Consider the following 131,885-nt stretch of genomic DNA (forward strand, 5'->3'; position numbering starts at 1 on the left):
CTTGGTTGCCATTTTAAAAATATAACACAAAAAAAAAACTAAAAATGGCTTGCTCGCCATTTGAAAAGAAGAACAGGAAAAAAATAAATAAAAATCCTTGCTCTCCATTTGAAATGGAGAACATACAGTTTGTTCAGAAAAAAACCTGAAAACTTGCAGGGATTGTTGAAAATTGGTTATGCTCGCCATCCAAAATGAAGAATAGGGGTATTTTGATCAATTGTTTTTAAGTAGGGGCAGACATATCATTTTTTTTGGTGATAGGGGTAGAAGAAAAAAAAATTCATCCATGTCATGTTCAGACAAAAAAGATTAATACTTATAAATATATGTAGCCTTCGCGACTATTTTTTTTGAAGGAATGTAGCCTTCGCGACTATTTTTTGTCGACATTGCAAATGTCCTAAATGCTAAAACTTTATTATATTCTCAAGTAATTTCAAAAAATTTGTCAAAAAAAAAGTAATTTCAAAATTATAATTTTTCTCTAATAAACAACAAACCAAAGCATATAACGTGCATCAGTACATTATCGATAGCATAGTTTTACTTTTATTAGAAAAATAACATCAACATGGCATTTTTATCTAATAATGTTTTTTTTTATATAATTTTATCTAATAATGTTAAGTGTATACACAATACAACATAACACGTTGAACTATAACATCTAACAACCTGATATGCAATAGAGATGTGGACAAAATAACAAAGGAAACTAAATATACATTAACAACATGTACACACAATTTTAATGAATGCATGTGTTAGAGAAACAACATTAATGAAAAAAGATCACAATGCTACACATGAAGGAAAAAAAAAGATGAATGGTGGTGATAGTGTCTCAATAATGGTTTCATGGTCGAAGGAAGATGATGTATGACGTCGATTACGATGAGGATTTATGAAAAAGGGAAATGAAGGAGTTTATAGGAGGAAAGATACGGGGGATAAGTTTTATTTCTTTAATTCATATATATGTTTTAGGTCGAGTTTAATAAAGCTTGATCACAACGTAATTGTATAAAGAAAGTTAAATATATTCAAAAGCATCTTAAATGTCACTGTGTTAATGATCCTGTAATCTGATTATTATTGTATCTAGACTAAAATAGGTATCTCAAATCTGAGCTTAGCTCAATTGGTAGAGATATTGCATATTATATGCAGGGATCGAGGTTCGAACTCCGGATACCCCATTTCTCCATATTTAAAATGTGTGAGCTCTAGCCGACTACTTGACGGAAAAAAAAAAGATAGGTATCTCAAAATTTTTGTTTTCATCTTTGTTGAAAATATCACACTGTATTTAGTTTTAAATCAAGTTTCACTATGATGGGTTTAAAAGAGACGTCTTGTAATCCATGTTTTTCACTAGTGTAATATATACATCCAAAATCGTACGACATTAGATATACATGAATAATATCTTTTATATATTTTCTACCAGACATTTTACTTAATAGCATAAAAACAATTTCATTCAATAAGGAGTGATATAAGTACAACTGGTACTAAAACACACCGAGACTCATTGTTATCGTGGGGCTAACCACTCACAATTTAATTGTTGAACCTAACAAGTATTTGGCTCAATGTTTTGGACATTACCAAGTAAAATACAGTGCACATTGGTTCAATATCCACTCATGTATTGTCGAAAGAAATGTTATGGTTTCAAACATTCACTTATAAATTAGTTTTTGTATGTAAAATTAAGCCAAAGAAAATTATGGATAAACATGTACCCATACACTTATTCACACCTTGTAAGATATAGAAATAGAGAGTAGTGTGACATATGTGATATATAGATATGATGTGATAGAAAGAGAGATAGAGACATATAACAAAGGTGTTAAATAACATAGGAAAAACAATAGTGTCCAAATATAAGTGCCCTTAAGCCAAATAGATTAATATTTTTTTTCACCCTTTTAAAAAAATATTTTTTCACAAATTTAATTTATATTTATATTGTGACCGGACAAAAATTTCCACTGCTACCACTGCAAATTTATATATTATATTTATTTATAGTGAAGTATTATTTATATATTAAAATTATTTAATATATATTTAAAAATATTTATTTAATATATATGTTATATATTAAAATTCTTGCATATATTTATATATAATTATTTTACTACTATACATATATATTATTGTTGAATGTAAAATATGGTAGAATGTGTGCAAAGAAATAGGATTGTTGGAGAGGGGTAGAGTGTGTATGCTAAGTAATTGAGAAAATAAAGTAAACGGTGGAATAAAATGAGGGTATATCATAGAAGAAAATACTACCTTGGTTGAAGAGTTTTGCCCTAAAATGACACTTAAAAAGAAACTAATGAGGTAATATTCTTTTCACCCTTTTAAAAAAATATCACAAATTTTTATTTTTATTTTTTTGAAGGAGTCAAAAATTTCATTTATATATTTTCTTTTGACCGGACAAAATTTTCCACCATACGTCACTGCAAATTATATATTATACTTTTTTATAGCAAAGTATCAATTATATATTAAAAGTCTTGCATATATTTATTTTTTTGATAGGAAATTCTTTCATAATTCTTGAGTATATTTATATATAACTATTTTTTTCAAAACAAATTTATATATAATTATTATTTTACTAAATATAGATGATTTTTTAATAAATATGGTACACGGCCAAATGTGAATAAATATATATTAAGCAAAAAAAAAAAACCAATTTTTATTAGGACGATTCGACTTAAGGTATTGATTGATTAATTTCTTTATATGTCAGAAAAATATCTTGACAAGAAAAAAAACATGAGATTTCCGACCAAATTAATCTTTTCAAAGATATTTATTTAAAAAATATTAATGATTTTTTTTAGGGTTAAATATGTTTTTGGTCCCTATAAAATTGCGACCTTCTAAGTTTAGTCCTTACTTAATTTTAATAGCTTTTTTAATCCCTACAAAAAAAAAATTACTTATAATTTTAGTCCCTGCTAAAATAAATTTTGTTTAATTATCCTTAAACTCTTAAATTTTTTAACGATTCTTTTTATACAAGTTTAGAACACTATGAAAGGTTCATTTACTAAAATCTATAATTTTTTAACATGAAATAAATTAAATATGAATTTTTTAAAACGACAAAAGTTTAAGATATAAGTAACAAAAATATGGACGTAGAAATCAAATTTTTGCGATATTTTTTTTGGAGGACCTTTTAATAACGTTCTTAACACGCTTGTAAAAAATTGTTGAAAAACTTAAGAGTTTAAGCATAAATTAAACAAATTTGGATTGAGTAAGAACTAATATTGAGTGCAGAAATTTTTTGTAGGGATTAAAAATGCTATTAAACTTAAGTAAGGACTAAACTTACAAGGTCGCAATTTTTTAGGGACCAAAAACATAATTAACCCTTTTTTTATAAGGGAAAAAAATATTAATGATTGGCAAGTGAAATAAATTCACGGCTCTTCGCATATACGTTGCAAACCTTTGTACCAAAAAAATACCTTGCAAACCCTAAAAGTTGAAAAAAAATATTAAAATATTTATGAGTGAGATTTATGTGAGTGAGTGTGTGTATATATAAATAAATGTGAGGATAGAAAAGCTACAGATAGGGTATTGTTGTCTCTATTAGAGTATAGTGTTTGGAGTAGTAACATACCACTACTCCTTTTATCTTGTCTTTGTCTCTTGTATATTTGTTTTTATTTGTGTCTAGGAAATGAAAATGGCATCACGTGAATCTCTTCAAGACAACCCTTCTCTTTTTAGCCTCTCAATTCTTTTATATAAGAACCCTACCACCCTCTGATTAGCCTCTTTCACTCTTTCTCTCTCTTTGATTTGCTTGTTATTATTCTTTCTATTACCCTATCCCTTTGTACTGTCCACTGTTCTTTCTCTGTGTGTTATTATAAACTCATCGATCCATCCATCCATGACTCCTGTTTCTCTGAATCCACCAGGTCCTAATTCTTTACTACAAGGTCAAAACCAATTCTTCAATATTTCTCCTGTTAATCAGGACACTCCTACCTTCTTTAACTTACTTGGAGACTTTGGAGAAAATCATGATCATCATCAGGCAAGATCATATATGATCCCTTTGTTTTTTACTTCTCTTTTTTTTTTTTTTTTTTGATAAATTAATGAACTCTTTTCTTTTCTCAATATATTATTATTTTTATCAAAACTTATCACTAATATATTCTCTATACTTTGCTTCTTTTTTTTTTATCATGAAACTTATACTAAATTGTTTGTTTGAATGAAAGAAGAAAAATAAAATCCCCTTTTGTTTTTTTTAAAATGTTCTACTAATATATATGATCTATATATCCACCATAGTAATTGTGTTGTTTTGAAACAAGAGAACGTTTGGTGGTGATGATCATGATAATTGAACATCCGATCCATGTTTTAATAATATATAGATTTGATGAATTAATATGAAATTAATTTGATCTTTATATAATGATATAATTTGGCCTATGATCTGATTATTAATCTAATTTTTAAGATATACAAGTATGCCTTTTCTCTTCTATAATTTTTTTTTAAAATCATATAATGTAACTGCTTTGATTTATTTATTTATTTTGACTAAAATATAATTGCTTTGATGTGTATTTTTTTTTAACAACCTTTGATGTATATGTTATTATTTGATCTTTTTTTTGTTGAAAAAAAACAAATAAATGAAAATTCTTAATTAAAATCTAATGTGTATAGTTTTGATCTCTTTGATTTGATTACTTTAGGATCATAAGCTGGCATTTCATCATGATGGATCATCATCAAGCAATCACCAACAACTCTATAATTCATCAAGTGAGTCAGTTATGGTTGATTCAAGCAGTGCACGTGACACAAATTTATCATCATCCTTGGAGCCAGTGGCGGAGCCAGACAAAAATGTTTGGGGTGGCCGTCATCCGGCCATCAAAATAAACTAAAATATAATATATAAATCATTCAAAATAAACCAAAAACCGATCATTCAAAATTTAAACTACATACCTAAAGACGCCCTTTACGCTTTCACGCCCTTTACGCTTTCTGAGTGACATGAAATCATCAATAATCAAATAGCATGCCCACCTGTTAACAGCAAGAATCAAACCAACAATAAGATTACAATCAACATTCCTTGAATTATAACAAAATAGGAACAGAACATCGTTGGTCAACTTCAACAATAATTTATCTTGGCTAATCTATGACCTATTATTAACTACACTCTTTAGAGAACATCAACCAAGAGTGGCGCTAGAATTTCACGTTAAGAAAATTGGTGCATCACTTATGAATCAAACCATAAGTATAGTATGAATCAAACCATAAGTCATAGTAAATTATATTAGAAGGACATACATGGCCAAACATGAAGCACACAGCCTTTACATACAATAAGGCAAAATCAGATTCTAACAGACATTATACAAACCTTCAACAAAAGCATTGTAAAGCCTGCCTTTCTCCTCCAGCATCCTACTTATGGACATGATCTTCTCATTATACTTATACTGCATTTTGTTGAGGTTTTCATTTGTAATGTCAACCAGTTATTAAACCAAAAATATGTAAAGTTATGACTTACAACCAGTTATTAAACCAAAAAACACCAAATACAAATAAATATATGAATAATAACAAGTATGATGTGACCATGAGATTTGAACCAGAAAAGGAATTAAACATGTTTTAGATTCATACCCACAATTCCAAAATCTATTTTAACAGAATCTGGAAGGAAAAAATTAACAATTCTTCACAAATTTGAACAAATTAAACCCTTTTCTAGAAGAAAAAAAATGAATTCAAAATTAGAGACAAATTAAGATTTGAGACACTCAGCAAAAGAAATACAATACAGGGAATTGAAAAAGGAGGAAGAATACACACCAATTACACAAACAGGTGGGGATTAGAAGACAAAGATTGATGTGATTGTGAACCAATAAAGCAATAAAGATTAAGAACAATAAAGCAATTATAATTATCATATTTTATCATGAGATTAAGAACCAATTATAACCAATTATAATTTTCCCAATAAAACCCATTTCAGTACACAATCCGAACAGTACACACAACACAACAGATTTGTAATCATACATACTAGATGAAAGAGAAGAGAAGAGAAAGCATACAGATTTGGTGTGGACGCTGTGGTGGTTGCCTGGTGGTGGTGGATCAGATTTGTAAGCTTGGTTGGGAGAGAAGAGAAAGCGCGTTCTCTTTCCACTTCTGATGAAAGAGGAAATTGATGCCTAAGTGTGAAATTGTGCAGGAAAATAATAATTATACTGAAGGGTAAAATCGTAATTTCATAGAAACAATGGGGTGGCGGTGGCAACCCCTTGCCCCCCCCCAGTTCCGCCACTGCTTGGAGCTGGAAGATAGCAGCAAAAAGATGAGTCACGGGTCTGAGAAATGGATGTCTTCAAAGATGAGGTTGATGAATAAAATGATCAACACAACTGCTACTGTTGCCACAACTCCAATAATGAGACCAAACAACAATATTGCAGCCACTACTGACAAAGCTATCAAGACAACAACTCCAATGATGAAACCTAGTAATTATGGTACTAGTCCAAGAAATCAAAATATAAGGTACAACCAAACAAGCCCTAGTAGTAACAGCGGTAACAACACCGTTAGGGTTTGTTCTGATTGTAGTACATCCCATACCCCACTATGGAGGAGTGGCCCTATGGGTCCAAAGGTAATTCGTTAATCCCAGCCTTATTCACTATTCTTTCGTATTAAAGTGGGAGAGTGACCTTGTTGTTATGATCCACTAAAATTTATCATTTATCGCTTCAATTCGTTCATCTCAAAAATTATTAATATCATCCTCACAAAAAAAATATATTAATATTTATTGTTCATAAGGGATCTCAAATATGGATTTTTATCAAGACCATAAAAATTCTTACAAAAACAATCCTTTACTTCCTTTAATACAAATATTTTATCAAAAAAATGTAGTATTCGTAGTAAAAGTTGAATTCATAGAAACGTCAAAATTAGAGATCAATTTAATTTTTCCTGCCTCTATTTTATCTTTTTAATTACAATATTTATAGTTTTGATATTCAAACATAAATAAGATATCAAGCTATATACAAGATCAATTAAAATAATTTTTATTATTATATCATGGTTTTAATTAGTCGAATATTTCAATAGATGATAGATCACACTAGAGTCATGCAAGTATTATTCCATAATTAAACTTAATTTGATTGATACTTGAATCATATCTAGTTATATATAGTTAACATGAAAACATGTTGGTGCAGTCACTTTGCAATGCTTGTGGAATCAGGCAGAGAAAGGCAAGAAGGGCCATGGCTGAAGCTGCCCATGGTTTGGCTACATCCCCTAAAACTAAAGTGCTTAAGATAAAGAAGCCTACACAATTCAGGACTAAGAACAAGGCTTCTACTAGTACCTCTACAACTTCAACTACTTCTGCTGGCTCATCATCTCAAGATGTGAAGAAACTTGAATCTTTTCCATTAGATTATGATTATGATGAAGCAGCAACGGCGGCACGACTTCTGGTGGATATATCTTCTGGTGTTACTTATTGATCTTAAATATAAGACGGTGGATTTGGATTTTCTCATGTGGGAATTTCATAGTGAGAGGTTCATACTTTTTGACATTTTTGGTTTTGTTTTTTACTTTTATATTAAAAATAATTGGTGACTATTTTGTTTGGTATTGTTAGTTGTGAAATCAAGCCGATGTACATGCAGCACAACCAAAAATAAGGTTTGTGTTGCATTACACCTGCATTTATTATGGTGAATTAAAGAAAAGTTTTGTGTGAGCTTTCATTTATTTTCGGTTTCATATTTTACGTTGTAGTAATATTTTTGGTTACGGGGTAAATTGGATGGAATCTAGCAGAAAACTTTACCGAAATTAAATGTCATAGTAGTATAATAATTTAAATGATGGAATTGAATTTAAGGTAGTATCGGTTACTATAATGCACTGTTTTGAAAATAGAATTACAGTTCAATCGGTTAACGAGACCCGGATCCTTACATTAACCTCCCTAGACCATCCTCTACTTTTAGGCTTACAATCATCCAATCACCTGATATGGGAGATTTTGCTAACCACCTTATAGGAAATGCCTCTGTAGCAGTAGTGGCAGAGCTAGAAAATATTTTGGGGGTGGGCCAAATTATTTTTTATTCATTCAAGTGACCAATTATTTCATGTGCAAATTTACCGCGTAAAGGAGTTTTAGTATTGGATCAACCGAAACCAAAAACCGACATAAAATTGTATAAAATCTTGCAAAATAGACCTATAATTGAATTATTTAAATTTTTTCGGTGAACCACCACCACTTTACGGGAATTTGGATCAACCAAAACCTAAAACCGACATAAAATTGTATAAAATCTCGCAAAATAGACCTATAATTGAATTATTTAAATTTTTTGGGTGAGCCACTACACCACTTTACGGGAATTTGGATCAACCGAAACTTAAAACCGACACAAAATTGTATAAAATCTCGCAAAATAGACCTATAATCGTTGATTTTTTAATTTTTGGGGGTGGACCGTGGCCCACCTCAGCCCATGAAGGGCTCCGCCACTGCTCTGTAGTAGGCCAATCTTTGGCGGGACATACTGCTATGTATGGATCCCATATGGCTGTCTCATTTGGGCGATCATCGACCTAGGGGGGTTTGATCTATCTCATCTTGGTCAAAAGGTATATCATTTCTTGGATCTAGTCTTGATTCTACCTCAAATTGGTTCTCGGAGGGAAAGGTGCTATGTAATGAGCTAACAACTTCATTTTGGAACGACCCTTTTGAGATAGGACGGTTTCGCTGAGGATCTAATTCTAAAGGCTTTTTTAGGTTTAGGATCATTGTGGATTGATTGTTGGTAACATAGGCCTTTGGGGTGGGGATATGTGGGTTTGGGACCTTAGGTGGATGAGAGTAGGACATGGTCACAATTTTGAATGGGACCATTTTCTCCCTTAAGGTGGATGAGAGTAGGAGCGAATCACTTTTTAAATTGGCCACCTATAAGTCAGATCAGAACCGACTTAAAAAGTCATTTTAATCCGATTTAAAAAGTGTCTTTTGTATTAGTACTTGCAAAGGATTTCTCGTTGTAGAAGATTGACACCTATGGATTTTACTCTATTAGTTCGGCATACTCGATGCTCTAGGAAGCCGCTCAAGTTAAGGGAGATGAGACAAATGAGGATGTACAATTTTTGGCTAAGGTTTGGAAGAGTTGAGCCCTTTAATAGGTTATTGTATTCTCATGGCAGTTACTCAAGGATAAGGATCATATTTTCCAAAGTCATTTACGAAGGAGGGTTGTTGTTGATTCTAGTGGTACCTCATGTGTGTATTGTTGCTTTTTGGTGGAATCAGATCATCATTTGTTTGTCACCTGTGAGTTCGCCCTTAAAGCGTGGTATAATATTTTATGGGTAGTTATGGCAGGAGGTATAGTGATGCCTCTAAATATTTTATGTTTCTTTTTTAGTTTTTGAGGCTATTGGGGATGGAGGGATTCAGTTAGGCTAGTATTACATTTGGTTTGGCAATTAGTTATGTATTATATTGAAGTCTTGTAAGGAATCTATTTTCTTTGAAAAGACAGTGATTGTCGAGCAACTAATAGACATGATGAAATTCTCCTCATAGAAGTGGTTTCTTGGTAAGACCTATAATTATTCATGTACTTACTATGAGTGGGTGGTGGAACCTATATTTTGTTTGGGTCAATAGTAGTTTATGACGTTAACTATGATGAATCAGTTCGTTTTTGGCAAATTTATTGCTTGTCCGGTTTTGTTTCTCTCCACGAAAGATCCTGCGATCTTTTTTCTATTGCTCGGGTTGGTCTGGGGCTTTCTCATAGGCGGGTGCCCTGTTCGTGTTTACTTTTCCCGTTTTTTCTCATTGATGTATTTTGCTAGTTATCTTCCTCTTTCTCTTTTTCCCTCCAATGTTTGGTCATCAGTACTCCTTGTACACTTCGTAGTTTCACCCCGCTTGAAAGCAGTTAAATCATGACTACCTTTCGATTCGATATTTGGGTCAGTATTAAAACATCGCTATCATGTGTAGATTGTAGTAGTAGTAGCAGTAGTAGTAGTAGTAGTAGTTGTTATTATTATTTATTTTTTTCGACAGAATGTTATTATTATTATTAATAATAATGTACTCCCTTTACCTTTTTTTAATAAACAAATATATTGAAAGAGTACAAGGGATACTACAATTTGTTACAAACAAAATATATAGGCTACACGGCTTTATAATTTAACTAGTTTAGAGACCCGGCGTTGCTCGGGTTAGATATTAAATAAGTTTGTATGAACGAATACACATGTAAGTATATTAATTGAATTTATTTATATAATATCTTAAAAGTAATATCTTAAAAATAAATATATATATATATATATATATATATATATATATATATATATGGTGAGATGAATAACTGAGTAATATACAACGGTTTAGTTTTTTTTTTTAGAGAAACATGTAGCCGAGTTTGCATGGAAATTAGGGTAGCCGAGTTTGCATGGAAATTAAGGTATTCTGTTTGAGAATGACCATTATTTTGAAACAATTTTATTTTTAAAATGACAATTATTTTGAAACGGAGGGAGTAATGATTTCAGCTGCTGTGTTGGTTAAAAAAAAAGTGCCTAATTTATCAATGAAACTAATCAAATAGCTAGTATTGAATTTAGATCATAATTTGGGTTAACCTTTTTACCAAATAGCTAGTGTAATGTGTGATCTACACTAGAGGTGTAACGGTTCGGTTTGGATTGGTTTTCACTCAAAAAAATGATCGAACCGATGAAACCTTCATCGGTTTGGATTGGTTCGGTTTTCACTGTTTTTCAAAAAAGAAACCAAACCAAACTAATCGGTTTGGTTTGGTTTGGATTGGTTTGGTTGATTGGTATATTTAAAAATACAATTAAAAAAATCCATATTCTCACAAAATATTTCATAGAACTTTGTATAATTGTATTTCGTATTTTGTTTTTTCATGTTCTCTATTTTTCAAACAACTTTTTATAACTAACCTTACTCAATATTTCATACATATGATCCAAGATTTATTCATCCATCATTCTTCAAAAACAACTTCATCAAACTCAAATATTTCAATCATTCATGATCCATACATGCATCATTCATCAACAAACACAAAAATTCCAAAAAGAACATCCTAAAATTAAAACATAGTCAAAATAACAAATCCATGCAAACGGAAATTAAAACATCCTGAAATTTAAGCATCATGAAATTATGGTCGCCAAGAGTATAAATCAATGGCATGAACATGATAAAATTAACCGAGAGATGAATCTCAGCGGTGACCGATGGCGATGAACAATGAATTTGGTGTGGTTGACGACTAGGGTTTCTTTTTTAGTAGAAATGAAAGAGTCTGACTAATGAGATGAGAGAAAGTGAATGGATTAAAAAATATTTTATGTTTAATTTTGGGTCTAACCATAAGTTTGCATGAGGTAGGATAATATTAGTGAAATAAAGAGTGTGGTTATCATCGGATTGGTTCATCGGTTTCACGGATCTCGAAATAAAAAACCATGAACTAAACCAAACTAGATCGGTTTTGATTGGTTCAGATTGGTTTCAAACCGTACCAAACAAGGTCGGATATTTTTCCGATTTGGTTCGGTTTGGACTTTCCGTTTCGTTGGTTTTGTCCGAACCACTTACACCCCTAACTACACCATTGATTCTATTGTAAATGAGCTATCATTTTAATTAATATAATTTCCTATCATTATCATATAAGAAAAGCTTGTATATTGTTATAAATTTCTTATAATGAAATCATCATAAGCAAAACAAATAGCATTATCTCTCAAATTATATATATTGACTTAAAAGTAAAAAGAAAATAAAAAATCAATTTTATTTATGCAACAAATGATATTTATATATGTTTTGGGAAATTGTGAAGTGTCGGTGAAACCGGGTTCTGTAATTAAAGATTCAACCAAATCAATAATAATCGCGTGTACAAAAATTATAGAAAGCTATATTGGAATATGCTTGTTGGATAATCAAAATAAGTGCAAATTCAACATTCCAATTCGATTGCATGAAAGGAAATAAAAAAAGTTATGAGATTAATTAGAATAGACTGACAGTTTAAAATAAGTTTACACTGTCAACCAATTAAAATCATCCAATTAAACAACTCATCTTAAGTGTTAAAAAAAAGAAAAGATCAAATAAAATCTTTATAATAAATGCATTCTACCCACATTTCTTATTTTGAATTTGATTTCCTGGTTTTCAATCTGCATTACAAATACTGCATCTTGTCTCACCAGACCTAACCTTCTCCTACCTTAGGTGCATTTTTTTAATGTTCATGTTGTAATAGAGTCTTTGTTCAATGCTCAATGCCAGAATCATTTTGATTTTTTAGCCTCTTTTATCCTGCAACAGTTTCTCTTGGTTCATTTTAGAGGCATTTGCAGGATTTGAAGTGATGAGGAAAAGTACAACACGTTTTCTATTAATAATCATTTTAAAACTCAGGGTAAATAGCACATCAATCAATAGCCACGGTGGGCATTTTGCAATTATCTCAAACATAGTGAGGGAAATTACATACTAACTTAAAATTTTAGCTTCCTCTGTGTATGTCATGTGTTTAGGCAGCATGTTTTCTCATCCGTCTGCCAAGCTTTTAAGTTGTTTTTTTCTCTCAAAAATTTCTTCCTGTTTGATTGGGTTTCTCTATGGAGTGATCTAAAGTTTTGTTCCTGGAAACGAAGGGAATCACACACAGAGGACACCGTATTTTCATTAATGGCAATTATTATGTGTTATATTAGCTAAAACTCTTTCAATTTCTGATGTGAGAATGAATATGAGATATGACATTGATTGTAAATATTTTATTTTCTTTTTTCTTTTTTTAACACTTAAATGAGCTGTTTAATTGGATGATTGTAATTGGTTGACAGTGTAAAGTTACTTTACACTGTCAGTCTATTCTAATTAATCTCAAAAATTATATTGTGATTAAATTTATTTATCTTTTAATTATGTTCAATTGTATGTGCGTTCAAATTTTCCTTATTTTATTTGGGGTTGTGCTTAAGTATGATTTTCTCGACATGAATAATAAATGACTCTATACAAAGTAACATAAGGGATATTAAAAAAGTAGATACTCCCTTTAATTTTGAATATAAAAAAGAATTTTTTAGATTTATTGAATAAAATATATATCTACAAAAGTTAATTGCCAAGATGCGCGGGTAAATAAATTTTCTTACATCTCATGAATGTTACTTTTTTACACTTACAAAGTTAGTATGCATCCAAATTCAAATGTTTCTAAAAAATGATGATTTATTTATAAAAAAATAAAGATAAGTGTTTCTAACAAACAAATTGATCTCATGTTTGAGGTAATCAAATATGCCAGACTCTTTCATGATAATAAAATTTTCATTAAGCATTAATTAGTATTAGTACATGGTTCTTAAATTCTTGTTTTTGTCTACTACGGTAGTTGTCCGCGCTGCAATGACGAACTCCGTGTTAGAGCTGAAGAGCTACATAGATCCTCAAAGAAAGATGCAAAACATTATATTGCTATGTATTATTATTGTGTTCTAAGTAACACTTTTTGGACATTATTATTGGAATTTACAATACAGAACAAAATTTTGGAACAGCACTGCTGTAATATTTGTATAACACATCTTAAAATGTTGCAGAGTTTTGGAAACAGATTCCTCCGAATGAGCCATATCCATGTCATTCTTGGAGGTGTGAGGGACAAACTGTATAATACACGTGAACTTGCTCGACAGTTATTAGCAAATGGAACCTCTGTCATCGTTGAAGAGACAACCTTCACAAATGTTGAGCAGGTATTATCCTCACAACAACTCAACACACCATTAAGACATAACGGGAATGGAATCGTTACGCCTGAATGGAAGTTTCCATGCAGCAACATGTTGCGTTGCTTTCTTGTTTATAGTATGTTCTAATTTTTCAGATATATATTTTGAAACCCTCAACTTCTATTTTTTCTTTTTTGTGTAGTTTCTCGAGCCTCTTGAACGGTGTTATAGGTCACTCTGCGCATGTGGTGACCGATCGATAGCAGACAGAAGCCTTCTTGATTTCTTGCGACAAGTATCCACATTTGGACTTTCACTCGTAAGACTTGACATCCGCCAAGAGTCAGACAGGCACACAGATGTTATGGATGCAATTACAAAACACTTGGAGATTGGATCATACCGAGAATGGTCAGAGGAATGCAGGCAAGAATGGCTCTTGTCCGAGCTTAGTGGAAAGCGCCCTCTCTTCGGCCATGATCTTCCTAAGACAGAAGAAATTGCCGATGTTTTAGATACCTTCCATGTCATTTCAGAACTCCCCTCTGATAGCTTCGGGGCCTGTATCATCTCGATGGCAACCTCCCCATCTGATGTGCTAGCTGTCGAGCTTTTACAACGTGAATGTCATGTAAAGCAGCCTCTAAGAGTTGTTCCACGGTTTGAAAAGCTCGCTAATCTTGAGTCTGCTCCTGCTGCGGTAGCGCGTCTTTTCTCTATAGATTGGTACAGAAACCGCATCAATGGAAAGCAAGAAATTATGATTAGCATAGTCAGACTCAGGAAAAGATGCTGGCCATCTTTCTGCAGCTTGGGCGTTATACAAGGCTCAAGAGGAACTCGTAAACGTAGCAAAGGAGTTCGGTGTTAAGCTAACAATGTTCCACGGCCGAGGTGGGACAGTTGGAAGAGGAGGAGGTCCTACTCATCTTGCTATATTATCTCAGCCACCAGATACTATTCACGGCTCATTTCGGGTAATAGTTCAAGGTGAAGTTATTGAACAATCGTTCGGAGAGGAGCACTTTGTGCTTTAGAACACTTCAGCGTTTCACTGCTGCGACACTTGAGCACGGAATGCATCCTCCTGTTTCGCCAAAACCAGAATGGCGTGCCCTTTTGGATGAGATGGCTGTCATTGCAACAAAGGAGTATCGCTCAATTGTTTTCAGGATCCTCGTTTTGTTGAATACTTCCTATGTGTAAGGATCATTTTACTCAATATTTGTGACATTGCAGTTTATTTGTCTTCTGTTTTCTCTGTTGTTTATGAATATTATTAATTGCAGGCAACTCCTGAGTTGGACGAATGAACATGGGCAGTCGTCCGTCAAAACGAAAGCCGAGTGGAGGAATTGAATCACTCCGTGCTATTCCTTGGATCTTTGCTTGGACGCAAACAAGGTTTCATTTACCAGTATGGCTTGGCTTTGGAGAAGCATTCAAGCATGCGATTGAGAAAGATCCGAAGAATCTCCAAATGCTTCAGGATATGTACAATCAATGGCCTTTCTTCAGAGTTACCATTGACTTGGTTGAGATGGTTTTTGCCAAAGGAGACCCCAGGATTGCTTCCTTATAATGACAAACTCTTAGTTTCAAAAGAGTTGTGTCCGTTTGGTGAACGTTTAAGATCTAAATATGAAGAAACCAAGGGCTTTCTCCTCAAGGAAATTTCTAATTGCGTTGAAACTTGCCGTTTTGGGATGTTTGTACATTTCTTTGTTGCCGTTTCTATATTTTGAGAATTTCTGAAATAGAAAATGAAGTTAGTTCTAATGAACTCTACTTATTCTCAAGTTGCTGGGCACAAGGATATACTTGAAAAGGAGACCCTTACTTAAAGCAAAGACTACGCCTTAGAGACTCATATATCACAACCCTTAATGTCTTACAAGCATACACATTGAATCAAATTCCCGATCCAGATTACCATGTGAAGATGAGGCCACATTTGTCAAAGGAATACATGGAATCAAGCAAACCAGCTGCAGAACTTGTTAAGCTTAACCCAAAAAGTGAGTATGCTCCTGGTCTTGAGGATACCCTTATTTTGACAATGAAGGGTATAGCTGCTGGTATGCAAAACACTGGTTAATTAAGCTCCATACTCTATGTATTGTATAATCTGTATAATTGGATACATAGACAATGTAACCTATTGTGCTTTCTAGAGATTTGTACTGGCATCAAATAAACTACATTACTCTATAATATAAGTAACAAGTGTTTATCCTATAAATGTTTGAATGTTTGGTATCATGATGGCTCTCCAAGTTGCCATGATTTCGATAAATCCTGTTTATCACATGTATTTATTAAACTGTTTAGTTGAAGGCATTCTTGATTCTTTTGATTTTTTTACTGTTATTTAAAAGTCATAACTCTATGTTAACTAAAGTGTCTGCACAAGAGTTTGCTTCACAATATGAGTAACAAATCTTGACCTCTTAATCCAACTCAAATAAGCTCCTGATTCGCTGAAGCAACATATTCTGAGCAACAGTAATGTCACTTCCAGTCTTCATATTATGAAGCACTACCTGTGAGTCAATATGCAGATTCACTGCCTCGAATCCTCAGGGCGCATGAGGTCGAACAAAACCTTTGACGTGAAATTCCTTGTTCCTCCATTGCCACAAAGAGTGACTAACTATAGCCCATACAGAAAATCACGAAATTCCCATGTTGATCGCATTTTTTTTACTCAAATTTAGCTCTATCCAATTCTTAACATTAACCCAAAAGAAAACTTCTCGCTCCTTCCACCATCCCTATCGTCTAAAGTTAGAGAACAATCGCAATCTGCAATACAACTTATGAAAATACATCCGAGATTTCTTCAAGTTAGTAAGTAATCTCTTATAACATACCAACTCGATGAAACATCTGACACGTTCCGGTACACCAATTTTTCAAATCAACGACCAAACTTTATCAGCTTATAATTAAACCTACAGAGACTTCTGTAAGTAACAGCAACAATATATTCAGTTATTCACCATTCTCTTTCTCATCACTCAAATTAATTGGAACATAGCTGGTGCTGTTCATTAATCTCAGACCTGGTGCCACCCAACATTGTGACCATACATCAATTTTTGGAACCATTTCATATAACCAAAACTCCATCTCATCGAAATTAGGCCACACTTTCTCATACTTGCCTCTCAAGTTAGGCCACACTTAATATTGTTGGTTTTGCACTTATCACACACATAAGTTCAAAGTCACTGCGCTTCTCTACCGCAGAAATCAATGTTTTTTTAGACAAATACTTAGACGGTTCAACTTGGCCAAATTTTGCAAGAGACTAAAATGGAGTCTAATTAGTAATAATAAAAAAAACTGGATAATGTAAAACTTGTTGTAACTCAACACTACAACCATTGTGATTGATAACTAAGAAATCATTTAAAATGAAGATAAAAAAGAAATACAGAATTGACAAGTTAACTTATGATATGATGATAAGGCTGCTATCAACTATCGATTGATAAGCTTATAAAAGAAAACTATCAGTTGATGAATGAGAGCAAAATAGCAGTTCAAAATAGTACTATTCTAAATGAATCACCACTCTCCATGCATATTTATGCAAGGTTTCGCCTATAAATACGAGATAGTAGGCAAGGAATCACTACTATTGCTATTAAACATTTTGGTTCAGGTTTAATTTTAATCTAATTAGTCCATTTTCATCCGAGTACTAAACAGAAGGTTCAGGTTTAATTTTAAGACATAGTCGTTTGGAAGTGAATATATATAGTGTAAACTAATTAGTAAATAAATAATATGTGATAGTTAGAAGTTCTGCAATCTTCTATATATCACCTTTCGATACATAAATTAGTTTCCATTTAGCAGCTAAAAAAATCTGAAACATCAAGTGTTATAGAATTAGTAAAGATCATAATATATTGGGAGGGAATTGAATCCTTTCTTTGAACCAGGGTTGGCAGAATTAACTCAAGCTCAAAAACAAAATGGGAGAAATGAGTAGTCAAAAAAAAATTAATGCCTATTAATAAATCAGTTTCTCTTTTTTTAATGTTAAATTGTGTTAGACTAGTACTGTAGTAGTTAGTACTACCATTTACTAATATTGGGTGCCAAAAAAATACTGTAGCCTTTACTCTTTAGAGTTTGTTCCCGCGGCAACTTCTCATGAATTCTGCTCTTTACCCAAATGGTTTTGCTCATTCCTAAAGTAAATGTCCAAAATACCCCTACGCATGTTAACTCATGTTAGTGTAAAAGGAAACGTGAGTTAACTCATGCTACATGACTTAAGTCACGCAAAAAAAAAAAATAAACACTAAAACTCAGCGTGAGTTAATTCAGGCTGGTTTTGTTTCATCCATATTCCAATTAAAACAAGATTTGTGCACATGCATTCATTTGTGATAAGGGCTAACTCTAACCCCACTCATTCACTATCTTTCTCTCATCAACAACCAAATAAAAAATTAAAATAATATGTGTGCACATTCATTCATTTGTGATAAGGGCTGATTCTAAATTTGACTGACTTTATTTTGTTTGCCACTTGCCAACATACTGGAATGTTGTTGTGTTGTGTTGTGTTGGTGACTTGGTAGTAGTTGGAATATCAAATTCCAAAGACTTGGTAGTAGTTTGCCACGATCCCATGCCATGCAATCATGCACTGCTATATTAAATAAAAATCAAGAGCAGAAGCATATCAATTGAGAATCACTTAGGCTTGTTTGCGAGTTTGGAGGGGAATGGAGGGGAAGGTTTGGGAAAAAATGAATGAGCAAGTGGAAGAAATAAAGGAAAATGGGAGAGGAGGGCTTTGGGGGGTTAACTTTTCTTCATTATACAAAACCCTCCTCATTTGGAGGAACTAAAAAATTGTATTGGAGGAGGGTTTTGGGGGGTTTTGGAGGGTTAATAAGAATTCTTTAAATTTAATTTATGTTGTTATAATATTTTTAAAATTAAAAATAAAGTAATCATATGCATTAATTTATCATTCTCTAAAAAAACTACTCTTTTATAAAATTTGTAAGATTTCTCTATTTTTCTTCATATTTTGCACCCCTCAAAGTCTTTCCTTTCCTTCCCCTCCAAACTCGCAAACAAAGCCTTAGTATATTAAATGGTGGATTTGTTTCTGTAAAGGCATGATACTTATCTACCCTCCTCCTCTCTTCTCTTTTTGTTTATTTGTTTATTGATGAAACAAAACCAGCGTGAGTTAACTCACGCTGGGTTTTCAGTGTGTTTTTTTTTTTTTTGCGTGACTTAAGTCATGCAGTGTGAGTTAACTTACGCAAATTTAACACTAGCGTGAGTTAACTCATGCTGCGTAAGTTAACATGTGTAGGGGTATTTTGGACATTTACTTTGGGAATGAGCAAAACCGTTTGGGTAAAGAGCAGACTTCACTTCTCATCATACCTTATTCACTTTTGTCTTTAGTGGATTGAAAGAGCTTGTGTGGAGACAATTGTTATTTTAAAGAGGGGTCAACATGTAATTTTTATGGGTTATTGGTTTAAAATTTATTGATGGAGTGGGGTCAGCATCCCCCAATTACTTCACTGTAGATCCGTCCCTGATGAAGACCTAGCAAAACCTGCGCGCATGTATTTGCTGGATTGACATTCGGGTGATATAAGATGCAAATATACAATGTTTCTAAGGTTGATTGTTTCAGAAACTCAGTATTCAATTTAGGAGCGTGTAAACAGCATCAAGAGCCAGCTCCCATGCTCTCAAGGCACATGATAGAATAATTTCAAGTATATAATTTACTAGCGAAGTAGTACAAAAGATATCGTGTCCACAAGGATTATCGCATTCAACATAAAACAATAAAATCTATACTTAGTGTTACTAATAAAGCCATAATTGGGGGGAAAATTTGATTTCAAAAGTATTTGAATTAAAACTAAAATTGGTAATAAAAGTTTGTTTAATACGAGAAACAAGCGATTAGGTACTTTTTTGAGTCATTTAATTCAATGTAATCAGTAAATGAGTGAATTCTACTTATTGTATGTCAATTACATCAAGAAGAACCAACCAAAAATGGTTAAGTCCAATCTCTTGGCACTTCCCTCTCAATTAATCTCAATTCCCTAATCTCTTGGGAGAATTTGAGATTATTTGAGGTTTTCCACAATGATTCAAGTATCACAAAGATCAATCCCTTATCTCTAAGAAAATTGCATCCAAGAACAATCAATCTAGATCTTACTTCAATTTACATTCTCATACAAATCAAAGTAAATAAAATCAACTCATAAGTGACCAATTTATCAAAAGCATTAAACTCAAGATTGATTGAATGATCATAATATCCATACAATTCATAAGATTCTAAACACAATTACATTGATTAATAAAATCATTTTGCTGCTAAAAATAATAATAAAAATAGCAAGTTCTAGTGATATGGCTAAGTGCGGAACTCGCATAATCAAGGAAGTATAAGTGTATAGGCTCAAAAACTCACGGCTAGACCGGATTAATGATGATTGGTCAAGATTTGAAAGAGTCCCTAAACTTACTTAACAAGTCATCATATGACACAAAAACCATTTAAGAATATTGCACATCCACATCATGCAAATAATCAACAAAATTGAAACCTAAGGATAAAAAAACCAAATCAATTAATCATAGTGCAAAGTTTGCATAAAGACTAAAGCATTCAAGGAAAACAAAACGAATAGCACAAGTAATGGATCAAACTTATTACAGACCAAATAATCAAGTTGCAACTTCAAAAGCAACAAAACATCATAATCAAAATATCCATACAATTCATAAGATTCTAAACTCAATTACATTGATCAATTACATCATAATCAAAATCATCTAAAGTACCAGTCTTCATCATGAATCTTCAAGGAAATGAGAGTAATCTTCAATGGAGATGGAAGAAATGAGCTTCAACGGTGGAATTTCATATCCAACTTTTTCTAACCCCTTTTCAACAAATCAGCTCTCCTTTCTATTCTGCTTATATTATCCAATCTTTTTGTTTCAATTTAGCTGGTAAATATGTCTCAGCCAACCATTTCATATCAACTTTATTTGCAGCCTTTATGTCAATTTTTGTTTTTGTTTCCCACATTTTTTCTAACTCTCCATGCCAATCAGGGTGATTCTTCATAAAAGATTTTGCCATCAAGCTTTTCACCAATTTCAACTCCGTTTGGCTCAATTGTTTTATACAACCTGAAGGTATATCGTAGTGGTCTGCATCACTTGGCCTAACTCCCAACCAATAAATGTTGGGAGTTGTTAAGTTTTCATTGCCGTACGCCATTTTTCGGGACCCCTTGTTATAGATTGTTAATATGCGGAATTGTGTTGGGGGTCTGCTGCAATAATTTGATCACAAAGATGATGAAGAGGAACATGATGAAGTGTGCACATAAATTCCAAAGATTGTTGTATCTTTTGGTTGTTGGGAAGATGTTGCTGCATTTGAAACCTGAAAAGTTTAATGGTTATGCATGTAAACTCAAAGCGCATGGGGTTGCCATACTAACCTTTAGGTTCGATTCGCCCCCACCAATAACTGTATATTGGATGCAATAAGGAATGACCGGCGAATCCCCTTCAGGATACTATGAGTTCATTGACGTGTATTGCACAACCACACCAAGCGTATCACCTAACAGTATTTTACAGATTTATGGTTCCAGTAATTCACTCATGCATTAGAGAAGTGATGGATGATTTAGAGTGAGAGAATGAGGGCGAATTATGTTGTTAATGCAACAAAATTCATGTTTTGTCTTCTGTTAAACTAATGCTCAAATGCCAAACATTTATAGTGCATTATATTACCCTTCACATGAGAGAAAACAACCCTTTGAGTTGAATCAATGTTATGGTTCATTAAGCACCCCTTTGCCAAAGATTATGATCATATACACTTGAATCAATGATATGGTTCATTAAGCACCTTTTTGCCAAAAGTTATAACCATATACACTTGAATCAATGTCATGGTTCATTATCTATAATAAATAATAATGTTCCAATGTATATGAATGGTTCCCATGAAGAGTTACAACTGTTGGTTCTAAAGTGATTCCATTATTTTGGAAATCACCAACAATCCCCCACCATTTTCAAAATACTAAATCTCATAAATCTGGAAATTCCATGCCTTCAGATAATGGTATCTCGCGATTTGAACCATTACTTAGTAAGTTAAGTTTTCGCTCATTCCCAAATAGTATAGTAGGCAAGCTTTGAACCAACTATCCATTAGAACAAGTGTGCATAACTTACACATAGAATCTCGGTACCATTGACAAAGAGACTTGTAAAATGACACATTAAGAAGGCCTTGTGTCATATATCCCTTTTCATGAGAGTTTAAGAGTCAAACCCTTGAATTCCGTGAAGCAGCCAAACTTCATTCTCACATAGGTAGACTATATCGGAAATACCTCATAAGTATGCATTTCAGCAAATATATGATATATGTTCATTAAGAGGAAAACTTCATCCTACCCTTTTTCTTCTTATGATCCAAGTACTTTTACCCCTTGGGATGTATCTATTGTCAAGTACTTTAATCACTCTAATAGTGTAATTTCACCATTGAACCCAAGACTTGATGCTACTCAATTGTGGGTTGAGTTTCCACCATTGGTGATCAATTAGATTTGGGTTTGTACCACATCCCTAATAATGTCTTCAATGTATTCAACATCATTTTCAAAGACATCATTCCTTGTCAATCATTTCGTCAAATAATTGCACGATTTTCTTTTAACTTTTATAAACTTTGAATATTCAATTCTTCACATAGATTTTGTATTCTCAAAGTTATGTCTATGGAACAACTTATATAATCTTCACAGTATTCACCAACTATCATCAAACCATGACACTTTTGTCAATCGAGTATATTGTAACAATACAAAAACTTTTATGTCATTACACCTTTGCTATAACAATATTTAACATACATTTCAATTTGAACTTCAACTTTTCTTTTATATCTAGCCAAGATATATCATACATTGAATGCATTAAACATACATAGCAAAATAAAACTTGATCATAAAAGAATGTCATAACCAAACTTCATAAGATGGGATTAAACATGCAAGTCATATACTCCACATAAAATTAAATATAACACAAACATTTTGATTTTAGTTATCATATAACTAATACATATATCATAAATTCATTGTGTTAAATTCAAGCTTATTGTTTAAATATGTTCAATGCTAAATTTCAATAAACAATCACATAGAAAATTAAACAATGAACTAAAACCATTAATATTCTCTATGACTTTCTTCCATGAACATATATCAACTTACAATAATTCAAAACATACCCAAATTATTTTAATGTCATGATAAACAAGAAATTAACAATTACTTTTCATACTATCATGTACATTCTGTCAAAAAAAATACTATCATGTGCATACAATATCAACACAATGTTAATGATAATAATTTCTTACACAAAGTAAATAATATCATTAAAGCAATCATTTGATATTTTGACAATTTATCTACACTACTTTCATAAATAAAATAGTGTTTAAACATTCTTAACATATTACTATACTCATCAAAATTCATATACTTGAACAATTTCTAAATCATGTAAATATGTCACCACATGTTAAATCAAACATATTCATATTTACTTAGAAACCATACACATGTATTTAGAACACCAAATATTTCACAATAGGTAATCACTTATATGCACATTATCTCATGTTCAAATTAACATCAAACAGATTTCAAACGATAAATTTCATACATAACAAAATTTATCATGCATATATTATTTACAACCACTTCAATCTCTTTTTTTTTTTTAAGTAGCAAAAGCAATTTATTAGATATATCAACACAATAATCTCTTTTTTTTTAGGAGTAGGAATTGTTTTTCAACAAATCTATTATCAAGGTAAGATGATTTAGGATACTCGAATATTTTTTCATCATCTAGCTTGAATGTTTTTGCCTTAAGCATGTAACGGTCAAATTCATCCACATAAACTTGCAAGGAAGTGGTGTTTGACATTGTCTGAAAAATATTAAACTTCTTTGCCTCAGCTAAAATTTCTCCGCCTTGTCTAACAATGTTTTCTACTTGTGTAAAGTTGCGACCGGACATAAATTGCGGTACTGGTTTTGGGAGGAAGAATAGAAGATTTTCCTTCACTGGGTCTAAAATGATTTTTGTTTCCTGATTAAAAATTTTGAGGTTTTCACGTTGTGGAAGACGTGAAGGAGTGGAATGACGAAGCATAACGCCGCTTGCAGAGAGGTAACAGTGAGAGTCTGCAAAGTGATCAAAACAGTATTGGGATTTATTCTCAAACACCACATTATTTGAAATAAAAAAAAGTATACAGTAGTTGCAAATCACAGATAAATCCATTAAAAATCATACAATAGTTAGATTAATGTAACAAGATTCATCAAAAATATTGATGAGAAAAAAGTATCACGTCATCAGTATCACAAAATTTCAGCTTATCAAAAGCCTTAACATCCATTATTCAACTTTAGGAATAGGAAATCATCAGAAATTAAAAACACATTATAAAATCATGTGAAATAAATAACAAGATTCCTTTGAAAAATTCTAGGTCAAATTCATTCATCAAATAATTACAAAACAATGCCAATGTAAACAAATGCAAACGTTTCTAAATTGAACATATAAATACACATTTAGCCTGACCAAAAAAAAAAAGTATACATTTAGCTGCTCAAATGAAAAATTTGTAGGTCAAACACAATACATTGCAGTTTCAATAAACAATCACATAGAAAATTAAACAATGAACTAAAATCATTAATATTCTCTATGACTTTCTTCCATGAACATATATCAACTTACAATAATTCAAAACATACCCAAAGTATTTTAATGTCATGATAAACAAGAAATTAACAATTACTTTTCATACTATCATGTACATATAATATCAACACAATATTGATGATAATAATTTCTTACGCAAAGTAAATAATAATATCATTAAAGCAACCACTTGATATTTTGACAATTTATCTACACTATTTTCATAAATAAAATAGTGTTTAAACATTCTTAACACATTACTATACTCATCAAAATTCCTATACTTGAACAATTTCTAAATCATGTATATATATGTCACCACATGTTAAATCTAACATATTCATATTTACTTAGATACTATACACATGTATTTAGAACACCAAATATTTCATAATAGGTAATCACTTATATGCACATTATCTCATGTTCAAATTAACATCAAACAGATTTCAAACGATAAATTGCATACATAACAAAATTTATCATGCATATATTATCTACAACCACATGTAAATTTAACACAAACACATTTGATAATCACAGGGTGTGTGATTGAGTGGAAGTGAGATGAGATCTCAGGTCTAGGAGTTCTTAGGCTGAAGTTGCACGGGTAGTTGCTAGGTTGTAAGTTGTAAACGGAGTGTTTGCTGAGAACTTAGAACTATGACTATTATAGTGGATTTCCTTCCTGGATTGATATCCCCCAGAGTAGGTTGCGTTGTGCACCGAACTGGGTTAACAAATCGCTCGTGTTCGTTATTGTTTTTCTGTCCTTTAATTACTACATCAAATATGGTCATCGTTAGTGTAATGTTTCAACATTAATCTCAACATCCTTATTCAAGTGTTGAAACATCGCATAAAACATTCGTTAGCTGACGCGCCAGGAATTTCAGTTTTCGTTCTCACAATTCAAACAAAAACAATAGGAAACAAATATGAATTAAGTTTTGATGGAGACATATTAGTTTTCTCTTGTTTTTTACAAACCGATCGATATTGATAAAGTCTTTGTCTCAGATGTTACAATAACGAAGATTGTGAACTTCTACTTTAAAAGACTAAGATTAGTAATCATTTGTTTCATAAGATTTTTAAGTACTAGTACATAGCAGACCACCAAATATGTAGAAATTGCCATATGCTATATATATATGTTACTTTTTCGAATACAGATTCTCGACTACTACCAGTATTGTTCGCTTACAAATAAAGTTCATCAGTTGGCTGAAGAAAAAGATGTCAAGTTCTGAGGTTTGTAGTTGGTTTCATTCCCTATAAGTTATTTATTTCACTTAAGAAAAATTATGTTCATTGGAATAAGATTTTGTTTTATAGTAAGGGATTTATTTTTGTTGGTTTCCTTGATGTGTTAGGTTGGGAAGTTTATGTTAGAATGGAACAATAATAAAGCTTTTCAAGAAGATTATGAGACGAAGGTTCTGCGAATGCGATCATTAGAGGAACGACAACTAAGTAGAGATGGGAGAAGACGACCTGATAAATCATGTTGTTCATTTTAAAAGAATATAATCTCTCCGTTTCAAAATATAAGTCGTTTTGAAGAGAAAAAAAATTGTACCAAATTATAAGTCGTTTTACATTACCAATGAAACACTTATTTGCTCTTTTTCTATTATAATCTTAACTATTTAATTCTCTTTTTTCTTTTAATTCTTCAATTTATCTTTCTCGTACAGTTAATGAAGGAAAATTTTGTAAACTAACTCATAATTTCTCTTTTCCATACAACATTAATTACATTTCTTAATTTGTGCAATATGGTCAAAACGACTTATATTTTGAAACGGATGGAATATGTCACTATCACACGAATCCATCAATTGCTTCCTAGTTCCACATTTGATCACGTCCTTAATATTGTTAAAAATTGTTTGGTCGATACAACTGCAATTACAATTGCGAATGTCTCAAAACCAAAAATTTAATTAAAGTTGCATACGGCTGCAATTTAAAACTATATTCTAAGATGAGGATAAATTGAACGGTATATTAATTTGATGGTTTTTATGATATATTTTTTTTGAAGGTTTTAGCATTTTCCTTTAGTTAATAATAGTATGATATCTTTGTAGGCTAGCTAGAGTTTGAACTATAGACCTCTTTCTCAAACTCTTTCGAATGTCTTAGCTCAACCAATTGAGTTATACCTTGTGCACGATATGATTTTCACCGATGAACCCAGATTATTTATTTTTAACATATTGACATAAAAATCCTGCTAGCTACATTATAAATAAGGAAGAGATAAAATATTCCGACAAAGTTACATCAGAGGTCTTTATCTTATTTATAACACTTTAATATTTGATCTTTTCTTTTTCCTATATAGGTCATTTATCTAATTTATTTGCAATACTTTGGTCCTTAATTTTTGTATTACTTATATAAAGTAAAGTACTTGTCTAGTTCCGAAGTTTTAATTTCAACATAAGTGAAACATGATTATGTAAATAAAAAAAGACTCATGAAGTTATATATAAAATTAAAAGCACCATTGTAATATGTGGTATGCATTTTGGTTGAATCATAGAGAGAAGTTTTTTGCTGTCAAGAATGAATCAAATGTTGACATTATTTCGGAACTTACGATCCGAAGATAAGTGTTTTCATAATTTAGGATCTGAAGCTGTGTTTATTTCGGTATTTACAATCCAAAGCTAACTAAGGCCAAAATCAGAGATATTTTCACGTTTTAGGGGGGCCTGGGGATATATAGGGGAGCCTAAAGAGCAAGTTTCAAAACTAAAAACACTACGGCCCACAAAAATTAGCCAAAGTAAAACTCCACATCACTCCAAGGCCCAAACTCGAAAAAACACCCTGGAACACCCCTCAGCCACACAAGAAACCCCTCTCAGCAGCAATAGAGGCTAAAATCGCAACGCAGCGGAAATTAACGACATCACCTTTGCATACACACCACTGAACATACAGTAAAACTTAAAAAGATTAGACTGCTCTTAACTTAATTATTATAAAAAAATTCAATAATATATATTATCTAATACTATCTCTCATGATGTATTAACGGCACAACTTATTGTCCGTCTAACTCAATAATATATACTATCTAATACTCCTCAATTTCTTTCGTCTACCATTTTCCATTGTTGACTCAAACATAAAAAATTTACTTTCCAAAAACGTGCAACAAAAATATATCTGAAAAATGAATCCACAACTAGATCTGAAAATTCTTGCAACAAAAATAGAACCCATCTCATCAACGACCACAGGAACTCTCGACCAAGACATTGATGGTCACCGGAGCTTACAACAAAGACAATATGGTGGTGGCTAACATAAACGAGATGAGTCAAGTTGTACCTTGCGAGAAAGATGTCAGCTTGCACAATACAAATCAGAAAGAGTCAAAGAGCCATGGACAGATCGAATGGGAAGGAGCCATGGACAAATTAGAAGGAAGAAGCCCTGGAACAATGGGGAGAAAGCGAACCGACGATTTACAGTGTATTTTATTTTTAAAAAATAAAAAATTAAATAAATTGTTGTTTAGCAACTTGTACTTTCGATTAACAGGTAAAGAAAAATTCAAATTGAATGACATGGCTAATTATATGATTGGTGGGTGTTAAAAGAGTGTTAGAAGGTGTGTCCCTAATCCTACTCTATTGAGATTTATGGTGGACCATATGCAATTTTGATTCAAACCAACGGAGAAGACTATATTGTGACTAACGATCATATAGTTAAAGGACCAAAACATAACTTTTTTTCTTTAACGGTCATATATTAGAAAGCATACAAACATTAGATGTATTAATGTTAAGAAGAGTAGAGACAATGTATTTCGAATGGCTGGAAACTTTTGTTTTTCTTAAGAATCATGTTATCCATTACATTGATATGCTTGATTGAAAAATGAAAATACTGAAGATAAAAAAAATACATATGATAAGGTTCCAAACTCAGAAAGGTAAATTAATTCAGATCAAAAGAAAATGGACAAGCATAAACACATTAATCCAATTTTTCCATACGGGCAAGCTTCTGAATTTTATTTGTTGCAGACAAAGCACCCCCATCAGCATTGTCACCACTCTCATTAGGCCTTTTTCCCAAAGTCTTGCTTGTGGGAGCATCCACCAAGTCATTAGCATTGATGTCATCTTTCGTCGAACCAACTCCTTCAACAATATCCTATAAATACAATAAAATATCAAATGATTAATATAGTGAAAAAAGCATTTAACAAAGTATATGAGAAATCAAGAATGATTACCATGATTACACCTCCAGCTTCAGCTTGGCTACCTAGATCAACACCTCCAGCATCAACATGTTTACCAACCTCTCCCTATATATGTATGAGAAATCAAGAAAATAACCTCTCCCTATATATTATTTCTATATATATATATATATTGGGGGCCATTGGTTGATATGTTAACATGACAAACAAGTTGAACTTTTTCTCTCACTGCAGTTTGATTGAGTTACCCGAGGTTGAACATTAAAGAACCATAAGAACTGATTTTGATCACCATATGGATAATAAAAATACAAGAGCATACCTGCTCAGAAACGTTCTGCAAGTTAATAGAAGTTTCTTGAGTAATCAAATTCTTCAGAGACTTTTCATCATCATTGTGCGCAGATAACTGAGTCATTTCTTTGTTTGCTGTAGTAGTAGCAGCAGCAACAGAGTCAGGGGCCTGCTGCACCTTGAATTTAAAATGGATGCAACACAATCATCGATAAAATTAGTGAGAAAAATGTGATGCAAAATCAAACACATTACAGAAGATGAATTATGCTTTACTTTATCATGTGGTGGAGCTTGCAAGGGAACTGGTGAAGCCGTTTCATTGTCCTCCGCCAACTGCATGCATATACAGATTAGAAAATAAATATTATCAACAAGTTGCTTACAACACAATCCTAAAGTAAGAGCTATCCTAATTTCAAACAATTGGTATCCTAATTTGAAACAAAACATAAGTCAAAAATCACTTGGATGGATTGACGGTTTGTTAGTTGATTCAAGGTTTCTTGAGCAATGGAATCCTTCAAATTCCCCAACACTTTTGCTAGAATTTGTCGATCAAGATGATGAACGTCACAAATCTTCTTTGATGCAGGTGACTGAATAAATTCTTCCAAAACCTTGTTTACTGCATCAGTAGCAGCAGCAGCGTCCTGCGCCTGCATTATCGATTTTAAACAGATTATTAGAAAAGCAAAAAAAAAACAAATTGAAATATGCATATATACCTACCTGTCGAGGATCTTTTATTTCTTCGAAATCTTGTTCATCATCATCGGTATCGGGTATACTTTCATCGGACCTGATATCCTCCTCGTGCATTACCTTAGCGTAAAATTCTCTGTTTTTCTTTTGCTCTTCACGATCCTCCTCCGTAACCACCCCGTTGCCATATCTTTCAAACAGCATATCGAAAGTGAAGAAGTGTGCCATCGTCTCAATTTCAATTCTACTAGGGTTTTCTTTCACTTTAATTCAATTGAATAAATAAATAACCCAAAAAGGCATCCGCTCGTGTCCAACGGTTGCATAAGAACCTGTATCCAAAGCCCAAAGGGCCAAAAATATGGAGAGAGAGAGAGAGAGAGAGAGAGAGAGAGAGAGAGAGAGAGAGAGAGAGAGAGAGAGAGAGAGAGAAAGAGAGGGAGAGAGAGAGAGAGAGAGAGAGAGAGAGAAATCTCTCAGTGTTGAGAATGAGAAACGGTGAGTACTTTCCACCCCACTATTAAAAATAGGCATTGACGAATTAAAATTTGAATTACAACTGCGGGAGTTATCCTTATTTTCATATTTCATATTTTATCATGGGGAAAACTTATTCAAAATTTTATCTAGCACGAAGAAATATGATCCCTATGATGAAAAGTGTATGTAGATCATAGTGAGAACTAAACACGAAAATTTAATTGATATTCATTAAAAAAAAATATAGAATTAACAACTACTTTTTGTTGATATTCATTAAAAAAAATATAGAGTTATGTAACAGAGACGGGAGAGAGATAGAAATAGAGAGAGAGAGAGAGAGCGGGGGGGAAAAATATTTCGAGGGTGTAGAATGCAAAGCGGTGAGCACTTCCCATCCGACTATTAAAAATACACATTGACTAATTAAAATTTGAATTCCGACTGCGGGGGTTATCCATATTTTCATATTTCATATATTATCACGGGGATAACTTATTCGAAACTTTATTTAGCACGATCATGAAAAGTGACCCCCCATGATGAAAAGTGTACGTAGAAGATGGTAATAACTTAGCATGAGAATTTTATTGATATTCATTAAAAAAAATATAGAATTTAAAACTATTTTATTGTTGATGGAGCCCCTATAGAGTCCTGTGACTGATGTAGAATTTCTACATGTCATATAACTATGTACACGTGAGTATATATAGGATCGTTTTCTACAGGGAGTTGCGTTAAATCATAAGTGTTTTCACAATCTTTCACATTAAGGTATCCTTTATAAAATGTTTGTTTGTAACATTATATCCACAGATGACATAAAAGTAAAAACGAGAGGAGATCGAACTATTTCGCTTGCGGTATAAGATAACGAGCAAGCATAACAGCAGCAATCTCTCGATCGATTAATAGACTCTAGCTTTATAATCAATATTATTACAATCATTTCTACAACATCCTTCGTGTCCAAAGCGACATCGTTATTTCTAAGTTAGCGTTTAAACATTCGTGTCCAAATCCCTTAAACGATAACAAAGTCGATCGGATAACTTAATCGACCGTGTCCAGCCTGATTAAGTATCCGAAAGCATTAAATTCTTGATTAAAAGTAATTATCAAAGGTTTACAAACTTGTCAAGAGTGATATAACATAAGATAGATTGTTATTCTAGTTCTAGATTCAAGAGTTTGTGTCCAAATCATCTTGAATCTCTTTGAAAGCATTAAAAACAAGAATAACAACAATATTGAATCATTAAGCTAGAACCTTATATATTAAAAGATCAAAAGATTACATAATAGCTTGTTTGTTACCTCAATACTACAAAGAAGATGATAGCTACACATAGACATGTATACTAAGCAAAGGATGAAGGAAAGATGAAGATTCTATGTCAAGATCCTTCGTGTCCAAAGTGATCTTGAGTTGAATCTACTCCTAAACACCTTGCTTTGTGTTTCTCTCTTGGAAATAGCTCTGACCTCTCTCTTAGAATGTATGAAAATATCAATGGAATAGTGAATGACCTAAAAGAGAGGTAAAAATGCTATTTAAAGGGCCTGTGTTTTTGTACCTACGCCAATAGCGCAAATTACGCTAATAGCGTGGTATGTCGGCCTATAATCTGACCAATGGGCTTGTGCCACGTTGGCCTTGCCCTGCTTCTACGCTCCAGCTACGCTAATGGCGTATCCTTCTGGAGCTTTTACGCTAATAGCGTAACCCACGCTAATAGCGTGTTTCTTCATGACCAGCTTCGCTCCAGGTGCGCTAATGGCGTAGCTCCCTGGAGCCTGTACGCTAATAGCTCAGTATACGCTAATAGCGTACTCTTCAAGAGTGCTCCAGATCCACGCCCCAGGTGCGCCATTGGCGTATCTCTCTGACCTTGGGCATTTCTTCATCACGCTATTAGCGTAGGATACGCTAATGGCGTAGGACTTTGAACTTTGACGTTTCTTGCTCCTTGCTTGTATTTTCCTGCACAAAAAGGGTAGAATAAGGCACAAAAGCATAAATGACATATTTGCATAATATTTGGAGTTTTCCATGGAGAATCTTGCAAAACAAGTCACTAAAATGCCTAAACTCCTATATGAAATATATCACTTTTAAACACTTATCAGTGACAGAGACGAGAGAGAGAGAGAGAGAGAGAGAGAGAGAGAGAGAGAGACGAAAGAGACTCTCTCGGTGGCATATAATGAAAAACGGGTACCACTTCCCAACCCACTATTAAAACGGAAATGATAAACGAACACAAACTTTTAAACACAATTTCGACACTACCGTATACTTATACGGTATTTTTCATTTTCCATTTTTTTAATTTATTTTATTTTTCTTTCCCTCTTCTCCTCTACTGCAACCCTCACTCTCTCTCCTCTTCAACCTCCTTCGATCTCTCTCTCTCTCTCCACACAACCATACTCAGCCTCCGCTCCCTCTCCGATGATTCCGACCGCTGCAACACATCCACTATTTCTCTTCAGCAGCGTGTGACAATCGGCGCAACATCCAGATCTAGACATCATGTGAAGGTCGACGGCGATGGTGGTGACGACGACTGGAGGTGATGATAGATGATGGTGGTTGTGAGGAAGAGGTGTGGTGCTGACAGTGGGAGGATGGTGGTGGTGGGGAGGACGACGGTGGGAGATCTGGAGGAGAAAAAGAGAAATGGAGAGAAAAAGATGGAGAGAAAAAGAGAAATGGACGTGGGTCACCGCGACGGAGGATGGTGACGGTGGTGGTGGGAGGACGGTGGTTGTGGACTTGTGGTTCAGTTCTGAGAGAAACTAAACAAAGGAGAGAGTGGGGCACGAGGTAGAGAAATAGAAGAGGGTGTGTAGTGGTTTTACAAAGCTGCCCTTAACTTAAGGTTGAAATGACAAAAAAGCCCATGGTATTGGTATTGTGTCTAAAATTTTGTGTCTAGTTATCATTCCTCCTATTAAAAATAGACATTGACTATTAAAATTTGAATTTCGATTACGGGAGTTTTTCCATATTTTTTGTTCATCACACTTTCATTAAATTACATATGGTTGATGATGAAATCTATGGGAAATCTAAAATAAATTAATATAATTTTATTTTTTTATATTTTATGCTATTTTTTTATAATTCAAATTTTAAATTTTCCATAAACCTTCGTTCGAATTTTTTTAGGAATATTAATTTATCAATGTGAGTGGAGATTCACACATAGGTTTTCCCATTTGACGCTCACACGTAACGATTGCTTCTTTGTGGTATAGTGACAAGAAAAAATTTGAGAATATGAACAGAGTCAAAGTATGTTAATATTCATTTAAAAAAATAGTATAGAATTTGTAATTATTTTTTGTTAATGAAGTCCCTACAGAGTCCTGAGCTTAATTTTATGGGTACGCTCCCAAAAAATCTTAAAGCCATGAAAACTTAGAGATGTTAGTATTGGTGAAAAAAATTACTTTTCCAACGTTAATTTTAGCTATGTATAATGTATTTATTTATTGCTCATGGTGTTGTTTTGTTGTGTTGCTTCTCTTCATTCCTATCTTGTCAAGTTAACCGTGATTCTATAGATGTATAAGTCAAGAGCAAGTCTGGTGCTTTAGAGTTGTATCTGTTTCATTATGCATAAATTCTGCACTTTACCCCAATAGCGGGTAGTGATCTACGCATTGTGTAATTTGTGGCTGTTATAACTTCGACCAAAAAAATATATATGTATAGAAATGAGGACCCCCCGCCAATGAAGCTATTAATATTGAAAAATAAATTACAATTATAATATAATACTACAACAAAATTAAAATAAATTATTTAAGCCCAAAGGGCAAGAGAGGACATAGATCCAGCCCCAAGGAAAAGCAAACAAAAGGACACAATCTGAAGCCTTAAGCTACAACGCATTTTCTTACTAAGAAAATCAGCAGCTATTAAATCCACCAAAGCCATGTACACTAAAATTCCAGCTGACAAAGAGTCCAAGATACCTTCTGTGATAAGAGCCCCTGGACTATAAGGGTTGAAATTTGAGGCAACTAATGTCCCAATTGCAACACCAAGTGGTGTTGTAAGTGCAAAAAAACATGCCATTATTGTTGCTGATGATGTCTTGAATCTGGCTTCGGATATGCAACCACCAAGTGCAAATCCTTCAAAGAACTGGTGGAAGGATAATGCTGCAATTAAGGGTCTCATTGTACATGGACTTTGTGAGACTCCTAGTGATAACCCAATTATCAAGGAATGTGAAACTATTCCAAGTTCCAATACCTACATGAGTTGGATAATTACAGAAAATTGTTATTAGTCTGTTCTTCATAATCTATACATAACTTCAAGTTCAAGCAAGTCTTTCGATTGCATCTGCTATAGCAAAATATACGCAAAAAAATATTCAAAAGGTAAAAAAAAAAAAAAAAAATAAAGGGAAAAGGTCAAATGTAATAATCTAAATTTTGGACCAAAATACATTTGAAGTTTTGAATCTTTTTGTTTATATTTTATTACAACAAAGAAAATACATTTTATTGGGTCTTTAATTTTGAATGAAATATGCATTTATTTTCTTCTTTTGAGTAAAAAAATGCACAAAGATATTAATGGAGATAGCAAGAGTGTTCGTGCATGCATATTAAAAACATCAACCCTGTGCACACATTTTTGCCATATACACAATGATAGTAGTACTTTCAAACACTTCAATTGAGTTAGCTCAGCTCAACTAATATTGATTCTGTTTGACAAAATGAGAGGCCCACGTAAATAATGGCTAGTCTAGTCCATTAAAAGCTTCAAAAAGTAAACAAAAAATGGATGGTTGCTATAGACCACGCAACTGCTTAGAGAGACAGAGACCAAGGAACCGAATATAATCCATGCACGCAATATGGACGGTGGAATATGTTCAATGGTCAAATAGGAAAACAAAACACACAGAAGAATAAAACATTAGGGTAGCACTTTATCTACAGAAGAAGCAAAGATTACTCTCTCAATTCCTTCCTAATTCTCAGAGTTCTTTACACATACAAGAAACTGATAAATTTCCCTTAAAAAAAGTAATAAATTTGGTTATTTTTGATAAATTTTTTGTATTTTTTTCTATAATATCTTCTAACTATTTATTATTACATTTCTTTCGTTTCTCTTAGTAATATTATTGACAAAACAATAAATTGAAATTGAAAAGTAAAAGTAAATAGGAAGAAAAAAAACTGCAAATATGACAAGTAAAATGGAATAGATCTAGATAGTGGTTATTTGAGTACTAACCAAGTGCAATGAACTTATCTCCAACTAACTAAGAAAATTTCTTTTTGAGAGGTATCAAGATAGTTGCGTTAGTACTAACCAAGATAGTTCTAAAAAATTAACCTTCCTTCTTTAAAAAGAAAAAATTAACTTGCCTCTAAAAAAATTAACCTCAAAAAAAAAAAATTAACCTAGCTTGTGAAGTTTCGGAATATTCACCATCATAACAATACAATGAAAATATCAAATTTATAAAGAGTTATCTTCATTATTTTCTAAAGTGTTAGTTTTAAAATTGTTAGTTTTTGTATTTATCAATGAGAAGAAGAAAAAAAAAACTCCTTAAGAGAACAGTTTTTTTTACCGGATTTCACTTTTAGTTTCCATAATAAAAAGTGTCACGGGTTCGTTCTTACAAAAAATTCTACCTCAATTTAGTCCTTGATGTTAAGTCAGTATGTTTAAAACATTACAAAAAATTCCTTCAAAAAAGAGTTCAACATTGGATTTTAGGTAGAAATTTTCGTTGCTTTATCTTGAGCTTTCAAAATTGACATTTAATATCACATTTTAAAAAAATCTAAGTTTATGTAAAGAAATTTTTTATGATGTTCTAAACATGTCTGAAAAACATTATTCAAAAATTTTGTAGTTTAACGATAATCAAACAATTTTGAAAATTTTGATGGGGACAAAAAAACTTTTGTAAGGATGGAAATATGCCACTTTTCATGGGGATGAAAAACAAAATTTGTTAATTTTTCAGGAAAGAAAAAACTTATTTAATCCTTTTTAAAAATGCATCATTATTTGCTACCATTTTATCTTTTATCCATCATAGCGACTCACTTTTAAAGTCTATTTTCTCATTGTTAATACCAACAAAAAATTTCAAAAGAAAAACATTTTCAAAAAGTTGACCAACCCTAAATTTTCGTCTTTATTTCAACTTTTGTGCGAATTAAATGTGTTCATATAGATTGACCGGAATTTTGTAAAAGATTAACCTTTTCACTAAATAGATCAAATTCCCCAATTATGTAAAAGATTAACCTTTTATCTTAGAAGTGATGCATTCAAGACCTTAGAACTTCAGAAAATGTTTTTTCTATCTAAAACCTATCATTAGTTTTCTTTTTAACTTTTTTACAAATCATCGTCAAACATTGATTTGTTACATGATCTTATTTTTTAAGGTGAGACATAAACTACCTTTAAAGAATTAAGAATAATTTGTTCATAGATTAATCAAAGTTAGTCAAATGAGCAAATACATACAAGTGGTAACCACAAACTAACTTCCACTTTATTTGCAAATTGATTCATATGACTAATTTTGATTGTTTGATGGATAAATCCCTCACAATTCTTCAAAGCTAACCTAAAACAAACCCATTGTTAATAACAAAACTTACCATTATTTTTTCGAAAGGAAGAAACTTAACATTATTAAACGTACACAGTTTTATATTATTTTCTTTGTGGCAAAACGTATAAACATTAAAAAAAAAGGTATCAAAAGTCAAGATTATAATAAATGAGATACGTGACGTGACGTGAGCTAGCAACCAAAGGAAGAAAATGAAGAATGTTTATTATTGGTTACCTGAGAAACAACGACATGGCGGACGCTACTATCCACACCATCATGCACTCCAAATGAATGAGAATGACCATGTCCATGTCCATCACCATGGTTTTGATGTGAATGTCCATGTTGCGACGCATGAGCATGCATCCCCACAATATGCATCCCACCACCATACTCTTCCCTAACTTCCACAATCCCTGATCCCAACAACTCCTCTTCCAACCCCTCACCATTACCAACAACTCGTCCGTGCTCAGGGCCACCACTGTCATGTGTTCTCTTGTGTTGCGTCTCATAATACTGCGTCGCAACAAAGTCAACCAAGAGAGTAAACAAGGCAGCCATCATCGCAAAAAACCCGGTAAATGGAAACTCCGACCACACGTGAGAGTATGATTTCAAACAACTATGATTCAACGCTTTCCAAGCGTCTTGAAGCATATGAACAAAACCCGTCGCTAGTATCACTCCTGCAGCAAACGCTTTAGCTGCCGGTAAAATCTCCCCGTCGGATCGTAATAATCCCTGTCGGTTTCCCAACAACGGTATAGCAATTCCAGAAAATCCTGCAACAAGAATTGACCCCATCGCGACGAATTTTAAGATCAAAGCTGCTGACTCGTCGCGACATAGGTCTGACTCACTGCTTTCGCAGCTCGAATTCATCATGAATTCATGAAAGAGGGTAGACATTTTTTTGAAGAGAAGAAGAGGGTTTTAGAAAAGTTTAAAGGTGGAAGTGGTGATGGCGTGAAGTGTAGGCTTGGAAGAGAAGAAAGAAATATAAAGAAAAAGCGTTTGTGAATTGAAAAATATTTTAATTTTATTATAATAATGTTATAAAGTAAGTGAAGCATATAATAAAAATGAATATTGGAGAACAAATGATGTCATAGACCATGTTTGTATATTTGGATTGAGGGGTTATGGAAGCGGAGAAAGGACATAGCAGGAATGGAGTAATGGTTTTGTCAACAGAAAAAAGAGTGGAGTCATGGTTATGACATAGTTTTCATTTTTTTGGGAGAATATGGTTATGACAATTTAGTTGCAATAGGACAGCAGCTTGAATGTCGACATTATTTCGACATTATATGTACCATTTATTTACTTATTAAAAAAAATGTAGTACCATTTATTTACTTATCCAACCCTGTATTTTTATATTCTCTTAGATTTCAATTAATTTTTTAAAAGAAAAAAATTCATTCTGAGCAAAGCTCCACCAATAGGGACATTGTTATATACAAGTGTTATTGGCATCCCACAAGTTTTATTTGATGTAAAGTAAAAAAATTGGTCTTATATATATAAAAAAAAAAAAAAAAATTAAGTCAACAAAAGTAGATTTATTTGATGTAACGCCCGTTATGGCGAAGTAGGTGGGAGGTTGAAGGTGGGGGGCCAGAGTGGTTCTTCTTGGTGGCGGGAGGTAGGTAGGATTCGTGATGGAGATGGTGATCATGGCGGTGGGTGGTTTGGTAACAGTGTTATGTGGAGGGTGGGTGATGGGGTTGAAACTTTGTTTTGGTCACACAGGTGGATTGGTGGTATCCCGCTTAGTGTGTGGTTTCGTCGCTTGTTTGACTTGACTGAGAATAAAACCATTACGGTGGCTAATTTGTTCTCTCTGGGTCTGGGGCGGGATGGGGAGGGGTGGAGTTGGCTGCGCATATTGTGGGCGTGGGAGGAGGATTTGTTAGAGGAGTGTAAAGCTTTACTATTTGATGTCTCGTTGGTTCCAAATGTTTCAGATAAATGGGTGTGGCTTCCAGACATTGCTGATGGGTATTTTGTGCGAGGTGCCTAGGACTTGTTACTTAACTGTGATACTTCTCAGATGGATACATCTATGGAGTTAGTGTGGCATAAACAGGTTCCATTGAAGGTCTCGGTCTTCGCTTGGCGGCTCATTCGGAATCGGTTACCTACGAAAGCTAATCTGGCTATTCGTGGTGTTATTTTTGCGGAAGACATTTTGTGTGTTTCAGGGTGCGGTCACATGGAGACAGCCGAGCATCTTTTTCTATCGTGCTCCGTGTTTGCATTGCTATGGCAGCAGGTGCGCGATTGGATTGGATTCGTTGCGGTGGATTGTAATAATATTTCCGATCATTTGGTGCAGTTTACTTATATGACAGGTGTTAGTAAAGCTAAATGTTCGTTCCTGCAGCTTATTTGGCTATTGTGTACTTGGGTTGTGTGGAATGAACGTAACAAACGTCTGTTCAATAATATTGTAACTATTGTTCCCCGTCTGTTAGATAAGGTTAAAATGTTATCTCTAAGGTGGCTAAAAGCTAAAAATGCATGTTTGTTTATGGCACTCAGAGGTGGTGGTCAAGCCCTTTAGCTTGTCTGGGCATTGGCTAACTTTGTTTTCTCTATATTTGTGCTACTGACTGTCTGTAACTTTGTAGTGGTATCCTAGGCACACCTTGTGCTTGGGAACCGCTCTTTGGTTATATAATTCATTTTGGTTTCTTCAAAAAAAAAAATTGATGTAAAATTTAACGCAATTACATTAACTTTTGTTGATCTAATTTTTTCTTATATATAAAACCGAATGGAGGGTTTGTTAAACTGTAAAATGAACTAACTTAGACCCCCGATGAATGTTTAATTAGTGTGACTCTAAAGTTCGAACAAATTAACCGGCAATTTTACGTGTGGGGGAATGAAAGTTAAGAAAATGTGGTTTTGAACCCTTAAGATTATGGTTGTGTATAAGTAATGCCTAGAATGTGTATGAACTTGGGCTTTGGCCCTCTTTTGTACCAAAAAAAAAAAAAGAATGTGTATGAACGTGCCAACGTAAGTTGATGCAATCGGTAAGATTCAAGTCAAGTCTCGTAAAGAGCGGAATTTGAACATTTTAAATTATGAATTTTTTTTTTAAAAAAGTCTAATATTTCAATTTACCATTGATTACACAAAATTTCATAGAAACCTATCTCTCTCATATATTCTACTCCAAATTTTTCCCTGCTTAGGCTCATTTTAAAAATAAATATATCCCTAAATATAAGTCATTTTACAAAGTATCAGGTACATTTATTACTCATTTGCCAAGCACTTCTCTTTTACTACTATCAATTTATCATAGAAAATTAAAGGTCAATATTAGGAAGGAAAAAAAACTATACACAACTAATATTTATTTATATACGAAATATACACATTAGTTACATTATCACCTTTTCAATATATTTAAAAAGTGGTATGAATGTTTATAATTAGTAGTGGAGGAGTATCTCCTTTTTTCTCACTTTTCTCTTTTATAAAATATACTAAATCCAGGACGACTTTGATCCTATACTATAAATCTATATTGAGTGAATCATCAACTTCATCCCTAAATTTTCACGGGTCGGTCAAATTAGTCCCTCAATTATGCGAAATATCAATTTAATCCCTGAATTTGTTAAATGTCAATCAAGTTAGTCCTTCTGTTCAAACAGAGTGTTAACGGGGCTGGCGTGGCCGTTAACCACTCACATGTCAGACGCCACGTAAGCAGAGACTAATTTGGCCGATAATAACAAACATTTTGAAGGACTAAATTGATTGATTTGCAGAAAATGATTTGGCTTTCTTCCCAAACGGCTCTTTTCTTCCCCAACGGCTCTTTCTTCCCCAATTGTATAAAATTGGAACCCTAATTACAAAATATGCAATCTACACTCAAATCACCAAAATTTCCTCCAATAATAAGTGGTCCAGTTCCTCCCCTATTCAAAAAATTTCAAACCCTAATTTTTTCGTATTGAATCTGAAAGCCAAAATCCTCAAAATTTCTTGAAGCAAAACTATTGAAATTGAATCTGAAATGATGGGGGTGGGAATATGGAAAAACAGTTATGAAAGTAGAGCTTCATCTTCAAGCTCCAAGTTTAATGGTGTTGTGAGAGTTTGTGTTGTTAGATCCAATACTTCAAGTTGGTGTCCTAGAATTTGTGTTGTTAGAAAATCCAAGACTTCAAAAAACCCAGGAAGGTCATTCTATGCTCGCCCTCTGGTAAACTTTTAATGAAAAGAGGTTGAAGATGATTGAGGAAAGTAACATTTTTGTAATAATATTACCATTAAATTAGTCCCTAAATTATTTCTCTATCTAGCAAATAGATCCTTACGTTATATTAAAAAAAACCATCAAATAAGTCCCTGAATTGTTTAATCAGATATCAAATTGATCCTTGAAACATATGTGTACAAAATAAACTAAAAAAACCAGAACACACAAATTGAAACTGAAATATTACATAGGCAAAAGTCATAGGTCATAAGTCAGAGAAATTGCATAGGCAAAAGCAACCCAACTACGGGACATTAACAAGTCATAAGTCTTAAATAAAGATAAGCAAAAAGAAACCCAACTATGGGACACCAACTTTGACTTAAATAAAGATAAGTCTTAAATAAAGATAATTCAAATAAGCCTAAATATTACAAGCATTCAAAATATCTTTTAAACTCCACGAAGCATCACTTCTTTGGAAATCCAGGAGTTGGTATAAACTCCATGAATTGAGTAGGTTGAGTCGAACCGGGTGGACCATAGGTTGGATATGGAACCCTAATTATTCCAGCAGGAGTTGGATGAGCTGGTGCAGGACCCCTCATTGGTGTTTGCTTAGGCCTGTCAGCTGAAAGAACCGGTCCTCTAAGGCCATACCTCCTTGGTGCAACACCCTGAAATTGAAAATGCAATCAAATTAGTCCCTAAAATCATAAAATAATCAATCATATCAGTCCTTCAATTAATATATTAATTGTCAAATTGATCCTTAAAATTTAAGAGTCATACCTGTCCAACATTTGCAACAACATTTCTTGCAGTTTCTGCATTTCTAGGCACAACATTTTCTGGCACAAAGTTAGGAGCATTTCCAGGCACAACATTTTCTGGCACAGAGTTAGGAGCATTTTCTGCTACAGAAACAAAATAAACAAAATGATAAAAACTTAAAACGAAAAAACAAAAAAAAGGACAAAAAAATGGTGAATACGAACACAGAAACTTGATAAACTAGAGGAAAGATGTTACCTTTAACCACAGCCGAACACAGAAACTTCAAAGACGTGAGAATCGCCGGAGATGATGATGATGATTTTGGATAGGTGAGAATGGAGAAAGTTTTAGCGGGAAGGAGAAGAGTCAAGGACGTTTTTGATGTTTCTGAGAGAAATGTGAGGGAGGTATGAGTAATACAGGGGCAAAATTGGAATAACATAAAAAATAAAACTGAAAAGTGAAAACTGGAATTTTTCCACTATCCATCAAATTAGTCCTTGAACACGTGGCTTCCTTTTTGCCACGTGTACAAGACAACACAGCATGCAGGGCGACAGATCAGCATAGCTAACGGAGCACTTGGACGGAGGGACTTTTTGATGAACGTCTGACAAATTCAGGGACTAAGTAAATATTTCGCATAATTGAGGGACGAATTTGACCGACCCGTGAAAATTCAGGGACGAATTTGATGGTACACTCATCTATATTTTAAACACACTCCCCTTCTCATTTCCGTCTTTCAATAATTCCCTAATAGAATATAATTTTGTAATTGTATATTCTTTTCACACTTATGTTTTCTCAAAAAACAAAACACCCCTTTTATGAAAAAGAAAATGACAAACATCCCACTATAATCTGAATGTTTCATTTGGCTAGAAGATATGCTAGAAAATTTCCTTGGATACTCAATTTGATTATTTTAGATAACTCCAACTACTAACTAAATCTCTGATTTAGAATCTGCATACAATTTTGTAGCTTTCGACTGTCGTACTAGAGAACGTGTATAATCTGCCGCAAACAAGACAAGTGTGGCAAAAGATGTTCAAAATGCATAGATACACCTAATAAGATGTTCATAATTTGCATTCTTAATGGTTTCTGTCACGCAAATGTTCTATAGAAGGAAGTAAAGACAAAGCAGCTTAGTGACAAAAACTCAGAAGTTCTTTATCTCGTTGGGCAAATACAAACTACAAAGTCACTAGTTAATAGAAACACGCGATTAAATATATCCAATAATTGACGTGAAAAAATGGAAAGATTGTTTTACACGCAAATGTGGATGCTCATTGTTATCCTTATAATAATAACCTTATGTATAAATAGCTTTCAATACACATGATAATTCTTTCAAACACTTATGGCATAAAAGTAGAATAGCAGAAATCTAAAGTCGAAATAAACATTTCAGATATAATAGAACCTACAATGTCACAAACAAACTGGATAACTTTATTTTACTGTGAATATGAATGTAAACTACACTGTCAAATAGCTGTCTAGAAAACAATACTTCTGCTCTCAAATTGCCTCAACCCCATAAAACTTAATTTTACATGGCTTTAGACAGAAAAACGAATTTTCTGTCAATTAGGTTTCAATTTACAAGACGAACAAAAGTAGATCTGCTACACTCCATTGCTTTCCGTCATTGACAGCCCACTAGTTTCCATCAGCTTATCTATTATCTTTTGTAATGCTGGAGCGCTCACGACACAATCCTTACCTGCAAAACACGATCTACCTTCTTCAGCTGCCTTGCAAAGCTGTGGATCTAAAGGAACCTTACCAAGAAAGGGTACCGCCATCTCGTTACACATCTTCAACGCTCCACCACCGCTACTATCAAATACTTCACTGCAGGCGATTAAATTCAGCATTTCAGGCGCTTTTTCTTTCATGTACTCCGATATCCACTCCGTAACATCTTTCATCTCACCATTATCGGTAATCTTCATAAACTTGAGATTTGAGATGGGCTGGGACAGGCCACTCATATTCTCCACAACCCCAAGAACTTTCACTCCAACTTTCTTGCAAAAATTCACTTCTTTTTTCACATCAATAAGAGAGACTTGTTGAGGAGTGGTAACTATGATTGCACCGTCTACATTAGCAGCATCTAGGCATTGAACAATTGAAATGTGTTCATCTGAGGTTCCAGGCGGAGCATCGACAATTAGAAAATCAAGTTCACCCCAATAAACGTCTTTTAAAAACTGCTTGATAAGACCATTTTTGCGTGGACCTCTCCATATAACAGCTTCGTCTGGATGAGGAAGCATGAACCCAATTGACATGACCCCAAGATTAGACTCAACATAGACAGGAGACCAACCAAGGTTGCTCTGGTGTATCTCTTGACCTTCTAGGCCAAGCATCTTTGGGATGCTTGGACCGCAAATATCAATGTCCAGAAGACCAACTTGAAAATCCCTTGCAGCTAACGCAAATGCCAGCTGGGCAGAAAATGTGCTCTTGCCAACACCTCCTTTTCCTGACAAGACCAGTATCTTATGTTTCACAGTGGCCATTCTTTCGGCAATGGCAACCATATCTGCAAAAACCAATGCAAAAAAACAATGAAAATGTGACCAAAATGCTTAAACATGAAGGCAATTTGATTGCTCAACATTCTCAATTCCATAAAATTAAGAAATGCCCTATCCGAAAACAGCCCAAGTGTCGTACAGAAAAAATATGACATCAAGAAAGTAGGTATTTCTACCAATTTCCGTTAAGAAAAAATATTATGTTATCACCATTAACTTTGAAACAATGGCAAAATAAAAGGATCCAGAGAATATTTATAATCGGTTTCACAGGAAAAACATGCTGATTAAATATCTTAATCATTCTTCAAACTATTATTGGAGAGAATGCATTATATAAATCAAGTCTATAGCTAATCCTACAAGACATGTCGAGTGAAAGCATGATAGAAGACCACCAAACAGTGAAATGTTTTTTTAGAAGGCAAAAAGAGCTAGTATTATAAATGATCAAGCACAAGAGCTGCAAGAGTACAAAAATACAAACAATGCTTCTAAACAAGGCTTAACTAACTACCAGGAAGCAATAAAAACCAAAATTGACTAAAATCTCCCAAACCAAAATAAGACAAGAAAAACTGATACAATTCAACACCAACACAAAACTTCCTAGCAAACCCACAGATCTAATCAAATAACCCCAATGCAACATACCATATAACGCAGGTAAACAGAAAAAAAGGATTCCAAACCTCTTTATCCCACTCCACTTCAAAAAGTCTTAATTTTTGTCTAATGGCATTTCAAAAAGTCTACTGAAATTTAATTTAGTTCATGGTTGTTACTCGTTGATTTCATAGCATATATCAAAAACTGATGTGTACCTCCCAATTCCCTGGATTGTGCAATGAATAATTTTAAATGATGTAAGATGCTGAATCACACCTAGGTTCATTAGAGCCAAAATAGAATATTTAAAGAGCAAAGGTGGAAAGGTATTAGATGCAGAGCTGTGGCATAATGCTATTTGATGGAGAGTTTTGCACACATCTTGTCACTGTCACAAATCATAGATGCAATATGATGGGAAGCCAAAATTTAGAAGCAGAAATCGAGTATAGAAATAGATCAAACAAAGGGAAATAGAGTGTATTTATTTGATGAAGGAAAACTGTAGAAGGTAAAGAATCCCAATCTACACCAGAGCCAAGCTCCTCAGAGAAGGAGAAAATTCTCTCTCGGCCTAACCGTAATGGTTCGCTCCAATATTCCTCAGTCCCCATCAATCTTCACTAGCCTCACTCACCATTTATACAACTGAGGCCATAACAAACCTGCCAACTAAGCAGCCTACCACACTCTCTATTTAATATCCTAACCACACTCTTTATTATGTGTGTCTATAATGAGATCGCACCCCTTGTATTTATAATGGCTTTACAATAAATATACATTGAATGCTTATTTAGTAAGCACTAGCCTAGGAAGTTGAACACTCTAAGAGTAATGACAATCAATCTAGGAAGTTGTACAATTAAAGAAATATCTAAAGATTCTTACTTTTAACACCCCTACTCAAGCTGGAGCATGCATGACAGATGCACCAAGCTTGTTACAACAAATCAAAAGTCACCATCAAGTGATCATCAACGGAAAGAGAACGTTGATAATCATTTGTGTGAATATAGTAACCGACTCACCAAATGATGAAAAACACCTCTGAAAGTGGCAGAGGGGGACCTGCGATGGCTGGATTTGGAAACAATTAACCGGATAGTTCGGCACACACTCTTACATGCTGATTTGGCACCAGGGCTCACGTGCAGGGGTAAAAGCGGCGCGTGGAGGTGCATTCATCAGAAGATGGCAGCGGAGAAATAGTCATTGTGCATGCCAGAGGATTACGCGGCGGTATGGTGGTGGCGCTCGGTGTTGAGTCGCACCAGAAAAGTGGCAGCTGGTATTTGCACAGTGGGAATGGGCGTGAAGGTCACTGAAAGGGATGAACACAGTGATAAACACCTCTGGCAGCTGGTATTTGCACAGCGGAAAGGGTGTGAAAGTCACCGGAAGCGATGAGCACAGTAATAAACACATTCCTAGGAACAGAACACTACTAATATGTGGTTCTGACGGAAGCAGTAGTGAAGCACAGTGTCACAGAATCAGAACCAGCTCTGATACCATGTAAAATATGTGAAGTCTGTGTAAAATATGTCACAGCTCTAATATGTGTGTCTATAATGAGATCACACACCTTGTATTTATAATGGCTTTACAATAAATACATTGAAAGCTTATTTAGTAAGCACTAGCCTAGCAAGTTGAATACTCTAGGAGTAATGACAATCAATCTAGGAAGCTGTACAATTAAAGGAATATCTAAAGATTCTTACTTTTAACAATTACAATACACCCCTTTTTACTTATCAGCCCTCACTCGGGTCTCCATCAAACTCTGCTTTGAGAGCCTGTAGCAGATGCTCAAGGTCAACATCCCTTCTCAATGAGGAACACAGTGAAGTGAACAAACAAACTATGGTTTGAGTATTTTATTATAGCCAGATGGCTCAAGTCTATATCAATGAAGCTTTTGGATACAGAGGTGCAACAAATGCAACCATCTTTTTCCTGATCATGGAAGCATTCTATTCTGGGAGCCTCTAGTAGGTGTTAAAAAGTCCATCACCCTCCCACATGATCAACACTAGCTATGGTTTAGGACTTTGAGAGTTTTACTATGACACGTTTGCTAAATTTTGTATCTTCTAAAAACACAAGAATGTCTACCACCTAACGAGGAATTCTATTTCCTATCTTTTTGTGTGTTGTCTCTTATTCTTTAACTTTCTGTGAGCAAATGCCTATATAATGTCACTTTGTTTCCCTTTTGTGTATTAGGCCGCTAACTTCACCATTAGGCAAGTGTGGAAATCAATCTGAAGCTATTATCATATCAATTAGCATCTCTAGTCATGAATTATTAAGTTGGATTGAATGATTTCCAACACATGGTTCATTTCATAGTTGTCAAAGGATCTCCAACGTCACAAATTGAACAAATCCTCTACACAAAACTATAGCCACTATCAAACGCCCAAGGAATTAACAACCCTATAACAAGACCAAACAATAAACAAACTAAGCAAAACAGTATCACATAAAATGTTTCACTAGTCTTGGCTTTAAAAATCTTCTTACGACAACGCCATAACTATGAAAGAGCTGATTTTATTCCATTTCTTTGCTAATCAACCCAAATAAGCAATGATAATGATGAGCCCGGAAAGAAATCACACTACAATATCTAGTACATGAGCACCAAGGTTAAATAATACTCAAAAACAGTCCCAAATCCTAGAACTTAAAAGAATGGTGTTTGAACAAGCTTATATAAATAAGGGTTTGTTTTGATTGGTTTATTTGAGCTTATCTACTAACATAAGCATGTGTGACTTGTGAGACTGATTATGGACACAACTTACGACATATCCAATTATCCATACACTGTTTCACCTTGTTTTCATAAACTCTACGGGATAACTTGCGAAAACGGCTCATAGTTTATATGAAAACAGTTTGACTTTATTTTATCTTTTTGTTATCAAAATAGCTTATATATAAGCACCTACATGATAAATGATTAAGTGCGTTTAATCAAACAGGGCCTAATGGTCATTGGAAATAAACATAAAAGCATAAGAGAAAGGTGAAGAGTACCAACCAGGGTCAGGTCCTTTAGGGGCAGTGGCACAAATTTGCTGATTTGGGCAACCTTCACATGCATCAGATTTTCCAGCAGAATCAGACTGAGGACCTGGGCAATCTGTAAATGCCAGCAACAATACAAAATACACAAGAATCAAAGTCAATGGAATATATAGAAAAATAGCAAAATTCAAACACATAATAAATAATAAATATATTCATACGTTCGTTGGCATCCTCGGGTATATCTCCGTTGTTCTCCATGGAAGCTCTTCTCTTCTCTTGTGTACTATGAAAAGAAAAAAATAATAAAAAAGGAAAAAATCAATTATTTTAACAAACGGTTCAGTATCAATCATCAAACTTGCTATGATAAAACCAAAGAGTATGATTTTAGAATCAATTTTAGATGATCAATCCATTCAAAATTAGAAACCACATAATCAAACACACCAATTGAAAGTAAGAAATATAGAAGAGGGCCGCCACCGCAAATCGCGGCCGCCGTAACAAGGGAGGGGAAGGGAAAAGGGGAAAACCTGGCGGGTGACGACGATGACTCCGGCAGGTGTTTGTTTCTGATACGTAAAATGAGAACTTTTGATGGAGCAATTGAGCTTCGTTGAGTAGGGTTTTAACTTTTAAATTAATTTTTTTTTAAATATAAAATATTTGTGAATTATATAATTTGGGCTTTTTAAAAGGAATTTGATTGGGCTTTCAATTAGAACTTGTTTTGCTAGTTACAATACAATTTTCATGGTTGCACCCTCTGTTAGTTTGATATGCTCATAAAAATTGGATGACATATTTTCTTTTATTATATATATTAGATTAGATTAGATTAGATTAGATAGATAAAGTAATGAGGAAAATAGTCATTTTTCATTCCTAAAAGTATAACAAATAGCCACAATAGTCTCTCAAAGGATCAAAATTTCAAAATAGTCCACGATTTTGCATTACGTTAGTCAAAATAGTCTTTGATGTTCAAATGTTGTGTTAATAGTGTCATATCAATCCTTCAATGTATTTACTTAGTGTTATATCATTTTCTATATGTACTTACTTATTGTCATATAAACTTATTGTCATATCAGTCCATCAATGTATTTACTTACGGTCATATCAAGTTCTTCAATCAACATAAGAAGAACAAGTCACGTTATAAACTTTCCACCCTTCAGCAATTCCATGAAGTAAACACTAAATAATGTGAGAAATGGTCAAGAGAATAGGAAGGGGATGATGTACATGAGATGATTCAGTGTGTCTATGATAGATAAATAGTGATGGATTGCATAAAAAAAAGCTGAATTTTTTTTTGTGTGTGATAGATGAGTGTGGTCATAGGCATCTTTGAGATTTTGAGTATTCCATGTCAAGTATGAATTTGATACCCGGTTTTTTTCCAAATCACATGCACATACACATATATGATGAAATAACAGGATAATTTGAACTCGAAATTGATTAGATAGTCTTTAAAGATAAGATTAATTTTCTTTCTCTAAAATGATTAGGGTCGACTATGTTGGGGTAACACTTCGGTGATTTTGAGTTCAGTGACTTTGATGATTTTGTCTCTATCTCTCTCAAAATCAATAATTATCTCTCATCAAAATAATTTATTTTAATCACTCATATATTGTTCTCTCTCATTTAAAATACACTAAAATCACCAAAGTCACTAAAATGCAAAGTCATTCAAGTATTTCCCGACTATGTTAGTAGGTTCATTCATTTTAGGACAATAATTTTTCGTGAATTAGACATTTATCGTGAGTTTGAGGGGGTAAAAGATAACAGAAATGATATCTGAACACACAATTTTGGACAAATACCAGACACCATGGACAAACAAGTAATTTCGCTTTTAAAGAGATGGACAATTTTGTAATTTCATCCTCCTTTTCCCAATGTTCAGGCACACCTTCCTTCCTTCTTCTTCTTCTTCCCGATCCCTTCTTCTTCTCCCATGTCTTCGTCGCCACCACACCCTCCGTCGTCACCATCATTGTCTTTACCACCACGCCATCACGTCGTCCTCACCGCCATCGTATTAGACCTTCAACTTCTTCAGATCTGAGCACACTGTCGTCAGAGACGACGCCGGTGACCGGCGTAAGAACGTGGGTGGTCGCTGGTGAGAAGTCAGTTGTCCGTAAGAGATTGAAAGTGACGTCGGGAACTGAGAAGCAGGTGAAGGGGTGAAATGATGGTGGCTGACGGCTGAGAGGGAGGAAAGATTAGAGAGAAAGGAAGCAATGGGGGAGAGAAGAGAGAGAAAGAGGAAAAAATAAAAGAAAAATAAAACAGTATAAAAATACTGTATTTTATACAGTGGTGTCTGTATTGTGTTTAACATTTTGTGTTCACTTATCATAGCTCAAAAGATAAGAGTAATGATATTTTGACATCCATTTGATGACAACTTTGTTGACAACCTTGTTTTTCTCACTTCTTATTGGTCAAAAACAATAGAGAGAGAAAAAGGAAGAGAGAGGATAACAACATCATGTGAGTAAGAGAGAAAGTTGTCCAAAAGTTGTCAAAAAGTGTTTGTCAAAATATTATTTCTCAAAGATAAACATGAGAGGAAGAATCTATTCCACTCCACAATGGACACTTGACCCATTTTTTAAAACTCAAAAAAGGCATTTACTTGGCCATAATTAAAATCTTGCCTGCTAAGCTTTGCTGTCCAAACCAGAAGGGTAAAAACTAACAACCATTAACCAACCGTCCAATGGTACATACCAACGCCCATTCCATCGAACTTCAAATTTAAGTCATTCCCATTCACACAAGGCTCTACTAAAGTCAAGCCTCATATTATATACCCCCAATAATCCAACAAATTTCTCACGTTACACAAATAAATCCACACCCATATTTTGTCCCTTTGCAGCAGACCCATCATATGACACCACGTGTTCCTCGATACTCTCACTTTCCCCCCAAAAAATAAAATTTCCAAAATCAACCATACCAAACATTAATCATAATAATCTCATCTCATCACTCAATAAATAAAAATAATTGTCCACAAATGTCGATTGAATTGATAAAAAATTGACTCATACTTCAAAAAAAAAATCTTTTAATAGTATATGATTGAGTTACATTTGACTCGAGTTTTAGGATATGCTCTAACCGTAAAAAGACTCTTGGATTCAACTCATCTAAATTTTATATCATTATATTAAAGAAATGATATTATTTTCAGGCTGTGACCTCTCCATCATAACCAAAGCCAAATAATATCAAAGCCTTTCACACAATACAAGCCACAAACCACAAAACAAACAAGTACACAACATTACATAAGTCATCAACAAAACCAAAACCCTCTCTTCATCTCTCCAATCTCCTCCACCCTACACACAACTTCCAAATCTCACACAAAACCTAAAACATGTTGGAACAATCATTAACATCATCCTCACCAACATTCTGGGCTGGTCTCTACAGCTGGTTCACTCCCACCATCTTCTTCCTCCTTCTCCAACTTGTCATAGCTACCATTTACATCACTTCCACCTTAGCCAATGCCACCCAAAAACATCACCAACAACAAGATCCTAACTTTCCACAACCCCATCACCAACAACTCTTTAGATCTCCTTCTGTTTTACAAAGACTCAAATCCATCAACTTTTACTCTTACCAACCTTATAGATCCCAACAAGAACAACCTCAACAATATCAACAACTTCAAACGTACGAAAATGAAATCCATGTTCCTCAACTTGCTAGATCTCCTTCTGTCTTGCAAAGACTCAAATCCATTAACCTTTATAGTTACTTACCTACTCAACCCTTCACTACAAAACTCTCACCCGACAACAGTAACAACGTTTTCACTCATGAAACTCATAAACAACACGTGGAAGTTAAGGAAACAGAAGAAGAACATGAAGAAGATGATGTTTTGGGACATATAAGAGACAACCTCGGAGGAAACTATGAAGAAGAGGGTCATGTTTCTATAGAAGAGGTTTTCATGAAGTTGCAGGGCCAAGGAGGTAATTTCACAAGGACACATTCAGACACTATGCCGGACTCCGGGGAGGTTCCGGTGAAGCTGTCGAGGAAGATGAAGAAATCTGCTAGCAGTAAATCTGCTTTTTCACATTTTAAGGAAGATGACATTGTGGAGAAACGCCGGCCAGCCACCGTGAAAGAGGCGAAGGTTGTCCCGGCCGCCGTGGATGAGGACGAGTTGGTGGATTCTAAGGCTGATGATTTCATCAACAAGTTTAAGCAGCAGTTGAAGTTGCAGAGGATTGATTCTATAATGAGGTATAAGGATATGATTAACAAAGGAAGTAGCAAGTAAATTAAGATTAATTAATAATCATGATTATGATAATGATAATATAGTTTCATTGCTACATTTTGTGGTTCTATGGCTAGTATAATATAATTATTATTGTCTGTTAATTTAGCTAATTTTAGGGGTTTCATTGTTCTTGTGATGTAAAATTAGTGACTTTTTGTCGGTAACTACAATTCAGATGGTAAAAGACTCTAGAAACATTTGATATGTTGAGAAGCGAATTTGAAGTCACAATTATCCATTTATATGTATTTAGTGTGTGTGAAACAAATTAGTGATTTTTAAAAAATCTATTTTTTATAATGATTTTGTGAAGTGGAATGGTGAGTGTTCTTGGTTCATTTCAGCCTCTGATTGTGGATGTTGGAAGAAGTTACTTTATGGTAATGACCACTTATTGTTTCAATTTCTATATATAGCAGAATATATTATTGTCTTGCTTTTTTGTTTGCATTTGATAAGGAGAGTTAGAGGGATAGTATGTGATAATCTGATATATGAGTTATATGTCAAGCTATATTCAGGAAAGTTTAGAAATTTGACATCTTTGAAAATTATGGCATGCCAACTTACGAGCTAGTTGTTTCGTCAAAAAAAAAAAAACTAACGAGCTAGTTGTGAATGTGAAGTGTGAACATAGTACATGTGTGTCTGGATGAGCTAGATTTTTGTTGAATTTTGAATTGAATTGATTTAGAAACATTTACTACTATTTAGTTATAGTTGACTTTTGATGCAAGTGAGTGAGATGTTTAATGTTAGGAAGTTTTATGTAAAAAAATTCAAATATTGGTGTGACTTTGAAGTAGTAGTAGTGATTTTGATCACTTTTTATAGACAAAACTAAGCACCTTTGTTAACAGAGTAAACCACATACTTTGTATGTCACTCTCAATTTTATCTCCTATATGGATATTTTTTTTCAATTTGGTAATCAACTATGTGTATGTTTTTCAAATTAGTCCTTGTGAATGACCGTTAAATGTAATATTGGAAGCTAAAATTGTCACTTTTGTAAGACACTAAATTTGACCATTGAAAATAGGGTTAAATGTGTTTTTGGTCCCTATAAGCATACCAACTTTTCGTTTTAGTCCCTCTAAAATTTTCCTTCGACTTTTTTAGTCCCTATAAAATTTTCAATCGCTACTTTTGGTCCCTATTTTTAAGTTAACTTTAGTATTTTTTTTAATAAAATTATGCAGAAATGTGTAGAATATTATAAAAATATTTCATAAAAAAATTAGAATATTTTAACAAAACCTAAATTTAATATAAATTTTTAACGGTAAAAATTATAAAAATTCATATTAAATTCATGTTTTGTTAAAAAATTCTAATTTTTTTTGGGAGAGATTCTTATAATATTGTGAATTTTTCTGCAAAATTTTATTCAAAAATATGAATTTTACATATGAGTTTACTTTAAAATAGGGATCAAAAGTGAAAATGGAAAATTTTTGGGGGACTAAAAGTCGAAGGAAAATTTTAGAGGGACTAAAACGAAAAGTTGATATATTTATAGGGACCAAAAACATATTTAACCCTTGAAAATATGAATATGGAGAATGCTTGATGATTTTTTTGGTAAACAAAGGTATGTCAGCGCGCAATTGTTAGAGACTAATCTCTTGAGGTAATTGAGATTCATTTAGAATACCGGTTAACAAAACCTTATGAATATTCCTAATATTTTTGATAAACAAAGGTATTCCAACACACAATTGTTGAGACTAATCTCTTGAGATAATTGAGATTTATTTAAGAGGTTGACCTCTCATATCATAGGTTTTCCCTATGCATTGACCAACAATCAAATCTATGACCAAACAGCTAAAGGACCCAAATATTTACCATTTATGATATATGTTCGAAAAAAATAGTAAATATTTAATCACAGCATTTTTTTTAAAGTCATCCTTCTATGAGGGATTGTTACTTTTTTTGGTCGAATGAGGTATTAAGTGTAATGTTGCCAATCAAAAAGGTCCTTATCTTTTCAGGACACTCTAAATTTGGATCATTAGAAGATGAATAATATTCTAATTTAGTCCTTATCAAACATATATAGATTTCATGAATATCTTCTTGTTGTGAAATTTCTGTTTTGGTACTTAGTGCCGTGTTAAGATATCCTATCGTAATAATTAGGATAGCGAAAGTGGAAGAAAATTGGTGATTACGCAAATGACTTTGCTTCCTAAGTGCTTCGTGTTAATATAAAATTGAGATTATAACTAGTTGGTGTCTATGTAGTTTCAGGTTTGCTTTCTACGAAATACAGTACTACTACATAGTTAGATTTTATTAATGGATTTTGTATACAAAAATGGTCATTGCGTTACATATACACATAGTGAGATTTTAACTCTGCATAAGAAGATAAAAGCAAAAAGTTGGAGTTTTATGTAAGCAGATAAACTAGAAAAGGAAAGTAGTCGTAAAAAGTGGAGGCAGCACAAGCTGGCAAAGTGGGAAGCCAGTTGGATTGCAGAGTGAAATCAAACAAAGCAAAGCAACTAGTATTAAAAATTTCACTTCATTAATGTAAGGGTTTGTTTGGTTGAGTTCATGAGTTGTTCTGTGGACGGTGAAAACGTGGTTATCCCTATAATTAAGGGTAATTTTTATTGTTTTCCACATGCCATAATGCTCATAATACGTACCTTTGTCATCTTGTTGTTATAAGGTCCTTTTTCAGAGATACTTTTCTCACGAAGCATGTTATATTTGCGCAATTTCTCCGCGTATAAATTGGATTGTCAGGAATCTTGTATATTTTTCCTATAAAATAAAAAGGAATCTTGTATATTTTTTTCATATTAAATGAAATGAATACTACCAAAGAAAAATATATAGAATGAAATGAATCGTGTATATTCTGTGAATTTGAATGAATATTTCTTTATATTTAGCATTTTTTTCCTCAACCTTCCGATTCTTAATGGAGATATGATAATTCAAAGTTAGGAGAGGTGTTAAGTCTAACCAATGATACCATAATTCATTTATCATAATTGAAGAACATTCTTCTTCAAAAAAAAAAAAATAATTGAAGAAATGTTTGGTAACAACACTAATGATTTTGAATGATGTATTTTGTTAAGTAGTTTAGTGCTAGAGCTCACACAATTTAATTTTTAATTGTGGAGAAGTGGAGTGTTCGGGGTTCGAACCCCAGCTCATGCATATAATATGCAATATCCCTACCAACTCAGTTAAGCTCACGGAAATATTTTGAATGATGTACTCTATCAATTTAAATGAATGAATATTGTTTTGGCTTTGTCAAAAAAATATTAGATAAACAAAGCAAAGACAAAATTGCGCTGACCTATCTTTAAGTCTCCTTAAATGCAGGGCCGTCTTAACAATTTTGAAGGCCCCGTTTTAATTTTAGAAGTTGGCCCACTGATAAAAGCCGCAACAAAAAAAAACAATTTTTTTTATGTAAATTAAAAATAACATCCAAATTTTACTGATACTTAAAGATGCAAGGCTTGGTAACAAAAAAAAAAAAAAAAAAGATGAAAGGCTTTTTTTTAAATAAAAGCATGGCCCCAAAAAAAAGTAAGGAATAGTATAAAAAGAAATAAGCCTTTTGCAGGCGTTGAACCGCAGACATTGAAGCAAAATGCATAAGGCTTTACCACCAAACCACTGCAGCGTGACTGATCTTTATTAACTTTATTAATATATAATGGATTTTGTTTTGGTCTTATGTATAAAAAAAATATTATAGGCCCCAAAAATTGGGAGGCCCAGTGGCGTAGCCCAGCCTCGACGGGCTGTGGGCCGGCCCTGCTTAAATGACACATATATCTCATTTCGTCTTAAAATAATCATTAACTTACATGTTAGGCCGTTACTACTTACCACACTAAGTCACACAAAAGAGCAAAATTTTGAGTTTGGCCGAGAAATTTCAAGTCCCACCGGGTTGGCCCTCATAGGTTAACATATCCTTAAAAAGCCTCCTAGCACAAAAATAAACTTTCAACAAAGCCAATTTATTTCACACGAGATAGGTAAGAGGACGCCTTATAATTGATCATCTGATGTCTTAACTTAATTTTTTGTTTCACAATAGTCTCATAGCTAAAAACGTCTTAAATTAATCCATTATGTATTCTGTCGTTTCATGTTTTGGTCATTTACATTAGTTTTTAACCCTATGTATTCTGCCGTGTCAAAATTCACCAACAAAATGTCACTCAATACAGTTTGAGCTCTAAAATTTGACACTGTAAACATGATAGCAGCCTGTGTGTAAATATGGCACAAAAAGATGGTTTAAACTTTAACATGGTTCTTGATATAAGACAACAACCATAATAACATGGCAACAAGAAAATGAGCACCTACATAAGCAGTGTGGGACCGGTTGGGGTTGGTATTTATCTTCTAATAAACCTTTGGGGGAGGTTGATGCAACTTTCCCTAAAATTAATGGTGCACTATTACACACCGTCCTTTTGTTATGATTCATATCTCATTCGTTAAATATATGAAGGCCATCCGAATAATGTCTCAAATTTGGGTTCCACTTGGATAATTTTAAAGTTGAGTGACTTTGATGACTTTGTCTCTATTTTTCCTTTAATCAATAATTTTCTCTCATCAAAATAAATTATTTTAATCATTCATCTATCACTCTTTTTCTTCTAAAATTTGCTATCAAGCACTATTAAGTAATGTTCTTTCTATTAAAAAAAAAACCATAATTTCGAATTCAGTCTTGGTATGCACCAGTATTAAAACTCTTGAGGAAGAGTGTTACTATCCATTGCGGTCTTATGTGACTTGAATAATTAATCTTTGCAAATGCACGTAGATGATATCCGGTTAAAAAAAACATAATAATAAAACATACAACTCAAAGCTCTTTTTCTTAGTCAATGTTTGGATTTACTTAATTATGAGTAATTTTTTTAGACTTATCTACTGGCATAAACATTTGTAGGGTGTTTGAGATGAGTTTATGAGTTTATGACTTGTTGCTGAGCTATTTTAAACTAATTTTGACAGGCTCTCAATGATATAAAAATAGTTTATAGTTTATTTGGATGACTATACTCTCTCATTAATTATAGACATATATTTAGTATATAAATCCTTAGAAGTGTTTTTCTTATAAATACTTAATTAAGTTTTATTTTTGAATGACAAAAATACTTAATTAAGTAGTTTACTAAAACGTTCTCGTTAGCTTAACTCAGTTGGCATGGACAATGCATAAAATATGCAAAGGCCCGGAGTTCGAACCCTGACCACCACAAAAAAAAATTAGTTTACTAAAACAAACCTTTAAAAAAAAAAAAAAGAATTCTCTCAAACTTTGTTTTTGGCCTTATCCTCAATTTGGGTTAGTTCTAAATACGTGAAGTTGTCATCCGATCATCAACATTATTAGAGATGAGGAACCTATTTGATATGATGTGTGGTCAACTAGTGAACTTATCGTTAGAGTCTACCCGAGCATATTATTAGATGTAATAGTTAGTTATAATAATTGATTACACTAGTTAGTTAAGTTCTTGTAACTAATTATTGCATCTAATACATATAAGGATCAACGAATTGAAGACACGTAAATAGGAAAATTCTTGAAAATAAGTAATAGTAAAGTGGAGTATATGTAACAATTTTACGTAACACTTGTGTCATTTGAATATTAAAATACATGCATCTTATGTGACATTTTATATGTTTGTCTCTATTAATTTCTCCATTACTTTTATCTTCTATAACTTACACATTTCAAAAATATACGTAAAAATAAAAACACACCATATTTGACATCAATGTTTTGATATCAAAATATCGTTTTTCTTTATGTAATAGGCTGATATATGTCTTGTTTCTAGTTAACGTGTGTATATGTCAATTGTAATATCACAAAAAAGTGGATGTAATAGAGCAAGTATTTAAAGCTTGAAGTTTTTTTTTTTCTTCCCTAAAATCATCACATTTGAAACTTTATCAAACACTAAAGAGAAGGTTAGGTCTCATTCCCTCTACATGCAAGTGTTGGAGTTCGATTTTTTTCTTATTCTGAAACTGAATATTTTCATATTATAAAATCCGAACTGTATTGTTGGATTTCGGATTTTATAATTCGAAATGTACCAGTAGCCGTACTTTTTTAAACAGTTTCCTGGGTTTATGTTGATTGTGTGTTACCTGATTATGCATGTTACATGTATGGATCATGTTGAGCGCACCAGTGGTGAAAGAACACCAATGTTGTTGGGGGGGGGGGGGGGGGGGGTAGCAGGGGTTAGGTTTAGTTTTATGTTGTTGTAACCTTTGGATAATCATTAATTTTGCGTTTTATGTTTGAACATTTGGTTTGTTTTTTAACACAGTTTTAAATTTAATGTTTGAAAATTGTGTTGTTTCTTATCATTTTTATTTAAGTATTTATTTTATATGATAACGAATTCATGTTTATATCATTTGAAAGCAATTTTTTAACATATACTTGTCTCAGTCAAAAAACAAGGTTTTGTCTCTGTACTGATACATTTCAGATTATATAATTCAAAATGTTTTTATGACATTCCAGACTATATAATCCAAAATGTATATTTTTTTTACTTCAAAGTTAGACTTTTATAGGGTGTTCGACACTTTTTGGATTCTATAATCCGAAATGACTAAAAGGGTTTCAAATTATACAGTCCGAAATTTAGTTTTACAAAGATTATACAAACATCTCCAAGATGCTCTAGGTTCCAACAATAAAAGAACTTTTCAGATTTTATAAACCAAACCGGATTTAGATTTGAATCCTGCTCTTTACCCAAACAGTAATGCTCATTCCCAAAGTAAATTACATTAATGCCCTTACGCATGTTAAGTCACGCTACGCAAGTTAACATGCGTTAGTTATAACGGTAACGCAACTTAAGTTGCGCAGCGTTACTTAAGTTGGTTATCAGCAACACAGAACCTCCATTCCTCCATTTCTCAACTTTTGAAAAACGAAATTTTCACCCCCAACTCCAAATTTCACCATTCTTGCGCCATTCAAACCAAATTTCGTCCACATTATCAAGTAAGTGATTATTATACTACTTCTTTGCATTATTTTGGTTGAAATTTTAGAATTTGTGTAGAAAATTAACATTTTTAGGGTTTTAAAATGCATGTTAAAGATTATGGTTGTTAGTGATGATTGAACTTAGGAATTGTTGTTTAGATGTTGTTTAGGGTACAATGTGGTAGTTTAGGGTTTTGAAAATGCTAGATTACATAGTTGTTTGAAAAATGCACACTACGTGTTCGGTGAAATGTCTCAATGATAATTTTTTGGTTTTATTGGATTGTTAATGATGTAATTATTTAGAGTTATGTTTGTTAATGTTGAGTATAGTTAATTTGACTGCAATGTGGTAGTTTATGGATTCAAATGACACCGTCGACATTATAGTGTTGTTGTTGTATTGTTAAAGATTACATGTGAAAATGTGTTAAATTTTATTTGATATTTGTGCAGATATGTCTGAGCAGGAGAGGCCTGATAGGCTTAGGTTAGGGAGGATGGCCCCTACTAGTAGTGCACGTAGGGAGAAGCAAGCATTACATCCTCCGGAGGGTCGAGGGAGAGGGAGAGGTCGAGGGAGAGTGGGGGCCACGAGTCTTGCTACTAGCAGTGCTACTGTTGATGCTGCGGGGGGATCGACGTCACAGACGGGTGCATCCCAGATTATGGACCCCCCACAGTATCAGCATCAGTTTGAGGAGCTGGCTTATCAGGATCAGCACTATCAGGAGCAGGCTGGATTTCAGCCGGGTTATCACTATCAGGAGGGGTATCAGCCCGAGCATCAGTTTGTCGACCCTCCTCAACAGCAGCATCCTGAGCAGCCTCCCCAGCAGCATCATCCTGAGCAGGATCCTGAGCGGCAGCATGCAGAGCCAGTTATGGAGGACGAGGATGGGGGCTTTTCAGGGGGGCCTTACGAGTTGTCACTTTTACCGGACTTCGGTAGATATGTGGTATGCAAGCTTTGGAACGATAAAAGAGTAAGTATAATTTGTTTTATTTAATTTAATGATATTTTACTATTATGTGAAGTTTATTTTACTATTATGTGAAGTTTATTTTACGTATAATATATATAATTTATTCTACGTATAATATTTTACCTATAATATATATAGTTTATTCTACGTATAATATTCTACGTATAATATATTCTACGTATAATATTTTACGTATAATATATATAGTTTATTATTTCATGTTTATTTTACGTAGAATATTTATAGTTTATTATTTCATGTTTATTTAACATATTTAATTATATTTTTGTTGTATTTCAGTTGCAAGCGGATCGTAAGATGAAAGACATCTCTCATGGGAGGAAACTGAAGCTTTCTTCCCTGTCCCTTCCAATGCCGGCAGATGCTAACCCTTGGTTCTGGGAACCGGTTGATAGATCGGGTCTAAGGCCCCTCCTTCTAACTGGGTACGACAACATCTCCCACGGTTTAGTGTGTGCCATGGCTGAGAGATGGCATCAGGAGACCAGCAGCTTCCATCTGCCTGTTGGGGAGATGACCATCACACTGGATGATGTCGCTTGTTTCCTAGGCATCCCCGTTGCTAGACGGCTCATTCATGAGGAGGATTTAGATCATGACATATGGATATGCTGGTGACCCACATACTGTTTCCGGTGGAGGCTGCGGTTGGGTATGTGACTGATTTTGGTGCATCTGTCTCATACACGGCTCTGAAAGACCAGTATGACTACCTGTTGAATAGGTGCAACCATTTGCTGGGGCAGGATTTATCAGAGGAGGAGGAGCAGGAGCTGAGTCGTATTAGGCTCGCCTGTGTGAAGGCGTTTTTGTTGCTCTTGCTTGGCTACACCCTTTTTGCCGCCAAGAATAGCAAAATCATTAGTCTGCTGTGGATGCTTGCCATTCGGGATTTGGCTAACATAGGCGCGTGGTCATGGGGCGCGATGGGACTTGCTTTCTTGTATGAGCAGCTGAATCTTACCTCAGACGCAAATGTTGGCTCAGTTGGTGGTTACATGAGCTTGCTTGTGGTAATATATTTTTTCCTCTTTTTTTAAGTTAAACATAAATGTATACGTGCTTGTTATGACATGTATATATTTTGTCTCTTTGTGTTTGCAAGGATGGGTTATAGCTCACTTCAGACATGTGGTTCCGAGGTCCAAATATTTAGATTACGACCGGGAAACCTCAAAGGGGGTTTGCTCATACTGACCACTTCAGAGGCTTGTTGGACTCGATGGAGCATTGTCATGTCACCTGGAGGCCGTACGAGCACCGACGAGACGTGACGCCTTTTCATGACGTGTGCTGGTACTCCGGATGGATCATGGCAGGCAGTAGGGGTGGGAATAGGCCAGGCCGTCCGACAGGGGCCTACGGCCTAGCCTATTTAAAGTCTAGCTCGGCCCAGCTCGTTTATTAACAAGGTCAGGCTCAAGCTTTTTATAAGGCCTATTTAATTAAACGGGCCAGGCTAAGGCTTGCAAAAAAGCCTATTAAGCCCATCAGGCCGGCCTATTAAGCTTTTCATATATAACATATCTTCCATTATTGATATTTTTAAAGTTTTTTTTTCCATAAACACAAGCCTTCATATGATTGGTTATTTAGTAGCTGATATATTGGTGTGATTAGACCTTCGTAAGAATTCATTATTTAGTAGCAAACATATTTGTGGGCTTTAGGCCTAAATAAGTTTTGGCCTATTTAGGAGTAGGCTTACACGTGTTGCTAGGCCTTAGGATAAAATAGGCTTTCAGGCTTCATCAGGCCTTTAAAAAGGCCAGGCTCAGGCCTCGAAAATGAGCCTATGACGGGTAATAGGCCAGGCTCAGGCCTATAATTTTTGAAGTAGGCCAGGCTTAGGCCTTACAAAGCCCGGCCCGGCCTAGCCCATTTCCACCCCTAGCAGGCAGTTAGAGGATGGTGCGTCACTTGCCGGAGCGGGTGCTGAGGCAGTACGGACATGTTCAGAGGGTTCCCCGACCTCCTACTGATGTTATGCCTCTTGCCGCAGCAGATGTGGTTGCTGCCTTCTTGGAGTTTGCTCTTCATGTCGTTCCCCACCAGCGGAGGGGTCGCCAGGTCCCAGACGACGAGCCTTGGAAGCATACAGAGAGGTACGTGAGGTGGTTCTACCGTGTGTCCCATCCTCTCATCGTCAACCCTGCTCCAGAGCCTGATATTGTCATGCCGAGACCTGTCTACCAGGATATTCTTGTTGACCAGGAGTGGGCCAGACATCCTCCTGATCCATTGTAGGTCATCGGCAGCATGAGAGAGAGAGAGAGAGAGAGAGAGAGAGAGAGAGTTGAGCATGCGATGGGGATTCCAGAGGTGGTTTCTAATCCACTCTTCTTTGGCATTTTGGAGGGCCTCCGTACCGACTATAGTGTGTTTGAGCAGCATCCGGTTCCGAGGAGGAGGTCTAGGAGTCCACAGGAGGACCAGTAATGTTAGGACTACATTTTAGGACCAGTAGTGTTAGGACTACATTTTATGACTTTTTTTGGATATATTTGTAGTATTTTCTCGACTTTTTGGTTGTATGATATATACATTTGCGCGGTTGCGCCTCTTTATGACATTTGCGTTTTATCGTTAAAATTGCATTTCTAAATTATTGTTGAATGAATGCATGTTCTCTAAATTAAGAGTTTTGGTTGAATCAATGAATACATGTACTGTAAACAGGGAATGAAGGAACAAAACAGTAGCTAGTGCCACTGCCATTGCTGTTTTGGTGCCACTGCCAGCCTGTTCTGTTGCGAGCAGTGCACCAGCAGCAGCGCAAGTTAAGTCACGCTAGTTTTAGTACTATCGTGAGTTAAGTTGCGTGTGTTGAGTTACGTGTTTTGAAGTACACAAGCAGCCGCGTGGCTTAAGTCACGTAGTGTAGCTTAACTCACGTGAAACTTTGTACTAGCGTAAGTTAAGTCACGCTACGTGACTTAAGTTACGTTAGGTTTGTACTTGCGCATGTTAACATGCGTAGGGGTAAATAGGTAATTTACTTTGGGAATGAGCATTACTGTTTGGGTAAAGAGCAGGTTTCTTTAGATTATAAAATCCAAACAAGGAGTATTTTTGGAAGATAAAAAAAATAGGGTGTGTGAGAATGCAATAGGGAAGTTATACCCCACACCCCTACATTTATACCTTCACCCCAACATTTAACACAAACTACCAAATTGACCCTTTATATAAAACAAAACACAATACCCTTTCACTTTTCACCCCACACTTTTCTGGAAAAAACACTTCGCGTGTTCACCCTTTTTCTGAAAAAGAAAAAAACCATTGTTCTGTGTCTACTTTCAACAAAGAGTAAGCCTTCTTTCCTTGTTCTCTTAATCGTTTCCGTGTTCGTTCTTACTATATGAGCCTTCTTTCCTTGTTACCGGAATCCTTGATTAAGGTTTGCTAGGTTTTTTGGGTTAGTGGTTACCGGAATTGTCAATTGACAACGACGATGTGAGGACGATTCTGGAAATGACGATGTATGAAATGGCGTCGTGAATCGTTAACCGGAATCATGTTCACCAAAGCTTTCCGATTGTTTTCCAGAAAAAGCGTCAGAAGCCTTCCGATAAATGCTTCCCGGAATAGTTTGGGGAAGTATTCCGGTTCATGCATCCTTATGTCTGCAGCTTTCATTTATCTGTTTATATATATTCATTATAATTCCTGAACTCGTATGCATCTTTTATGTCAGCAGCATTCACTTATCTGTTTTTATACCACTAATATACTTGTTTTAGAATTCAATTATATTATGCTAATGTCTTGGATACAAAATGCTGATTTTTCTTCTTTTAGAAATCAACATATTTTTCGCAGCACATGAACAATTATATTATGCTAGTTTTGACCAAGTGATATAATCGTAATTTGTGACCATAATTAGGAAATTATAACAAGGAAGTAGCCAAGTGATGGAATTATATGCTAATTTGTGACCAACTGATGGAATTGTATAACTAGCATGAATCGGAAAGGTATTTCTGTGTTCTCCGGTATATATATTCGGAACGCCAAGCATTCTAGTATTCCGAATTATTTTCGGAAATGTTTATATGAGTGTTCTGAATTTTTTTCGGAAACGTTTCAGGGAAGAACGAAAAACGGAAATACGTACTTAGAAGTGGGGTGAACTCACACTGAATTAGGAGATGTTGAAAATGAGGGTGAAAAATTTATGTTTAAAAGGTTAAATAATAAAAGGGTTAAAATTGGAATTTTCAAAAATTTGTCGGGGTGAAATTACATGTGTTGGGGTATAGGGTAAAATTTCCATGCAATAGATGGAACAGTAAAAGCCTAAATTTGTTGTCTTCAAACTTTAGTTTATGGACTCAACGTGTGTGAGGCCCATTTACTTTCTTATTTCTCCTCATCGAAAGTTCAAGGGATATCAAAGTGTTTCAAGAACTTCTTTTTCCACCCCATTCCTCTTTCTCGCTCCTAGAAAATCTGAAAATGCCTCATGACTTTCGGATTCCTGAATGCAAAACGTGTTTTCATGTCATTTAAAATGGGGGAAACTAGCTATGATTTTTACATGCTTGGATTTTAGAATTTAAACTAAATAAAAACCTTTTAAACATGTTTCAGAATTTAGAACCGAAACATCCTTTTTACATGCTTAAAACCTCTCCTGTGTCAAACAATTATGAATTCTGCTCTTTACCCAAACAGTATTGTTCAGTCCCAAAGTAAATTACATATATACCCTTACGCATGTTAACTCACGCCACGCAAGTTAACATGCGTTAGTTATAACGGTAACGCAACTTAAGTTGCGCATCGTGACTTAAGTTGCGCAGCGTTACTTAAGTTGGTTATCAGCAACACAGAACCCTCATTTCCCAACATTTCCAAAGACGAAAATTGCACCCCAAAATTCGAATTTCATCAATCTTGCGCCATTCAAAGCAAATTTCGTCCAAAACATCAAGTAAGTGATGATTATCCTAATTCTTTGCATTATTTTGGTTGAAATTTTCGAATTTGTGTAGAAATTGGACATTTTTATGTTTTTTTAAATTTTGCTTGCATGTTAGTTTTGATGATTGTTAGTGACGAATTAACTTAGGAACTGTTGTTTAGATGATGTTTAGGGTACAATGTGGTAGTTTAGGGTTTTGAAAATGCTAGATTAAATAGTTGTTTGAAAAATGCACACTACGTGTTCGGTGAAATGTCTCAATGATAATTTTTTTGTTTTATTAGATTGTTAATGATGTAATTAGTTAGAGTTATGTTTGTTAATGTTGATTATAGTTAATTTGAATGCAATGTGGTAGTTTATGGATTCAAATGACACTGTCGACATTATAGTGTTGTTGTTGTATTGTTAAAGATTACACGTGTGTTGCTGTCGAAATTATGTGAAAATGTGTTAAATATTTTTTTATTTTTGTGCAGATATGTCTGAGCAGGAGAGGCCTGATAGGCTTAGGTTAGGGAGGATGGCCCCTACTAGTAGTGCACGTAGGGAGAAGCAAGCACTACAGCCCCCGGAGGGTCGAGGTAGAGGTCGAGGACGAGGGAGAGTGGGGGCCACGAGTCTTGCTACTGTTGATGCTGCGGGGGGATCGACGTCACAGACCTCCTACTGCGGTTATGCCTCTTGCCCCAGCAGATGTGGCTACTGCCTTCTTGGAGTTTGCTCTGCATGTCGTTCCCCACCAGCAGAGGGGTGCCCAGGTCCCAGTCGACGAGCCCTGGAAGCATTCAGATAAGTACGTCAGGTGGTTCTACCGTGTGTCTCATCCTCTCATCGCCAACCCTGCTCCAGAGCCTGATATTGTCATGTCGAGACCTGTCTACCAGGATATTCTTGTTGACCAGGAGTGGGCCAGACATCCTCCCGATCCATTGCAGGTCATTGACAGCATGAGAGAGAGAGAGAGAGTGGAGCATGCGATGGGGATTCCAGAGGTGGTTTCTAATCCACTATTCTTTGGCATTTTGGAGGGCCTCCGTACCGACTATAGCTTTGTTATACCCTAATTTTGGACCTAAAAATACTAACTCAATTCTTCTTTTCTTGCATTTCAAGTCATTTGAACTGTCTCTGATCAATTGCATCTTTCTCTGTTTCCTATTTCAATATTACTTGCAAAATTTACATGGAAGGGTATTTTAGTCATTTCCTATGTCAAAATTTCTTTCAGTCTTTTAAAAATTTGTTTGAGTCTTTTCATTTGGTTTGAATAGGTCTCTGTTTCATTCTATGTCAAAACCCATTTCAAAAAATTGCATTTGGAGTCATTTTGAGTCAGTTTTGCCCCTAAGGGCATTTTAGTCTTTTCATGTGTCAAAACTCTGTTTAAACTCTTAAAATTGCCTCTGAGTCTTTTAGTTTTGTTCGTATAAGTTCTTGCTTTAATTTCCTGTTAAAAATCCATTTTAAAATTGCATCTGAGTCATTTTTAGTCGTTTTAGTCCCTAGGGGCATTTTGGTCATTTCACACGAAATTTCGGCAGAGAGAGGTTACTTTAAAGTACCTCATTTAAGCCATTGGTTCGTTTTAGTCCGTTTTGTCAATTTTAATCGTTTCACTTTACGTTATTTTCCGTTTACCAATTTTAATTCATTTTATTTTAATTTTCATTTTAAGTCCTAAATTTTCTAAAATTGTGTATTAGTCCAGTATTGTTAATTGCAGTCCAGTCCTTGTATTTTGTCCTCTTTGCAGAAAGGGCCCACAGGTCAAAGCAGTTAGAGCTGGTCAAAGTTTGTTACATTCACAGTCCACGTGGCAGCTTATCATTGGTCCAATTATCACATGTGTCAGCCTATAAATAGGCCCAGTCATCACATACACTATTCAGATCCATTCATCACATTACAACTCATCAAAAACACCTTTACTTTTTCTCTCTCCACCCAAAACGAATTAAAACTGCAAGAACCAATAACAAATTCTGGAAAAATCGAAGAACATTGAAGGATGAAGATGAATCTTCATCTTCAAGCTCAATCAAAAGTTCCAGAATTCTAGTTTCAGATTCACGTCACCTGCACAAAATCACAAGCAGTAACAAATTCAAGAACACAAATCATCATCACCGAATTCACAGAAGTCACATCAACACCAAAACAATTCGTGAATCGTCCATACACAACAACAATTCACGAATTCCAATCTCAGTTTCTGCGGCCACAAAATCAAGCACCAGAACTCCAACAAATCGAAGCAAAAACAACAGAACAACTTCGAATCGAAGGAATAGGGGAAAGAAAGAATCAGAACCAAGTCAAAACGGTAATTCGTGAATCATACAAAAGCTAGAAGCACGAAGAAGAAAGAGATCGGTCTACACTTCGCAAGATCCAAAGGATCCTTGACGTTTTCTTCTCGTTTCATCTCCAGTCTCCAAATCAAATTTGAGGTAAGTCCTTTCCTATTCTCTCTTTGTTTACTGGAAATTTTTGTTCGGTTGGATTCTTGTAGATCTAGGGCGTTGCTTCGTTTATTTCGAAAAACTAGCTTCAGAAATGGATAGAGGAGAACACGAGGAGCAGTTTGATGTAGAAAAGTTATAAGAAAACGCTCCGGTACGGTGGCGCCACCGGCGAACCACCGCACCAGAGCTCGCTCCGATCGTCTTCTCCGATCCTTCTCTGATCGGTCTGCAACTAGAGAGAAGAGAGAGCCTTGGGTGTAGAGAGAGAAAGAGAGGTGGATTGTGATGAATAAACCGGCTTCTAGTATATATATAAGAGGTGAAGCGGACCGGTTCACATAAACCAGTCTGGTTCACCCTTGGTTCAACCTTTTCCTTGATCTTGACCATTTGATTCACTTGATGATGACGTGTACGGCGCAGATTTGCCTGTTCAGTGTGCCTGCTTTCCCTTACCATGATCTGCGTGTTTTTAGCCCTTAGATCTAGGGTTTTGGTGGTGTTGGATCAATCCAACGCCTCTGAGGCACTTGGATGATCCAAACCCAGCATTAACCTTGGGCTTGGGCCTTTATTTCGTTACAGCTTCATTGTTTCTTGTTTTTTACTATTCTAACACTGTGTTTTGCTTTTTGCACCACTGCCTTGCCTAAAAATTCTAGCAAAAATTCCTAAAAAATTTCCTATGTGTTCTTGATCATTTTCTTGATATTTCTTGTGATATTGTCATATGTTAAATTTTGATTAAAAAGTGTGTGGTATTTTCTTGTTAATTGTTTACTATTTTTGCTAAAAAAATTGTGAAGTTTCATATGTTTTTGTGTCTAAAAATTCTTTAAAAATTCCAAAAAAATTCATGAGTGTTTCTTGATAATTTTGTGGCCTTGTAGTGTTAATTTTACATAATAAAAATTGGTAAAAGATAATGTGGTGGTTCTCTTACTATTTTTGTGATATTTTGTGCTAAAAATGAATGAAAATTTGCTTGATTTTAATCCCAATTGCTTGATGAATATTTGTGACCTATACCACTTGATTTCATAGAGTTTTAGCCACTGTTTGTGTTTGATATTAATGCATGAGTGGGAATCTTGATTAGTTACTTAGCTTACAAGTTAGTTGTGTAGTTAAATAATGCAAATATGCTTAAGTTTGCTTCCAAAATGTCAAGTTAACCATGTTGCCTTAATTCCTATTCCAAAATTTGATTCTAAACCTTTAAAAATGTATTGGAGTGTGAGAATTATAGGTCATATGACTCTTACATTCTATGAGCAATTTTTAGTCATGTTTGCACTCATTTTGCCTTTATTTTGGGTTATTTTCTATACTTTGTGCTATAGTGTCTTTCTTGCTTTATTTCTTTTGATATTATCATGTGTTACTAACCATTTCATTTCATGTCCCATATTCTCCATAAGCATTCCCATTTCATTCCATATCTCATCTCTTTCTCCACTTTAATTTCTTGCACTTTAAGTTTCACCAAAGATTAGAATGTAATAATTAGGACTTTTTGTACTTTTCCTTTATGCAATTTTAATTTCTTGCAAGACTATAGAATGTATCCAGGCCAATGATGTAAAGGACAATGGACTCTAATAATGTACACCGACACAAGCACCGACACATGCACACACTTCACTTTAGGTATATAGTTAGAATATGCATGTTTAGATGTATGTTTAGGATTGTATGTTTAGATGAATGCCTAGGATTTATACTTAGAAAAATCAATTTTCCCAAAAAATATGAACAACATCACTCAAACCATTTTCTTAATAAACCTTGGGATCAAAATCCCATTGAATTTTTCTTTTCATTTTCTTAATCAAATTCTAATGAATCTTAATCATACTTAGACCATATTTTGCAAATAACTAATTCCACCTCACTTTTTCTTAATTCTCATGCTCTTGAGGCCTCTCAATCTCTATTCTTCAAAATCCATTTTCAAACTTAAAATCAACCAACAAAAACAAAAACATTTTTGGAAGAGAACTACGGTGGATTTGATCCCTTAAACGGGTACGTAGGCAAGGAACAAAATTCCTTCAATTCAACTAAAATAAAAATTCAAACACATTCTTCTCCCTCCAATTCTTCACTTAGAAATTCTTAGGTGTGAATAACATTTCAAAATAGCATTTAAAAATAAAGCGCGCGCGTAGAAATTAAAGACGGTTCCTATAGGATACTATAGTCGTTATGGGTGCCTAACACCTTCCCGTAGCGAAAACAACTCCCGGACCTCGATTCTCAAGGGTTTTGCTTACTTTTTCCCTTCCCAAGAAAAAATAAGATATCACCGGTTTAAAAGGCTCAAACGTAATCAATGTTTGACACCCGAAAACCAAGATAAAACAAGCGTGTTTAAGCAGCAGCCAGTTCCGAGGAGGAGGTCTAGGAGTCCACAGGAGGACCAGTAGTGTCTTATTTTAGGATTACATTTTATGACTTTTTGGATATATTTGTAGTATTTTATCGACTTTTTGGTTGTTACATTTAGGTCTGCATTTTGTATGATATTTACATTTGCGCGGTTGCGCCTCTTTATGACATTTGCGTTAATTTTCGTTAAAATTGCATTTCTAAATTATTATTGAATGAATGCATGTTCTCTAAATTAAGAGTTTTGGTTGAATCAATGAATGCATGTACTGTAAACAGAGAATGAAGGAACAAGACAGTAGCTAGTGCCACTGCCATTCTTTTCTGGTGCCACTGCAGTCTGTTCTGCTGCAAGCTGTGCACCAGCAGCAGCGTGAGTTAAGTCACGCTAATTTTAGTACTAGCGTGAGTTAAGTTGCGCTAGTGTTAAAACTAGCGTGAGTTAAGTCACGCAAAAGATACTAGGCATGGGCTTGCTCTGAACCATGGTTTACACTAGCGTGACTAAAGACACGCTACGTGACTTAAGTCACGTGATATTTTGTACTAGCGTGAGTTAAGTTGTGCTACGTAACTTAAGTTACGTACGTTTTGTACTTGCGCAAGTTAAGTTGCGTAAGGTCATATGTGTAATTTACTTTGGGAGTGAGCAAAACTGTTTGGGTAAAGAGCAGAATTCAACAATTATGGACTCCGAAAAGAAGTCATGCCATATAGTCCGTTAACCTGCACTGAGGGTTATTGTTATTTTAAAGGACAAAATCGTAATGGTCCACACAATGTCTAAAACTAACTCGTTGATGAGTCAAATGTCATAGTTATAATAAATAAATAAAGGAAAATGTTAACAAGTGCCATAAGGGCATTGTTTAAGCATATAAAAGTAGCAACTTTTGCATTGAAAATTGTACGGTTATGACTTTAACAAGTGTTTGACTTGTATTTTCGAGACATACTTTCTTTTTGTGGGTACCTTAAACAATGCCTTTAGGACACTTGTTAACAATACCCATAAAAAAATGGTTATGCTAACAAGTGATCTTCGAACACTTGTTAAGGAAATCTAAAGTAGTAAGTTTGCATTAGATTCAACCATAATTTAACATTTAAAAGGTTAAATTCATCATTTTCATCATTTCTCAATAAAATATTTCTATTTTTACCCTCTTAACCGACGAAATATTCATCACTTTTTATCCTTTAGCATTTCCCATAAAAAAAAATCCTCTTATACATAGACACCCTAACTATTTTTCTGATATAGTATTTTTTTTATATATAAAAAGTATTTCTAATTTTGATTAAACGTAGGAGGTTGTCATTTTCTGGATGTACAATTATTTGTTGTGTTCCCGCGAGTTTAGTTCAATCGATAAAAACATTGTATAATATATGAAGAAACTGTGATTCAAACTCAAAGACTCTTTTTCGTATTTAAAATGTGTGAGCTGACCACCGTATTATTTAAAAAAATAAAATAAAATAAAAAATAATATCTTGTGTGCTACCAACCAAACCGTTACCAACAAACAGAAACGGATACAATACACAGAGTGTTCTTTTGTTTAAGGTAGCACAAACACACTGAAACAAAAACACAGAAAAAAGAAAGAGAAAGTGACGATGATGATTCAGAATTGGAGTTTGAATTGGATGGTAGCACATGCAAACAAACAACAACAACAATTGAGAAGATTGAAGTTAACAACTCATCGTGTTATTGTAGCTACATTTCTCTTCTCTATCTCCTTCTTTCTCTTCTCTCCCAAAATTCCACGCTCTCCTACTCACCACCAATTCGCTGACTTGCGCAATCTTCTTGGTAAAAAATTTCACTTTCTATTTAATTTGATGAAAAAGATTTCATTTTTCTTAATTTGGATGGTTTTGGTTTCTGGGTTTTTCACAGGTGTCCCCAACACGGTGAATGTGATCACAAATTTCCCATTTTTAGTTGTGGGTGTTCTTGGTTTAGTTCTTACTCTTGAAGGAGGATTTTTTACCGTAAGGTTAGTTACTTTTATCATCACTGTAATAGAATTTACTGTGATTAGATTCTAATATGAGGTGTGTTTTTGATTTGGTTAGTTCTCAAGCAGAGATATGGTCTTGGATACTATTCTATGCTGGAATTATAGGGGTAGCTTTTGGCTCTGTTTATTACCATTTGAAGCCTGATAACGATAGAGTCTTGTGGGACACTTTGCCGGTTGGTTAGCATTCCCATTACCTACCTCTCTATATGAATATATTTATATATGTTATTACTATTTGTATGATTCTTGAGTTGTTTTCCTTTTCCATGATTGTTTTGGCTAAAGAACTTAATTAAGCACTTACTCGATACACACTTGTCAAGTTATCATATAAGAGTTTATGTGTAAGCTATTTCAATAATGTAAGGCCTAGTTTGGATAAACAACTTAATTAAGCGCTTATCATATAAGTGCTTATGTATAAGTTATTTCTGTAACAAAAGATAAACCAAAGTCAAGCTGTTTTGAAAAGTTGTCTGGCAGAGCTTACGAAAATAAGCTAAAAATAGCTTATGGACATGTCATAAGCTGTTTTATAAGCTCTCTCAAAACTCTCACAAATACGTAGATAAGCTCAAATAAGTCAATCCGAGAAGACACTACGCATGTATAAACTATTTCTATATTTGAATAGGGGATGTGGTAAAACTCCACATAAGCTCTCTTCTATAATTCTATTAAGTTATGATGCGAGCAGTGAGTTTATGGAAATAAGCTCAACACAACTTATAAACTTGTCATAAGCTCTTTTTAAAATTAATCTCTTCAAAAATTATTCCAAACTCACAAGTGTTATTGATGTCATTAGATAAAGCCAAATAAGCCCTTTAAAACACTCCCTAGTTGCTCCATTTGTTTAAATTATGACAGAAGTGAGCACTTATAAAGAGAAAATGTTAAGGTGGAATGCATTTTATCTGTTAAAAACACTTCTTTTGCTAGCTGAAAATCTAGACTTACCTCTTAGTACTTAGTTCGTTTTTTCCCCTTTATTAAGAAGCTCATTGGTTGCACTAATGGCAGATGATGGTGGCATATTCCTCACTTTTCTCTAGTTTGGTTATTGAGAGAATTGGCCAGCGGATTGGGATGTGTTGTATGTGTGCCCTCCTTTTCGCAGCCTTTACTTGTGTTGTTTATGAACGGTTAGTTCTTATCTTCCTCTAATAATAGTCTCAAGCTTATTCTCTCTTTTAAATGTTTTATACTTTGAGGTGCTGAACTTGCCACTAAGTTTATGCTAAAATTATGATCTGCTAGTTGGTTGCAGATCTTATGATGATATTCGGCTCTGCTTGATGTTCCAGTTCATTCTTCCTTTAGCTATTGCAGCAGCTGCATTTGTATATCCCTCTGACTATACTCACTCAAGATATTGGTTTTCATCAATAGGTATTATGCCTCAGACTTTTGCAACATTTATTCATAAATTTCAAATATTTGAAGCCTGACCTTTTTGGCACAGGGGTTTATCTGCTAGCAAAATTTGAAGCTGTTTCTGACAAGAAACTCTACCGTGCAAATAACTACGTTATCAGCGGGCACTCTTTGGAACACTTGTGCTTAGCGGTTATCCCGTTTTTACTTAGTGTGATGCTCATCTACAGGGAGCGTAAGTTTAAAAGGTATTTGATGATGAACCTATTCGATGGAATTTTTGGTTCCTTGTGAAATTTGGTTTCACAAATTGTTCTGGTTATTCTGTTTCTACAAATTTTTGAGTGAATCCTCAAGTCAGTTTTCCAAATTCAAACATCCACAAGACCACAACATCTGTCCTTCAAAAATTTGAAATGTCATCCCACTAGTTTTTTTCTTCAGAAGTAGTCGCCAAATTCTAGTTTGTCTAGGCTTTCGAGACCATCAGGAATCGGTTTTGATCAAAGCTCCATCTCACATGCTGCGGTCAAAATCGATTTTTACCTCACCATGAATTGGTTTTTGAATAGGCTATTAGCACGTGTTTGTTTTGGTGATTGACAAAAAGTGAACGTGCATTGCTTTGTTAGCTACAATTTGTAGCTTGTGCATTTCCCCTGATTGACTTATTTTAGTTTATATACTGATATAAACATTTTTGAGACTGTTTGTGATAGCTAATGAAAACAGCTTATCATAATCTCTTTGTGATAAGCTGTTTTAAGCTTATTTTCATAAGCCCTCCAAGATATCTTATGAAAACAATTTATAGCTTATATGAAAACAACTTGACTTTCTTTTATCTTTTGTTATATAAATAACTTATATATAAACAATTATATGATAAATGCTTATGCTATAAGCACTTAATTGTGGAGAACAACGTTGAAGGTTTACTATTCTCTTTTTCCTTTTTGTAATTAATGTTTCCTTGGAAGAGCTTTGGACTCTCATATCTTGTTGTTGGCTTGGTGACAGATTAGGAGATGTTAAAGATCAGCTTTGAAAAGAAGAATTGAGATTGCCAAAGGTATTGGATGTTATGTACAGTTTCTCTTGGTTACTTACTAGAGATGTTGCATTAAAACTACCATGAATGAAAACAACACACAATGATTTTGTGAGTGATTTTAGATGGTCCAAAAAGGTAATAGAGTTCTGTTCCATAACTTGTTGAGCTGACAAATTTAGCTGTATATTATAGTCAAATTTCCTTTCATTTTTGCATTGATGGCTAGTTCTATTCGGGTCAGATCGATAAGTATGTTGAGGATATTAGGTAACAGACTAGGATTCTTAATTTAGTTGTTTCCTTTTGTACTTGACCATTGCTCATGTAGTCATGTGAATCTTGGAACTATAGTGTCCAGAAAATATAGTTTCTCCAACACAAGGCATTGCAACTTTTGTATTTACTATTTAGTTTATTTTCCTTTCTCCTTATATTAAGCGTCACTTCAGGTTGGGCATACTGCTTAAGAAAATCATTAAGCATGCTAATTTTTATGATAAAATGAGATCCATTTACTAAAATACTTTTACTAATAGCAACTAGCAGAGTCTACAAGTGAGTTGAGATACGATAACTAATGGTATATTAACCGAAAAAGGTAATTAATACTTCATTGGTATTGTAAAATAACAAATAATATTGAGATAAACAAGTATTTTAAACATACACTTAATATAAGAGTATTTGTTTGTTGTGGGATGAACAAGAAGTGGATCTTTCATGGTTAAGATATGATGTATTTGAAAATTGTATCCGTCTTTCTTTTGATAAATATTCATAAATTGTGAAAGGATTTCTCTCTTATTGAATATGTAATTTGAACCTTCCATCTCAAATCAACAACCGAAATCACCTAGAGCGTATAACTGCATGAATCTGCTACATGCGACCGAGGGTCCGAGGTCCATGAAATGAGAGATAGGCAAATAAAATTCAAATCACAAGGTCATGTCAAATTTAACTCTAGAAGATTAATTCTTCAATACTTCACATTCAGATTTGTATGTTCTTCAATTGATTTTTAAGTGACCATAGCACCAAGCAGGGAAAGTTATTGGATACATCTAATTCATAATTTGATATGATTTAGGCAGAGTTTTCATGTTTTATTATTATTTTAACATACCTAGTGTTGTGTTTTTTTTATTGTTTATGTCTAATAAATATTATTTTCATGAGTGCCGTTGAAGTTATTCCAATAATTGAATAGAGTTAGTCCAAATCTAAGGTGATTTTTCATAGGAGTCTCTTTCTAATATCGCATAGCTGCACTCCAAATTATAAAAATATATATAATTTTTGTCGCCAAGACTAAATCTGGGATGGGTGATTTAGTCGTTGAAAGAGTGTTTTATACTTAATTTGGTAAATAATTGAGCATGTATATCTGTTTCAAGATTCCTACCTCATGCATTCAGGATAATTTGGACCTTAAACTTCTTTTTCATGTTTATAATACAACTTCTTTCACTAACAAAAAGGAAAGTGGGGACCCCTCCCATCTCACCTATACGCCATGAAGACCGTGAGATATTTGTGATAAGTTAGAAAAAGGGTGTCATTGTCAAAAACTTGCACCTTAGATGATGTTGAGCTTTCTATCTAAATTTTCCGAATTCGGATTGTTTGAGGTCTGCAGTTCTACTTATTCATGCAATCTGCACATAAGTGATCGTTGGATCGAGATCACTCAATTTAAGATTTTAATGAAGATTTTGTTTGTTTGTATTTTTAAACTAAAAAAATACTGAGTTAGAAATCTAGATTGTTCAGTCTCGATTTACAGCAACCATCGATGTGCGGATTGCGTGGGATTGCCAAACACAACAATCCTAATTCAAATTTGTCTCGACACAACCAAAATACATGGGCTGCCCTCAAAAGAGCACATATCATTATCCTAAGCAGTAGAAAAAAATACTGATGCAATTATTAAACTGACACAATGTAAAAAGCATATCAATCAGTGTCCAATTACCTAACCTTTAACAAGAAGTTACAACCTCTAGTTGCTCTATAAAAACATGGATACCAATAAAACACTTGTATTGTATGTGTCCACATCAGCAGAAGGATATGCAGATTGTGGTGTGGCTAAAGAACATGAACCAAGAAAATAACTTACTGCATGACAAATTGGTACAGAAGCAGTTTTGGAAGTAACCATTGCTAGATCTGACAGAGGATACATTACTGGCTACATATTTTATGGTTATTTTGTTTTCTACAGCCCATAACAAGCACTTGGATTGGGACCATAATAATGCAAAACGAACACAAACCAACAAAAACCTCCCATCAGCAATATGTAAGTTAAGAAGTGAAGCTTCTTTCAGTTTAACATAAATTGACAATGGCATAAGTATGCTCAAAAGAATCATTAAGCCATCTGCAACATGCAAGTTAAGAGAGTGCAGCTTCCTATTAAGAAAATTACAAATTTATAAATATGTGTACAAGTGCTTATGTCAGCTGATAAGCTCAAATAAGTCAATCCAAATGGGCATTATCGATAGCATAACCGTTACATTACATATCACCAAAAGGCGAAGCATTAAAAAATTAGTATGTGTACATGTAAACTGTTTCCACCCTTTGAAGTGTAGCCAACCCCATTTTACTTTTTAGTTCACGAGACAACCTAAACTGTAGAAAAGATGTGAAATTTCTTTAGTAGGTTTCAATAGGAAGAAAAAAAAACTTAGTTTCCCACATCATATAAGTTCCAATTATAAAAGTGTTGTCTGTTTTCTGTCTAGAAACATGATATCTCAGCATTCATTCATATAAGAAACTTAATAATCTCACAATATAAGCAACAATCAGCAGCCATTTGCTTGTACCAATTACTAAAATTTGATTCCAATGTAACATATAGTACTTTTTTTTGCTCCAAAAGACAATGGATTTTCAGGCATAACACAAATTGTTATGTAGTAGAAATATCCATGGCCACATAAGGAACTCAAACAGAGAAAAACTAAAATAAAGATGAGCAAAAACAAAATACCAAAATCTATAAAACCTCAGATAAATCAAGTATCAATAGTTCTTTTCTTATCAGTATCAACAACATGCAAAAAGCTAAGACAATTAGCGATCGAATCTAAGTCTCTAAGCAATTTTGCAAATCAGTTTTTATTCTTACGAAGCTTCACTCAAGTTAACATTCATCCATGAGTATTAACAGCTTCCCAAACTAAATTTCTCGGAACCGGTTTAGTAAGATCCCTTGCCTGCAAAGCTGCATTCCTCAAAGTCTGAATAGTAAGCACATTAGCCTTCCAGAAAGACACACAATTGTAAGGAAGGTTATGTTTCTTGCACAGATCCTTAACCAAAGGCGAAATCTTCCTCAAATTACACCTTGGAAGACGCGGAAACAAATGATGCTCAATCTGAAACTGCAAACCACCATGAAACCAATCCATCCAAGAAGAACACTTCACATCAAGAGTTCCATGAGCTTGCTTCTCAAACCAATCATGAGCCGTCGGTGGACCAACATAAACACTAGCCGAAAAATGATTCAAAGTAAACTGAACATGTTGAATCCCAGTCACACAAAAACTAGCAAGAACAAACAAAACCCTCTCACCCCAATTAGGTAAACAAGAAACCAACAAAGGGTACCAAATCCAAAACAGAGCCAACCCTAAAAGTTCCATCTTTCTATTAGGCACTTTTCTATTAGAAAACAACAAAAAGAAAGATTGTGCAAACAAATTAAGCCTAGCAAAGCACATCACAGGATAATAACTCCAATGCTGGTAACTAACCAAGAACCTAGCAAAAGAATCAAAATTCATCTTTCTTCCATAAAAACATGAAGTAAGCGAAGTAAAGAACTTCGAGGAAACAACGAAAAACGGTAAATGTTGAAGATCAGGATCAAAATCAAGACTATTACAAGCAAGATGGTGTGCATTATGATTCCATTTCCACCATTCAATGCTTATACCAGCAAGAACATTACCAGAAAGAATCTGCATAAACTGATTCCATTTCCGGTTAACCATAACCTGATAATGACCAGAATCATGACCAATCCAACCACTTTGAATCCAAAGAAGACCCATTAATCCTCCAGAAAGCACGTGCACTAACGCGCTTTCACAAAACAAAACACCATAAACACTGACAAAGAACATAACAGAAATTATGGATAGTAAAACTAAAACACCGTGTCCTTTTTCTTCGAACAAACCCAGTTTGGTTAGTTCGGAGAAAAGGGCACGATAGTCACGTGACACGTCAGAGACGACGTAGTCACGTAGGTAACTGCCAGTGGCAAAGTTTTGGAGATGTCTGTAAGCGGATGGAGGGTGGAAAGCGAGGAATGCATCAGTGACATCTTGGCCGGCGAGGTTGAGGAGAGGAAGCTCGCCGCCGGGATGGTGGTTGGCCCATTTTGAAACGTCGTAGATCTTGCCGTCAATGGAGATCCATGCATCGCCGCGAGTGTTGTGTTTTTGAAGTTCTTGTAATGAAATGTAGGTTGGTTTTAGCAACGGTTCAGTTTGTGTTACCATTGTGTAGGTATAGGTTAGATAGAAGAATGAATGAATGAATGAAAGAAGAGTGTGAGAATGTGTGTGGTGCTTTGAGTTGTTTTTGTAGAGAGGGAAGTAAGTAGGAAGTAATGATTTTGTGAATACATTAGGTGGGGATAGGGTCAATTTGGTAAACTAGGCCCTACCATTTTATTTTTTTTTATTTTTTTTCATAAATATAAAAAAAAAAAAAAATTACTTTTATTTTTGGGGAAAAATATATTACTGTCACAATATCTAATATAAGTAGTTTATTTTATCCGTTTCCACGTGAGTAACTCGATTGATGAGCTAAAGGAAATTTAAGAAAAAAAGTCTTAGAGTAGAGAGTTTGTCTCTTCAACTTTGAGGTATTTGGTTCGAGATCTGGGGATCAAAATTTTATTTTACTGTTAAGATATATAATTTTTTTTTTCTATATGTAAATACTATTAATATTAGTAGTTTCCAGGATCAAACCCAAAATCTTCGCCTTTAAATTCCTTAAATGTTTTGTATAGATAAAAGAAAGAACCATATTTTTACTTGGCATGTGTTTGATTGTGCGATGAGTTGCACGTTTGAAGGACCCTTTTACTTTGAAAATGAGAAACTAATGATTGTGGTTTCAATAGATCATAGTCAATAAATCAATTGAATGACTCTAAAGTAGTTATGTATATATCATAATCAATAAATTTAATAATGGGATAATTATTGTTGATTGACGATGTGAAATACACCCTCCGGTCACTAATATAAGCAAAAGTTTGATTTTTAGATTCATTCGTTAAATGACGTATGTAGTCTTTATTAAAGACTACATACATCATTTAATGAATGAATCTAAAAATCAAACTTTTGCTTATATTAGTGACCGGAGGGTGTATATTTATGTAAAATTTGTTCATGTATTTTATTAGTTTTGTCATGAATTTTATTTTACATTTTAGTTTGAACATTATGCTTGACAAACAAAAAGAACTTTTGTAAATATAACATATCTTTTCTGATATTCTAATGAATGTGGTGATAAGCTAATTAAAGAAGAAATCGCTTCTCATTATTATGTATAAAAAAAAAAAATCCCTCTCATTTTTTTTTTGAAGGCCCCTATCATTATTGTTTCGAAAATAAAATAAAATCTGTCTCGTTATTGATCAACATTGAGTCAAAATAAATTATTTATTAACAATTATTGCTTTTTATTTTTGGTAATATTCATAATTTCTATATCACTATTTTTTTGGTAGTGTATTTCTATATCACTATTTAATATCTGAAGGAATGTCTCTTAAAAACAAATATATTTGAAGGAATATAATTTTTTTTCTTCAAAAAAAAAAATATTTGAAGGAGTATAACTTTTTTATACAACTATTGATTGGACTTAAGTCATTAATGAGATTCAACTAAGGTTGAATACATCGAATGCTTCAAAGTTTAATCCTTGACTCAAATAATTATCGGTTTTTTTTTCGTTACCTTTCAACTATTTTCTAAATTGTCAAAACTAATTCCTCTAATTCCTCAAAAAAAAAAAACTAATTCCTCTAATAAAATCTGATGATTAAGAAAAATAATAATAGCTCCTTAAAATTTTAATTTTTTATTCTTTAAATTTCATTTAGAATATATTTATATATATATTATATATATATATATATATATATATATATATATATATATATATATATATATATATATATAGACACACACACACAGATCATGTCTACCATCAATGTCTTTGCTAAAAAAAAATCAATGTCTATCATCTTTAGAATGAGTAATTTACTTTGTAAAATAAAATAAAAATATTAATAAACTATGAATTTAGAAAATTAATTATTAATTTTTTTATAACTAAAATATCTTATTCTCTAAAATATAGTAATGTACGGAAATCATGAATTGAGTCAATTTTTTTGAAGAAAACAAAATATTCTTATTCTAGTAGTAAACAATTACCTCGAGGATTGGGTTGTTTAATTTGCTTCTATCTCAAAATTTATAGAAATTTGGCATCAATAAAATTAAGCTAGTAGTATACCCTTAATGTATTTCCTTTGATATTTTTATATTTAGATACTACTACTACTACTAGTATTTTTTCTTTAAAAAATAAGTCAAGCGAGTTTCCACGTAGTGGGTGTAACTTGTGTTGATTGATTGAGTTATAAGACAAGAATTCCACATGTGCTGTGGGATACTTTGAAAGCGACGCTTTTGGAGATGTGGCTCATTGGGGGAGGCACTTCAGTGCCATAGTCATTTGGTGACATTGTGCCATAGTCCCTATCATATTTTGACACGTGTCAAGGCTTATTAAAATAAAATTAAAAAAGAAAATGCAAGTTTAAATGAATTAAAAAACAAAACGCATGTGCAGAAGGGAAAACACAACCAGTATTGCCGCTCTTTCTCCTTGCCATTTCAAAGCAGCAGCGGTGACAAAAACGATTGCCGCTCTTTTTCCATGCCATTTCCGCCTCCGATGACAACCTCTGCCGCGCCGTCGCTTGATAGTCTGGCATCGTAAGGTTCGTTTCTTTCTTCCTTATCTTTTTTTTCCTTCATCTTTTGAATAGTTATGGTCATGAGAACAAACAAAAACCAAAATCAAAATTAAAATAGGAATAACTACACTTGATTAGGGAAAGAAAACAAAGCTTTTGAACCAATTTCAATTCTGTAGGATTAGATTTTAAGAAATTTAGGGTTTTATTTTAGGATTGAAGTAAACCCATTGCAAGGGGTAAATATGCTCTGTTTTTTAGGAGCAATACATATGCTCTGTTTAATAGTTAAGCATTAGATGAATTAGGTTTGTGTAGCTTTTGTTGCGTGTTATCGAGTATGCAGGTTGGAGCTTCACTTTTGGAGCTGTTGTGTTTTTTTATTTCTGTTTGTCTGTCATATCAGTGGTGGTGGTTTAAATTTGGTCTGATGTCTGAGTAGGTACCTTCATTTGGATGGATTGTTAACCTGTTTAGTGACACTCCTTGTTCTTACCTCTTTTATTTACCTGTCAGGTACCTTCATTTGGGTATTTGACATGGCTTCTTCAAATGATGATTGGAAGCCAAAACTTGGAATGAAATTTGACACTAGAGAAGAGGCTGAACAATTTTACCTTGCTTATGCTTTACGTGAGGGCTTCGGAGTTAGAGTACGCTTTACAAACAGGAAGAAAGACGGTAGTGTATCGTCATGTAGGTTTGTTTGTTGTAAGGAAGGAATACGGAAGAAAGAGGATAAATGTGCATATGAAGGAAAAATTCGGAGAGGCGAGACTAGAACGAAATGCTTAGCAAGAATTACACTTTCAAGTATAAATGGAAAGTTGGTTATCAATGAGTTTGTAGAAAAACATAACCATGATCTACTAAATCAAGAGACAACGCACATGCTTCGATCACATAGAAAGATAACTGAAGTACAAGCATATGAGATTGATATGGCCGATGACTCTGGATTAAGGCAGAAGGAAGTGTATCAACTTATGAGCACACATGCAGGGCATAGCGCTAATGTTGGATTTACAGAGGTGGATGTAAGAAACTACATCACTACAAAAAGACAAAGAAGTATGGTGTATGGTGACGCTGGATATCTTTCACAGTATTTTCAACGACAGTTGTTGGAGAATCCGTCCTTCTTTTATGCATATCAGATGGATATAGATGAACAGATTACAAATGTGTTCTGGTGTGATGCAAATATGATCTTGGATTACGGGTATTTTGGTGATGTTGTTTCATTGGACACCACATATTGTACCAACGATGCCAATAGACCACTTGCTTTTTTTTCTGGTTTCAACCATTATAGAGGTACGATCATTTTTGGTGCAGCTCTAATGTATGATGAGACAATTCCATCATTTAAATGGTTGTTTGAAACATTCTTACAAGCACACAACAACAAAAACCCAAAGACGATCTTCACTGACCAAAGTCAAGCAATGTCTAGGGCAATTGAAGAAGTGATGCCTGAGACTCACCATGGTTTATGCACATGGCACTTGTTGCAGAATGGAATTAAACATCTTGGAAACAGGATGAAGAAAGGAGCTTCTTTGCTAACAGATTTTAGCAAGTGCATGTATGAAATTGGCATTGAAGCAGATTTTGAGAAAGCTTGGTTGGACTTGGTCAATGAACATAATCTTCATGGTTCATCTTGGATCAAGTCAGTTTATGAAATAAAAAAAAAATGGGCTGCATGTTATATGAAGGAAGCATTAACACTTGGCATGCGAAGTACACAAGTTAGTGAAAGTTTGAATGCTCACTTTAAATGTTGTCTAAAACCGAATTTGGGTATCCTGCAATTCTTCAAACATTTCGAAAGAGTTGTTGGGGAGAAGAGAGAAAAAGAACTGAAATGTGATTATGAGTCCTCACATAAGCTTGCAAGGTTAGTGTATGAAACTTCACCATTACTACTCCAAATGGGAGAGATATACACACACACTATATTTGAGTTGTTTCAAAACGAGTTTAAGTTATTCTTGACTTTGTCTGTACCCATTAGACATGAAACTAACTCTCTATGTGAATATGTCATCACTAATGAGAAGCATGAAGGATCTTTTAGAGTGTCATTTAATCGTGTTTCAACTTCCATTACTTGTAGTTGTAAGAAGTATGATACATTTGGCATACTTTGTTCGCATGCATTAAAAGTATTTGAGCTGAACGATGTTAAGGTGATTCCTGATAGGTATATTTTAAGAAGGTGGACAAGAGAAGCCCGTTGTGGCATTGTGCAAGATTTTAGGGGAAAAGAGGTTGAACAAGATCCTAAGTTATCTAGAAATCGAATGTTCAGACTAGTTGTCTCTAAGTTCATTAGAGCGGCAACTGTAGCAGCATCGCATAGTGAAGAAAGTCTCATGTTTGTTGATAAAAGTGTAGATGAAATGTTCAAGAAAGTAACAGAATGTCCAACACAAGGTAGAGACAATGACAATGATCATCCATCATTTGAGAGTTCTGATGCCATGCAACCAAAGGGATTCAAGAAACAACCCGGCTCAAAGGGAACTAAGCGACATAAAAGTTTCCTTGAGCGTCAGCCCAAGAAAAGAAGTGCTCCTGCAAGTAAACACGCTCAATCTAGCCGTGTCCCACCTCAAAGAAGTTCACAGGTATATAAGTTGATATGTAGATTACTTGTTTTAGTTTTACATGTACTTTCACTTATTTTAATGTTGCATAATCATTTTAGGTTAGAGAATTAACAACTAATATGGTCGATGGAGTATCTTGTTCCGCGCCCCCAACTTATGAGCCCCCGCTAGCACGTGAGGATATGTTTGTGTTACACAACTATGTTGATGGTAATTTCATATTTTTTTTTCATAACTATTCTTATACTAATTATTTTTCATCACACAATCATGATTTAATTATTTTTTGTTATTAATGTAGGCACCTTTTGATGATACAAATATTGGAGCATTACTTTAACCTTCGATCTCAATCGAAAGAAACGGGGCTGGTTATTTTTTGAATATTATTATGTACAGTTAGTTTGCATCTACAGGGTTGTATTTTGGTTGGAATATACTGTAAAATGCAGTTATAAAAGTGGACTGATGTAGCAAAATAGTGTAAACAGAGCTGTTTCAGCACTGTTTTTGCAATGTTTCAATGTTTCAGCACCGTGTTTTTGTTAACAGAGCTGTTTTTTCTGCTGTCATATCAGTGCAGCAGCTGCTGCATTTTTTGGAGGCAGTTCAGGCTTGGGTTTTTTGGCAGTTTTTTCACTTGCTTGCTTGCCTGAGGTTAGGGTATGTGTTGGGGCCAATAGCGGCTTAGCTATGAGACTGAATTTCGGAGCCTATTTCGGATTTCATAGTCATAGCTTACGCCATTTTGGAGTGGCTTGGTGCAGCTGGTTTTTTAGTGTTATTCCTTACCTTTCCGGTTGGGATTTTAGTGGTTTGTGTCGGGTGATGTTACGCCTATATGCGGCATCTTTGTACTCTTTTATTTACATGATTAAATGACTTTCATTCAATTTCAAAACATTGTAAGGAAGTTGTTATATCAGTGTACCATTATTCTACAATTGATTCAAAATAGCACCAATACCATTGTTTTCAATCAAGAGTAACCATTGTTATGAGGAAATCATGAGAAAGCATAATACTAACCAAAAAATAAATTGAAAAAGAAATGATTTCATTGATGGATAAAACTTAATTTCATATACACGTTGAGGTCCAAATTACATAACAGATTACATGACAGAGACTTAATCTAATATACATGTAATCAAAATCTAACTTAATTGAATACACATAACAAGATCTAAGCCTTCTTTAGAGACTTTCCTTCCCAATAGCACATGTTTTCTTGTTCAAAATCCTTCAAACTGATCCAACCCTCCTGCGACCCTTCTTTAGAGACTAACGGTGCGGCGGAGGGCGGTGGTTACAGGTCATGCGGCGGCTGGCGAAGAAAACCAGTGGTGGTTACAGGCTCGGGGCGGGGCTTTCTAGAGAGATAGAGACCCATAAAGAGTTCGAGTATGAATCCGACCATATAAGGATCTTCCTCCATGCTGCTTTCTACAATGTTCCTCTTAACAGCTTCTGAAAACACAAGGCATGCATGCATATTGTAAGAGAAATACACACAGTTGGTTGATAAAATAAAAAAGAGGGGATCATTTAGGTTACCCATTTTGGCTAGGGGGAGAGACTCAGCTGCTGGAACCGTTCTATGTTCTTAAAATTCCGATAGAGCACAACAACTAACATGAAAGAAGGAAGAAAAAATCTTAAAAAGCAGCAAACGAATTTGAATAATTCCAGCAATCAATCACAGAAAAATTTAATTGGAAGTGCTTCAATAACAATAAGTCCCAATCTTAAAAGCCCCAATTGAAAAGGTTGTGAACCCTAACCCAAAAAAAGACAAAAGGATTTGAATAATTCCAGCAATCAATCAAAGACAAATTTAATTTGAATTGATTCGATAACAATCAATGGCAAAAATTTAGAATAATTCAAGCAATCAATCAAAGACAAATTTAATTTGAATTGATTTCATAACAATCAGTCGCAATCTGAAAATCCCAAATTGAAAAGTTTTAAACCCTAACTCCGAAAAAGTCCAAAAAATTTGAATAATTCCAGCAATCAATCACAGAAACGGAATCAAAGACAAGAGACATAGATTATCAACAAGAATTAATTGAAAAAAAAAGGAAAGAAGAAGAATGAAAATTCATACCTTGAGAGCAAAACAAGAGAAAGAGAGATGTGGAGCGCGCGTAGATGAGATACGGAAAAGACGAGCAAGAGAGAATGGAACCTGGAAAAAGGAAAATAAAGAAAGAATCAACACCATCGCATGGTGAAGAAAGTGGCAAGAAGAAAACCCGCTTTGAAGCTTTGAAGTGGCAAGAAGAAAGAAGCAAAACGATGCGTTTTGTTTTTTAATTCATTTAAACTTGCATTTTCTTTTTTAATTTTATTTTAATAAGCCTTGACACGTGTCAAAATATGATAGGAACTATGGCACAATGTCACCAAATGACTATGGCACTGAAGTGCCGTCCCTCAATTGGTGGTATAGTAAAAGATTCTTCCTTTTAAATATGTGCATTAAAAAACAAGTATACGAGTTTAGATAGTTAATGGGTTTACCAAATGTCAAATTGTTTTTTTGGTTACAAAATGTCAAATTGTTTTCAAATTTTAGATGGGACAATTTTTAATTAAACTTTACTTATTTTTCGATCGAACTTTAAAATCAAGAGTTACCTTAAAAAAAAAAGTAGGCACCTCACATTTTTGTGACTTACCTTTCAAATGGCCATTTAGAGAGAAAATCTATTTTATGGTTTTAAGAAACCTAACCAATGATTTATCGGTGGGATTTAGGGTGTTCCTCCTTCGGGGTGCTTTGTTGGTGTGTCACTTGCCGAATGTTTTGTATATTCTGTACTTTTCTATTTCTTTATATTTATATATATTTTTTACCATTCAAAAAAAAAAACAATGATAAAAATCGCACACGCAAAATACAGAAAAGTAAAATATTGATTATTCGAACTTGCATTTTGACATATCAAATGTCATTGTAATATTTTTTTTGTTGACAAAATCATTGTAATATTTTATTATCTGAGTTGTGTATTTACGGAACATTTTTAAATTAGATTTACATGTGTAAAAGAAAAACATTAGATTTATCATTTATGTTATCTTAAAAACGGAATTGGTGATAGACCATATTCCTAAAATACAAATAGAACTCAAAAAAGAAAAAACAAGGAAGTAACAACATGTGGTTTAAAGGTAAGAGAGGAAAATATCCAAAATTATGACAGCGAACAATTTATGCATAAATAGTCAAATGTGCATCTGTCAAAGAAGAGTTTATTAGCTGTTAAAAAAACAGACTGTTGACTAATACAAATACTTATAATTTATTTTCTTTTTGACAAAAAATGTTAGAAGTTGACTCTGAAGAAGATAAGGGTGGTTGAAGGAATGAATATTAGTATATATATTTATAATTGATTTTGAATGAATTAATTATCAAAAACTGATTCTAGGTAAAAGCGAGTTAAATGTAAATTGATTTATCTTTAGATGTATTTGTGAAAATGTGGATTTAAGGATAAATTTAATACAAAAATCAATGGTAGAATAAAAAAACTACAAATTCTAATTTTAAGTTGAATCAATTCTACAAGAAAAATCAATTCTCATTTAAATCATTCAAACATAATAAAATCAATATTACAACCTTTAGAATCATTTTTTGAGTTTTGACCCAGAATTAGAACTAAACAAATGCTTAATGTATTGATATCATAGTGAATATGCTAGAACATGGTGTTCATCCTGATTTTACAGAAGATACCATAAGTCTTTTTAAAAAAAAAACACGGTGAATCGTCATGACTCTGACACTGTGATAACAAATATATGTTATGAATTTTACTCAATAAAGATTGACCGTTAAAGAGAATGTTCATAACGTTTCTAAAATCTTTCCCTCACCCACCCTAAATGTCACCAACATTGTGCATTATAAGCAAACATTGGAAATTTGGAAACGTTTCTTGCACATATTGAGCAACATAAAGTTAGAAGGGGCAAGCAAGTGGTGCACATATTGAGGAAAAGAAGAGTATTTTTAATGCAATAAAATAAATAAAATAATAGTCATGCTCAAAGTATGAGCCCAACAGAAAGTTGAATCTGTTGCAACCTAGTATCACGACAAAAGTGTAATATACTAATGTGCCATATGAAGATGCTTATGTCTATGCAAAATATCTTCAGCCTCACTTTTTGTTTGGATCTTGTTTTTTTTTTTTTTTTTTTTTTGAGGAGTGTTTGGATCTTGATATTTTCTTATGCTTATCACTATTTCCGTATCATTGTTAAATATATCATTTAAGATTTATCCACAATTTTTAAAATAATTATTGAATATACTCGTTTATGATAAACTGAGTTTTATTGAGTGAATTATCCTTAGTACTGAGTTTTATTGAGTGAATTATCCTTAGTATTTAAAGTAAATTATAGACTACCAACCAAAATTGCGTCTAGCAGAATGAATTAGGATCTCACAACGTGATGAATCAATGTTCGAATTTCATCTGAGAAAGATATTCAATTCAGTGTTTAACACGTTAGAATATGATTAGTTCTACTAAACGCGTAGTTTGACATACAATAACGAGTGTCCTACTGACATTTTTTTTTAAAGATTTTAAATAAAAAAATTATTCATTAAAAAAATTAAGTATTTCAATTTCTAATATATTGAATATATAAATTTTCATGAAAAACTTATTATTCAAAGTTATTAAAGAATGCTCTTAGAACACTTGTTAGTATTTTTCTATAGATATATTGGTAAAAATATAATTGTTGATTTATTTGTATCATAAAATGACAAATAATATATATCAAATAAATATTTTAAACATGAAACTCAATGAGACAGAGAGCAACATATAGGCTGAAGTATATTTCTATTCATCAAGTTTTGGCCATTCAAGTTTTAATTGTTTAAAATGAGTTACTCCATTTGGAGAATTAGAAAGAAGAAAGAATGAGTTTGTTTGAAGTGCATCAAAATCCACATTCACTTCTCTCATATTATTTTCCATCTTCCTTTCTCTATCCTTACAATTTTAACTTCACTCAAAAAGTTAAAAAAACGATGTTTCCTTTTTAGCTTCACATTTTACCCTATCCTTAACTCATTTCATTCACAACTCAAAAACAAATCATCATATCCCTAATATTGCCACAAAAAGTGAGGAGTCATACAATGCAAACAAGACAAATCACGTTTGTTTCTGTATGAAGTGGATGGCATGTTAATGAGGTATTTTCCTTCTTTTATTTTTCTTTTTAATCACAAGCTGACAACTGCAAGAAATATTGATTAAGTTGACACATCACATTAAGCTTCAAAACAATATTGACCTCAAGATAAAGAGACTCGTGATTATTTTTTTTGAAAACATGAATTTCCATTTTTTAAAAATAGAATGTGCAAAATTTTGTGGCTATAGGTAAGTCTTTAACGACAGTACTACAGTAGGTAGTATGTCCTCTCTCAACTCTGTAACAACAAACAGAACAGTCAGCTTCCAATCTAAGGGGGAGCACAGTGACCCCTCTAAAAACATCACTTGATAATGCAATAATATAGTACTGTGTGCCCCTCAAGTTTTTAGTATCTAGGATCAAAATTTTGTGTGCCCCCCCTCCTGCTTTTAGTAACATATTTATCATACTAATGTAGGTCTCATAATATTTTCTGGTCAAATTTTATCAATAATGCTGTCTTGGCCTCACTTTAGTTACACTTCTGGCTCAGCCTTGCTTCCAAGATCAATTGTTTTGGTAGGTGCTCACTTGTGATAACAACAATTCAATTCAATTCAATCAACTGTACTTCACATGTTCTATCTACCAGATGAGTGGTGCTCAAACTCATGATATCAACAGAAACTTTTTAACAGAAACAATAAAAATTTAATGTCAGATTGATAACCTGGCAATAATGACGCGGTAGTTCTTGTCAGACGTGCAATTGTTGAGGTTCAATAATGAGAAGCTAGGACAATATTGGTCGATTTTCTTCAACAGACAATGTACAATTATTGGCTGCGAGGAATAGGACGAGTATGTCCTTTTTATTTGTAAGGATTGATTAAAATGAGGTGCCAGATCCACATATTCTGCGAGGACTAGAATCGTGAATGGAAAGGTTTATCTCCTCTTCCAAATTGTGTCTGCTTAGATGTATTGTTTTCCTTGTCATTATTAACCTTGATAAATTCCACAACTAAGCTTGTCAATTCATCTTGATGACAAGTATATTCAATGCCAGCCCCTTCTATGATGCGCAGTTCATGATTCGATATGTTAGCGAACTCTAAAGCATCTTCTGCGGGTATAGTTTCATCCATGGATTCTGAACTGTCAACACCCTGTTTCAGTATATATCAAGTGACTAGTAGCAATAACAGAAAAATACGAAGAACCGTTTAATTTCAAATTTTATGAGAGAGATGCATGATATTAAATGTAATCACAAACCTTGCCAGCAATTTCAGGGATTGATAAGCAGGCAAGATGGATTATAGTATTTAGACGGTCCATTATACGTAATCTTCCCTACCATAAGCAAAGGTATTTGTCAATCAGACTGACTGAACTTGAAGTATATTGATAAGAAGCGATATTACTATTCAACACTGACAGAGATCATCAGAACCATGACATGGCAGCAACTGAACAAAGAAGCAGGAAAAAGTTGACCAAGATATGCTGATTTGTGTAATCCACAAATGATAGATGATAGACAAATATTTACATTTCATAGATCATCTATTATATTTTTAACTTCTATAAATCGATCTTATTTAATCCTTTGTAAAAACAATTCACCCAAGTGACGCGCCACTCCTTTTGCTAGGTTAAACCGGCCAGATATATCTGACAAACATTACATTTATAACTTCTTCTTTATAACACTAAACACCCAATACTCGAGACATGTCAATACTACATTTACCAACAATACCATCACATGCTTTCTCCAATGAAATAAACAAAAAGTAAAAGAATAAAATCTTGTCTAAACTTCCATAGTTCTTCTCAGCAAAAAACACAATTTCAATAAATTACCTTGTGATAATTATACCGAGTCTATAAGACATACAGTCTTACCTATATACTAACCCATGCACTCAAAATAAAATATTTTTGAGGATATTGAGAGACTTTATTAAAGGGAAGGTGGATAATTTTTTTGATATCAAAATCTGTTACATTATGAGGAGAGAAAACAATTTCAAACTGCCATTGAAATATCCCTTATAAGTTGTCTGTTCAGTCCATTACAAAATTCAGTTTCAAATAATAAGCACAAGTGCATAACAGTAATCTGACCTTTACTACGACCAAAAAATTGCGTAATTACATATTTCTCATTATGGAAGTGTTTGACTATAGCTCACAGGTCTTCAACTTCTCTGTGGTAAATAGTTACCACACTGAAACGAACCTTCACTTTCCCTAGAAGACAATATAATGAGTTATTAGCAAAAAAATCAATAGTTAAATAAATATTACATTATTTTTGTTATTTTATAAAACAGGTATACCCTTAGATTACCTTACCTCCAAGTTTAAATTGTTTATGCATTCAATATTATAAAAACTGGTCACTTTGTTCCGAATGAGGCTTCATCAGTTTAATTCCAAGTTTATTAAAAATAGAAGTAAGCCATGAATGGAACGAATGTTATTTGAAATCTATGGTAATACACAATGTGTTTAGTTGTAGAAGCAGACTTGTATCGTTAAGGAGGTTTATTTGACACAGAAACTGATTTGTGATAAGATTTGGCATCCAGGTTCTGTCGGGAATAAAACACATAGAAAAGATGTGAATTTTCTTTAGTAGATTTTCTTTAGTTCAAGAGTTCAATTTTCGTTCACCAGACGACTTATACGGTAGAAGATGCGAAATTTATTTAGTAGGTTTCAATAAAAAATCTTGTTTCCACCATATAAGTTCCAATTATAAAAGTATTGTCTGTTTTCTGCCTAGAAGCATGATATTTCAGCATTCATATAAAAAACTTAATAGTCTCACAGAAGCAACAATCAGCAGCATAAGGAAGGAGCCAGGAAATGGAAAGAAAAAAAAAATCATTTCAAAGAATTTCTATTTAACATATAGTACATTTTTTTTTTTTTGCTCCAAACGACGATGAATTCCAAGGCATAACACAAATTGTTATGTAGTACAAATATCCATTGCCGCATAAGGAAATCGAACAGGCAAAAACTAAACATTGCACTATATCCCACACTTCAACAATGAAGATGAACAAAAACAAAAATCTATAAAACCTCAGATGAACCAGTATCAGTAGTTTCTTTCTTACCTATCTCTTGAAAGGAAATCACACTAAGCAATTTGCACATCAGTTATTCTTTCCTCAAAGCCAATGATTACCAAATTGCCAATGACAGAAAAATATTAGGAAGCTTCACTCAAATTCGTTTCATCCATGAGTATTAACAGCTTCCCAAATTAAATTTCTCAGAATCGGTTTAGTAAGATCCCGAGCTTGCAAAGCAGCATTCCTCAACGTCTGAATGGTAAGTAGATTGGCCTTCCAGAAAGACACGCAATTATAAGGAAGGTTGTGTTTTTTGCACAGATCCTTAACCAAAGGCGAGACTTTCCTTAGACTACACCGAGGTAGCCGCGGAAACAGATGGTGTTCAATCTGAAATTGCAAGCCACCATGAAACCAATCCATCCAAGAAGGAGACTCGACATCAAGAGTCCCACTAGTTTGCTTCTCAAACCAATCATGCGATGTTGGTTGACCAATATAGACACTTGCAGAAAAATGATTCAAAGTGAACTGAACATGTTGAATACCAGTCACAGAAAAACTAGCAATTACAAACAAAACCCTCTCACCCCAATTAGGTAAACAAGAAACCAACAAAGGGTACCAAATCCAAAACACAAGCAAACCCAAAAGTTCTATCTTTCTATTGGGAACTTTCCTATTAGACAGTAGCAAGAAAAAAGATTGAGCAAACAAATTGAACCTAGCCAAACACATACCAGGATAATAACTCCAATGCTGGTAACAAACCAAGAACCTAGCAAAAGAATCAAAGTTCATCTTCCTATCATGAAAACAAGAAGTGAGTGAAGTAAAGAACTTTGAAGAGACAACAAAAAATGGTAAATGTTGAAGATCAGGGTCAAAATCAAGACTATTACAAGCAAGGTGGTGCGCATTGTGGTTCCATTTCCACCACTCCATGCTTATACCAGAAAGAAAATTTCCAGAAAGGATCTGAACAAACCAGTTCCAATTACGGTTCGCCATAATCTGATAATGACAAGAATCATGACTAATCCAACCACTTTGAATCCACAAGAAACCCATTAACCCACCACAACACACACGCACACACGAACTATCAGAAAACAAAACACCACAAACACTGACACAGAACATAACAACGATTAACGTAATCATGAGTAAAACACCACATCCTTTATATTCGAATAACCCCATCTCGGTCAGTTCGGAGAAGAGGTTCCGATAATCACGGGACACGTCAGAGACGGCGTAGTCACAGAGGTAGCTTCCGGTGAAGAAGGCGTTGAGGCGGTTGTAGGCAGTGGGAGGGTGGAAAGCAAGGAATGCTTCGGTAACCTCTTGGCCAGCAAAGCTGAGGAGGGGGAATTCGCCGCCAGGATGGTGTTTGGCCCATTCAGAGACGTCGTATATCTTGCCGTCAATGGCGATCCATGCATCGCCACGTTTGTTGTGTTTTTGGAGTTCTTGCAATGAAATGTAGGTTGGTTTTCCCAACAGTTCATTTCGTGCCATTCTACATAGAAAGAAGAGAAGATTAGTGCGTGGGTGTGTTTGCTGCTTTCAGCCTTTTTGTAGAGGTAAGTAGAGAAAATGTAGTGTGCATGGACAAGTAGGCACGATGCACAACTCTCTCCGGAGGCCGAATGAGTGCTCCTCTCGTCTTGAAGTCATAATCTAATCCCCAGGCCTTCACATTTTTGTGACTGATCCTTGAAGTCATATTCTAATCAGAGGGAAAGACTAACTTATTTTTCTAATCTACATATATAGACTCAAAAGAAATAAAACAAGTTGTCTGTGAAGAAGATAAGGGTGATTGGATGAATGAATATTAGTTACGTTGTGCACCATTGGAAATTTGAAATGTTTGTTGCACTAGAATTAGAAGTGGCAAACAAATGGAGCACATATCAAGGAAAAGAACTGTATTTTTAAAGCAATAAATAAATAAAGTATTAGCCATGCTCAAACAGAATATTGAATCTGTTGCACCCTAGTATCACGATAGTTTTTATAATATACTATATGAAGATCTTCAAAAAAAATATGCTACACGAAGATGCTTATGTCTATGCAAAATATTTTTCCTTGAAAGAATGTGCAAAGTATCTCCAGCCTCAACGTTTGTTTGATCCTGATATATTTTAATTATTTCATAACTTCATAGTATTAGTATACATGCATATCACTCCGTCTGCATAATTGTTAAATATCACTTAAGATTTTGAATTTAATTGTTAAATACCACTTAAGATTTTGAATTTAATTCATATAAACTGTCGGTGTAAAAAAAATTCACATTTTCAATCAATCGCAACTGTCAGATCATTATATATGTTAGACTTTATCGTAACGGCTTTTAAAGTATAAATGAATGGTTGTAAAGTGTTGAGTGTAAAACTTTTTACACTAAAGTGCATGAACATTAAACTCATATCCTTATTAATAAAGTAAATAGTAGAATATCTGCTCATATCCTTATTAATAAAGTAAATAGTAGAATATCTTGTAAGTAAAACTTAGTTGGTAGCTGCATGGACGTTGAAATGCATGGTATGGGTTCGATCGAGCCTAGAACTTCCCACTTCTCCACACTTAAGGTGTGTGAGTTTAGTGACTAAGCTACTTCACAAAAAAAAAAAGTACTAAATAGTAGAGTAGTAAGATGGATTGAGATCTTGACCTAAAAAAAAAAAAAAGTAAGATGGACTGAGATACAATAAATGAAGATATTTGTTAAAGGTATAATTAATGATTAATTGGTATTGGAAACTGACAAATAATGAGACAAATATTTGAGTGAAGACTCATTTTAGTCGTTGAGAAAAATTGTGGAGACATAATTTGGTCACTGAACTTCCTTCCTAGATTGACACATGTAATTGTTGCTCTACAACATTTTAACCACAAAAACATTTGATATCAACAACTCTATGACTCTTCCATCCTTGTCAAGCTTCTCTACACATTGATCCACAACTTCTCCCTCTTGTTGAGCTCGAACTAGTTCCATTGACTGACCCACCAGCCATGATTGAAACTAACTTGATTGATTCTACAATTTGAAAGTAAAGAAGTTAGAGAAGAGATGAGATTAGGGATTGGAGGACTATTGAGGTATTTAACCATAAAAAAATTGAACATTGAGGGACTAAATTGTCTTTATATATAGTTTGAGGAGTATATTGATGTTTTTTCATAGCTTAGGGATAATAACAAACAACTAAACAGGTAAATTAACAGAGAGACTAAATAGTTGGATGGAGGAATAGTTTAAAGACCTTACAATATGTTTAAATAGTTTAGAGACCAATTTGGAGAGAAAGTGTTAGCCTAGGGACCAAATTAACTATTTAATCAATTAAGTTGTGGCTTGTTAAGAGTTTCAGTTTTTTCTGAATGTTTCTTCAAGACATTTTCAGACACTAAATGTAAGCACCTCTTTCAATTAGAATTCAAACATTGATTACCATATAGTGTGTAAGCCAACCCCCGCCAGACAATATAAGTCGTTATATGTGAAGATTATTCCTTGTTGAAAAAGTGAGTTACTCCATACATAGAATTAGAAAGAAGAAACAGCAAGAGTTTAATATCAGATTGATAACCTGGCAATAATGACGCAGTAGTTCTTGTCAGATTTGCAATTGTTCAGGTCCAATAATGAGAAACTTGGGCAATATTGGTCGATTTTCTTTAACTCTGACAGCCAATAACTATTGGCTGGCTGGTGGGCACTTGAGAAGTGAGAAAGAAGACGAGTCTCTCCATTTTTATTTGTAAGTAGGATAGATTAAAACGAGGTACCGGATCAGCGTATTCTACAAGGACTAGAATCGTGAATGGATAGGTTTATCTACTCTTCCAAAGCACGTCTGCTTAGATGTATTGTTTTCCTTATTATTATGAAACTTGATAAAACCCAAAACTAAGCTTGTCAATTCATCTTGATGATAAGTATATTCATGATCAGCCCCTTCTATGATGTGCAGTTCATGATTCAGTATGAACTTGGCAAACTCTAAAGCATCTTCTGCCGGTACAGTTTCATCCATGGATCCATGAACTGTCAACACCCTGTTTGAATCAAATGTGAAGAAGCATTTTATTTCAAATTTTATGAGACAAAGAGAGATATATGTTATTAGATGTAATCACAAACCTTACCTGCAATTTTTAGGGATTTTTAAGCATGCAAGATGGGTAATAGTGTTTAGACGGTCCATTAAACTTTCTTCAGTAACTCGAAACACAATCTTCCCTACAACAAGAAAAGGTGTATGTCAATCAGAATAACTGAAATTTGAAGTACATTGATAAGAAACGAAGGCTGTAGACAATGTCTTTATTAGCTTTTAGCAATCAAGTAGTATAATGTAGCATCACGAGGAAGCAGAAAAGGATGATGACAACAATGGAATGAACAAGCAACATATTGATGAGAGAGGTCACCATTCAATGCCAAAAATAGAGATTATCGGAACCATGCAAGCAGTCAATTCACCTTTTTTCATTTTTACATAAAGTCAAAGTGTTCATGGCAGCAAATGAACAAAGAAGCAAGAAAAAGTTGACCAAGACATGCTGATTTGTGTAATCCCCAAATAATAGATGAATAGGTGATAGACAAATAGACGAATAATTACATTTCATAGCTCACCTCTTTTATTTTTAACATCTATAAATCCATCTTGTTTGATCCTTTGTATAAAATTTTCACCCAAGCGACTCTCCATTCCTCTTGCAAGGTTAAATCGGCCAGATATATTGACAACTGTATGAATATCCTTATATTTTGAGGCATATAACAGAACCACATTACCCCCTGCAGAAACCATCATAGTGAGTGTGAATAACACGAAAATTGAAGATTGTGAGAGACATGCATAGGGAAAACTCTATCACATTCACAGAATTTCAGCTCCATTTACCTGCAAACGTACAGAAGACTACATTCTCCACTAAAACTGTACACAATTGTTTATTACATATTCAGTTTAATCAATGTAAACTTGGTCCTCTTTTTAATATGAATATTCTCTAATACTTTCTAAAACATTTTCAGCAATAAATTGTACATGTCCCAACCATATATCAGACAGTTTTCCATCCATACCTATAGATCAAAGCTATACCAAACTCTGGCAAACATTCCATTTTAACTTCTTTATAACATCAACCATCCAATACTCCATACATATCTACACTATGCTTACTAACAATGCCATCACATGGTTTCTCAAAAGAACTAAAAAAATAAAAAAAGAGTAAAGTGTAAAGATATAAATATTTCTCTCAATTGGTTCTATAACAGTGTTATCGATGGCGGAAACCCAAATATCAACCATAAAATGCCATGATGGTTGTAAAAAAATCCACTACCACAATCTGCCATGGCCAATATTTGACAACACTGTTCTACAAGACAAAGTCCTACCTTTATTACTAGCCCATGCACGCAAAATAAAATATTTGTGATTTCTATAGCCTTTCTTTAAGAGAAGTTGGACAATTTATTGCACCAAAATCTATTACATTATCACGAGAGAAAACAATTTCAAACTGCCACTGAAATATCCCTCATAAGTTGTCTGCTGAGTTCATTACTAAATTCAATTTCAAATAATAAGAATTAGTACATAGCAGTAATCTAACCTTTACTATGACCAACAATTGCAGTAACTACATATTTCTCCTCACGGAAGTGTTGGACAATAGCTCGCAGGTCTTCGACTTCTCTGTAGTAGTTACCATACTGAAATGAACCTTCACTTTCCCTAGAGGACAATATAATGATTTATCAGCAAAAAAAATCAGTATTTCAATAACAAATTATTTTTGATCAAATTTAGAACAGCTATGCCCTTAGATGACCTTATCTCCAATTTAGAATTGCTAATACATTCAATTTATACAAGAATTATCACTTTGTTTTGAATGTGCCTTCATAAGTTTCATTCCCAGTTTATTAAAAATAGAACAATGTCATGAATTGAACAATATATTATTTGCAATCTATGCTAGTGCACAACACATTTAGTTGTAGCAGTATAGCTGTTTCTTTAAGGAGGTTTCTTTGACACATAAACTGATCTGTGATAAGATTTGGCATTCAGGTTCTGTTGGGAATAAAGCACATCGCCAAGTTAAGAGGTTTCCCTAACAGAACAGATATATATTGAGGGATTGGACAGCTTTGCTCCATTGAAGTTTTTTTTTTCTATCTTTTGTTGTTTAAGTTTCTAGAGATGTAATAAAGTCATTTCCAAACGTTAATCTAACTTAAGCATTTAGGAGAGTTAGTCTATGACAAAACTTTGCTATCTAAGAAGGATTCCTTAGTAAGTGTTGGACTATTATGTTCTTAGTCTTGGGGTATGTTTGGCTGGAGGGGAATGTTTTCAAATTTCAATGGCCAAGTCTAAACAAATTGAAAAATATAACATGATAGATGATCATAAAATATTTCAATTACACTAAATTTATTTTAAAAAACCATTTATAGCTTATTAATTTAGAAAAGAAAAAATAAGTCATCCCTTCCAAAATATAGCCTTTTGTCCCGCTTTCCTCTATTATGTCCAGTTCTGTTCTAACTTATCTACCAAACACTCTCTTATCCCCTACATTCATACTACCTTATCCTCCAAATTCATTGTAAGTTTCTGCTCAATGTTTTGTTGAATTCTTGTTATACAAAAGCATAAATCAACATTTGCTAATATTAAATACTCATATAACATACATATAAACATAAAAAAATTGCAATCTTAGATACAAATTAGTAATTGATCAATACTCATTTTTCCTAAGCAGAGGAGCTTACCCATTTCCGGCGAAGTCAAAGCGGAAGGCACTGATTCCATTCTTTTCCAGAGCAGCAGCAATGTTCACCATGGGAATCCTTTCCTATAGATCATTCAACCCTTTAGTTCAATTCAAATCAACCAGTTTCAACATGGATCATACTCAGGAACTGATAAATTATTACAATTCGGATAAACAGTTTAATTAAGCACTTATCATATAAGTGCTTATGTTGTATAAGCTGTCACAAATAATCTGAAAAGTGCTTATGGAAGTAAATGAGCAAAAGTAAGTTAATCCAAACAACCTAATTAGACTGTGTATTAATCAAAACATGGTTGATTTGTGAAATTAGGTTAATGAAAAATGGGAAGAGAATGATGCGAACCTTGGAAGATTGAAAACCATGGCAAACAATAACAAGTGCTGTGGAAGATGCATCGTGTAATATACCAACGAGATTTTCACCGTGGTGGTTTCTTATCGTGATTCTCCTCTGTGTAACAAAATCGGCCATAACAGTTGAAAATCAACCAACACATTTGAGAGTTTGAGATTCAAAAATTTGCGACATTTTATTCAATGAAAACTCAGAATGAAAGCCTCTCAGCGGTATAATTTTTTTCTTATTTTTGTTTTCCTCTTATCAATTTTTTTATTTTAATTTTAAATTTATTGAATAATTGATACATACATACATTTGTTTTTCAATTAGAAACAATAAGGTTTAATAAAGTTCTATCAAAGGTCTTGTTTATTGAGGAAAGTAATAGGAAGTGTAATTTCCGACTTTAAATGAGCATTCATTAAAGGAAGACAAATCATGGACGACATTCTAATTGCAAATGAAGTTGTGGATGATGCTTGGAGCTTCAAAAAAGAGTTGTTGTTGTTATTTAAAGTTGATTTTGAGAAAACTTTTGAATGAGATGATTGGAAATACTTAGAAATAGTGATGGTAAAAATGAATTTCCCCACCCATTAGCGGAAATGGATAATGGAACGCGTTACTTCAACTTCAGTTCTGGTTAACGGAAGTCCAACCAATGAGTTCAAATTTGAAAGAGGGTTTCGGCAAGGCGACCATCTATGACCATTTCTCTTTTTTCCAGCGGCTGAAAGAATTAATGTGTTGATGAAGGCAACTATGGAGGTTGGCCTCTTCATAGGGTACTCAATTGGTCGTTCAAACAGTGTGCATCTCAGTCTCTCACCTACAATTTGTTGACGATACTTTATTGTTGGGAGTCAAGAGTTGGGAAAATATTTGTTCCCTGAAAGTTGTTCTTGTTCTTTTTAAGGCCATTTATGGTCTCAAGGTCGATTTCAACAAGAGTGTGTTTGTTTATGGTGCTTCTGTTTTGAATTGTAAAACGGGACACATCCCTTTTCTTTACATGAGGCTTCCTATTGGTGGTGATTCTCGCAAGCTGAATTTCTGGCAACCGCTCCTTGAACGCATTAATAATAGATTGTTGAGTTGGAAGAGTAGAAACCTATTTTTGGGTGGCCAATTGGTTCTTCTGAAGTTTGTCTTGTCTTCTCTTCCGGTAGAAAGGCAAATCCTGAGTGTTCAGTTAAATTATAACATTGCAGAGCAAACCTGAGTAACAATGGATCCCCAGTAGAAAGACAAATCTTGAGTGTCCAGTTAAGGCAAACCTGAGAAACGATGGAAATATAGTAGAAAGGCAAATCTTGATTGCCCAGCTAAAGCGATCAACAATCACATTTAATTTAAGAATATGAACTCTAATGTATACAAATAACTTGTTTAATATGTATAAGAGTTTATTAATTAGTAATATTAATGAAAGGATTTTCTCCATGCCTGGTACACTAGGCATGGCTGAGAACATCAAAGTACATTTTATATTCTATGTTAATGAGTCTTTGGGCTCTCACTATGTTTGGGTGATGTTTTCAGGTTTAAGCTTGACATTGGACAGTTGAAAAGTATGTCCGAACTACTCGTCAACAATTCAATGTAGAGTTTGTTCAGTACCAAATCACTGTCAAGGACACAGAATGATCATCTATCCAATTTTCCATAGTCGCAACATCACCATGACTAATACCGACTAAATTGCTCCACCACACTAAACCCCCTTACCGCTCTGCATGCGAAATGCGTCGAGCCCCCAACGTCATACACATAGATCAGTGGTTGATCATAAGTAAAGAGGTTAAAATCGCCTCTTTAGTCTTTATAAATAGAACAAGTTATATACATAAACGCTAAGTTAATATGAACCCTAAACACTCAAGTCCTCGGTATGACGCTTTGCTAATAGGACTTCGTCTAAATTATATGCAATAAATAGTATACTTTTTGAGAGATATTAAAAAAATAACTTTTCATATTTTTTTTTGTTACCATTATATTTATACGAAGTTTCCTTCACCGTTTAACGGTGGCTACTCTCTAGAAAAACCTGTGGGGCAGACAAGCTTGGTTCTCCCCTTCAAACCGGATTTTTGCCACACACAAGAATAAAAAATCGAACCTTAAACCACATGCTTAAAGGGTTCGAGTCCCTTACCACTTGAATTAATCCATTGTTGGTTATTCACATTTATTATATGCAACATTAATAACAACTAAGTCTATTTCCTAATTAATTAATCTTATTACTAATAATTTGATTATTGAATATAAAACAATTAAATAAGTGGTATTTTACGGTCCTTCAAAAAAAAAAAAAGTGGTATTTTACGGATAAATACATCTTACATGAGATGCGTGATTAAAATTTATTTATATTAACGAAATATTTGATCTCAAGCGGTTAATGAGATCCACTAAAAGACGAATTGTTCATGAAAACCTTAGTTGGATTCTTGGGTGAGATAATTCTTGACCAAACTTTATTTACCTCAAGATCGAACTTTGAATTATCAGATCCTCTTTCCTTATGAATCAAAGGGATAACACCGAATAATTTTACTTAAATTTTATTGCAAAAATATAAGGTAAATTTTATTTATAATTCATTCGGGAGCAACAATTTTCATAAAAAAATATATAAAAATGTATTTATTATAATTACACTTGGTCAAATATAACCGTTATAATGAGACAAAGAGAGCTTTAGTCAAATGATATCTTAAATTATATAATTACTCCTTCAATTGGAAATGCCAAAAAATTTAGTTGGACACATTCGTCATGGTTCATAGTCAGGACATCACAGTTGTGTGTATGTGAGTTTTAGTGATGTTTATCACTTCATCTATATACCCAAAAAAAAAAATATAAGAAAATGTTGACTAAATTACACGCAATAACTAATATACTTTTTGAGGGATATTAAAAAAATAGCCATTCATATTATTTTTCCGGTTACCATGATATTTATACGAAGTTTCCACCATCGTTTAACCATGACTACTCTCCGGGAAAACATGTGGGGCAGACAAGTTTGGTTCTCCCCTTGAAACCAGACTTTTTCCACACACAAGAATCAAAAATCGAATAATATTAAACCACATGCTTAAAGGGTTCAAGTCTCTTACCACTCGAATGAATTCATTGTTGGTTATTCACATTTATTATATGCAACATTAATAACAACTAAGTCTATTTCCTAATTAATTACTCTTATTACTAATAATTTGATTATTGAATATAAAATCATTAAATAAGTGGTATTTTACGGATAAATACATCTTGCATGAGATGAGTGATTAAAATTTATTTATATTAACGAAATAATTGATCTCAAGCGGTTAATGAGCTCCATCAAAAGATGAATTGTTCGTCCCGTGAGCTTAGCTCAGTTGGTAAGGACAATGCATAAAATATGTAAGAAAATTTTGATTTTCACTGATTATTTTACTCACAGAACCCCCAAACCATAGACACCAAGGGCATTAATCATATCACATTGCTAGTGAGGTCTACCCTTGTTCATACTTCTAGAACATCAGGCATCCACAGCGGGGCTGTATGAATTTTTTTGGCACCCCACTCAAAAATTGTCTAAATCCTTCACATGATACACAACCATCAACCGCCAGCTGAGGACAACAAGAACCAGGCCTTGGCTGAAATGCAAGTCATCGTTCAGGAGTTGCGACGCCCGAATGAAACTATGATAGTGTAGGTAATGAGATGTAAAAATATCGTGATGTAACACTCTGAACTCCAATTTGATAATTAAATAAAAAATAATAATTCGTAATTTTTAATAAAATTATTTAATGATAAATTTGATTTCAATTTAATATCCAATTTTTTTTTTTAATTTGACAGGGGAGCGTCGCTCGGAGAGTTCCTTGCAAAACAGTTAGTCAAACTGACGTGATATCACATCACATCAGTAAAAAACTGTGTAAGTTGACTTTGACAAGGGTTAGCCCCACACAAATTTGATAGGGTTAAACCCCTCGCAAAATCTTGTTTCTCAGGGCCTTTGTTGCTTTTCTCAGGGGTTCCGCCCCTGACAAAACTTAGTTTTTCTTGTAGTGAATTTGATCCACAAATTGCTCAACATTTTTAATTTCACCAGAGAACAACATGTCATTTTGAGTTTTCTAAATTCCTCTGAAAACCGCATACCAAACAACAGTTAATCCTTTTTTAGACCGAGGATTAACTCCAAAAGAAGTGAAAATGAAGAACAGATGAAATAAAGTTCGATCACATTGAAAGCTACCACCCTAACCACCTAAAGAAACCATACTACACCTGAAGAGAACTCACAAGTGATAAAGAGGTGGTCTGCCGTCTCTTAAAAATTACCACATAAAATACAAGTCGTCCTGATGCCTCTTGAATAACCTTGCGACAAAGGAGATTAACATGAGTAAGAACCCTGCCCAACAACACATGCCAAGCTAACACAATAGTCATCACTACAAGAATTCAAGGGATTTGCATCTGTCAAATGGCCACACAATGGCAAATTAGTGGCATACATTGGTCAGGCGAAAAAACGAGCCTCATAAACATTTGTTGTGGGATTAGGTTACCGCAAAACCCATGGATTACATTCTGACAGACATGATTCGCCGCAAATGCACGCCTTTTTTTCTTTTCCATACCGACGGGCACAAGACCGCCACAAATTCCAATATGATGTTTTCTTTTCCAGAATTAGTGGCGGACCAAGGCCGCCACAAAAAACAAAACAAAAACTAAAAAAATATTATAACTACAACATTAATTTTTTTAACTATATATTTTTTCCAAGATTAAATTTATTTTATTATAATTACAAAATTAATTTTTTATTCCATGTCATAATCCAAATCTGGCCCCATTTATAGAAAATTTTAGTAAGAAAGTTGAAGTATTCTTTTTTTTTTTTTTTGGTCAAGAAGTTGAAGTATTCTTATTTGTGAATTAGTTTATCAAAACCGATTATTAAGTCACTTTCGGCACTCATAATTTCATCAAAGAATATTTAAAATATTTTATGAAAAATTATGAACTTGAACCCATAATTTATCAAGATTATACTAATATTGATTAATAGAAAAGGAAAATTACATTATACAAGTGAAAGAAAGTACAAAACATGCCTAATTAATAGCAAGTGTATAGATAAATTAATTTGAATCCTTCTTAGGAGAAAAAGTAACCAATCTCCAAATCATGGAGTATGCATTAGTGTACAAATTAACCTGAATATCAGCCTCACCAAGGAGTTTGATTTTGCTTACCATGCAAACTCAAAGGACCATCAATTCCAGATATATTGAACAAGTCTCTTTGAGAAAATGCACCAAGACTCAAAAAATCTCTTGTCATCTCATCATCATTGGCACCACCATTCTTTATAATGTTGCTTTTACCAAAATGGGAATATTGTTCCTCAAAGTTATTATTATCTCTCTGTGTATCAAACATTCCCCTCATGCTCATAGCAGCAGTAACAGCTTCAAATTGTGAATGTGAGCCCTCACTACCATACATCACATCATGCAAAAGAGAAGAAGATTCTTCAAAGCAATCAGAAGTTATTGCAGCTTTATTCCCATAAGAAGCCAAACAATGAGAAAAACCAGTAGTTCCTATTTCTTCACGTGAAGCCATAGCCATTCCTGAAGGCACGTGAGTTTGCATTAAGTGGGGTCTACAAGGTTCTGTTTTACTCACTGTCGTTACACCTATTTGTGATGCTTTTTGCAGCAAAGCAGTGGCAGACATGTGAGGAGAAGCAGTAGTCATATTGTTTGAGTTGAAAGAATTATTAGGAAACAAAGTTGTAGGGTTAGGGTTTTGATAATGGTTCAAATGGGTTGGGAGTAACCATAATGGAATTTCTGGTCTTAAATTGAAGTCTTGTTCTTTTTTTAGTGATAGTGGTTGAAAACCATGGCTTTGATGAAATTGGGAGTGAGAAGAGAATAGAGGGTTCACCGCTGAAATTGATGCACTCTCCTGTGATAAAACATCACAGAAGGCTCTGTGAGTGATAAAACTGTCCCTTCTGCAATCAAAAATAAACTCAAAATTATTTGATGAATTAAATATAATTTTGTCATGAGAGTAACTTAAATTTAAAGTATATACATCATATCATTATTTAATTAATCTCAAATATATATTGAAAAAATACATGCATTATAGTTTGTTACCTGCAGAGTAAACGTCAAACACATTTGAATTCAAGTTCTCTCAAACAATTATCTGACCATTTTGAATTGATTTGTATGTCACAAAACATTTTCTATGAACTAATAAAATACTGTTTAAGCACTTTTTACCTTTTTACGTACTCTCTCTCTTATCTCTTTTTGGATTTTTTGACTCATTATTATTGAACGTACCATGATTTAGTTTGTTTGTATCTATAATGACCAAATTTAAATTAATAAGATTCTTACCTTGAGAAGAGGGTTCCACAGTCACACTTATACTCTTTAGTGCCACAAATTTTGGAATGAGCTTTCCAATCCGACTGAACTGCATAACGTTTAGAACATTTCTCACACTTCCACTTCTTCTCACCGTGCTTCCTGAAAAAGTGCTTCTTGATTCCAGTTAGGTCACCAAGTGCCCTTGAAGGGTCATGGTGAACACATGTTGGCTCTGGACAAACATATACTTTCTTTCTTATGATTTCATTGACGTTTCTTTTCTTTAGCTTCCATGGCAAATTATGTCCTCTCTTATGAAGCTGAAGATTTTGATCTCTTTGAAAACCTTTGTTACAAATCTCACAAATGAACCTGTTTGTTGCTAAGAGAGTTTGGGGACTCAAAGCTAGCACTTGTGCCTCAGGGTCTGAAACAAAACCAAATTAACAATATTTTCAGCCACAAATATTCAATTGTAAAACAATATAACATTAATATATAATAGGCTAATTCCCTAAAAAAAAATTAATAGGCTAATAATTTAGACGACATTTTTTTTCAATTTTTCTTTTACAAAGAAAAGTAGTAGCCAAGGGAGCACCTCATGGTGCTACCTATGTGACTATGCATCAGTGTGCTATGTTTTTGAAGTTAAAAGTGTCAACATGCTAGTGTCATGTCTGATGATCGTGTTAGAGTCGGTGCTTCATATCTCATACCACAATATATCACCTAAATCCATGGTTGTCATAACTCATATCTCTTGGTGATAGATTGTTGCACCAATTAAACCCTGTCTTTTTTTGATAGGTAAGTGTTAGTAGTTAGTTTGTTAGGGAAGTGGAAAATGTTGAGTAACAAATATCAAACCCTACACCTCCTATATATATAACTCCTTCAGTATATACCAATTTATATTACTGGACTACTCCTTCATGAACAAGAAAATAATATTACAATTGGTGTGATTTTATTACCTGGGTGGCCAGGAAGATTTCTCTTCCTTTTGGCTTGTGGTTCTAGATTTGTTGAAGCTTTTCCATTCTTGGTTGCTGAAGAAGCACTTATTTCACTTGAAGCAGATGTCAAATTTGACATATTTTCATCCACCGACAAACCTTTCATCATCTCTATCACTCAAATTATTAGAGTATGAGAAAGCAAACTATGATGTCTCTCCAATATATCTGAGAGACACTTTTGAGATAGATCAACTTCTTTTTTCACCGGAAAAGGCAAGAATTGTTTAGATCTTACGGCAGGCTAGAGGCTACTTGCACTAAGTATATCGGATTCTAGCGCAAGTGATTGATGCGCATGTACATGAGTACTAAAAATCTCGAGATACTGAGTTCGATTTCTGAGTGTAAAAAAAGAGAGGCTGCTTACTTGAACTTGAAAAGGAAGAAAAAGCTGAGAAATTAAGGTGAATAGATCCCAAGATGGATTTCTTTCAAAGTTATATACACATCCAAATCTAGCTATAGCAACTAGCTAAATCAAGAATTTGGTAAACACGGTCAATTTCCTGCTTAGTGTGGAAATTTCAGGATTTGTTTGTGAGTGTGTGAAGGGTAAGAGAGAAGAATATTGTGGATGAGAAATTAAAGGGTTGCTTTGAAAGCTGGTATGGCACGTACAAGACCAAAACACAAAGCCAAAATTGGCTTGTTATCATGAAGTGCACTTTCTGTCTTTTCCTCTTTTCTTTTTCTTTCTCTCTTGCTCAATAATTGCACTACATTATAGCATTATGATATGCATGTGTCTCACTTTAAAACGTTATTATAACTTTATTATTATATAATAAATTAATATTGTTTTTTTAGAGGATATAATAAATTAATATTGTGAAATAGTAAATATCTATTATCTGGCATATTGATTGATTATTGAAGCAAACATTCTCCTCCATAAAAAGTAGAGATAAAGTTATAATATTATGGTATGGTCCATGAGAGATGATGAGGGGCTGATTACTCTCCTAACTTTTAACATATCTTGGGTAAAAGCCATAAAAACTAAAAAGCAAAACTGCTTTTTCCCTCCTCTCTCTGTACGCACACAGACACTGCCATGAATAGTTTGTTATCATAGATTCGAATCAGCAAATAGCTGACAATATATATATATATATATATATATATATATATATATATATATATATATATATATATATGGGTTTTGTTACAAGCCACCCTTTGGTGGTGTCTTTTATCAAGTCACACCTTAAGGTGTGATTTTCACTTTTTAGTTATAACTTTGCTAAAAGACATCTTCATAAAAGTAAGTTGGTGTCTTTTCGCAAATGCTCATAGAGTAACTTGATAAAAGACACTTTCACAAAAAGTGTCTTCTATCATAACCCTATATATATAAGGGTTTGCTAGGATACACCCACTAGTTTTTATTAAGGTGTGTTTTAGCAAAGATATAACTAAAAAGTTGTTAAATACACCTTAAGGTGAATGTTGCTAAAACACACCTTCTAAAAAATAAGTGGGTGTATGTTAGCAACTCCTATAGGCATTTGCTAGGATACACCCACTTATTTTTTAGAATGTGTGTTTTAGCAAGTTATAACTAAAAAGTAGTTAAATACACCTTAAGGTGTAGCTTGCTAAAACACTCCCACATAAAAACTAGTGAGTTTGTTCTAGCAAATCCCATATATATATATATATATATATATATATATATATATATATATATATATATATATATATATATATATATATATTAGAAGGAGAAAACTCAACACATAATATTTAAGGTTTAACTCATGACAACTAGCTAAAAAGGGAAACAGACTTAACACAGTTAAGTTACTGTATATACAGTAATTGATCTAGTGCGTCCGATTGGAAATGAACGACCGAGATCTCACACTGTGTCAAACTATCGAGATATGGATTGGGTATTATGTGTTGGATAGTAAACTTGATTTGGTTTATTAGACTAATCAAGTGTTAGACGCAAATAACTAATAAGTGGTGTAGTCCAAAAGAAATTTTAGAAAAGTGTAGAACTATATTGGTAGTATAGAGAAATAGTTTTAACGAGTGAGTGTTGGATTGGAGTTTGCATCATGTTTCTCACTTCCCAATGCACTTTTGATGTGATTTTTACAAAGCTGGAAATGCTAACTTTTGTGAAAGTGGGTTTGGTGGCTTTCCACTGCTATTCCAAACACATCATTAATGTAATTAGTAACAATGTAGAACTCTATCTTAAAGTATGTAGATATATCTGGGTTTGATCAGTTTTAATTAGTATTTTTTAAATATCTCTAATTAAACACCGCGATTGTCTAAGTTTTATTAATATATTAATAAAATATATGTGGGTGTATGAACCATATATTAATAAAAATATATATGAGTATATGTTTGTTTTATGGGAATATATTAATATATTCTTATTTCTGAAATTTAATGGGAACTATATATTGATAAAATACAAATGAGTATATATTAACAAAAATATATCACACTATATTTTTTTTTACGAGAATATGTTATTATATATTTATTTAATACAAATGAGTATATATTAACAAAAATATATCTCACTATATGTTTTTTTTACGGGAATATGTTAGTATATATTTATTTATGAAATGTATTTTCATTTATTAGCTTTTTTAATATCGTCAATACTATTAACAAGTACAATATTATAATATATTATGATAAATCATACTTCAATTTTTCCGTTGTTTTTAAATGTATCAATAAAAAACCCGTTGGAGTGTACAATTGTAACACGGGACCCATTTTAGTAACTATAACGAGTTATCAGTTTTAATTAGTATTTTTAATCTTTCAAAAAAAATAGTATTTTTTTAATATCTCTATTTAAACACCGCGACTGCCTAAGTTTTATTAATATATTAATAAAGTATATGTGGGTGTATGAACTATATATTAATAAAAATATATATGAGTATATGTTTGTTTTACGGGAATATATTAGTTTTGTTTTGAAAGAACGGGAATATATTAGTATATTCTTATTTATGAAATCTAATGAGAACTATATATATTGATAAAATATATATGAGTGTATGAACTATATATTAACAAAAATATATATCACTGTATTTTTTTTTGACGGGAATATGTTAGCATATGCTTATTTATGAAATATATTTTACGATAACAATATTATATAATACATTAATTATGATTTTTCATGGGATGCTTATTAGTATTTTTCACACGAAAACATATTAGTAAATAAAAACTATGATTATTTTTTTTATTAGCTTTTTTAATATCGTCAATACTAAAATTTAATATATATTTGTTCATATTAAAATTTAATTATTTTACAATTTTTCATTACTACCGAACAATATATACATTATTATGCTTTAAATACTTTACATATTTTCACCATGGACAAAAAAAAATCATTATGCCAAGCGCAGCCGATACGCGACACGCGGCGGAGCCGCGGCGAAGCCGCGCTACCCGTGCTGTAGCACGGGTATCTCGACTAGTATATATTAGAAGGAGAAAACTCAACACATAATATTTAACGTTTAACTCATGACAACTAGCTAAAAAAGGGAAACAGACTTAACACAGTTAAGTTACTGTATATACAGTAATTGATCTAGTGCGTCCGATTGGAAATGAACGACCGAGATCTCACACTGTGTCAAACTATCGAGATATGGATTAGGTATTATGTGTTGGATAGTAAACTTGATTTGGTTTATTAGACTAATCAAGTGTTAGACGCAAATAACTAATAAGTGGTGTAGTCCAAAAGAAATTTTAGAAAAGTGTAGAACTATATTGGTAGTATAGAGAAATAGTTTTAACGAGTGAGTGTTGGATTGGAGTTTGCATCATGTTTCTCACTTCCCAATGCACTTTTGATGTGATTTTTACAAAGCTAGAAATGCTAACTTTTGTGTAAAAGTGGGTTTGGTGGCTTTCCACCGCTATTCCAAACACATCATTAATGTAATTAGTAACAATGTAGAACTCTATCTTAAAGTATGTAGAATCTTCTCTATGATGCGTCTTGAACCCTCCCTTCGGCCTATACAAATGGGAGAGCTCGTCATTTTTATAGCAACCTAGTAAAAGCAAGTGGAAGCAAGCAAGAAACTAAGTCTTCTCTCAAATATTATCTCCTCCTCTATTCCTCAAAAAATCTCACTATAACCATCTTATTTTCCACCAAAGTGGCATTTAGAACTTTGGCTCTGAGAATAAACTATTCCATAGTCGGGGCGGCGGGTAATAAAACGGCATCTTTCCAAGATCCACTTCTCAATGAAGTACCTATGATAATTGGTGTATCAAAATGGAGGCTCTTCTTAGAGCACATGATGTTTGGGAGGTTCGTGAAAAAGGTTATAAGGAATCACAAGATGAGGATTCCTTAACTCAATCAAAGATAGACATTTTGAAGGATTCATGAAAGAGAGACAAACAAAATTCTCTTCCTTATCTACCAAACATTGAAGGAAGATGAGTTCGAGTAAATTTCAAATGCAATATATGCTAAAGGAGGCATGGTAGAACCTTCAAACCTCTTGTAAAGGAGAAGGCAAAGTAAAGAATGTGTGTCTCCAAACTTTTAGAAATGAACTTGAATCATTGCATATGAAAGAGTCTATACATATGACAAAATTATTCGAACCACGGTTCAGATTATGGATCTTCTACAAGATTCATCATTAACTGAAACACTGTAACCACTTGAGTCCAATCACTTAATTAATACTAAATGAATTCGACAAATGAATTTTCAATAGATGGACTAAATTCACACGAGAAAAAAAATAAAGGAAGACAATCCCCAAATGGCTATTGATCTTACTTAACACTAACAATGTTAAGTTAATGTTATTGAAGAAATGAAAAGCAATTTTTTCTTACGACAGTTTACAGTTACACAATTATACTTCCTGTTATTCACATTTTTCACATAAAGTCAACACTAACATAAACAAATCACAAGAATGAAATTAACATAAAAAATGGGATTTAAGAATCATATCATTAATGACTGTTGTAAAAGTGACTCAAAATTGAAGTTTGGAATTTCTTAAAATCGTAGCACGATTTTTGGACCAGATTTTGGACTTCTGATTCGGAAAAAATCGTAGCAAGATTTGTCGAAATCGTAGTACGATTTTATGCTGATGCATAAAAATAAAACGTATTTTTCAGCGTGAGATTTGTTCCAATTTTTGAGGGATTGCTTTTACTATAAATATCGACCTTGTATCAGAATAAACCTTGTAGGGGCTGAAAACAAGGGTTTAGAAACAAACAACAAACTATGGTTTTAGAGAGATTTCTCTAAGCGGGAGACAGGGTTGTGGTTGATTCACCTTGGGAAACACTATTAGGATTGAGTCTCTTGGTCACGAGAAGAGATTGAAACTTTGGGTAGAATTAGGTTTGGAGACTTATTTTTGTAACCCTTTGATATCTCTTTTGTAAAGTTACTCATCATTATAGTAGAACGGAGGGTTGCTCTCTCCCCCAGACTAGGTCAGTTTTGGACCGAACTGGTAAACAAATTTTGTGTGTTCTACTTTTGCTTGTGTTTATTACTGTCACCCACTTGTTTTGGTTGCTTGATTATTACTTGCTCCACACATCAAGTATTTTATTGGTGTGATTTTTTCATCGAATTCACAACTATTAATGACCATCAATTGTTATCAGGAAAATAATATTTTTGTTACATGGCTTTTCATTGAGCATTGATGCCCCACTTTAGTTTCATAATTTTTTGCATAATGAAAATAGAGATTTGACATTATAATAAACCAGTTGATATGACATCACAATGAACCAATTGATTTTAAAATTTTAGTTGTTGTAGTAACAATGAAAAATTATTACAACACATAAGAATATTCATATATTTCACTCTCAATTTAACAACAAAATTTCTATCCAAAAAAATTACACCATCTAGTCACTATTTTTTTTGAGGAACCATCTAGTCACTTTTATAAACGAAAAATAATTTTTTAGATTCATTGAATAACTTATGTATCTGATACATCAATTATTCAATGAACTTAAAAAATATTTTTTTCTTATAATATGAGGTGTACATCACATTCATTTCCTCCGGTTTTTACCATATAATAATAGCTTTGAATTCTCTTTAAAAACAAAAGCTCTGAATTCAAAATTTCTATCCAAAAAAATTACACCATCTAGTCACTATTTTTTTTGAGGAACCATCTAGTCACTATTATAAACGAAAAATAATTTTTTAGATTCATTGAATAACTTATGTATCTGATACTTTTGAGGAACCATCTAGTCACTATTATAAACGAAAAATAATTTTTTAGATTCATTGAATAACTTATGTATCTGATACATCAATTATTCAATGAACTTAAAAAATATTTTTTTTTCTTATACTCCATCCGTTTCAAAATACATGTCCCATTTTTGTAATGTACACTATTCACTTGACTTACTTTGACCATATTTTTTACCTAATGTATAAATACAAATATTAGCATGTAAGATGTTGTTTGATTTATCTCGACAAATATTTTTAAAATATTAAATTTTTATAATTTTTTACTTTAGATTATTAAAGATATTAACGGTCAAAATTGTGCATTGGCATATGTGAAGTGGTTGACTTGGACATGTATTTTGAAACGGAGGGAGTAATAATGAGGCGTACATCACATTCATTTCCTCCGGTTTTTACCATATAATAATAGCTTTGAATTCTCTTTAAAAACAAAAGCTCTGAATACATCAAATCAAAAAATAATAATGATAGTTCCAAGGATAATCAAAATAAAAACAAATAGTTTTCCATCAACCATTGTGAATGACGTTTTTTTACTCAAACCTCTTTTTTTTTTTTAACTTCACTTCATCACTTTCTTCTAATGACGTGATTTTGTTCAAATAAAAAGCATGAACCAATGTTGAAAATACTCCATGCTTCTTAAACTGTATAATATTTTTGAATTGCATCAATGTCAAGTCCTTTCATCTTCACCATTGATTCTACATATTCCTTTAGCGTATGAAGCTCGCTAAGCTCGCTATTACATTACAAACTATGGTTACCAATAAACCGATAGTACATGCTTTGAAATACTCCATCAGCCTTCTCAAGCCAATAAACCGATAAACTTGAAGATGGATGAATTTGCAGGAGTATATCCAGTTATGTCCTTATGAAAGATGTTTTATTGACGAATTGCTCCATCCTTTTAATAGTTCCCTGTCAAAACCAAAAATCAATGTTAAAACTTGACAGTCATTTATATATTTATCATAACGTAAAAATCTGCCCAATCTATAATGTTGACATCAATTTAAAGTTCCAATGAAATGGGATTATATGCTCAACTCATGTCAAACAAAAATTTAGATATTAATCATAACCACCAATAATATCCTATTTATTTTAAGAGTTTATATTTATAATCACTTACTTGCAATTAAATAACAATGAAAAAAGTTAATTGAAAATTAAAAAGATTAAGAAGACATTTTGGAGAAACAATTGTCGTCCCTCAGTGGCTCAAATTTAAATTAACATAGATAAATTACAAGAATGAAATTAACATAAATGGGAATTAAGAATCATATCATAAATTATAATAACAACGGTTATTAGAAAAATAATGTTTTGGTTATATGACTTTTCATTAAGCACCGGTGCCCCTCTTTAGTCACACTTAGGATATTTGCTATTTGATACTGTCACAATGGCACCTAAATGTATATGGTAGCATGAGGAAAAGAGTTTAAGCAAATTAACAAGAAAATATCTTGAACATCAAGTAAATATTAACCTACCATCATTTAATATGGAAAGAACCAAGACCATGAACAATGCAAAATCAAACTTGAAGATCAACGCAAAAAATAAGAAACCAAACTACCAAAATGAAAAACAAATCAAAATAAGTATATGATTTGAGTGTTCAAACTTCAAATATTGACATATTTTTTACCACAAACTAATTTTAGCACTTACCATGATACAAATGACGATTGATACAATATAAATATGTTCCACAATCAAACTTTTCACATTGTTTATTGCTTTGATCTGAAAATTTGATTTTGAAACCATCATGGTTATGATCATTGCAATATTAAATGATGGTAAGATAACACTTTCATGTTATTTTAAAATTTTCCGACAAGTAATATCTTTAAGTTGAAGTTCTAACACTACCATTTACATGTAGGTACCATTACGACAATATCAAAAGATAGAAACCATCTAATCTCCTCTAATTGATAATTGGAAAATGAAGATGTTTGCTATCAGTATTATGTTTGGCAGTTACATGGCACTGAACACAATGTTATTTTTATGAGCGATGAACGATGCCTACTTTGCTCAATAATCAATTTATAATTTCTTTTTTCAATATCATCACCAACCAACTAGGAGAAAGCCTAAGCACTATTACCTTTAAATATGTTGAAGGACAAGTTTGGAATGAGGTCTTTGAGACACAATATCTGAAAAGGGCAAACCAATGACTGGTTCTATAGACAAACTATGAGGTTGGTGGAAAGACAAAGTAAAATTTAACAAAAATGGGGCACCTGCAATTGCAAAAGATGAAGAATAAAGAGGAATTTCAACAATGAATGGCATGTTGAATGGTGAACCAGTAACACCTCACTCACTGAACGAACTACCTGACATAACATTAGGTTCACTTTTATCATCATGAATGCAACATTGTGATCCACCACAAAGGAAATATCCTTAGAAAGAGGCATTCCTCCACCATGATAGCCACCAGGAAAAGAATCATGGTGGAATGAAATAAAATTTAGTGAAGAACTTGACCCACCACCTTATAGAAAGCCTCATGATTTGAAGAAAGGTTTGGAAAGTTCGTGTTTTGACAGATGTTATCAAACACATGTCTCCTAATTGTCTGAATATCAAGAGACATATGTTTGATAACACCTGTCAAAACACAAAGTTTACAAACCTTTCCTCAAATCACTTGGCTTTCTCTAAGGTGGTGCACCAAGATCTTGGCAAAATTTCATTTCATTCCACCAGTTTTTTTTCCCCGATGGCCACCATGGTGGAGGAATGCCTCTTTCTATATGATATCTCCTTTATGGAGGATAACAATGTTGCATTTATGATGAAAAGTTTTAACCTAATGTTGTCTTAGGTAATTAATATAATGAGTAAGGTGTTCCTGGTTTCACCATTCAACATGTCATTCATTGTTGAAATGGCTCTTTATTCTTCATATTTTATAATTGCAATTGGACCATTTTGTCAAATTTCATTCTGTCTTTCCAGCAACCTCATAGATTGTTTGAAAAATCAGTCATTGGTTTTCCCTAATTAAATAATGTGTCTCAAAAACCTTACACCAAACTTGTTCTACAATATAATTAAAACTAACAGCGCTTATGATTTCTCCTAGTTGGTGATGATAATGGAAAAAATATAAATTGATTTACCAAAAAAAAAAATTGTATCATTCATTGTCCATAAAAGTACCAATGTCATCAGCGCCACGTAACTTCCTAGCTCAACAGAAGCAACAAATGTATTCTCTAGTTTTCCTCCATCATCATCTCATGCGGTAGCTTAAACAACTTCCTTTCATTCACATATTTCACATAAGTCAATATAACAATGGTAAACATATAAATGAAATCAAACCTATCTAAGTTTCATAATGAAGAGATGAATGAACATAGGCCTTTATTTGTTGGAAATGTGGATGCCTTCTCGATAAGCACATACACAGACACAACACTAACATTAGACGTTGAGACCTGTAAAGCAAGACAAACTTGCAATTAAATAAGAATGAAAAAGTTAATGGAAAATTATAAAATATTAAAAAGACATTTTGGAGAAACAATTTTAATTTTCCCCTCCTAATTTTGGGTATTTTGCATGCTAGTTTAGTGCGGACAAACTATGAGATTAAGGTATCAGACTATCAAAGGCTCAAATGGAAAATATTAGACTATCAATGTTATGGATTTTGCTACCGTCCCAAGTTTTTTCTATGAATTTATATTAAGAGAACGCAAAATAATTATGTGTATACCCTGAGATTCACTTTAGGGCATAGTCGGTGCTCCACTATAGATGCTTTAAGAGACATGTGCAATTGATGTATCAATCAAATTGCAATTTAAGGCTGGTTGGGATACCATCTAAACTTCTTGTTATTTTACTTTCGAATGTTCCATTGTGTGTGAAAGATCCATTATGGATGTTGTTTATGCGTCAAATTCATCATCTCATACAAACAACTTACATTACACTAGCTTCTACAAAAAGAAAAACATAATTAACATAATAGAAATGACCAAACACAAAAATAATAGTATAAGAAAAGACACATGATACCCACACTCCACTTAATGCATCTCAAGAATTAGCGTTTCATATTTCCAATGGTTGTACATCCTCATACGTACTCTGCATCAACACAAAGGAAGCTTGTCTCGCCTGGGTGTCGCACCCAAAGATCAAATTCTACTGAGTTCTCGAGAAGATACATGAAATTGTGGTGATTACCCAAATTTTGACCATTTTTATAGTTTTCATTTTACGAATTCCACGTAATCGCATCCTATCACATGTTGCCACATCCTCAAAATTTTGTCACATCAATTCTTTTAAAATCCATTAAGAACTATTCATTTTACAAATACCACGTAATCATATCCTATCACAAGTTGCCACGTCATAAAAAATTTGTCAAATCAATTCTTTTTAAATCCATTATGAACTTTTCATTTTATGAATTCCACGTAATTATATCCTATATATCACACGTTGCCACATCATCGAAAATTTGTCACATCAATTTTTTTTAAAAATCCATAAGAACTAAAAGTTACGGTTTCGGAAATTGAAAAGAATAAAACTAAAACAAAAACTATAGGATTGTGAATTACTCTTGTGGTCTCTTAACATAATTTCAGGTAACGAAATAGTCCTTTAACGTTTTCCACGTCATCTTGCTCCTTTTTGTCATAGTGGGAGGAGGAGGAGGAGGACGAAGAAGAAGAAGAAGAAGAAGAAGAAGAAGAAGAAGACATGACAACTCTCGAGCTTAAGAAGAATAATCAAGTGTTAGGCCCAATTAGCTAATAAGTGATGTAGGCCAAAGAAAGTTTTAGATAAGTGTTGTAGTATATAAAAATAATATTAAATTAATTAGTTGAGAGTGTGTAGAATCTTATTTGTAATGTGTCTAGATCTCTCCCTTGAAGCTTATATAAGAAGGAGATTTTGTCATTTGTAAACCAAGCTTGTTAAAGCAAGCAAGAAAGTAGAAGAAATAAAGCAACAAATAAAGTCTGCTCTCAAATATTCTCTTCTCCTCTATTTCTCACAAAATTTCACTACGACCTTCTCCTTTTCCAACATTTAGAGTCGTTAGATTGCAAATGGATGATCGACATTCACCACTACGACAATTTGTGTGAATTCACTACAACATCCAGGTCCCAGAAAATGTGGGTACCTTTGATGATAAATGAGAAACTATATTGGCTTATCATCTAACGAATTTAATTAAAAAGTTAATTTTAGCAGAGAATTTCCTTACACTCATGAATAAGAGTACTAAACTCATACTTCATCCGGTCACATTTATAAACAAATCACTACTTTTTAGGTTCATTCAATATTTAAAATATTTAATGTATTTGGTATATATTATAGATCAAATAAATTAGGTATTCAATGAACCTAAAAAATAAATTTTTACTTATAAATGTGATCGGAGGGAGTATCTATCACTCCTTTGAACGCTTGATAACATTAACCAATAACCAACTATTAAAGAGCTTTAACTCTAAGATGAATTTATCAAAATCAAACTCAATTACCCACTTCCATTCCGAAAGAAGGCCCCACACTTCTCATTAGTAGGTTGATTTGAATCCTTTTTTGACTTTTCTGATCCTTCAAATCACAACTCCCTAATCTCTAGTAGGTTGATTTGAATCCTTTTTTGACGTAATTGTTTCGAATCACAACTCCCTAACCTCTTTGTTTATAAATGTTAACCCGTCAAGCTATCCTTAACCCTACTTAAACCCTAATTTTAATCTTAATCTCAATTTTTTTAATCTCAAAATTTCCCTCTTGCAAGGATTCGAACCCGAGTCTTAATGCCTTCTTCTCAAGAACAATTTCACCACTAAGCCACTGACAATTTTCGTGATTTAATTTTGCTTCCATTAATTGATATCCAATATCAATCACCCTTTTAAACAAATCATTAAATCTCTTATTTATAAATGTTAACCCGTCAAGCTATCCTTAACCCTAATTAAACCCTAATTTTAATATCAAAATTTCCCTCCTATCTCTGCGCCTTTTCTCCATGCAATTAATCTAGGGATTCGAACCTGAGTCTTAATTGCTTTTTCTCGAGAACAATTTCACCACTAAGCCACTTACAATTTTCTTGATTTAATTTTGCTTCCATTAATTGATATCCAATATCAATCGCCCTTTTAAACAAATCATTAAATCTCTTATCTCTTATTTATAAATGTTAACCCGTCAAGATCCTTAACCCTAATTAAACCCTAATTTTAATCTCAAAATTTCCCTCCTTTCTCCACACAATTAATCTAAAAAATCTTTATTGAAAAAGCCTTTGCAGGGATTCGAACCCGGGTCTTAATGGCTTCTTCTCAACAATTTCACCACTAAGCCACTGACAATTTTCTCTTATTTATAAATCTTAACCCGTCTCGCAAAATTAAACCTAATTTTAACCTAATTCTCTCGCCTAATTTCCCTCCACACTTTTGCATTTAATGTTTATCTATAGTCAAATTATTTTTCTAATTTCATGTGAAAATTAAGTCCTATTTTTTCTCTTATAAATATTAACCCGTCTCGCAAAATTAAACCTAATTTTAACCTAATTCTCTCGCCTAATTTCCCTCCACACTTTTACATTTAATGTCAAATATTTACTTTCTAAAATATTATGTTATGGTACAATACCAACGTATATGCTTCTTAATATTTTGACCTTCAACTAAACTATTTTGTTACATATTACAGTCAAATATTACCTTCGATATGACCAGTGCGTTAGCACGGGTCAATGGTCGAGTTGACCTTCAAGATTCAAAATTACTTAGGTTATTTGAATCACTTAGATAAGTTGATTTGAATCACAACTTTCTAGCTAAAATCATGGAACAAAAATCTTAGGTGATTCAAATCACCTTTTAAGCATGATTTGAATCACCTTTTTAGGATGATTATGAATCACACATTTTAAAAAACTTGTGGTTTGAAACATGCAACCGTGATACGAATAAATCACCTTTTAAGCATGATTTGAATCACCTTTTTAGGATGATTATGAATCACACATTTTAAAAAACTTGCGGTTTGAAACATGCAACCATGATACGAATAACATTATACCATGATTCAAGTCAAATTATCAAAACTAAGGATTTTAATAAATTTGCACGAATTTAAAAAATATGCATGTTTAAGAATTTATTTTCTATGATCCCAAGTTATTGAGGAGTATTGAGAGAGACTCGTATACATCATATCTAGTTTTTTTTTTTTTCTGTGGTGGCCGGTGATAGAAATCTGGCAAGTGTACCAAAAATTATCGAAGTAGTAATAAATATCGATCCACAAGGATTGTGTTAATTTCAATTCTAGCAAGCGCGTTATACGTTAGGATGTGTAAAGTTTGTATTAATTGCCCTAGGCAGAAAAGTTTGGTTTTATCAGACTTAATTAAAGTAGAGACAAAGTGCAAGAGAAAATTATATTGAGATGAATGATTAAGCCGGTGAATCCGCTATTGCATTATATGAATAGTCTACCTCTCTTTACTCTCAATTACTACTCAATCTTTACGATAAATTAACTAAGTGGTTTTGATCAATCTCTTGACTCAAAACCCTTTCCTAAGTTATAACCCTATTAATCCCTTAATTAGATTGAATAACCGTGGAAGCGATGTAGGAACGTTAATTCATATATCATAACTCTCAATTTCCTATCTCTAGGTTCCTAGTGTTGAGTTAAACAAAATTACTAGATCAGGATTAAAAGCTAGTGCTAGTAGTCATTCAATTCCTAAGATCAATTCATATAATTGCAAGAAGCTAGGGCTAGTAGTCATACAAAACAATAACATGAAAAACAATAAACACAAGTAATTCTGAATAAAGACTGAATAACATTGATTATAGAGAGAGTTCAACTGCAAAATCATATATTACAATAGTTTCATCATGGCTCAATCAAACTAAGAGTTTGGCTACTCATAACTAAACAATCATAAGTATAAACAAGAGAAAACATACATAAATCTAACCAACGGAGAGTTGGTATGAGATTCAGGGCTTGTTCTTCGGTCTCCTGCAGTCTTCTATGCTCAAAATCGCAATAATAATCGGTACCCTAATCCTTGCTCGCAGCTGACTATAAATAGAAAGAATTTTAGGGTTTCAGAAAAGCCCACCATCGTGCCACGTTTCGGGACCATCGTGGCACGATGCCTTCATTAATCTGACGTGGCAGCAAGTTCATCAACCCATCGTGGCACGTTTTGTTTTCCATCGTGCCACGAAATTTCCAAAACGTCACCATGAACTCCACATCCTTGCAACGTACCACGATCATTGATCAGCGTGGCACAATTGCTCATACTTAGGCAATATTTCCTCTTTTTCTTCCTTTGGGCTCTTGTAACTGTTTTGGCCTGATTTCACCATGAATTTCATGTAGTTGACTCTCTAAATGCTATAATAAAGGCATAAATACGACTAAAAACTAATGTTGATGCATCGTCATCAGCCGGGGTTCAAACCCCGGACCTTGCATCATATCTAGTCTAAACCTTGTTTTGACATCGTTAAAAATAAATAAGCCTAGACCTAGTTTTGAAGTCAACTTAGTATGTGTTTGGCAACCCGTTTGAAGCAGCCAAACCTCCGTTTCCTTTTTCAAACGTGGTTTCCAGAATTTTTTTTCTTGTTTGGGTGAATGAAAAGTGCTTCCAAAAAACTCAGTTTTGAGACCAAAACGCAGGTACAACTAAAGCAGGAATTCCTAGCTTCTGCGGTAGAGAAAACGCAGGTACAACCTCTAATTTTTCAAGTGGCAGGTACTTTACCTAATTACCCATAAATTCAAGCCTTCAATTTCTCTTTCTTACAACCTTTCTTCCTTTCATTACTTTACATCACTTCAACCTTGTATTTTACCTTGAAACTCAACCACACAGATCTGAATCTCAACCACACAAATCTGAATTTCCTTCTGCAAGTTGAAGGTCATTGCACAAGGAAGCTTTCAGCTTATTCAATAAGGATGGTAGAAAGAATGGAATGAAATTATTGAGAGATAGAGGAAGAAGAAATTGCAGCTATGTATTGAGAGATGAGGAAGTGTGTAGAAACAATGAAGAAGGTTGTGGAGAAATGGAAGGGATATGTAGTAACCGAGAAAAATAAGTGTGGTAGTTGAAAAAAGAAAATCATTTTTTTTTTTTGTTTTAAGTTGGGTTGGGTTGTAGTTATTTTTTTTTTGTTGTTATAAATGTGATTTTTTTTATCACCACACGTTAAAAAATACAGCTTTTGGCACATGTGATATAATTGTTTTTTTTTTTGACAAAATATAAGAAATTCTATGTTCAGGGGTGTTTGGTCATTTTACATTCAAAATCAATTTTGATTTAAACTATCCAAACAACATCAACTCATAACAATCACTTTTAAACAATTGTATCCAAACATAAATCAATTCATCTCAAACTCACTGTTAATCAAAACCAATTCTCTCAAACTCAATTCTATCAAAATGAATTCTCGCCACCGTCATACCAAACACATACTTAATTCCCTTTTCTTGCTTTATGCTTGCGGGAAAATGAGACAAACAAACAAAGCAAAGAAAACAAATTTCCATAACAAGGGTGACCCCCCGGTCAATTACATACCTCATACCAAATCAATATAGAGAAATAAACAAACGAAATAGGGGAACCCCTGATTCCATATGATCCACACAGAGTACACAACTTGCAGCAAGAATATCATATACAAAAGAAAAGAGAAAAATATCCCCGTTTATTTCTTGTGTTCTTATTATTTAGGAAAAACAAGAGAAAGACATAAAATATTGTGGTATTATAATTACTTTGCAACTATATTAAAAATGGAGGAATATAATTATGTTGGGAATATAAAAGTTTTGATGTCAAATGAGAAACTAAATTAGTTAAATGTGGATAATTTTTTGAGGTGAAATGTGGATAATTTATATACATTTATGTGCTTAGATACATTTTTTTTTAAATAATGTTCGGAGATACATTCTTTTACCGAAAGATGCGAATAATTCAGTTTTTATTTTTTGTATTACATAGGCATTTTTGTTGTGGTGTTCAGAGTTCGAACCTTAAACCATACATATATTATACATTATCTCTATCAATTGAGTTAAACTCACGACAACATTACATATTCATTTAAGTTTACTATCAAGAGTGCTAGCTGTAAAAAATAATATTACTTAGTCACTTACAAATAACAAAAGTAGTCTATAGTTTTTTAGTGAACAAACCAAAATAAAATATAAATTAAACATTCTACCTAACACAATGAGTGTCTGGATAGAACACAAAAAGTTTAACAATAGTTACACTGCTAAAAACATGCAAACAAAACAAAAAAGAAAAAGCTACATTCCAAAACCTAAACACTACCAAAAAATAGTCTATAGTTTGTATGAACGTAAAAAAGACAAAGCATCTTGTTTTTCAAAATTTTAATTTAAACAATAATAAACTATAGAAAAAGGATGAGCAAATTGTAATAACATATTAACACTAATTAAAAAGTTAAAAGTTGTTATTGTGCCCAACTAAATTTTTTTGTCTATACCTTCACCCTATTTTGAATTTGAAATTCCGTAGTTGTGCATAAATTTTTTTAATGGTGTTACTTCAACCGACAATGTTGATATTTTAAGACCGTACATTTACACTCAGGTTTGAACCTGAAACCATTGTGTGTGAGTTTTTAATGGTATTTGACACTTTTTTTTTTCCTGTCAACTTGGCACTTTTTTTTAGATCATTAAAGAAATCCTAAACTCCCTGCACATGTTTTGATTTAGAAATCCATCTTCTATGGATCGAGCATAGTGATTGCAAGTTGGAGGAAACAACTAAAAATAATTTAATATTAAGAGAACGACTAAGACTTCAAAAAGATTAAAGAATACTAATAAGACGTCAATCCCCTTGTAAAAAAAAGAAAAGAAGGGGAAAACTAAGAGTTTGAGATTAGTATCGTGTCAAAGTGATCTTATTTGACAAAAGAGATTGATGAAATCAACATTTAAATATTTGTTTTTCTTTAAAAAAAAAACATTTAATTAATTGTTTAGGAAGGTTCCTAACCAAAAATTAATAATAATTGGAGTGTTATAGTACTTTCAATTAACGTAACAAGCATCTTCTCTAGCTTTTCCTCTCTTTCTTGTACTATACACTGCCTGTCATTTGCGTGTTTTTTTGTTACTAAACGATGAGAGAAATGCAACACACGAACTTTTCAGGAGGTTAGTCATCCTATTACTTTTTTTAAAGGGAAAAACAAATAATTAAATGTTGAATATTCTATTTATTATTATAATGATATTATTTATTTTTTCCACATAAATTCCTTGTTTTGAAAGTAATCATTTTTAGACACTTTTGGACATTGTATGTTTGAGATTTGGATTTTGGAAGAAAGAATTTATATTTTAGAAATAGAAGTGATATTTGTAGAAAAAAAAAAGAAATATAAGTGATATTTAAAAAAAATTTGAAACAACCTGATAAATAATTATCTTACTTACTAATGCTTGTCAGGTCAAGCTAACCCTAACCCTAAAACTAACCTAGATTTTTCCCGCTCTTTCTCAAGCATTTATGTGTAGGTTTGACCTCCTCACCCTTAATACAAGCCATAATAACACATTTATGTGTAGGTTTGACCTCCTCACCCTTAATACACACCATTATAACATGATTGCATATTATTTTATTTCATTGCAGGAAATTTTAACTGCCATTTATAACACGATTGCATATTATTTTGATTTTAGTCTATAAAAATAACACACGATTGCATATTAATTGTCATCCCAAGTTTGAAATGTGAATCAGGTACATTGAAAATAGTATAGCACACGATACCATTAAAACGAAAAAAAAAAACACGAGCTTGAAAATTAGACCTGTGAATTACGTACAAAATTGTATAATGAAAATAAAATAACACACAGTCAACTGTATATTTATTAGCTATAAAAACACACGGTTGAAAACTTCCATTTATAAGACAATTGCATATTAATTTAATTTTTGAAATAGAATAACACACGATTACATATTAATTGCCATCTCAAATTTGAAATGTGAATAAATAACACAGAAAATTATATAATGGAAATAAAATAACACACAATCAATTGTATATTTATTAGCATTATAACACAATTTTTTTAGTATTAGAACCAATCAATTGTACATTAAATAGTATTAAAACCACACGGTTGAAAATTTCTTTAGAAAAGAAAAAGGCCACAAGATTGCATAATAAAAAAAAAACAGTATCGTGTTCAAATTAAATTTAAGAGCAAGTAATTTTTCATAATGGTTAACGTTAAAAATAATATACCGCCGTAAGAATTATTGGCTTCGCACTGTAACACAATTTTATTTTATTTTTCTCGAAAGGACCATGATTTAAATGGAATTACCGTTAAACTCAACATATTTAATCCTAACATAATTCTTGAGGAAATTTCCAACGTACCTAATTTTTCATTAATTTATCGTTTGAGATAATTCTCCCACCATAAGAGATATTTTGTAAGCCACCATAACACATTTTCATTGTGTGCATCGAAATTTGTTTCCTGAAATAACGCACTCCACATTCCCCTTCCGATGCGCCACTGATGCTGCCACCTTCAATTTTCATTGATTATGCAAAGTCAACATTACAAATTCAGGAAACCTGTATTTATTGGTTGCTCCTCATTTTTACGTGATTGTTGTGGCTGATTTATAAGTAATAACTTCTGTTTCTGAATTCTCAATTGCAGATTAAGAAATAGTATATTGCTTTTGTCTGGTGCAGCTCTGGCCAACGCTTACACAAACCTTTTGGTTGTAACTGGTGGGAAAAGAGATCTCAAGATGAAAGTGCGCGTCGCCCATGTATGGTGTATACCATCTAAGAAGGATCCTAACGACATCACTTTCATGAACATCCTCTTGGTTGATGACAAAGTTGGTTTTGTGTCTCCTTACAAGTGTTATGAAACTGCTCCTGCATTGTTGCGATAAACATTTTTGCTAACTGTGCTTTAATTTGTTTTTTTCGTTTTTTCTAAGGTGGTCGGATACAGGCAACTGTACGAAGAGATTTGGTGTCCAAATTCCAGAAAATGGTGACAGAAGGATATGCATACGTTCTTGACAGTGCTGCTGTTGGTTTCAATGACGACCCTTTTAAGCTTATAAGTCACTTTAATCTTATTGTATCTTATTGTTAAAAAAAGTAATTATAATATGAATCAATGCATGTCATTCATGTGTCAATTGCTTTAGGTCTTATATTCTATTTAGTTCAGTAGTCTATATTGAATTGATACACATGAATTCTTGATTAGTATACAACTCATATATTCACTAGGCATGTCTCAAGTGATTAAACTAACACAATAGTTACATCTGATTCATGACACATCACTTAAGTTTAACACAATTAAAGCATCATGTTGATTGCAACAGCCCGGTGGGCCCCTCACAAGGCACTGCACCCACCGCACTGCACTGTTACTCACAAGCTTAATCACTAGCCCCCTCACCATACTAGTGTTTTTGCCTCCCGTGGGAATCGAACCTAGTACCTGGGGATAAGTACTACTTCAATGCATTCCCACTACCAATTGAGCTAGTAGCTCAATTGGTAGTGGGAATGCATTGAAGTAGTACTTATCCCCAGGTACTAGGTTCGATTCCCACGGGAGGCAAAAACACTAGTATGGTGAGGGGGCTAGTGATTAAGCTTGTGAGTAACAGTGCAGTGCGGTGGGTGCAGTGCCTTGCGAGGGGCCCACCGGGCTGTTACATTGATGCAATTATTAAAGCTATTTGCAAAACATGTTGCTTATTAGGTACTGATATACACATTATTTAAATGTTCATATTGCTGTGATTTCTTTCATTCATTCTAATGTTACTCCCATTAACACATTATTTTGTCAAGGGTTACTTCAAGAGAAGGTTTGAAGATATTAATATCTGATGATGATGGTGAAGACACTGATGTAACTTTTAATGTAGTTTATCACGAAGTTTTTCGCAATGTATCATAAATTGTGTACTTGGAAGGATTGACCGAAATTAATATTCTTCATTGTTAACTATTTATGCCTGACAATTTTCCCTAGGTTGTGTCATTTCTATTATTTAACAGAATTAAAGTTCTACTATTCCTATGATTCATGGCTTGGAATTTATCACAAATTTTGTACTCTTTATGTTTTACGGCTTATTGTTAAATTTATTATGACTTATTCTACATGAAAATAAGACCCGTGCGTCAGCACGGGTCATGGTTCTAGTATAATTAATATTTCAATTGCACTTAAAAGTTCAAAAAGAAAACAAGTCATCTTCTCTATTTTGAAACTTAACTCACAAACAAAACTTAAGGGTGCGTTTGGATGGAGGGTTTAGGAGGGGAAGGGAGGAGAGGGTTTACTTTTCATTTTTAAATTATGAACACTATGAAATGTTTTATAAAAAGTTAACATATTATTAACACTAGAACATCGACCCGTGCATCGCACAGGTCAAACCAACCAAAAAAAGTCATGAATAAGTTTTACCGGATAACTAAAATGTAATTGAATATTTTTTTTTTAGGGGAATTGAATAGTTCACATGATGATTATGATGTATTACACAATTCATATTAAATTGACATCGTTAGAGTTTGAGGCTTGAACAAAGAGAGACATTAATATATTTTAGAAAATTGCTATTTAGAATGATGCAGCCACAAATTTTAAGCGCGATACCTAAAGAAACTTATATTGAATAGTTAACAAAACTTAATCATTTTCCGTCACTTCAAATAAGATATTCAAGAACATGGTAGGGTTTACAAAACTTGAAACTTAAAAGTAAATTTGCAAGTTGTTACTCGTTAATCATTCCAACACCTGTAACCAATAAGATCAACATGCCTACTTTGAACAACTTATTAATGAATCCAATATCTTCATTCTTATGTGGAATGTGTTAGGACACTACAAGAAACATTACAATTTCCCAGGGGCGGAATCCCTGTCAAAAGGGCGGAATCCCTGGCAAACTGGACGTTTGTCAGGGAATTTCCCAGGGGCATAACCCATCGCAAAACCGCTCATCGGAAATTTTTTGCCAGGGATCCCACCCCTGGGAAAAAAACGAGGGCCTTAATCCCTGGTAAAAGCCCTGGCATTTTCCCTGACATAAGCCCTGGTATTTTCCCTCACTTTATTCTGCAACCAGACTGACTGTGACTCTGACTGACTCTGACTCTGATTGACTCAAGTCAATTCGAAAAATACCAGGGACATGCGAGGGGTTTAACCCCTGGCAAACGTCCATTTTATTTTTTTTTAAAAATGTTTTATTTATAAAAACGTATTTTTTATTAATTAATTAAATATTTTAAAAATAATTTTAATTAATAAAATGTATTTAAATTAATTAAAAAAATCGATTTTTTTTAAAAGTTGTTTTTCAAATACAATTAAATGGCTCAAAAATCATTTTAATTAATAAAATATATTTTTTATTAATTAAATAAATATTTTAAAAATAATTTTAATTAAGAAAATGTATTTAAATTGATTAAAAAAATCGATTTTTTTTAAAAGTTGTTTTTCAAATACAATTAAATGGCTCAAAAATCATTTTAATTAATAAAATATATTTTAAAAAATTTTAAAATTATTTTTTAAAACACAATTTAATGCATATAAACAAAGTGTAGTCACACAAACACTACTAAGTCTAATTAATAGGCGTGAAATAAAAATTGTACTTAATTGTACTTAATAATATTACAGACCATATGCAGGAAAATAAATATTGTTCAGGGAAGCATAGAAAACCTCCGAAAGTCATACAAACCATAATATAATAATAAATAAAACACACAACAAGCATCATATGCATCAATCATCCTCCTCGATCCCGTCATTGTCGTCGTCATCATCACCTTCACCATACACTTCATAGGGGTCGTCCGCATCATCATCACACGCTGGAGCTCTCACATTATGCTGGCTTTGCTGGCTTCCACCCTGCTGCCCAACATCTTGCCCATCCAAATTCCAGCCTTGCTCTTGCCTAAATGCGTCCAACTGAGAGTCTAAGAATTCTCGCTGTAAACGATAAAATAGCTTTATCATATTCCAGCCTTGCTTCATCGACATATCATATTCCACGTTAAAAAATGATTACTCAATCGAGGAAAATAGCTTTATGCGCAAAAAAATAATTTTACGCTCAAACGATAAAATAAATTTTTACGCGCATACCAATTAATTTAATTTACCCCCAATTTAAAACTAACAATTTTACGCGCAAACATTTAATATTACGCACAAACATCAAATAACTATTAATTATACATGCAAACATATAATAATTATTTCCAATACAAGGGCTTATTATTTCCAATCAGCTTCATGATATGTTTTAATTTGAAAAAATAGCTTTATTTTTATAATATTCTTAAAACAGATTTTATTTTTTATTATATAAAAAGATTTAAAATTTAAACTTTGTATTTTTTATTTTTATATAAACCGATTTTAATTTGTTAAAAAAACAGCTTTATATTACATTTTTCTACTATTTTTAAACAATAGGCATTACTATATATATTACCTTATTTTTTAAAAAATATTGTATAAATATATACACAGATTTTAACTTGTTAAAAAAACTGCTTTATTTATTTTTTGAAAAAACAGCTTTATTTTTATTATATTCTTAAAACAGATTTTAAATTTTATTATATAATAAAAACAGCTTTATTTATATTATAATTATAATAACAGCTTTATTATATAATAAAAACAGCTTTATTATATTATAATTTTTACTCAACATTTTTATAATAAAAACAGCTTTATTATAATAAACAATGGTATTTTTAATAAAAAAACAGATTTACAACAGTTTTTACTCAACAGTTTTATTTTTTTATTCAACAGTTTTATTTTTTATTATTATATAATAAAAACAGCTTTATTTATATTATAATTATAATAACAGCTTTATTATATAATAAAAACAGCTTTATTATATTATAATTTGTACTCAACATTTTTATAATAAAAACAGCTTTATTATAATAAACAATGGTATTTTTAATAAAAAAACAGATTTACAACAGTTTTTACTCAACAGTTTTATTTTTTTATTCAACAGTTTTATTTTTTATTATAAAACAGTTTTACAACAATAAACCTTTTTATTACATTTTTTTATATATATTTTTATTTTTAACCAGTTTTTAAAATTGAATAATTAATAATTTTTTAAAAACATATTATGTTTAACAACCAGTTTTTTTTAAAAAAAATATCAGAAAAAGAGTTGCCCTAAATTAGAAAAAACAAATTATGTTCCTATTTTATTAAATAAACCTATTTTACTAAATAAACAATATTCTATAATATCTAAAAATCAACCTAATAACTATATATTCAACATCAAGCATATATTTCATTTTATCACAAAATAACATGCATATTTCATTTTATCACAACATGCATAATAACTATATATTCAACAACATGCATATATTTCATTAAAAAAACAGATTTTAACATACTTATAAAAAAACAGATTTCAATAGACTATTTAAAAAAAATGTTTTCCAAAAATATAAACAACATGCATATATTTCATTTTATCACAAAAAAAACAACATGCATATATTTCATAATAATTTAAATATTCAACAACATGCATATATATTCCATAAATAATTTGAAATATCATCTAAATAATATCCAACATATATCATTCTATATAACATTCTATATTTATATTTCTAATAAAAAATTGAAAAAAAATCGAAATTTATTTTAACAGTATTATTTTTTTTGAAAAAATATACTGTATTTGAAAATTAACAGTATTATTTTGTTTCTTTAATAATACATTAAAATAATTTTTCGAT

General features: G+C 33.2%; 12 protein-coding genes, 3 long non-coding RNA genes and 5 pseudogenes across 19 annotated transcripts; 8 read left to right on the forward strand and 12 right to left on the reverse strand.

The window, feature by feature from the left end:
* The first annotated feature begins 3,822 nt into the window (after positions 1-3,822).
* LOC146952248 (uncharacterized) lies at positions 3,823-7,866 on the forward strand. The gene is made up of 4 exons (XM_085700359.1): positions 3,823-4,093; positions 4,770-4,894; positions 6,397-6,739; positions 7,320-7,866. Exons 1-4 carry the CDS (start codon positions 3,947-3,949, stop codon positions 7,611-7,613), a joined length of 909 nt encoding a protein of 302 aa, XP_085556485.1. The 5' UTR covers positions 3,823-3,946; the 3' UTR covers positions 7,614-7,866.
* Positions 4,957-6,400, reverse strand: LOC146952249 (uncharacterized). The gene is made up of 3 exons (XR_015005554.1): positions 6,162-6,400; positions 5,456-5,534; positions 4,957-5,109 (listed from the first exon to the last, which is right to left on the reverse strand). It is a non-coding gene; the product is annotated as an uncharacterized LOC146952249 (long non-coding RNA).
* A 5,703-nt stretch (positions 7,867-13,569) lies between the features above and the next one.
* LOC146952250 (phosphoenolpyruvate carboxylase 2-like) lies at positions 13,570-16,301 on the forward strand (annotated as a pseudogene).
* Positions 16,302-20,944: 4,643 nt separating this feature from the next.
* LOC146952251 (DNA topoisomerase 6 subunit A-like) lies at positions 20,945-21,253 on the reverse strand. Its single transcript, XM_085736993.1, has one exon. It carries the CDS (start codon positions 21,251-21,253, stop codon positions 20,945-20,947), a length of 309 nt encoding a protein of 102 aa, XP_085593119.1.
* Positions 21,254-28,732: 7,479 nt separating this feature from the next.
* LOC146952252 (uncharacterized) lies at positions 28,733-30,524 on the reverse strand. The gene is made up of 6 exons (XM_085737046.1): positions 30,056-30,524; positions 29,791-29,982; positions 29,600-29,659; positions 29,352-29,501; positions 29,060-29,134; positions 28,733-28,977 (listed from the first exon to the last, which is right to left on the reverse strand). Exons 1-6 carry the CDS (start codon positions 30,254-30,256, stop codon positions 28,798-28,800), a joined length of 858 nt encoding a protein of 285 aa, XP_085593172.1. The 5' UTR covers positions 30,257-30,524; the 3' UTR covers positions 28,733-28,797.
* Positions 30,525-34,253: 3,729 nt separating this feature from the next.
* On the reverse strand, positions 34,254-38,110 carry LOC146952253 (zinc transporter 4, chloroplastic-like). Its single transcript, XM_085700382.1, has 2 exons — positions 37,369-38,110; positions 34,254-34,781 (listed from the first exon to the last, which is right to left on the reverse strand). Exons 1-2 carry the CDS (start codon positions 38,044-38,046, stop codon positions 34,326-34,328), a joined length of 1,134 nt encoding a protein of 377 aa, XP_085556508.1. The 5' UTR covers positions 38,047-38,110; the 3' UTR covers positions 34,254-34,325.
* Positions 38,111-38,845: 735 nt separating this feature from the next.
* LOC146952254 (uncharacterized) lies at positions 38,846-39,808 on the forward strand (annotated as a pseudogene).
* A 1,803-nt stretch (positions 39,809-41,611) lies between these two features.
* LOC146952255 (uncharacterized) lies at positions 41,612-42,587 on the reverse strand. The gene is made up of 3 exons (XM_085737156.1): positions 42,401-42,587; positions 42,161-42,285; positions 41,612-42,045 (listed from the first exon to the last, which is right to left on the reverse strand). Exons 1-3 carry the CDS (start codon positions 42,585-42,587, stop codon positions 41,839-41,841), a joined length of 519 nt encoding a protein of 172 aa, XP_085593282.1. The 3' UTR covers positions 41,612-41,838.
* Positions 42,588-43,588: 1,001 nt separating this feature from the next.
* On the reverse strand, positions 43,589-48,971 carry LOC146952256 (cytosolic Fe-S cluster assembly factor NBP35-like). Its single transcript, XM_085700396.1, has 4 exons — positions 48,897-48,971; positions 48,582-48,646; positions 48,374-48,475; positions 43,589-44,714 (listed from the first exon to the last, which is right to left on the reverse strand). The coding sequence occupies exons 2-4, from the start codon at positions 48,619-48,621 to the stop codon at positions 43,786-43,788; spliced, it is 1,071 nt and encodes a 356-aa protein (XP_085556522.1). The 5' UTR covers positions 48,622-48,646; positions 48,897-48,971; the 3' UTR covers positions 43,589-43,785.
* A 2,678-nt stretch (positions 48,972-51,649) lies between these two features.
* Positions 51,650-52,756, forward strand: LOC146952257 (uncharacterized). The gene has a single exon (XM_085700406.1). It carries the CDS (start codon positions 51,776-51,778, stop codon positions 52,697-52,699), a length of 924 nt encoding a protein of 307 aa, XP_085556532.1. The 5' UTR covers positions 51,650-51,775; the 3' UTR covers positions 52,700-52,756.
* Positions 52,757-60,202: 7,446 nt separating this feature from the next.
* On the forward strand, positions 60,203-62,025 carry LOC146952258 (uncharacterized). The gene is made up of 4 exons (XM_085737219.1): positions 60,203-60,703; positions 61,031-61,365; positions 61,476-61,764; positions 61,879-62,025. The coding sequence occupies exons 1-4, from the start codon at positions 60,203-60,205 to the stop codon at positions 62,023-62,025; spliced, it is 1,272 nt and encodes a 423-aa protein (XP_085593345.1).
* A 634-nt stretch (positions 62,026-62,659) lies between these two features.
* Positions 62,660-62,998, forward strand: LOC146952259 (uncharacterized). The gene has a single exon (XM_085737280.1). It carries the CDS (start codon positions 62,660-62,662, stop codon positions 62,996-62,998), a length of 339 nt encoding a protein of 112 aa, XP_085593406.1.
* A 9,048-nt stretch (positions 62,999-72,046) lies between these two features.
* On the forward strand, positions 72,047-75,388 carry LOC146952260 (uncharacterized). The gene is made up of 7 exons (XM_085700415.1): positions 72,047-72,365; positions 72,453-72,552; positions 72,632-72,752; positions 73,603-73,724; positions 73,850-73,971; positions 74,045-74,204; positions 74,977-75,388. Exons 1-7 carry the CDS (start codon positions 72,167-72,169, stop codon positions 75,002-75,004), a joined length of 852 nt encoding a protein of 283 aa, XP_085556541.1. The 5' UTR covers positions 72,047-72,166; the 3' UTR covers positions 75,005-75,388.
* A 2,434-nt stretch (positions 75,389-77,822) lies between these two features.
* On the reverse strand, positions 77,823-79,662 carry LOC146952261 (delta(8)-fatty-acid desaturase 1 pseudogene; annotated as a pseudogene). The gene has a single exon (XR_015005565.1). The product of XR_015005565.1 is annotated as a delta(8)-fatty-acid desaturase 1 pseudogene (transcript).
* A 2,297-nt stretch (positions 79,663-81,959) lies between these two features.
* On the forward strand, positions 81,960-83,951 carry LOC146952262 (protein FAR1-RELATED SEQUENCE 5-like; annotated as a pseudogene). Its single transcript, XR_015005574.1, has 2 exons — positions 81,960-82,082; positions 82,575-83,951. The product of XR_015005574.1 is annotated as a protein FAR1-RELATED SEQUENCE 5-like (transcript).
* Positions 83,952-85,716: 1,765 nt separating this feature from the next.
* Positions 85,717-86,962, reverse strand: LOC146952263 (uncharacterized). The gene is made up of 3 exons (XR_015005586.1): positions 86,790-86,962; positions 86,234-86,307; positions 85,717-86,146 (listed from the first exon to the last, which is right to left on the reverse strand). It is a non-coding gene; the product is annotated as an uncharacterized LOC146952263 (long non-coding RNA).
* A 3,489-nt stretch (positions 86,963-90,451) lies between these two features.
* Positions 90,452-100,387, reverse strand: LOC146952264 (putative uncharacterized protein YDL057W). Of its 2 annotated transcripts, XM_085700448.1 has the most exons (9): positions 100,160-100,387; positions 99,791-99,873; positions 98,620-98,741; positions 97,625-97,789; positions 97,132-97,225; positions 96,573-97,041; positions 91,994-92,119; positions 91,139-91,216; positions 90,452-91,029 (listed from the first exon to the last, which is right to left on the reverse strand). In XM_085700448.1, exons 1-6 carry the CDS (start codon positions 100,286-100,288, stop codon positions 96,795-96,797), a joined length of 840 nt encoding a protein of 279 aa, XP_085556574.1. In that variant the 5' UTR covers positions 100,289-100,387; the 3' UTR covers positions 90,452-91,029; positions 91,139-91,216; positions 91,994-92,119; positions 96,573-96,794. The 2 variants fall into 2 exon arrangements, with proteins under 2 accessions (XP_085556574.1, XP_085556568.1); XM_085700442.1 differs by lacking the exons at positions 90,452-91,029; positions 91,139-91,216; positions 91,994-92,119 and adding an exon at positions 95,697-96,019.
* Positions 92,840-94,985, reverse strand: LOC146952265 (acyl-lipid (9-3)-desaturase pseudogene; annotated as a pseudogene). The gene has a single exon (XR_015005570.1). The product of XR_015005570.1 is annotated as an acyl-lipid (9-3)-desaturase pseudogene (transcript).
* A 4,832-nt stretch (positions 100,388-105,219) lies between the features above and the next one.
* Positions 105,220-108,218, reverse strand: LOC146952266 (protein indeterminate-domain 7-like). Its single transcript, XM_085700462.1, has 3 exons — positions 107,556-108,218; positions 106,606-107,005; positions 105,220-106,208 (listed from the first exon to the last, which is right to left on the reverse strand). The coding sequence occupies exons 1-3, from the start codon at positions 107,704-107,706 to the stop codon at positions 105,413-105,415; spliced, it is 1,347 nt and encodes a 448-aa protein (XP_085556588.1). The 5' UTR covers positions 107,707-108,218; the 3' UTR covers positions 105,220-105,412.
* A 6,302-nt stretch (positions 108,219-114,520) lies between these two features.
* Positions 114,521-118,110, reverse strand: LOC146952267 (uncharacterized). The gene is made up of 3 exons (XR_015018620.1): positions 117,968-118,110; positions 117,262-117,377; positions 114,521-114,822 (listed from the first exon to the last, which is right to left on the reverse strand). It is a non-coding gene; the product is annotated as an uncharacterized LOC146952267 (long non-coding RNA).
* Between the last annotated feature and the right edge of the window lie 13,775 nt (positions 118,111-131,885).

Source organism: Medicago sativa, chromosome 1 (genome assembly GCF_051527215.1).
Source record: "Medicago sativa cultivar Bolivia chromosome 1, Bolivia_mono, whole genome shotgun sequence".
NCBI classification, from domain to species: Eukaryota; Viridiplantae; Streptophyta; class Magnoliopsida; order Fabales; family Fabaceae; genus Medicago; species Medicago sativa.

Bases quoted from the DNA above. Each gene is read 5' to 3' on its own strand.
- LOC146952248 (XM_085700359.1), top strand. From the start codon at position 3,947: ATGACTCCTGTTTCTCTGAATCCACCAGGTCCTAATTCTTTACTACAA. The intron at 4,895-6,396 runs CTTGGAGCCAGT...GTTCCGCCACTG, and splicing joins GACACAAATTTATCATCATC to CTTGGAGCTGGAAGATAGCA. The intron at 6,740-7,319 runs GTAATTCGTTAA...ATGTTGGTGCAG, and splicing joins GTGGCCCTATGGGTCCAAAG to TCACTTTGCAATGCTTGTGG.
- LOC146952251 (XM_085736993.1), bottom strand. From the start codon at position 21,253: ATGGCGTACGGCAATGAAAACTTAACAACTCCCAACATTTATTGGTTG.
- LOC146952252 (XM_085737046.1), bottom strand. From the start codon at position 30,256: ATGGCACACTTCTTCACTTTCGATATGCTGTTTGAAAGATATGGCAAC. The intron at 29,660-29,790 runs GTGATTTTTGAC...ATATGCATGCAG, and splicing joins CAAACCGTCAATCCATCCAA to TTGGCGGAGGACAATGAAAC. The intron at 28,978-29,059 runs GTAATCATTCTT...TTGTATTTATAG, and splicing joins AAGCTGGAGGTGTAATCATG to GATATTGTTGAAGGAGTTGG.
- LOC146952253 (XM_085700382.1), bottom strand. From the start codon at position 38,046: ATGTCTACCCTCTTTCATGAATTCATGATGAATTCGAGCTGCGAAAGC. The intron at 34,782-37,368 runs GTAACCAATAAT...CAACTCATGTAG, and splicing joins GCCATGTCGTTGTTTCTCAG to GTATTGGAACTTGGAATAGT.
- LOC146952255 (XM_085737156.1), bottom strand. From the start codon at position 42,587: ATGTTATTCCAATTTTGCCCCTGTATTACTCATACCTCCCTCACATTT. The intron at 42,286-42,400 runs GTAACATCTTTC...TTGTTTCTGTAG, and splicing joins GTGTTCGGCTGTGGTTAAAG to CAGAAAATGCTCCTAACTCT. The intron at 42,046-42,160 runs GTATGACTCTTA...TTTCAATTTCAG, and splicing joins TTGTTGCAAATGTTGGACAG to GGTGTTGCACCAAGGAGGTA.
- LOC146952256 (XM_085700396.1), bottom strand. From the start codon at position 48,621: ATGGAGAACAACGGAGATATACCCGAGGATGCCAACGAAC. The intron at 48,476-48,581 runs GTATGAATATAT...TGGCATTTACAG, and splicing joins ACCCGAGGATGCCAACGAAC to ATTGCCCAGGTCCTCAGTCT. The intron at 44,715-48,373 runs GTTGGTACTCTT...TGGTTTTTGCAG, and splicing joins CCCTAAAGGACCTGACCCTG to ATATGGTTGCCATTGCCGAA.
- LOC146952257 (XM_085700406.1), top strand. From the start codon at position 51,776: ATGTTGGAACAATCATTAACATCATCCTCACCAACATTCTGGGCTGGT.
- LOC146952258 (XM_085737219.1), top strand. From the start codon at position 60,203: ATGTCTGAGCAGGAGAGGCCTGATAGGCTTAGGTTAGGGAGGATGGCC. The intron at 60,704-61,030 runs GTATGCAAGCTT...GTTGTATTTCAG, and splicing joins CGGACTTCGGTAGATATGTG to TTGCAAGCGGATCGTAAGAT. The intron at 61,765-61,878 runs GTAATATATTTT...AGCTCACTTCAG, and splicing joins GTTACATGAGCTTGCTTGTG to ACATGTGGTTCCGAGGTCCA.
- LOC146952259 (XM_085737280.1), top strand. From the start codon at position 62,660: ATGGTGCGTCACTTGCCGGAGCGGGTGCTGAGGCAGTACGGACATGTT.
- LOC146952260 (XM_085700415.1), top strand. From the start codon at position 72,167: ATGATGATTCAGAATTGGAGTTTGAATTGGATGGTAGCACATGCAAAC. The intron at 72,753-73,602 runs GTTGGTTAGCAT...CACTAATGGCAG, and splicing joins TCTTGTGGGACACTTTGCCG to ATGATGGTGGCATATTCCTC. The intron at 73,972-74,044 runs GTATTATGCCTC...TTTTTGGCACAG, and splicing joins ATATTGGTTTTCATCAATAG to GGGTTTATCTGCTAGCAAAA.
- LOC146952264 (XM_085700448.1), bottom strand. From the start codon at position 100,288: ATGGCCGATTTTGTTACACAGAGGAGAATCACGATAAGAAACCACCAC. The intron at 98,742-99,790 runs GTAAGCTCCTCT...ATTGTCCTCTAG, and splicing joins TTTGACTTCGCCGGAAATGG to GGAAAGTGAAGGTTCATTTC. The intron at 97,042-97,131 runs GTAAGGTTTGTG...TGATTCAAACAG, and splicing joins AAAATCCCTAAAAATTGCAG to GGTGTTGACAGTTCATGGAT.
- LOC146952266 (XM_085700462.1), bottom strand. From the start codon at position 107,706: ATGATGAAAGGTTTGTCGGTGGATGAAAATATGTCAAATTTGACATCT. The intron at 107,006-107,555 runs GTAATAAAATCA...GTTTTGTTTCAG, and splicing joins AAATCTTCCTGGCCACCCAG to ACCCTGAGGCACAAGTGCTA. The intron at 106,209-106,605 runs GTAAGAATCTTA...TTTTGATTGCAG, and splicing joins TGTGGAACCCTCTTCTCAAG to AAGGGACAGTTTTATCACTC.